The sequence below is a fragment of the Solea senegalensis genome, linkage group LG7 (genome assembly GCF_019176455.1).
Source record: "Solea senegalensis isolate Sse05_10M linkage group LG7, IFAPA_SoseM_1, whole genome shotgun sequence".
Taxonomy (NCBI): Eukaryota; Metazoa; Chordata; class Actinopteri; order Pleuronectiformes; family Soleidae; genus Solea; species Solea senegalensis.
Genome location: NC_058027.1, coordinates 8,642,771 through 8,786,949, shown reverse-complemented (window position 1 = coordinate 8,786,949; position 144,179 = coordinate 8,642,771). Strand labels below are relative to the sequence as shown.

The following is a 144,179-nucleotide window of genomic DNA, read 5'->3' as shown; positions in this document are numbered from 1 at the left end:
AATGTGGCATCAAACTGATAAACAGACAATGGGGAGCACAGAGCCTGACAAAGATAATAACATTTTTTAGATTTGAACAAGTGATACTGTGACATCTAATAAAACAAATAATGTATTTAATTTATTTTAATAGATAGATATTAGATATTACTAATAATATTCAGATACTAGATGAATATTAATTTGACAATTGAATATCACTGTAAAACCTATTCATAATTTTTAAATAATGTGTTTAGTTACTCCTCTGCCTCCTTTAGCAATAAAGATACTTGTAATAAGAAGCTAAGTCAATTAGCCAATCCGCTGTAGTCGGTGCGGACCACATAGCAGCAGCTCCCGTGCAGCTGGGTAACTGTCCGCAGAAAGAGGTGTAGTGCTATGCCTAAGAGTGCTGTTCACCACCAACCTCATACCTCAAACAAGTTTTCCCCACTCAGCACCACACAGACTGAGAAGCCAACTTTGGTGATTGGTGACTCTCTCCTGAGGAACGTGAAAATAGCGACGCCAGTGACTAGTTAGGTGTTTTCCCGGGGTCAGAGCAGGCAACAAGAGTCTTGCCTGAAACTTCTTGCTAAAGATAATTGTAGATTCAGTAAAGTTACTATTCATGTTGGCAGAAATGACACCCGATTACGCCAATTGGCGGTCACAAAAGTTAATTTGTTGATTGTTAAAGTTGATGTCTCTGGCCCTTTGCCCAATATGACCAGTGATGACATGTATAGTTGCATGTCATCATTCAATCGCTGACTGAATTGTTCTTGCTTGGCAGAACAATTTAAAGAGGCCATAGCATGGTGTCTATCTCACTTATATGTGAGATATGGAGGTGTACTTACAAACATGAAGTCGTTTTTATGGTCAAAAACCTCCGTAATTGGCACGTCAGCTCTCGGACCCGCAGCCCTCCCTCTGGGAAAGCAGATGCACCGCTAGCAATTATCAAAACATTGAGTAATGCCGTTGTCACAACCCTATTGCCGTAATCCCTTATGCATTTGATCCGGAGACAAGACACTGTGACAAGTGAATCACCTCCATCGCAACGACTGCTGCAGGACGCCTGTAGCTTGGATAACGTTGTGGTTACAGAGATGATAAACACACATAGCTTAGCCTGTAGCCAACTATCGCTAATGCCAAACAACAGAACAAGCACACAAAGACAGTTTTAAGGCTTGTAAATCGTGTAATAGACGTATTGTTGGCACTGCTCCTTTCTTTAGGTGTGTCCTGCTTTATATTGCTACTTTCAACCATAGAAAAAGAAGAACTACTCTCGTTGTAGCTGCTGAGTGTATCAGTATTACGGAGCCGCGGACATGACATGAGAAAAAAATAATAATAATTGTGCCCACAAAATAGCTACAACATGCACACAAAATACTATTTTGTGGCCACGAAATAAGTATAACATGCGCACGTTCTACTTATTTTGTAAAGAAACCTGACTCTCAATATTCTGTTTAAATGCCTCTCTGTAATAATGGTTCCTTGCAATGGCAGGCTTTTCCGAATGTCTTTGTATTACGTTATCTCTGTCCACTGTGTAGCTTTAGCCACTCTACTGCCTCTACCTTTGACCTTAGAGGAGGTGCGCTCGATTTGCTTACTCAGCTGTCCAGGATGATGATATTATTAATTAGTAGTTTTTGCACACATTATAACTACTTCATGGCAACGAAATAGTATTTTGAGGGCACTTTTTTTTACCATGTCATGTCTGGGGCTCCATACAACCAATACACTTAGCAGCTACAACGAGAGTAGTTCTTCTTCTACGGTTGAAAGTATGTCACCGGATGTGCCCAGACTCTAATACTCTAGGAGGCGCTGCTGTTTAGAGGAGTGGTGAAAATTGCCAGTGATGTTATTAGTCACCGAAAGTGCATTTCCACTTCGTAGGGCTCAGGAAAACAACCAAACCCTGTGTGGCATGGCGTGGTGGGGTGTTACGACAACGCCACCCGCGGTAGTTTCACCCGCAGGAAATTCTAAACTTCAAACACTTAATGTTCACCAATAAGACACACAGGTTCAAAAATACCACAGGGGCAAGAGATGGTCTCAATTTAAAGAAATACTTTATTAAACCAAAATAAGTAATTAACAAAAGTTCCAACACATCAGTAACAATAATAATAATACTAATCACATAAAATAAGCACCAAGCAAGAATAAAAATCAAGGGAAAGGGCTGGAGCTTACCAGACGGCAGGGACAAATCAAAAGTGGAAGGGTCCCTTACTTAAAACACCCGTGACACTGCACTCACACATCAAAGCAAAAGGAAATCGTGAAGGGGACCACCACCAAGGACGGGACTGCCGCCTCTGGGCCACAGCACCTAACCAAAAACAAGAAACACATTAAAACATGCCAAAGGTACTACACAGGACTGGTATGGAGAAAACCAAAATAATTAAGAATACCAAAAATACAAACAAACACAAAAATGATACAAAATAATAAACTATATAAAGCACATTTCAATAATTGATGCCCCTTAACACCGTCAGTCTCATCCCCATTCACGGTTGCTCAGGGCAGGACGTATCTATTAATAGATCACAGGAGTCGAAGTCGCGACTGCGAGTCCTGACAGCAAGTCCAGAGCATCCACAAATTAAACAGAGCCAAAACAGCAGCGCAGATCCAGGGCACAGTGGCTGAATACGGGCCAACAATTTATCACGGCCTCTACGAGAACAGCACACATAATTTAGTGCTCAAATACATACAGTTACCATCAACACCTTTAAATGATGAACATATACTTACCAATCTGCAGTAACGCCCCAGAGAGACAGAGGAGTAGTGATTTGTGCTGCGTGCCAATCACCCAGCTACACCAAAACACATCAGAAATAATCAGCTGGGAACCGAGTGACAAAGCCGCTAAACCACAAACAATTGAGGACCTACCGAAAGAAAGCGGGCAAGCGCATCCAGGAAATGCTTCTGGTGGAGCGATGCATTTCCCACAGCCCCAGCAGCTGATCACGCTATAAAAACGGAGATCGCGTCACCAACGCCCGCTTTATGCACACATGAACAATGGCAGACTGGCAAAGTGCGTTACCTGAATGGCAAGGATTGTGCGCCCACAACGGCCTCGCCAGCACCCACACCGGTCACGCCGAACAGGCCACAATCACCGGAGGGAAACGGAAGAGAGAGAGGAGGGGCAGGTGTGTCTGCACCTCTATATATAAGGACACATTCCCCCATGCCTCAATCAGTATGCCGTTTGCGTTGGCATAGTGCCATATAGTGGCAAGGAAGGAGACGACCTGTCACACCTGCGCTCTCAGCAGTGTCTAAACTGATTGTTATGGACTTTTAGGGCTTCATAGACAAGGTAATGTTAATTGGCACTTCCGGGCTATGGCCGCTTTAAAGCCCCACTTGTCTGGCTTGTTGGCGATATATTGGCAGAGAGTGCCAGCCCTCAACCCAACTCTTGAGCTCCGAGCACTGAGTACACATTTGTAGGATGAGCAATATGTTCAATCATGTCATCAGTGAAGAGCATTTTGAAGAACTGGAAGGGTGTGTGTACAGTCTCAGGAGGTTCAAATTTTGAATCTGAAACTTGGAATTCCTCAATGTCTTCATGCTTCCAGATTCGTTGTGTGCTTTTATTTGGGCCTGAGGGGAAACTTGGATCAGCAGTGTCCTCTGGCTCCTCCAAGTTAACTGTTTTTAGGGTGTGTTTGCCTTTTCTGACCTTCTTATGAGGCAGCTGTGTAGAAGGTCTGCTTGTTTAGGGAGCCTGATCTTCATCCAGGGATTCAAAAAAACTGTCACCAGTACCTTCTGCTTGTTTGGGCTGATCATCAGGATCCTGTATTGCAGGGTTTCTCACTCCTGGTTTTGGGGAGCCACTGTCATGCATGTTATAGGTGTTTCCCTGCTCAAACACACCTGATTCAAATGGTCAGCTCATCAGTGGCTGACCATTTGGCTACTGGGTCGTCATCATCACTCAGATCAGCATCAGAGTCGTGAGGGTTTTCTGGTACGAGGGCCAGATGTGTGTGGAACATCCATCTAGTAGTTGTAAAACAAGTTAAAAACTGTATTGCTATTAGATTACCAGCCTGTGTCTTTAGTCAGAAGGGAATTAGTCGTCATAATAATGATTTCCACATATTTTCCTTACATTTTGGTTAATCATTTTTAGTCAGACAGACAGACGACTTTATTAATCCCTTTGGGAGGTTCCCTCTGGGAAATTAACAGCTCAAACATCCACACAGCACTGCTAAGATTAGAGTCACACTTTACAGGAGACTGGAAAGAGAAACACCATGAAATATAGAATAAAAAAGTTAAATAAAATATAAAATAAATATAGAATAAAATAAAATATAAGATAAAAAACTAACTATGCTAAGTATACATATAAATACACATATATACACACATATATATTCGTGCTGGGCCGTTAACGGCGTTAACGTGCTGCGTTAACGCGAGACTCTTATCACGCGATAAGAAAATTATCGCCGTTAATCTATTCTCAAAGTTGGGTCTGGGACCTGGGTCCACATAGTGAGCAAGCTATGAATTTCACTTTGATATGTTAGCGCGGATGTATACCTGGCCCAGAAGGCTCTGACCTGGCTGAGCGCGGATGTATACCTGGCCGAATTACGCTGTGGGGGCTGGGGCGTGCCGCGTGAGTCCGAACCGTGTGCATCAAACGTCAGCTGACATGGACGCTGCTGCGAAGCCCGCCGGGTTGCTTCAGGGGAAATTTATTTTCAAGAAGCTTCCCAATGGAAACCTCGATAAAACTAGGGTTGTATGCACTTTGTGCAACGCCGAGTTAGTTTACTGTAGAAGTTCGTCAAGTCTGAAGTACCACCTAAACGCAAACCATCCCTTTGCTGTTGTGAAAGGTGCCGGAGCAAGCACTGAAGCCGAGAAAAGTCGTGTTCGTCAGACTACAATGTTTGAATGCAACCGAGGCAAGCCCGTCAGCACAGCTCTGTCAGCTAAACTAACGGGCCTCTTAGCTCACTGGATTGCCCTCAACTGCCGGCCTATCAGTGTGGTTGAAGATGAGGGGCTGGAGCTTCTTCTCCAGGCGGCCACAGGTGACCCATCTTATAAACTTCCTGCGAGGCGAACCATCGTACGGAGAATCAATGAACAGCACGCCGCACAGAAAGCGGCGAAAGAGGAGAAGTTGGCTGGGGCAACTTGTGTGGCACTGACTGGGGATCATTGGTCGTCTGTTAACAATGAAAACTACCTTGGTGTTACTGTACACCTCATCGATGCCAGCTGGGAGCTTCACTCTTTCGCCCTAGGTAACGTTACGTTATGTAATTTATTGTCATTTTTTGTTTTATAACGGTCTATGTAATTTACCACGGTGAAAATGGTTTCAGGTTGGATATCCAACCGTCGCGTCCGACAACTGTCTGAATGAATATCCAACCTGAAACTAACTTCACGCGGTATAGCGTCATATTATCCCAGAAATGGGGGTTGTTCAAATTGCCTGTACTGGTTAAATTGCCTACTGGTTATTTTGTGTTTATCTGAATAAACAATTACATAAACACATACATTTTACTGAACATTATTTCATATTTCATTACCAATAACTTTATCAAGCAGTTTTTGATGCATTTTCCAAACAGGAGATGGGCTTCTGGTCTAATGGACCAGCTGGCCTGAGAAACCCGTTCAAGGACTTACTTCTGGTCATTATTTAAGTAGCGCACACATATTTTGAATGCCTTCATCAGAATCCAAATGAGCCATTTTAATCTAGATTAATCTAGATTAACTCCAAGATTGCAGTGAGATTAATCTAGATTAAAAAAATTTATCTATGCCCAGCTCTAATATATATATATACATATATGTGTACATACAGTATACATGTACACACATACACCTACAGTTACCCCATATTGCCCAATTGATTCATTCGAAGCCTTTCAAAATAAAAGCCAGCATACAAGTATGGAAGTATGAGTGGCTCAGTGGTTAAGACCCTACCTTGTGTACCAAAGACATCATGGTCGCAAGTTCGATTCCACCCCTGGCTAATTGTACTTGATTCCATTGTAAGTCGCTTTGGATAAAAGTGTCTGCTAAATGACATGTAATGTAATGTAACATACCGGAAGCATGTATTCAAAATAAAAGCGACCATACCGGAAGCACATATTTTTCGTTTTGTTTAAAATCAACCCTCGCACCCTCCATTGGTAAATCCATGTGGTCTGACAGCACAAGGTAAGAACATAGCACAAACAATATTAAGCAATTATTAAATGAATTATGAGGTGTTACAATTGCAAACACAATATGCCTTTATAAAAAAAATGAGTAAATCAATATGTAAATGGGTCCAACAGTGCAAAGAACAGTCAGCAATAGGTTGGAGTGTAGATGCATTATGCCATCACACATTAGGGTGTATTTACAGAGATTTATTATTTCAAAATGAATTTGTAGTGCACACTAAACTAACAGCTGTCCTTTTTACGAATTAAATTAAAATACTGTAAAATAAATGCATGTTTTGAGTAGGCTAATAATGTTTTAAGGGGATCATAACAATAGCTGTACATCTAGTTTGTATTTTATTTTTTTTATGTAATATTTTGTTTGTTTTTTATCTTTATTATTTTCCTGTGTTTTTTCACCTTATCCAGTTGAACTGGAAAGATATACAGTTTTTTTTTAATCTCTTTAATTAAACACATGGATACACATAAACATATTTACATTGTATACATAAAATAAAGGCCGAAGAAATAAACATCGGGAACGAAAAATATGTGCTTCCGGTATGCTCGCTTTTATTTTGATCAACTTCCGGTCCTGACAGTGCAGGAGACCTCACAGTGCAGGTCTGCAACGAAGGGTCCTGACAATGTACGTCTGCAGCCAGACCCCTCTCGAATGCTGTGAATGTCAATGCTTCAGGGAGCATTTCACAGAAGATCAAGGACCAATAGGGCGGACGCGGTCCTGAGATGCATTAGAAGACGAAGACACTTTTTAAATATTATTTCTTTCAGTACAAAATTTAATTTTAAAAGAATTTTAAGACGTTGTATTATGATGACAAAAAGTATACCCTGGGTCTGACTATGTCACTTAATAGTTTAAATTGGTTTAAATGGTATTGGCTAAGCATGTTTAAAAATGGCCAATGTAAGAATCTATATTGATTTAATTTCCAGTCTCTGCACACACAGCAAGACTACTTAAGAGGATTGACAAGCTCGTGGTGTGGCGAGGATGAAGATCAAACCCACCAAATCGCGCAGCATGTCCTTGAGGAAAGGAGTCAGATGCAACCATACCACCTTTGTCGCAGGTGGTGAAGAGATCCCATTGCTGGCGAGTCTACCTGTCCGTAGCCTTAGTCATACCTATACAGCAGACCTCTCTGACAAGAAGATGGGCAAAGTAATAAAGAAGAGTTCGCAGATGGCCTAGCCAGGATCAATTAGAGCCAGCTCCCCGCGACTAAGTAAAGCATGCGACTTATTATGGAGTTATCAGTTCATACTGTACCCAAGGGTGATGTGGCCTCTGAAGATGAGCGAAGTCCCTTCCTCTGAGGCTAGATAGGCTGGAAAATTCATTCATCAGGAAGTGGCTAGGACTGCCTAGATGCCTGTCACATGTTGGCCTCTTCGGCAAGAACACATTGCAGCTGCCACTGCAATCCATCGGCCTGGGATACCAGCAGGAGAAGGCCAGGATGGTGCTGGAGCTGAAGGAATCCACTGATCAACTTGTGAGAGCAACTGATGCCCAGATTCGAACAGGGAGGAAGTGGAAAGCCCAGGAAGAGGTTGGCATGGCGATCAGCAGGCTGAAACACCGTGAGGTAGTCGGCAGAGTCCAGTAGGGTTGAGCCGGCCTTGGGTGGAGCGAGACCCACCTTTTCTGGTCAAAGGCCTCCAAGGAAGAGCAGAAAGTCATGGTGGTGGCAGAAGTGATGAGGACCAAGCAAGAGCGCCTTAATATCAAAGCGGTGTCGCAAAGTCGGCAGGGACACTGGATGTCATGGGAAGGCTCTACAGACAGGCCCTTATCATGGTCCGACCTTTGGAAGACCAACCAAGCCAGACTCGGCTTCTTGATCAGAGCCGCCTTACGACACCTTACCTTGCCCCAGTGGTTTGGCACAGAATAATCCTGTCCCCTCTGCGGTACCAGCAATGCAAGCCTCCAGCACATCCTGTCAGGTTGCAAGACGGCGTTATCCCAAGGCCGCTACAAGTGGTGACACGACCTGGTGTTGAGGAATTCAATTCAATTCAATTCATTTCAATTCAATTCAATTCAATTCAATTCAATTTTTATTTGTATAGCGCCAAATCATAACATACGTTATCTTAAGGCACTGTACATAGACAACATCAAGGAGAGCAGAGAACCCCAACAGTTCACACTATGAGCAAGCACTAGGCATCAGTGGAGAGAAAAAACTCCCTCTTAACAGGAAGAAATCTCTGACAGAACCAGGCTCAGAGATGTGCGGTCATCTGCCTCGACCGGTTGGGGTGAAAGGAAAATGAGGGACAGAGAGGTGGGGGACAGAAAGGGGGGAGAGAAAGGACAAGAGGGAGATGAGGTAGAGACAGAAGAGAGAGAGACCAGGAGCAGATACACAACAACTGTATCAGGTTACAACTTTATACAGTTAATGATATCAACTTTTTAATTATGGCACAATAATAATGGTGATGATATGGGTAGCCTCGAAAACTTGATCTTGATCCCGCAACCTGCATGATGAGAATACAGAGAGAGAGAGAGGGAAGGAAGGAAAGACACAAACTAGGGAGAGAAAGAGACAAGGTTAATGACATATAAAAAGTCATAATCATATCCTGAGTGTGAGAGAGTGAATGTGCGCGCACCACAGGAGAATCCCCCAGCAGTCTAGGTCTATAGCAGCATTACTAAGAGATGGTCTAGGTTTCCCTGAACCAGCTCTAACTATAAGCTTTATCAAAAAGTAAAGTTTTAAGTTTAACTTTAAATACAGAGAGAGTGTCCGCCTCCTGAACTATCATTGGGAGCTGGTTCCACAGGACAGGAGCCTGGTAACTAAAGGCTCTGCCTCCCATTCTACTCTTACAGACTCTGGGAACCACAAGTAAACCTGTATTTTGTGACCTAAGTGGTCTATTAGGGTGATAGACAGGAAGCTGGCAGGGGTGGCAGAGTCATGCAGACAGGAGGCTAACAGCAGACCTTCCACCTCAGCAAGAAATCCTATCCTGTTTGCAAGGGCGGAGAGAATATCAACCCTCCTCGCCAGAGAGTAGCACTGACAGGCCTCTCACCAGGCGACAAGTGGACCATGAGGGTCGACCTGGGGAGGCAGCTCCAATTCCCCAGGGAGATCGTAGAAACATCGCTCCAGCCAGACCTGATCATATGGTCAGAGCCACGCAAGACCATACTGCTGGTGGAGCTCACTGTCCCGTGGGAGGAGGGCATGGAGGCTGCCAACGAGTGGAAGCGGTCCAGGTGCGCAGACCTGGCAGAAGATTGCAGAGAGGCTGGCTGGAAAGCCCTCACGTGCCCTGTCGAAGTAGGATGCAGGGGCTTTGACAGGTCCTCAACTGTTCGCCTGCTCCGCGACATGGGATGCACAGGGGCAGGGTGTAGGAAAGCGATCAAAGAAACTGGCAGAGGAGGCAGAGAAGGGCAGCCTTTAGCTGTGGCCATGGATGTATTATAAGAACTGGATAGAGCACCACCCCCTCTGCCTTGAAGACAATTTTGTCATGGTGGCCACTTCCGTGTACTGCAACAAAAAATACTCACGGGCCCAGAAAGCAATTTTCCCATTGACCACAACAGTAAAAGAGACACCTATAAAACTGTTCACAGGACAACTCAAGACATGGACATAGACATGTATAGATATATATTTTATATTTTTAATTCATGGAGTTTCGTATTTGAAAAACCTTCCTAAAGGCTGTACTGTCCCCTGCCTCTAACGCCTTGCTAGAGTTGACAGTAGAATAAACTCCTCTCCAAAGGACGACATGACAAGAGAGTTGAAACTTGTACGCTCTTTACTGAGGTCATATGGAGTAGGGTAAAACTGAAAGTAAAATACAATGCCCTCATGAGCACTTGACAACAGCAGCAATGAACACACTGTATCACATGACAGGATATTAGCCATGAGCATAGCCTTATGCTAAACATACTTTACAGTATAATTCGAAACAATAACATAAATGTCTAATGTTCAGCAACACTGTCTGACAACAATAATAACACTTGCCAAGCAAATACGCACCGACAATGCCGTTAAAGACCCACTTTATCATGAGCAGAACAGAATGCAGCAGCTCTGAACAGAGCCGGATAAACGCAAAGGCAAACTAGGCACGTGCCTAGGGCACGATTGGAAGGGGGCCCAGACAGAGGGACAATCAAAACATAAAAATGACTTCAAGACGATTTACACCCCTCGTCCTGATGACGTGACGCTGTCAGGGCGTTCTGAGGACAGTCTGCTCCGATTGACAGTCGCGCTGGGGGCAGGTGGGCGGGAGAAGCCGCAGCGAGTGCTCATGACTAAATCTAGAATGGCTTCCAAAAACAACACTGCACAGTACACCATCCAGAGAAACATCCAGACCAGTGGAGAAAACTGCTGAACAGTCCAGACCAGGAGCTGAGCTGCTGAGTGTTGAATATCAGAAAATGGAAGAGAGGTGATGCTTGTCCATGAAAATAAACCTCTTTACCACTACAGCACAGTTTCTCTTACTGCAAATGTTATTGGTCTTTGTATATTTGACTACTTAACTATTCAATTTAATCAACACATTTAATTAAGATTTTCTGCAAAATGCAATAGCTTACAACATTTATCTTATTTGCTCTGTTTACATAGCAATTCTGACACCTATTTGTGATTTACTGGTACTACTGCCTTAACAATGACACTTGCAATGGATAAGATAAGGATAATAGCATTTTATAGAGCCTTGTAGTAACATATAAATACGGTAATAAAAATCAAAAAATAGTCTGATAGACTGTTTAATATACGACACATGACTTATTTTGGCATACAAAGAACCATCTCGTAACCAAAGACTAAGCTATGTAAAATGTGAATTAACTTTTATTTGTGACTTTGGTAAGTTTAAGATTTCAATTCATAAATAACATCGATGGAGGGGGGCCCAAAAAATATAGTCTGCCTAGTATAGTCCATTTATTTAATTCGGCTCTGGCTCTGACCATGCTTTGATTCAGCTCTTCTTCTTCTTTTCTGAGGTTTAATAGCGGTTGGCAAACAACATTGATTCAGCTCTTGATTCAGCTGAGGGCTCTCACTGATGACATCATCAAAGAACGACACATCCTCAGGCAGCTCTCACAGTCGCCAGTAGGTGGCAGCAACGGACTTCTTTTTCAACAAGTTTCCCACATTTAACCATTCAACTGGCTTAAAATACACAGTGATAACAGAAAAAAGCCCATAACAAGCCCAGAAAAATCGTATTTCTCAGAGTGACGTCACAGCTGTGTACGAGCACAGCAAATCCCGGTCATGTGGCATCTCTGGAAAGGCGCTACTCTCAGGGAAGCGTACAAGCAAGTTTCTTGCTTGACTTAGAGGGGTGTTCAGGTGCACACTTGCACTAGGGCACCGGTGGAGGTGCGTCAGGCAGCAATGCCCAGCAGGAAGACCATCAGCCTGTATCTTCAAACATTTCCAGAGTTCCATTAATAAAACGTAACTGCATGTTACATATTATTTCTCATTTCAGAAGATCAGAGTTGATCACAATTTAGGAAAGACAGCAAGAGGGGCTTGGGACATGAAAATATATGGAGGTCTTAACCCCAGCCAGAGCCAACCCTGGGCATAGGCAGTATAGGCAAATGCTAGGGGCGCCGTCATCTGCAGGGGGCGCCGAAAACGGGGGAAAAAAAACATATATGTATATATATATATATATATATATATATAAATACCACTTTGCCATTATTACTATTATTTCGAAATATTATATAAGCCCACAGCAACATAAAGTCATAGCAAAGACTATTACAGTTTTTCTCGATTGCTAAGACACATTTCTTGAAAGCTGCTCTCCTTTTCTCTAAACTGTGAACACAAAACCCAATTTTCAAGCTACATTCACAAAACCAAACTTTCAACTCAAAACAGTTCAATCTGTGCTCAAAACTGAACTATGTTGTCAAATCGTGCCCCGAGTCAATCAAAATTCAAAACACTACTGAACAGTCACTAAACACTACGTAGAAAAGTAGAAAACACAATGCTTAGGACATGAAGCTGGAGAAATAAATGTTTATTGTTCACTGTAGGCTAAATGCATGTTGCAGAACAAAAAAAAAAACTGTGCATTTAGCACTTGTACAAAAAGACAAAAAACAGAAATCTTATGCATTTGCAACTTGTGTACAGTAAGCCCATGTAAAAATAAAGTACACAAATATACAAGTAAGTGCATTACTCAGCCACATCATCATGTCTCCGTACTGGGTCAGGCCACAGGACTTCATTCACATCACAGGCCACATTTTGTCTGGCCAGTCAACGGGGGAAAAACCCTCTGGCAGGCCGTATCCAGGCTGTTTCATGCGCAGTCTGTCGTGCTTGAGGACACGATCAACAGTAGAGAGGCTGACACTGTTGATACCCTCAAAATTGACATGGTCCTCAATGATCTTCTACTGAATTTCACTGACATTGTTCTCACGGACCATATCAACAATTAGGGTCTCTTGGTGTGGGGAGAACATACCTGTCCTCCCATCCCCGTGTGGCAGTCTTTCAATTCTACAAAAAGAGAACATGCAGTTACAAAAAATATACATGGAATACTAGGCCTGCAAACAGTTAGACCAACCCTCCATTACTATACTACAGTACATTGGTACAGTGATGTACTGAAACATATATTTACTTACAGTATATAGTATGTCATACAGTAATTGCTGTCAACATTTACATACTGTACTATAATGTCAAAAAAGGTAATTACCCGTTCTCTTCTCTAAATCTTCAGATTATGGTGGACACAGTGAATCTACTGATGTTTGGTTGTACCCTTTGTCCGGCCTCCCTCATGCTCATACAATGGACAAGAACATGGTCAATCACAGTCGCTCTGATTTCATCAGATATTACTGTTCTTTGTCTTCGCTTCACCTCGACCTCCTCTCACACAAACTCTTCCTCTCAGATTTCTATCCATCGTAGGGCCTCACAAACCAGTGCTCTCTGAACTGGCTTATATGTTCCCTCACATCATTAGCCACAAGTGTGATCAATTTTGAGTTGTTGTGTTCAAGTGGTGACACTTGTGCTTTAATTGTGTTTGACTTTTGTCACCTGTGAAGTACACCACCTCTGCTTCAGCTGGACCAATCCTCATCAGGGAATCGCACAGCTTGCTTTGCATGCCTGGCAGAATCACTCATGGGAACACACAATGAACATATACTAATCGGCAGCCAGCAGCGGCCGTAACAACGTGTGTTAATGTTACTCCACCTTAAATTCATCAGGGACGTTTGGAAACTTAGCGTTAGGCCTGTTCAGGTGTTATTTTACAGGTGTCTTTCCTGCTTGTATGTCAGTTAAAATGCTTTTAATTGTCCATCCCCTTTGTAATAGGGTGGTTGTAAGCCTTTGGTTTTATGTGTCACAGTTGCATTGCAATGACAATAAAGTTGAATGAATCTCATCACATTTTCATTATTAGTCTATATTAGTCTCATGTATAGCACACCAAGCATCTGTTTTTTTATTAAAATGTAACATGCAGTCATCACGGGTCACACGGTGGTATAGTGGTTAGCACTCTCGCCTTGCAGCGAGAAGACCCGGGTTCGAGCCCCGGTTGGAACAAGGGCCTTTCTGCATGGAGTTTGCATGTTCTCCCCGTGTGTGCGTGGGTTCTCTCCGGGTTCTCCGGCTTCCTCCCACAGTCCAAAAACATGCAGTGTGGGGATTAGGTGAATTGGACACTCGAAATTGACCGTGAGAGTGAATGGTTCTTTGTCTCTAGTTGTGTGTGGCCCTGCGATGGACTGGCGAACTGTCCAGGGTGTACCCCGCCTATCGCCCGATGTAGCTGAGATTGGCACAGCACCCCCCGCGACCCTCTGGTGGAGGATAAAGCGGTTAGATGATGACTGATGATGCAGTCATCACATATACTTCTCTTCTCTCTTCAGATGCACTTTTAAAATATTTCAGTACCACCCCCAGTGGCACAGCCTCAGGTGCTGCTGTCCCTTTTTTCTTTCTTTATGTAGTGGTATGAGGCACCACTGACTTAGTTGGTTTGACTGCACTCCGGCCGCTCTGACTTATTAGCCAATCACTGCGCTTACCGAGGGAAGGAAAGTAGACTGTGTCCCTCCTCCTGATCTCTCCCTCCTGGGTCGTTGTATGTGCCGCTAGCATCCGAGCACAGGTAAGCACATATTGCTGTGCTGTTTTGTGTATATTCGTCCGTGTTTCATTCAATTAAAACCGTCGTTCCCTGACAGATCCGGCGTCTTCACTGTGGTCTAGCCGATCGGTCGGGGCGGTGTTTATTGCTGCAACCGGAGCATTGGTGAGTGATGGCATGCTTATGTTGTTTGCTGCTGTAGCTAGGGGCAAAGCTCCTCTTCCACTCCTCTCCCTCTAACAGTCTGCTGGTTGTGTGTTGCATGGTGGCTGTCTTCCCTGCCACGACTGAACTCTTCACCCCTCTCCCTCTTTGGAAGGGATGCCAATGCACCCTGACTTATAACGGGAACTGGAACGCTAAGGCTAGCGCCAACGCCAACGCCAAGTGTAAACACAGCTGATTAACCACGGCTATTTGGCCGCTGCTTTGCCGCTGCTTCGACGCTGATTGTTTTAATAATAAATTGTTAGCCATGATCATTGAACTCCGTCTCATTCCCTGTAAACGAACCCTGAGTGTTTTGTGTCCTGGTACTAGTGGAACCTTTACAAGCGTTGTCGGTTTTGTATAACAATATAAACCCTGTTCGCCACATTTAGTTAATATTTGGTGTGATATTTTTTTACTCAAAGAAATAAAATCTTGAATACACACATGCAGTTTCTGTGTGATTGTATGAAAGTTGATTGTGAAATTGACTGCTGTTATGAAAGGGGGCGCCAGCTAAAATCTTGCCTAGGGCACCAAATTACTCAGGGCCGGCGCTGACCCCAGCCACCCTGTTTCAGCACAAAGTCAATTCATGAATCTATTCTTATTTGAGCTGATAGTCTACTGTATGCCTTGGTCCCATAATCTGATCAGATTTAGGACTACGTGTGTGTGTGTGTGTGTGTATGTAGGAAGATTAATTGTATAATAATACAAAAATAAATAATTAAAGACTAAATTAATGGAAAAATAACTCACACTTTTGGTGTTGTTGGCAGTTGCTACTTAGAGACAGGGAAGGTTGCCTGTTTCCACTTTAAGTACTTCAGTAACTATACTTTGACACTTTACCAGTACTTAATTATTTTTTTCCATGTTTTAGGGAGACAAGGGAGACCTGCGCTTGATGTTACAAGAGAGCAACTCGAGCTGCTTCTCACTCAAGGCTTCACAGTCAGAGCCATGGCAAGATGGCGGGCTGTTCCTCCTTATACCTGCATAAAAAAATGAAGTCTTTCCACATTTCTGCAAAAAAAAGATTCACTCAGAGGAGTATGTCAGGAGACTCCACATCCTTTTTTTTTTTTTAAATACAAAATTTACTTTATCTTTATTTATTTAATTATCTTGAATTATCAACTCCATTCAGATGATGAGGGCGTACCTGCATGCTGAGGGGATTGCAGTACCAAGAAGAGTCCCTTAACCGCATTGATCCAGCTGCTGCAGCCCAGAGAGGGAGGCTGTGGCTAGGAGAACATACCATGTGCCATTTCCTAATAGTTTATGACACACAGATATGCCATATGTGTCTCATTAGTTAATTAGGGGTCAGCTCTTGTATTTTTTCTGTACTGATGAAGAAGTATTAGGGAGCCATAATAGATCGGTAGTGCATACTCAATTTCATTGTGTATGTGTTCATGTCCAGGTTTTGTACTTGCTAATCCAGCCACAAGTATTTCACAAGTATTTTGATTAGTTATGAATCTATTGGTGCAAATGAAATAGAATAATCCATTATTCCATTTTATCTGTAATGTTTTTCAGACAATGATTTTGTGACACATGCTGGTATAACACCAGACTAATAACTTACATACATCAACTGCAGCACAGACAACAAAGCTTTGCAGACCACGGAGGGGAGAACACTCTGGTTGCTCCTTTAATGAACCTTCTGCAGGGACAAGCAAGGCACATTACAGGTTGCTCAGTACACAATCAACATATAGAACGTCTCTGGAGAGATGTTTTCCAGCAGGTTGTGCCTACCTTTTACCGACTGTTCTATTCATTTGAAGATGAACAAATACTGAACCCAGAAGACAACACTCACTACACTACAAGTAGCTTAGAAACCAGAGACCACAGGTACAAAAGACCGTAGCGGTTGCAGCCTGCCCAATACCAAAGACAAAAAAAAAGGTCAGGAGGTTTCTGGGGCTGGCCGGTTACTATAGGAGGTTCATTCCATCTTTCTCGGAACTGACCACCCCCCTAACTGACCTGACCCAAAAGGGTGCCTCAGATCCGGTCCAGTGGACGGAGCCGTGTCAGCTGGCGTTTGAGAGGGTAAAGCGAGCCCTCTGTGGGGAACCACTTTTACAGACTCCTAACTTTTCTCTTCCATTCATCCTGTGGACAGAGGCCTTGAACAGCGGGCTGGGTTGTCCCAGGAAGTGGAGGGGTTGACCGCCCCGTACTGTACATTAGCCCGAAAGCTGGTTTAGCGGGAGGTGAACTGCAGTACAGTGGAAAAAGAGTGCCTTGCCATACGGTGGGCGGTCAGTGCCCTCCACTACTACCTCCTGGGGCACTCATTCACCAATGGCTCCACTGCATGAAAGATGCCAATGCGTGGATCACTCGCTGGTATCTGGTGTTACAGCCTTTCCGGTTCTAGGTGATCCATAGACTGGGTAAATCTATGGACTTACCCAGGTTGTCGTATTATTATATACAAATAATAAGTGTAGTACAATATTAATTGAGGGCGCAGTTCAACACCCCCACTTGCTCTCACATTATTATGTCAAATGCTTTACATTTATATTCAGTGAAAAAGTAAACATAAACTTGACAAACTTAATTAATTTCAATTTTGTTGCAGGTGTAGTCATTAAATCTGCAACCATAACGTCTAAGAGCTGTGTGAGGACACTCTTGAAGGGTTGCAGAGCAATATAGAGCAATATACCCTGCTTCACAGGTGGACTGCTTTTTTACATGACACTTAAGTGCCTGTCCAGGTTAGGCTGACACAATACCCTGTTGTACGTTGTCTGTCATTAGCAACAGCGGCACTGTACTTTCTGTCACTTGTGCCCTTCAGATATCTCAGTACATGTTTGACAGTACACCATTGCTGTTCAGTAGGTTCTGAAAAATAGTGTGTCAAAATGAATGCAAAGAATTTTTTTTAGTTTGCCCAAATCCTCCTTTTGATACCTTGCAGTAAGCATGTCCTTTGTAACTGTCATGGCCTTTTCATCACTAGCTGCAATGATTAAGTCATCAACCCAAATTACCATGATCACCCCTGAGTGCATACCTCACAATGTGGATGTTTGTTTGTTGAACCCTTAATTTTCATACCATCAACAATATCTTGAAACCTCTGAACGTCATTATAGTTACAGTGTCCCAGTATCTCATGCCATGTCTGAATATCATGTGATCCTCACAATTATCATCATTTATCGTGTGCAAATAATATAGTCTGTCATGTACGTGAAATTTTGTGGAGACTCTGTGGATCAGAACGTTGTTCCTCTTTTTGAAGATCATGGTCGCACCATTGGTAGAAGCTGCTTTTGCAGAAAAAATGTCTTGTGGGTAGGAAGGGATGTACAACGCCCGCCTCAGAGTTGTCTTTAGGTGTCTCTGCAGTCGATCAGACAAACTTCTGTATCGCCTCTGCGCTCTGTTACGCCCTTGCACCTTGTGCCATCAGCCAGCTCTATGGAGTGTGTCTCGGCCTTTTCATCAAATGTCATTATTCCCCTTATTTAAGGGCCCAACATATACCTGAGGCACCGGGGTAGCTCAAACTCATAAACACCAGTATTAGATAAAGGTAAGTTCCTATCTGACATCATATGAATTTCTGACCACTGTGGGCCTGTACGTTATATTGCTTACATTGTGGAAGGATAAGAAATGCTCATTTATCAAGAAGTCTCGTATATTGTTATTTTACTTAGTTATTTCAATTCATCCCCATTTTATGGGTAAATATAAGTTGATGTTAAGAGAATTTAATGTACGGTTACTTAAAATATGTGTTATATATAGTGGTGTAGCTCTCATTTTCTGTAATGAATAGTACATGAAGACAGTTGTTGTTTCTCCTTTCTGCCACAAGGGGGTATTTCCTCTAAAGTAAGCACTGCCATCAGGAATAAACAAAGGTAGTACTCATACATTGTACTGTAGTGCTGCGAAAGACTGTGTGAACAGAAGTGTATAAGGATGTAGTACAATGCCTGTGTATTTGCAGATAAACTAGTATAAAATGGGTAATATGTGGATTGGAGGGTCAGGCCATTTTCCCACTGTATTTTTTAGCTTGAATGAAGTTGATATCCATAGATGTCAAATACACCAGGGACATGTACTCAGCACTATTTATGATAAACAATTTTGTCCCCACCACTTTTAAAAAGTTTCCTCTGGCTTCGACCTGTCCAGGCATAGTTCACCATATTTTGGGTCATATTGCGTGTGCTCACACTCCATCTCACCTGCTGGACAAGAAGTCTTTGTGAGAAGAGTGCCGGAATCCCACTTCGGCCGGCATCCAGCCCTCCAGACAATGTGCTGTCCAGCCTGCTCTGCCCCAATCCAGTCTGCTATCCATCCTGAATTCTGACCTGGTGTCGCTGGTGCTAGAAATACTGTTGGTATGTAATATTTCACAGTAATCTCACAATAAAGCAATAGCAAATGATTGAACATACAAAAACAACATGCAACAGACAGCATATGTATTCAGACATATATGATTATGTAGTGTAATTTTGCTGCACTTTTTTCTATTTACTAGCTTACTGATGGCAAGTTGTATGTTTATCACACAGTAGACGAGATAGTATGCCAGGTATGGATCAGGTTGACAGATCTCGGAGTATCTGGTAGAACTGAGGACACAGTCTTCCACAATGTAGCAACCATTGTGCAACCAAAAGGTCAGCAATATTTGTAATTTAGAATATCATCCTTAGTCCAAAAATAATATTGTTTCCATTAGTTATTCACATAAGCCTAATGTATCACCAAATATTAATATTTTGTTTTTTTATATCCGCTTTGAAGGTGAGCTCATTTGTGGCCATGTGGTAGTGTGACTGAGGATGGGCTTGCCCTGAAGGATTCCTGTGTTTACAGAGGCCCTACTGTCAGCTAGCACCCTTTTTTTGTTCCTGTGCCAGCACAACATAATTTCTTGCTGTCACTGGTAGTGCAGCATCCCCTGTGACTAGATCTGCTCCTTAAAGACAGTACTCAACAAAGGTGCAGACTAACACCTGCAGAAAGTGTGGTCAGCACAGGACTGCAGAAACAGGACACAGTCAATACAAAGCCACAGAAAAATAAATGCTGCCTCAGTTCATGTTCATTTTGATCGTTAATTTGTAAATATGCAAACACAGTTAAAACACATTCCACTACTTGTCTCCAGTACATGCTTTTTTCAACAAACACTTTGGGATGCCCTTCACCAGGTTAATGTCAAAGGTCACTTCTGGTTTTCTTAAACAGTCCATTAATCAGTCAAACGGATCATGTATGCAAAATAATATCAGTATTCTTTATTATCATCATTCTTTTGAAAGGGTGATAGTCAGGGCTGGAAGGCATTATGTTTTCAGGTTGTCTGTACAAATGTCTTTGTGACCCATTCGTGTGAACGCGATATCTCAAGAAGCCTTGAAGGAATTTCTTCAAATTTGGCACAAACATTCCTTTTTACTGAAAAATGAACAGATTAGATTATCACTGTGACCTCACATCTTGTGAATGCAAGATCTTAAGTACTTTCTCATTGAAGTGAGGTATCTCCCCATAGCCAGCCTCTCTGTCCTGCTGCAGCTCTTGTACCTGTCCTCTCAGGTTCTGCAGGGAGCCCTTCAACTCATTCCTCAACTGGCTGTACTGCTCTGGCGCCAGATGCATCAGTGGCTGCAGACTGGTATGAGGAAGAGTTGGGATCAAGTGCCAGACTTTGACAGCAATCCTTTTCAGAGTACATAGGACCACGAAGCTGCAGAAAGAGAATTTGCTCAGCAGTGCCCAGATGTGAGCATACTGTTGGATACAGTCAACTTTTCACACTGTATAGCACAGTAGTAAATCATTCTTTCGACCAAACAGCCTTCATTAAGAAATTGTGTATATAAGTTTGCTGCTAAGAAGCTGACAGCAGAGTTGGATCAGAAGCACATGCAGGTTTGATAATGAAGGTGCAGCATACATATGAGGGGCCGTATAGGCCATAATCCAAACTCACCTCTCACATAGACTACTGAAACCTCTCACATAGACTAGTGAAACCTCTCACATAGACTACTGAAACCTCTCACATAGACTACTGAAACCTCTCACATAGACTACTGAGACATCTCCAGACTACTGAAACCTCTCATAGACTACCTCTCAAATGTGAAACCTCTCACATAGACTACTGAAACCTCTCACATAGACTAGTGAAACCTCTCACATAGACTACTGAAACCTCTCACATAGACTACTGAAACCTCTCACATAGATACTACTTTTTGTATTAGTAGTGAATACAAAAAGCAAACTTGTACATAAGGATAGGGCTGTAAACTCCTAATTTAGTGGTCAATAAGTTCTGGCTCAACCAACAAGAATTGTGCTAATGGGTGTGTTTTCAGAGCTCCCGTTTCACAGGTAACAGTGTGTCTTTAGAGAACACCCCCCTTGTTTTCGCCATTTTTGGATTAGCCCACTAGAGACAGATACATTAAAGAAAGTCAACGTCTGGTGGTTTTATTAGTGCCTGCTGCTGCAAGGCATACTAGTGAGAACTCTTGGTGCCTTACAGCACAAGCATCTATTGTAATCCTACGCGTTTATTCCGTTTCCTCTTCCTCCCATATTTTGCTGCATAACTAGTCCCACAGTTCTGAGAAAACCCCCACACATCAAAACGTACGATTTGATCAGGAATGGTGTGCTATGACTTTTCTAAGCGCTTTGAGTAACCATGGTGACAAAAATCGCAAATGATCGCGAAAACTGTGAATAATTTCCACACACACATGAATGGGAAACAGTTGAAAGAAGGAGGAAAAATCGGAGCGTCATAGTGTTGTCATACTTTAACGTAGAAGCGTGATTGTAACTTTAAACAGAGTCACAAGACTTGGGACTTTTCAAAGTTTTGATACATATTACGATTTTTATATAATCACAGTTTAAGTTTTGTACATTTTTTGGAGGTATTCTGATTTTATAATAAGTGTGTGTGGCGTCGCATAGGCGTCGCCAGAGTGACACACTGTGCTGAGATCCAGAAAAATAATCACAATGCCCACAATTTCCAACCCACACAGACATTTTTTACATCAAACATTGCTATGGTAGTCGTCTAACCCTGTGTGTTGTTTTCATTTTCATATGACTTGCAGTTTTCCTAAAAAAAGCGCACAGATTTCTGGTGAAAGCTCTCATTCACTCCCATATTAAAAGTCTGTTTTGGAGTTTTGGAAAAATCAAGCAAAGGGTGATTTTAAAACTGTCTCTGTCAATTAACACCCGTTTCTCACAAATTTAAATGTGAGAGTTGCTGAAAGCCTAGGAGGGCTATTACTTTTCTAAGCGTTTTGAGTAATCATGGCAAATAATTTCCACATACACATGAATGGGAGACGGTCGAAGAAATTATCACAACCCAGCCCAGTTTGAAGACTCACCGAGCCAGTGAGTCTTATGAGCCAGTCTCTTTTAAAGGTGGATTCCACCAAAATCCACCCAAATGTTACTCCTTTACCAGCACAAGTCCTGCACCCGACGACATCGGCAGCAAGAACAGCAGGCACGCTCGAAATGTTGCCACGGAATTTCTAGTTTAATTTTGAGCTTTTCATTTTAGGCTTCAGTCAGTCCCTGACAGTTAAAAAAGTTTTAGTCTTATAATAAATCATTTTCTATTTGTGTCTCAGCCATGAAGCTGAGCTCCTATGTTCAGTCTCGCTCTGTGCGAGGACATGCACAGAGTCTAATAATCTAAATATTCCTCAACAGTTCTTGTGCTGATATCAGTAGTTGACATAGTATATTTTCAGAAATCATTTTCTATGAGGCCATAGTGGTTAGCGCTCTCGCCTTGCAGTGAGAAGACCCGGGTTCGAGCCCCGGTTGGAATAAGGGCCTTTCTGCATGGAGTTTGCATGTTCTCCCTGTGTGTGCGTGGGTTCTCTCTGGGTTCTCCGGCTTCCTCCCACAGTCCAAAAACATGCAATGTGGGGATAATTTAGATTGGCCAATTTACCTAAGCCCCATATTGCATGTTTTTGGACTGTGGGAGGAAGCCAGAAAACCTAACCACTTCTTCATAAATATAATGTGAAATATTAAACTCAAGTTTATATTTAAATAAATAATTTGATCAAACCATTGCATATACAGTAATTAATATGTTTGCTACATTGATGGGAAAAAATCCCCAACAACTTCAGCAGTGTACTGACACATCCAGCAAACATGTACACAGCACAGTAAGATGATTATTTAGAATTGGGTGTCAGTGCCTCTAATGAATGCACAATATTCACTATGTTTCTCACAGCTGCACATTAGCCCTCAGAGGGCTAACGCCCAGCCAATTAGGTTTGTAATCTGACTCAAATTTGTGTTCCCTGCCCTGGGAATGACACAGCTCTCAATTTGTTTATCAATTTGGTGGTTTTTGAGGTTGGAATGATGCTTTCACATTGTCACTGAGCCGAGGAAAATAGCTGGCCAATAATTGTCCCTCTCCTCTTACTGATGACTCAAGAGAACAGCTGAACAACAGAGGACTGATTTTTCTTTTGCTTCAGTCACTGCACAGCAAAGTAGCTTTTTAGAAATAATTTAGAGTTCTGCCTAATGAATACATTTTAGAAGTAAAACCAGAAATGATTACTTGTACATTTTGGGAAATAAGAAAGCCTCACTTGGTGATGTGGTTAGAACTCTTGCCTTTGCAGCAAGGAGCCCAGGTTGGAACAAGGGCCTTCCTGCATGGACTTTGCATGTTCTCCCTGTGTGTGTGTGTGTGTGTGTGTGTGTGTGTGTGTATGTTTTCTCCAATCAGATTCTCTGGCTTCTTCCTGCAGTCCAAAAACATGCAATATGGGGATTAGGTAAATTGGTCGCTCTAAATTGAGAGTGAATGGTTGTTTGTCTCTATATGTGGCCCTGTGATGGACTGGCGATGTGTCCATGGTGTACCCCACCTATCGCCCTATGTCAGCTGAGATTTGGGAATTTGATTAATCATCTTCCTTTTTTTATTTTTTTACACAGATTGGTCAAGGATGTTTTAAACACACAATATGTAAAGTCTCTCAATCAAAATACAGAGCCTGCTGACATAGGGTAAGAGCAGAGAGACTTGCTTTCGCCACCAGTGCAGTTAGTGTCTCATACTTTCAACAGAGAGTGGAATTTAAGATAGAAGTCTCCAAATCAAACAGACCAACTTTAAGAAAAAGAAAAAAAAACTAGTAAACAAACAGAATGAAACAGTTTCTTCAGTTGAATTGTGAGAATTCAGTGATATCTATAAGCTAGCGGAAATATTTTCCTCTGCCATGCTGAATTGCAGCATTTTTCATGTATTCCATTGAATTGCCACTACCTGTGGCAAAAAAGCCACACACACAATGGCAGTGATCAACTTCTAACAGAGGAAAATACACCAAAATAATTCACATCTCCACCCATGGCTGTTAAAGTATGAGAAGATCTCATGTATAAAATAATAAGTCCAAGAATGATATACAGAGGATTATCATGGATAAAGAATGTAATTAGGATTGTTGCCCTGCACACAGCAAGTTCAGATACTGTAAATATGGCAACAGATTATGTTTATAATGACTTTCTTTGACAGGATAATTTACTGTACATGGAGAGAAGATTGAGATTTTGGTTTGAGGATGAAGCTGCCTGCACTCATAAGAAATTAATTTTAGATGGCAACATGTTCTCACTTTCCTAAGGCAGCAGAATGCCTCCCATTATTATGCTAAATGTAATCTTGTACACAATATGACATTAATGAAATTGCTTTTCCATCTTACAACAGGGCAGCTTGTATAATTAAAACAATATACATGTTTATCAGGTGGTCTCTCTTGCATGAACATGTGCATCATTACCGAACAGAGAATTCAGAGTCTCCATCCTGACGTACTCCTCCTTGCTTTATACTGCTTCCATTAAGTTAGGACTGCATAGTCACTCGGGGGCTAATACTCAACAATGAACACAGCATTGGCCCTGGAAGGGAGTACAACAACTCACGATATACAACTCTATATGGATTTATACTTAATATAATAAACCTACATACTATATATGTCGGGCCACACGGTGGTATAGTGGTTAGCACTCTCGCCTTGCAGCGAGAAGACCCGGGTTCGAGCCCCGGTTGGAACAAGGGCCTTTCTGCATGGAGTTTGCATGTTCTCCCCGTGTGTGCGTGGGTTCTCTCCGGGTTCTCCGGCTTCCTCCCACAGTCCAAAAACATGCAATGTGGGGATTAGGTGAATTGGACACTCTAAATTGACCATAGGAGTGAGTGTGAGAGTGAATGGTTGTTTGTCTCTAGTTGTGTGTGGCCCTGCGATGGACTGGCGAACTGTCCAGGGTGTACCCCGCCTATCGCCCGATGTAGCTGAGATTGGCACAGCACCCCCCGCGACCCTCTGGTGGAGGATAAAGCGGTTAGATGATGACTGACTGACTCTATATGTCATACTATATATGACATATATAGTATGATATCTTCCCAATACAATGCTTTTACAAAATTGCAATTTTTTTTTGCTTTTTTAGGTTATTTTATCTTAAAATGCACTGCAGCATAGCAGACATGCAGTCATACGTATTGGGGTTTCTTTAGAGCCTGTGCTTATTGAAGCATTTATGGGATAGTCAGGGATTTTTGATTGTATCGGAATCTGATCCAGTAAAGAACAACATAAAGTTCATCCCCTCACAGCACAACCCAAGAACAAGTTTAGTTAATATTGTCAAAAACAAAAACATACATACATTCCTTCCTGTAGTACAGTGTTATTTTTTTATTTCACCATTTTACCACTGGGCCAAACTATCAAATATCATGAAATGGAAGAGCTACAGGTAAAGTAACAAGTGCAAGTGTTGCAAATAGTAAGAACAACCTAACCTAAAAACATCTTGATTCATTATGGAGAAAGTTAAATACAATAAACTAATTAGAGTTTCCTATTCCCTATAAATGCATTGCATATGCATTTTAGTAGACTGCTAACAATACATGTGCAGATTTGCCAGGTAATGGACTGCTGATGCTCCCATGAACATATGAATTACTATCTTTGTTTTTATTATTATTATTATTATTATTACAATAACAATAATAAGAAGAAGAAGAAGAAGAAGAAGAAGTAGAAGAAGAAGAATCACTTTTTTTTATATCACCTTTTCAAAACAGAGTTTACAGTGTGCTTTCACAGAACAGATTAATGAAAGCCAAACGGGACGACTGACAAGAAAAAAACAAAAGTAACAACAAGGATTAAAAGTAGAATAATAATGATAATAAAAGTTTTAAATAAATAAATAAATAAATAAATAAATAAATAAAGCAATTGAAAACAGGTTTAATGACAAGGGTCGGGATAAGGGCCAGTTAGATAAGTATAAAAATAAATAAAAAGACATGGTCAATTGGGTTTTTAGAAATGATTTGAAAGACGTCACTGATTCTGTTAGCCTTATCTCCTCAGGCAGGACCCAAGGTCATCTTCTCCAGCTGCACAGATAGGAGGACGCAAACACTAACAATATACTACACAGATTTCCTTTTGTGCCTCAGAGTCAGGGGTGGAAAGAGTACCAACAAAATCTACTCAAGTAAAAGTACTGTTACCTTGATGAAATTTTACTTAAGTAAAAGTAAAAGTACTGGTGTAAAAATCTACTCAAGTAAAAGTAAAAAGTAGCTAATTTAAAATGTACTCAGAGTAAAAGTTACTTAGTTACTTCTTTTGGGTGAGTGTGGGGGGTACAAGTACAAAAACATACACAAAGCTCAAACTCACTTTTTTATTAAAGCAAACACATACAGTAGATCACAGATCGATCCAGATTACAGTTCCTCTTTAATTATTCAATTAACTTGCTATTTAGTTTGAACATGAGCTGGTTTTCAGGACTCTGCACCATCAGGTGAGTCAGAAATAGTATCGTTTTCAAGTTGCACCGATGCACCTGTCGCATATTCAGGTGTACAGAGATACACATGTATCAAGAACTGCACAAATAAATGCAAATTGTACAAAATAATCATGACTTGATTCATGCCTGAGCTTTCATTCACATCTCACTGTATAAGAACAGAAAATCAACAGGAAACTGTCTTTAGCTCATCAAGACATAAAAGCAGAACAAGATTTTCAAAATAAAACTTTCAACACAACTCAGCTGAAGTGAAAGTCGTCGGCTCTGTGTCTTTTCACTGATAACCAACAGAAACATCTGGAAAACACTCCAGAAACATTCAAAGCATTTTTTACTCTGTTTCTTTCTCCTCCTGCTCTGCTTCATTTCGTCATTTTAATTACTCAATGAACTTGCTATTTAGTTTGAGCAGGAGCTGGTTTTCAAAGTTAGTAGAGTTCATTCTAGCTCGGTTTGCAGTGAACAGCAGCAGAAGCAGGCAGGCCAGTGTTGAGTTTGAGAGAGAGCTTTTTGATGAGAGGAAAAGAGTTCAGTAGGTCCATTTTGTCTGAGACACAGGCAAGGAACCCACCCAGCTCACTTGTGACTTTTGACTTTTTGGACAGTGATGAGAAGAAATTGTCCTCATCTGATGAGTGGCCGACATGCTCATGCTCATCTCATCCTCTGTCATGTGCTCAATGTGATGCTTCACATACGCCAAACCTGTGTTAAGTGACAAATACACACAAAACACATATATAATATAGAATATATCAGACATTTAGGCTTTCATTTATGTGGCAACTTAATTCATCATAATGTTGCCACTACAAAAACCAAAACATTTTCTACACTCATGTAGACAGGCTTATTATTTTGTTGCATGTATGATATTGGACTAAGCCTTCTTAAAGATGGCAAAAATGTTTTGCTGCTGGCCCTGTGCACAGCAGTACACTGCTTTGCTTCTAAGCTGAAGAAGTGGAGACTCCTCTTCTCCAAACTGTGTGTGAGAAGAGGAGGTGACCAGCATCTACAGTAGGTAATACACTGACTATATGTAGTTTATACGTCCCCCATCAATAATCCAAACGATACCTTTAATAATAATAATAATAAGTGATGAAAATCATACCTGCTTCTATGATGTTGGCTTTCTCAGTCCAAGTGGTCTTGAATTTTGGCAGAAGGATCGCTGCAGCTATCAGTTCAGGGTCTTCCATCATCCCACGAAAGCGCTTCTGGACACCAACTTGAATGGCTCTGATTAGTGGTAGGCACAACTTGCAGGATACTTCCAGTCGTCCGAGTTTTGCTTCTAACTGGAAGATCACTGGCAGCAGCCATCCCATGTGTGTGTTCGTCTCTGACTGAAGGATGTTTAATGCCTTTGTCACAGGCTTCATCACTGTGCAGTACTGGGTCAAGAAGGCGATTTCAGCCGGACTTGGCCTATATGACATAAAGCAAATAATAGATACTATGTTTTAAATAAGTTTGCCACAACCAAAATTTACAAAATGTCAGAATTCAAGTCACCACCCCAAAGCCAAACCACTCTGTGCTAAGGATAACCAGCAATCAGATGGGTTATTTACCCATCTCACTAGTACTATTGATAATATTGATACTTTGTCGTAATTTATATAATATCAAATAAGTCCACTCATGAGAGTCATTATTTCAAACTGTGAATAGTGATTACATATTACCTTCTCCGTGCGTGTCTCTATGTTCCAAATTCGACCCTTCTCCCTCGATACACTCGTCTCCATCCGTCTCCATCATCTTAAAGCTTAGCTCCTCTGTGGCACCAACCTTCTGACGCTGCAGTTGTACAGAGCCAATCAGATGGACACTTACTGGCACGCAGACATGTTTTTTTTTTACTTTGTAACGGAAGCTATTTCAAATGTAGCGAAGTAAATTACTTCCAACAATATGTACTTAAGTAAAAGTAAAATTACTGATTTTAAAAATAACTCAAAAAAGTACAAGTACACAAAAAAACTACTCAATTACAGTAACGAGAGTAAATGTAACTCGTTACTTTCCACCGCTGCTCAGAGTCATCCGTGACTGGCTTCTGAGTAGTTGTCCATTTTGACTCTCTTTGCGAAGAGTAAACCAAGTTTCAACAATGCAACTTTGATCCAACTTTATTTCTTCATCAGACAACTTACAACAGATTTTGCCACAACAGGCGTCAGACTGAAACTATTCTATACTTGTCCCAGATGTACAGGTGTGTTCAAGGAGGACACAGTTTTCACATCGAATACAGACAAATGTACAGACTACATTTAAAATATACTCAGCTTCAGTGTTCAAAATGGAAGTGACCACATCTTTCACAAACGTAGTTTTCACACATAACTCTTTTAGGAACGCCAAACATTATTGGGATCAACATAACATAACAATAGGTATGACTTATATCCTATAGTCCTTACCTCTATTGTAGCAACCATGTCACGATGTCACTCTTTCAGCAGCTTATTATGAAAAGCATTTTAGGAGAGTCACAAGAGGTAGCCACATGTCATCTTAGTTATTTGATAATTTAAACTCAGTTATGAGAACAATTTTGCACAAACTCAGGGGCTCTGAATACTCAGCTTACATTTTCTTTGAGTCTCATGTCCTTTCACCAGGCTTCATAGTAAAAGGAAAATCTGCTGCAGTGACACAGCATCCACAGATGCCCATTCATCTGGCCTTTTGTTTGTCCTGGTGAAAGTCCCCGTCATTGGTTAACAGCCCCAGTCACTTGTTACTGTAGTGTTTGCTGTGTGAAACTGTGAAGCGTGACAGCCCATCTGGACTGGGCACAAATCAAAGAACCCATAATGCAAAAGACAGATGTTGTCCTCTGTCTGCCCACATGTTTTTCTATGCTGATGCTGACAAATATTTGATTCCATTCACACATTTAGTCTGTGGTGGCACGAAATAATGTTTCTAGACAAGGTTACAAATTACAATGTAATTAGCACATTTCACACAGTAAACTCAGCACCCATAATGTTGATTTCTACAGTTTTTCCTTCTGGGATACAACAATGAAGTTGCCAGCTGGCTGGCAGCAGCAAGCTTGTCTGTTGACTTACCTTTGCACAAAGACTGGAAGCAAGTGGAAACATCTAGCTCTGTCCAGACTTAACAAAATCCACCAACCAGCACCTCTTTATCGAACATGCTGTAACACATTTGTTTTTATCCATAATACCAAATGTTACAATTAACTGTTTTATGCAGAGCTATGTACCAAATGGGTCAGGGCCTGTAACTTTCTGGAATCACAGCTGAACCACTTAAAAAGAAAATTGACATTAATTATGAAAAATATTTTCCAAACTGTAACATGTCATTTAATTATCATTGTAAAAGTGCACATTGCACCGAGTACAGCACAATTTGTGATGCAAAAACATGGAATATGTAATGTAGAAGCAATAAAAAAGATCTGAAACTCCCGCTTTTGACTCTGGGAATTTCTGCCTGTAATTTGAGAGAAGATGAACCATGCAGTGATCAGAGAGCCCCAAGGCTGCACAAAAATGTGTCCTTTAAATAGGTGTAACAATGGTCCAGACTGTGACTTGTTGTCTATATCTTGGCAGTTGACGGCTGAGGACTGCTCTGTTAAAATCCCCATGAACAATGAGCATGGAGTTTGGATGTTTCCTCTATTGGCGTATTTCCACCGGCTCTACTCGCCTCGGCACGGCACGACACGGCACAATTAGGTTGCATCTCCACTACAAAAAAGTACCTACTTAACGTGGACGGAGTCATCACTGTGCCCACGTTTTTAGGATTGTGAAGTAGTTTTAAGTGATCTACAGTTCGGCACTGTTCAGCTTGATTTCTGTCCACACGGCACAGCGGCAGTGGTCTGTGATGCCGCTCGCGATCGCCAGCGCTGTCCCTAAAATACACCAGATTCCTCTGTTAAATATAGAGATTTCCCTGGTTTCCAAGTAGTTTTAAGTGATCTACAGTTTGGTGCCGTTCGGCTTGATTTGTGTGTGGGGACTCTGGCCAGTCAGTGGCTGGCAGTCTGGCCAATCATCGCATAGTATCTACTCAGCATTCTTTTGGAACCTCACCTTAGCAGGTACTAAAAGTAGTACCTGGTACCAGGTACTATGCTAGTAGAAATGCTATTTAAACCATGACGTGGCATGGTAGAGCCAGTGGAAATGTGCCATATATGTCCGTTATCTGGTCAGCCAAGTGTTGTAAAGCCTCAGTAACACAGAATAAACAAGAAGAACTCGCAGTTTCTGAAAAAAGTGTCCAAGTGTGACATCTGTACACCAAACTTTGTTAATGTAAAAGCAGATTCCATCTCCTCCTCTTCCCTGAGAGCTCCGTTACGCGCTCCGCTTTAAGAAATTGAAAGTCAGATCCTGTGTCACCTGTGTCTGGGATGTATTCACTGAGCCAGGTTTCAGTAAAACACAGGGCGGCAGAGCTGTGAAAGTCTGAGTTTCTACTGTTAAGAAGTAGCAGTTGATCCATTTTATTGTTCAGGGAGCGGATATTTACCAGATGTATTGACGAGAACGCTGTCCGAAAACCCAGCTGTCTGAGCTTTAAGAGTGCGCCGGCTCGTTAGCCCTGTATGCATCTCCTGAACATCATATAAAGAGAGCTGCTGCTCCTTCAACTAAAAGTTATGTAAATACATCAGAATCATTGGGAAACAGCAAAAAGGTGTGACTGGTTGAATGTTCAGTATTGGATCATGTAAGGACTACTTAAAACGTGACAAATAAACAAAAAAAAAACAATAAAAAAGTACTGCGGAGCAACGCACAGAGGCGGCCGTCTGTGGCGCCATCTTGATCATTAATGAGTATTGATGATGATGAAGTATGTTCTTCTGACTACCTATTTACCGGCATTTCTTTCCTATAATTCCACTTAAATACCATATGGAATAAGGAATATGTCAACTTGTAGTGGCATAGTCTCAAACAAAATTGTGATCTTTTATTTCTACACTTGCTGACTTGTGCAACTTCTACTCCAAGCATCATTGATGAAGGCCACCATGTGACCCTGGGTTTAAAGGTCTGTTATATTCCAACTACATCTCCAATAAACATCCAGGTTTTGGAGCCACAACTATAATACCACCTGATCCACCTCTGATCTGATTAATGCCCCTCGCTCCCCCACTCTCATGAGGACCAGGTCATCGATTTTTCCTGGTCTCTTGTTGCTGCTTAGCACTGCGTCATAATACATGAGAACAAATTCAAAAGGAAAGGTGCTCACATACTCTTGTAAAGCCACAGGCCTGAGGGAAAATGGATGTTGGGTGTTATCTCCCTTAGTCATGGAGCTCTCTGAGACAGAGTCAGGTTTTTATTCTACTGTAACCATAAAGGGTGGCGCTATAGCTCCAATCAAGTCTTACTGCTTTAAGACAAGTAACTAACTTAACACATTTCGTCAGGAAAACTATTTCATATGTGTTTCGTGTTCTCAAGAACAACCTGGTTTTATTAATTAACACCAAAAGGATGCAATCTGGTAGCTGGCATACAGAACAACATTCACCCAGTGACCATAAGCGAGTGTTCCTCAGAAAAGTGTCTGCAGTGGCTCAATAAACATACACAGTGACGGAGCTACAATATGTATTTATTTTCCTAACAATAAACTGCAGTAAAATAAGTACAATAATACAAACAGAAATCAACTTTGCTTCCAAGTGATATTCTACCATGAAGTTAATGATATATGGCACCAAGTGAAGTAATGATCTCATCTGGGCTAATTAGTCTCCTTGTGCTTTCCTAACAGTTAGTCAGTGAATCCTCCCATTGATTGCTGCAGAGACAACCACAGATGTTCACATGCAGGGTGTGCATTGTACTGTACATCAGTCAACACTGGAATTTGTATTCTGGTCTCATCTTTAGATTATTAAATTGAACATAAACACATTTACTCAGACTGGAAGATTTAATGAGATTTTTGACACTGTCATCTGACTTGTTTAGGGTGTAATCACAAAGGCTTTTCCTCTGTTCCCCCATATCAGATGAAGAAAACTTTCCTTTCTAAACTGGCTAGTGATGAGAGTGTGCTGAAAGACACTGTTCAGGTGGCACATTTTAGTTCACGCAGCTTGTACAATGACAACATTGCTTTATGATTAAGTTGTGAGAGATAGTGAGATAAAATGTTCCTTGCTGTCAGAAGCCACAGGAAAAGCTTACTTTTCATCAAAGTGACACTGTTAATATGGCATTCTTATCACGCTTATCATTCTATAAAGAAAGTACACCATACTAATAATTTGGAGCAAATAGATTGAGTTCAATTCAATTAAATTGTATTTGTATAGTGCCAAATCATAACATACAGTACATTATCACTGTACATAGACAACATCAAGTATAGCAGAGACACCCAACAATTCACACAATGAGCAAGCACAAGGCATCAGTGGAGAGAAAAATCTCCCTTTTAACAGGAAGAAATCTCTGACAGAACCAGACTCAGAGATGTGCAGCATCTGCCTTGACCGGTTGGGGTGAAAGGAAAAATGAGAGACAGAGGAGAGGTGGGGACAGAAAGGGGGGGGAGAAAGGACGAGAGGGATATGAGGTAGATAGAGAAGAAAGAGACCAGGTGCAGATACACAACAACTGTAAGTTTATACAGGACAGAGTCAGTGATTACATGTTGATAGGACTGCAATGTCATTTATTTAAGCAGCAGTAGAGAGTGTTAATAAAAAAATACACTGATATCAACTTTAATTATAGCCTAATAATAATGGTGATGATATGTATGATAATAATAATAATACTAGTAGCCACGAAACTGGATCCTGCAACCTGCAAGATGAGGAAACAGAGAGAGGAAAGGAAGGAAAGACACAAACCAGGTTAACGACATAAAATAAAGTCATATTCATGCCCTGAGTGTGAGAGAGTGAGTGTGAGTGCACCAGAGGAAATTTCCCCAGCAGTCTAGGTCTATACGAGTATAACTGAGAGATGGTCAAGGTTTCCCTAAGCCAGCTCTAACTATAAGCTTTATCAAAAAGGAAAGTTTCAAGTCCAACTTTAAAAACAGAGCTTCCAATGACGAACCGTCATTGGGAGCTGGTTCCACAGGAGAGCCTGGTAACTGAAGGCTCTGCCTCCCATTCAGCTCTTACAGACTCTGGGAACCACAAGTACGCCTGTATTTTGTGACCTAAGTGGCTGGTGATAAGGTAAGACTAGGTCTTTCAGGTATGAAGGGGCCTGACCATTAAGTGCTTTGTATGTGAAGAGGAGGATTTTAAATTGAATTCTAAACTGTACGGAGAGCCAGTGTAGAGAAGCTAACACTGGATTCATGTGGTCTCTCTTTCTAGTTCCTGTCAGAACTTGTGCTGCAGCATTTTGAATTAACTGAAGGGTTCTAACAGACTTGTTGGAGCCTCCTGATAATAAGAAGTTACAGTAATCTAATCTAGATGTAACAAAAGCATGAACTCGTTTTTCAGCGTCCTTTAAGGACAGAATGTTTCTAATTTTCATAATGTTCCCCAGGTGGAAGAAGGCTGTTCTGGAAATTAGTTTTATGTGTGAATCAAATGACATGTCCTGGTCAAAAATAACTCCAAGGTTCCTCACAGTGGATCCAGGACTTGACAGTTGAACAACCTGATTTATTTCACCCGGCCTCATTGATAAATATAGCTGTGTGTCATCTGCATAACAATGAAAGTGTATGCTTTCTAATAATGTTCCCTAAAGGACGCATATATAAGGTAAAAAGTATAGGCCCAAGTACTGAGCCCTGTGGAACTCCACAATTAACTGTTGTTTGTAATGAGGCTTTATCATTAACATTAACAAACTGAAATCAATCAGATAAGTATGATTTAAACCAGCGGAGGGCAGCACCTGTGATACCAAGAGTCTGCTCCAGTCTCTGCAATAGAATATCATGATCAATGACTAAGTAGTTCAGTAAACTATACATAACTACTTAGTGCTGCATTTGACACCATTGATCACTTAGTTCAATTTACTTTGTAAAGAGACTAGACCATTATCTGAGGCCAGGTGGAAGGTCGTTACTTACTTTAAATACTGTGTAGATGTTTCTAAGTGTAACAAATAACAACTGAGACCATGGATATCATACAATGTTCCTTGTTATTTTACATTGGTGGTATCAAGCCTGTAGTTAATCACATAATCAATCAATGTCACCTTTGAATTGTATTTTGCAGCTGGTGGTGGGTTATAAAAGCACAATTGAGTACAGAGCCTGGAAACTCATCCTGATATTGAGATCCCACAAAACCTGACGGAAAGAGTTTAGAGAAATGCATTGAAATTGTCTTTCCCACCAGCTGGGCAAAAGTATGCATGGACTATCATTTAAACTGTATATGACTGTAAAGAAAACAAGAAGTGGTAACACAAATTTTTTTTTAACATAATTTGGTAACTGTACTGTTATGGCCTTAGTGCTTGTCTGGTGCATCTATGTGGGTGTGTCTGTGTAGGTGTGTCTTTTCTGTCTCCAGATTTACTCTCCACCCCCTGCACACAGGAGTCTTGGGTTAGTGATCAGTTGAGATGAATAAAGGAGGGAGAAAAGCCTCACCCGCCTCTCTTGGTGAGCTGAGCGGAGCTGTTGCAGTTTGGTGAGACTGTGACAGTTGATACTCCTTTCTGTGGAAAGGAGGGTGTTTTAGCAGGACATTTACCTTGCTGTGTGGCGTTCTAGCTTGTATGTTTTCTCCTTCCATTTGTCGTGGGTAGTAACCTGGTTCCTTTGTTCCTTTTTGTTAGGAGACCAGCGCTTTTACTTTCAAATAAAGTAACAACTTTTGTTTGGAGTTCTTAATTGCCTCTGTTGCCCTTCTTTTCCCTCTGGGGTCATTTATTTTTATTTTTTAAAGCCAGGGACATAACATATACATTCAACATACCAAAGGTGTTCTATAGGATTCAAAGCCATTAACTGGCGAAGCTGACATTCTGTCACGAAGCGGCAGTTGTGTTAGTTTAGTTGGTGTGTGTAGTTCGGTTTTTCAGTTTTGTTATGTCACTTCCTGTTTTCTTTTGGTGATGGGTTTCCACTGTCTCTGTCTTCACCACACGCGGTGATTAGTAACCACTTGCACCTGGTGATAATTACCCCTGCACCTTTAAATGCTTCACTCTCCCCTTGTCAGTGCGTCACAGATGAGTATTCAGAGAAGACCAAGTTATCGATTCAAGCGTGTGTATCTCGTAGTTTCCCTGTTCATGGTAGTATCGCAGCAAGTCTATAGTTTTATTTTCTAGTTTTCGCAGCTTGGCTGTGGATTTCTTTTCTGTGTATTTGAGGAGTTTTTTTTAGCCTGTTTGCTCCCTCCCTGAGTTTTGTTTTGACCTCTGGTCCAAGCAAATAAACCTTTTTTGAAACCTGCTTCTGTTCTCCTGCAATTGAGTCCAAGATCTTGACTCATTCTCTCATATTCAGAAATCCAGTTGTAGATTTGTGCCTTCGTGTACATTCAAATCAAGATGGAGCAAATGTACAGAGTGTAGCCAGAAAGTCTAATTAGGTATTGAGTACACTATAATGTTTGGGTTGTGGCCTCTGATGGCAGTTTTTTGTAAACAGGATTAAGCTCTGTGCCAGAGTCAGAGGTGTGCCAAAATGAAATACTATAACATGCAATTTAAGGATTAAGCCTCTATAGAAAAATAACCCTAAAAGGGCATGCATGCAACACAAACTAAAAAAAACAAACAATCTTTATAAGTCAACTTTAAATGATAGAAATAAATGTTTCCTTTGCTCCTAGAAATGACCACAGACTCTTTGTTGACTGGTAAATTTACCTTATGTACCAATTGCTTTGGACAAAATCAATTACACTTTCATAGAAATGTCTAGTTAGCACATTTGGCTGTATTGTTCATAGTTGTATTTTTTCCAGACATGATACCACCATGACTGACGTTAAAGAAGATTTATCCGTCTCTCAGAGACTGGATGACAATTTTTTTGTGTGGCCATTTAAGATATAAACATGATGTTGGAGAATTTGCATTATACCTCAAACATTCCGAAGGATTCGGCCTCTTCCAGAAGGCGGCACAGGTTCTGGTCCAGGCTCTTGTCATGTCACGCTTGGATTACTGCAACTCCCTCCTGGCTGGTCTTCCTGCATGCGCCATACGACCTCTGCAACTCATCCAGAATGCAGCAGCTCGACTGGTCTTCAACTTACCAAAATTCTCCCACACTACACCCCTCCTCCGCTCCCTTTACTGGCTTCCTGTAGCTGCTCGCATCCGCTTCAAGACTCTAGTGCTTGCGTTCCATGCTACAAACGGATCCGGTCCAGCCTACATCCAGGACATGATCAAAACCTACACCCCAGCCCGCCCACTCCGCTCTGCATCGACAAACCGGCTCGCTGCCCCCTCACTGAGAGGATCGCAGAGGCATTCGCAGAACTCGAGACTATTCACTGTCCTCGCTCCCAAATGGTGGAACGTTCTCCCCATCGACATCTGGACAGCTGAAAGCCTCCACATCTTCCGACGCCGACTAAAAACACATTTCTTCCGACTCTACCTCGACTAAGACAAAAAAAAAAAAACTTGTACATCGCACTTATGACTAGCACTTCATAGTTTGTTCTACTTGAAGCTCTTACTTACTTCTAGCTCTTATTTGTACCCAAATGTTTAAATGCACTTTTGTAAGTCGCTTTGGATAAAAGCGTCTGCTAAATGACATGTAATGTAATGTAACATTCACCACCTACCTTTTACAGTTTATCTGGTCAGAAAGCCCCTCAGGTACATACTGCATCTGTATTTCCTCAGAAATAATTAGCATTTACTTCTATGATATCTAAGATGCAGAGACTAATTGAAACCCAAGTAAATCTAACTTGCCATTCACATTACTGTCAAACACAGTAATGTGACTTTACCCTCCCTCTGCTGCTGAAATAATCAACCGCAAATCCAAATCCAACTTGTCAACTTGATCTCTCCCCACTATACTGGTAAAGCTTGCATTCACTCCCTGACTCCTCTTATAACTGCAATTATCCATTCCTCTCTCATCTCTGATACTGTTCCGTCACCCCTAAAATCATCTGCAATAACCCCCATTCTCAAGAAACCTGGTGCTTACCCCAGCAACCTCAACAATCTCCGCCCAATCTCCAACCTCCCTTCCTTTCAAAAATTCTTGAAAGAACAGTTGCCTCCCAGATTCATGATCACCTCTCACACAATAGTCTCTATGAACAATTGCAATCAGGTTTCCGTCCCTTCCATAGCACAGAAACAGCTCTTGTTAAAATATTCAATGACCTCCTCATGGCTGTGGACTCTGGACTTCTAACAATCCTTTTCCTCTTGGACCTGAGTGTGGCTTTTGACACCATTTCCCACACCATCCTCATCAACCGACTAGCCTCCCTTGGATTATCTGATACGTCCCTGGACTGGTTTGAATCATATCTTTCTGGCCATACTCAAAACATTCAGATCCCACTCCTCCCCCCGCTCCTCTGGTGTTCCCCAAGGTTCTGTCCTTGGACCACTTCTGTTCATTATTTACCTTCTCCCTCTTGGCTGTATTTTTGTAAATATAACATTCAGTTCCACTGCTATGCAGATGACACCCAACTCTACCTATCTACCAAACCCACCATGTCCCTCCCTACCACCTCCCTATGCGACTGTCTTCAGGTAACTTTCTCAGGCTTCTCAAACTTTCTCAGGTAACTTTCTCAAGTGACTAAGCCAAACTCATTATTGGCACCAAATCCATTCTCTCTAAAATAAATGACTTTCCCATCTTCATCGACAATTCATCTGTGTCCCCCTCTCCCCAGGTTAAGAGTCTGGGTATCATCCTAGATAGCACTGTATCATTCCAGTCCCACATAAATAACGTCACTCGGTCAGCATATTTCCATTCACGTAACATCTCTCGTTTGCGCCCATCTCTCTCCCCCAATAGTGTGGAAATTCTTGTTCCATCTCGTCTGGACTATTGCAACTCTCTCTCCTTTGGTTTCCCTTACAAATCCATCCATAAACGGCAACTGGTCCAAAACTGTGCTGCCCGTATCATTACCAGAACCCCCTCCATCAGTCCCATAACACCTGTCCTGCAGCAACTCCACTGGCTCCAAATACCGCATCATCTACAAGATCCTCCTCCTTACAATTAAGGCCATCAACAATCTTGCCCCTCAGTATCTCACTAAGCTCCTCCATCAAGACATCTATCCGTTCTCTCTGGTCCTTTTCCTCCATCCAGCTCATCCTCCCACCTGCTCGTCTGGTAACCATGGGGTCAAGAGCTTTCAGTCACTCAGCCCCCCCCCCACCTCTGGAACTCCCTGCCTCACTACATCCAACACTCCACTTCTATTACAACTTTCAAATCTCACCTGAAAACCAATCTTTTCAGACAGGCCTACTCCCTTTAATTTCAGTTGCTTTGACTGGACACATTTTCTCTTGTTTTTATTATTAGTAGTATTTTTATGTAGTCTTATTAGTATTATTATGTTGTTTTATTGCCTGCTTTTATGTTTGCTTGTTTAATGGACTGAATATACTGCAATAAAAAAAATATATAATTGTTGTAGATGCAATATATTAAGAGAGAACGTGGATCTCCGAGTAAAGTTCAGAAAAACATCTTGAAGACAGCTCTGAACTCCATAACATGGACTACTACTGTTCCTTTTACTAAAATGAGACTCTATTTGAGATTTAATATCCTCTTGTGAGCAGGTGCAGTCTGTTCAAGGGCTATGTTACAGAGGCAGACTCTGTTATAGTGGAATCAATAGGAAATACATATTTTTAGACATCTTATCTTTTCAGGTCTCTTTGAGCAGCTCAAATGTGCAACAAACCATAGCTGATGGAAGTCAGCCATGAAAGTATTTTGTAAGGTTGACTCAGGTCCTTGCTCTTGTTATCACACAGCAGTGTGTCAAGAGGATATTTTCAAATTAATATTTAAATCTAATTTCAGCCATGTTATTTAAATTACTTTGATTGGATTTTAATCATTACCTTTTTCTTGTTTTGTTCTTTTAATAATATTTCAATCCAAAGCAATCTTTAGGGGATATAATTCAAGAACGCTATGTTACTTTTAATATGTTTTATGTAGTTTCAATTCTGGTCAAATGTTGCTAGCCTCTCTGTTGATGTTGGCTTGTGTTGAGTTTACTATAATAGGATTTGGATGAATTTATAAAATGTAGAATACGGACACCAAACATGAAGACATATTAAAGTAAATTTAGCATTGAAACAAGGAAACCGAGGAGATACGAGCCCAGACAATAGCAGTGCCTTTTCTAGACACTGCCTCAACAATTTGTCGCAGCTCATGTGGAAACTGAATTTTTGACTGAATGTTTTCATAAATTCCTAAATGTTTTTATAAAAAGTGACATTAATATTGTGCAAAACCTTGAGTTGTGAAGCTAATTATCCATTTCCATCAGTGAGTCAAGGTTTAAATTTACTCTGATGTGAGACTATTCACATGTGACACATATTCAATATGTCCTTGTTACATCAGTCTCACAGCAGACAGACATAAATAGGTCTTTAGTTCCTTTCAGACTGAGTAGAAACTTTATTGGCTTATCCATTTTGTCTCAAACTAGGTGAAGGTAAATCTCGTAACTGTACGAGAATAAAGTCATACTGTACTACCGACGTCAGAGACGCCATGCTCGCAGAACTCTTCTGTATCCAAAATCTTAATTATCGGTCGGATTGTTTCTTGAGAAACCACAAAACCCTCTGCGTGTCCCGCTGATGCATCCACCGATAACCCTGCAGTCGACCAGTTGCAGCTATTATCCTATACTATCCACTAAAGCAGTGATTTCCTGAAAGTCTGCCTGGTTATTTCTGCGGAAAAGATGCATTTTCTTGCATATTATTTTTGAAGTCCTGATACAAATGACAGTGTGTCTCATTTTAACAACTCCTCTTCTTTATTCTCGAAGTCTATGAATTTTGTTTTCTCAATGTGGCGCTAATACTCTGTCATACATACTTAGTCAGATTATTCTGCTTTTTGTTCCTGTTTTACTTATCCTGTAACCACTTTCCCTCAATCTACCACCGAGACCAAGACAAGTCTCGAGACCACTTTTTGAAAGTCTTGGTTTCGAGTACTACAACACCAGCACAGCATATCATTTCTATTCAGATAAGTTTCAAATCTTTTGGCAACATTTTGTAATGAACACCAATTGCAAACCAGGGTTTATCATGTAATGTCAGTGCCCAACCTTATGAAGTGTTACTACAAATCTTTGCACCCAGATTAATTCATCCTGTGATAAAGACTTCCCAGAAGAGAGGAGGCTGTTATAGTAGCATATTTAAAGCCAGTGTCTAATATTTATGTGGGCAAAAGAGACATTTGTTACTTTGGCGTTGATAACAATCATCTCTTGTCTCTAATATTCCATTTAGCATAAGAATGGAATATGACCACATTTTCATTGTAACCTAAGGCCTTTTACCTCTTTGCAGGATAATCACAGGTCAGGATATGTATAGTAGATTATCATTCCTATGAAGCCAACACATGAGATGATGTGATCATACAATAGAATAGATGCCTAGGAAAAATACCTAAGGGAATAAATCTTAAAATGGAATATATTTTTTATAGCAGATATCAGAATAGACTGATCAATAGATAGCAGACTTGAGGCATGGAATCAATTCAACAAATCCAAACTCAGGCACAAAGGCAAGCCAAAAAACACTGGATGTTTCACCAGCAAACAAAGACGTTTTGGTAAAGAAAGAGGAAGCACCACAGACTAGAAGACAACAAGGCACTGGTGAAACACATTAGAGAGGAGGAGATAATCACAGAATCAGGAAACTTGTTTAAAGTTAAATGACAAGACGAGGGTTACCAAAATAAAACAGGAAGCACCAAGAAAGCACAAACATCTATCAGCCATGTGGGCTACCTGAGAGGATGTGACTGTGTGTGTCTGTGTGTTTGTGTTATTCACATAGCTCTCGAACTGATGGTCTGATTGATTTTAAACTTGACATGTGTCTTGCTACGGGCACGAGTAATTGCAGTTTGACAAGTAATGCAAAATAAAAAGAAGCACACATTGGTTTTCACCACTCTGCTCTAACCCTGCTCTACTGCAGCCACTCCCCTCTCACTGTGAGTGAGACAAGGCTCTGTCAAGCTGAGGCAGATGACAAACGCAGTGCCCCCAACCACAGACTGTTCACTCCACTCTCCTCCGGGAGGCATTACAGGTCTCTCCGCACCTGAACTAGCAGCTTCAGAGGAAGCTTCTTTCCTGCAGCTGTCACCTTACTGAACTCTAGCTCTGCATCCCGGTGACAACCAACCAAACGTACATGCAACCATGTAGTTCAATTTTCCAGATTTATTGTATGCCATTATGTCAGTATCAGTATTTGCTTTCTACCATACACAAATAAAAATGTCACTGAACTTTTGCTGTGTAATAGTAACAATGAGCACTCAAACACACCAAACCAACAGTTACTAAAAACCCACAGAAAAACAGATTTTGCATGGGCGCTGCACTAGTTAAGTATGAGTTCAGGGAGATCGATGGGTAAAGACAGAACATTTAGGTTGCATTGCAGTTTTCTCAGGGGTCAGTGAAGAAAAAAAAAAAACAAAGGGTGTGTTGCACATTATTCAGCATGCATACTAGAACAAATTGAAAATGAATGCTACTGTTGTTTTGCTGATCTGGTTTGTTCTCCGGGGTCTCATGACTGAAAATTCCACCTGCAAAAAACAAGTGTTTTGAGGAAGTGTGTCTGATGTCAACAACACTGTATAACATGTTAAGTATGACTTGGCACATGCGTGTTGTTATGTTTTGTTGTAATAGTGAGCGTTGTGGTCAGGCAGAATATATGGTATAATAAAATATCATTGCAAATATATTGTATATTTTTTTGATTGTCTGGTACTCACAGTATGTTGTGTGCCATCATTCCTTGCATTTAGGTCCACACCACTAAGCAGCTATATAAAATGTTTTGATGTCTGTCACTGAATCTAACAGTGATGCACATTAAACTGTTTCCACAGTGTCTCTTGTGAATGCTGCCCCCGAGTCAAACAGAAACAATTAACTGATCTTATTTTTGAGTATTTAGACAGGGCAGCAATTGTGACTCATTGTGATTTAATTACTGAACTCACGGTAAAGAGCAGAGTCAAATAAAAACATGGTATTCCATTATCCACAACGGGGGTGGATAAGTGGCTTTATTATCACACATTCCTTTTTGTTGTAAATTAAATACTTAATGTTGAGCAAAAATCACAATGACAATGAATACAAAAGGTAGTCCTTTGTCAGGCCATCACCCATATTTGTTGTCATAACATTAATGAATAACATTTTTTTTAAATGTGTCATAAGGTTTTTGTTATATCAAAGTATTGATTTATTTGGAATGTAAAGTTAATCTCAATTCCTGCCTTATTCAATCAGCTGATGACAGTTGATGAGATTAAACATGAAATATTTTGTTGTTAACTGAAACCAAGACAAAAACTGCAAACCTCTTGTCTTCAAGCTGCAGGCTATGTAACGTCTAACAGATGGTGAAGTAAACAAACCTGCTTGAGCAGAGAGCAGACAAAATTGCCAGAGTCAGAGTGATAAATGTCTAAATGTCACTACCTGCAAAAAGGAGACAAGATTTTCTTACATGAAACACATACAATTCTATTTTTCTTTCTTGCAGAGATTTGGATATAGCAGAAGGACAGCGCTGACAGTACAGATGCAGCAATTATCCTCACACTTTTAGGTCAAAGTGTTTTCAAGAATGATATTTTCAAACAAAAAGCTGGATAATAACAATTAGACAGTTCTTCTCCTCTTTGAATCTCTTCTTGGAAGAGCCAATTTACTATCTGAACATTTTCTCCAATGTGAGAACTGTGTTAATTATAGAAATCTGATTTTATTTTTACAGATGTGTTTATTCCTTTCGGGCCAAAAGTAAATGAATCTTCAACTCTGTGTTAGCAGATTAAGGCCTTTAGGGTGTGAATGAGGAAGGTTTATCAATCTCCCAGAAGGGACCACTCCTCAGAGTATGAAAATCTAATCAATAGAAATGCCGATATAAACAGATATAAATTAAATTAATAATATGTCTATGCAGCAAAATGAAAAAAGAAAAGAAAAAACTAGAAATAAACGCACAGTGAGTGTAAAACATTTACCTCTTTAATTGGTAGGGTTTCTTTGCCCATGCTCCACTCACCCGTTGGTGCACTAAGGGGTGTCTTTGCACCTGCAGGGTCACAGCTGGGGGTTTCTGAAAAAAGGGACTCTGAGGGAGAAGAAAAGTAAATATAATGAGACAAACATTAAAGATTTCCTGCTTAATCTTGGTTAAAGTCCAGCATGAAAGATGCATTTGATGGATGTTGCTGTTGATGTGCTTTAAATATGAAAAAGAGAGGGCAGTCACACTGTGATAGCCATAGAGATTCAATGGCAATTCCTTTTCAGTATGAGTTTTAACTGACTGAGGCCTTGTTTAGACTGCAGCCCAAATCAGATTTTTAATCATATTCACATTGAATTCACATCTTGATTTTTTTGGCAGTCTGGACAGCTAAAAAACACGAGATCCAAACAGTTAGTTTCAAATGCAATTCTGATCAGATATTTACAGATCCATTTCCATCTGAACATGAACATGTCCCTCAAAAAGGATTTCAAAATGTCTTCTGTGTCACTTGCAGCACGATTCCAATGACAACAACAGCAGTCATGTGGAGGCACTGTAGAGAGAGCAGTCATTGAAGGCATGTTTTTTTTTTGATCAACACAGTAGAAGACAATAGTTTTTAAAAAATGGGATAAATGCACCCCTCCGGAAGCCACCACCTTATCGTGGTGGAGGGGTTTGCATGTCCCAATGATCCTAGGAGCTCAGTTGTCAGGGGCTTTATGCCTCTGGTAGGGTTACCCAAGGCAAACAGGTCCTAGGTAAGGGACCAGAAAAAGAGTGGTTCAAATGTGAAGAACAACAAAGATGGACCACACTCTCCCTCGTTTTGACACAAGTCACCAGGGCACTATGGCAAGTGACTGGTTATCAGGCCTGCACCCATGGGACCTGGTTGGGTACAGCCTGAAGAGGCAACATGGGTCCCCATTCCCATGGGCTCACCACCTGTGGGAGGGACCATGGAGTTTGGGTGTTGTCGACTGCAGAAGCTTGCTCTAGGGACGTGGAACTTCACCTCTCTGGCAGGTAAGGAGCCTGAGCTGGTGCACGAGGTTGAGAGGTTCCGACTAGATATAGTCAGGCTCACCTCGACACACAGCTTGGTCTCTGGAACCAGTCTCATTCGAGAGGGGTGGACTCTTTTCCACTCTGGAGTTGACCCTGGTGAGAGGCGCCGATTAGCAAGCTTCCAATGTCACAGCTTTTACCAGTGACATTCATTAGGGTTCCACTCCGCTCTTAAAACAACCAGGCTCATGTTCAAGTGTAAGGTGAGTTAAGGACACTAAGGCAAGCAGTTTGTTTTTTCCTGAATATCATCTGTTATTTCAGTACTGCATGCATATATGCCCTGTATTTTTCTGGACATAATTCAACAGAGATTGAAAAACTAATTAAATAGTAAATGGTCATTTTAGCATAGCTACAACAACATTTGCACAGTACTGTACATTAAAAACTAATGGATAGATGAACATGACATTTTGTACAGGCATTTAAGAGGAAAACATTTAAAGCCCACATAGACCGGAAGCTCCAATTAACGCTGCGTTTGTGTGTGTATCTGCGTCATTACCTCGTTTATGAAACCCTAAAGTTTCAGAACAAACAGTTCAGCCACTGCTGAGAAAATAGTGTTGTATTGTTTTCCTGGGCTCTGCGAAGCGGATCGGCACTTCCTTAATTTGATGTCGTCATCAAAAATCCTCACCACTCCTCTCACCACCGTAGCGCCTCCTGGTGCGGGCACTAGTCCGGGCACATCCGGTTGCGTACATTCAACCGCAGAAGAAGAAGAACTACTCTCATTGTAGCTGCTGAGATGCAGAGCATCCACCGTGCCAGAGGGGGAGCTGTGTATCTGAGAGCTGGCCTATCTATTACGTCACTTCCAGGTACCTGGCCAATCACAGGACAGTGGGAAAGCTCTCGTTGGCTGGCCAATCACAACACAGTCCACATTCTAGGGGTGTGGTTTTGGTCTGAAACAGCGCGGCTGACGAGAGCGTCAGTGAGGAGATATTTTGATCGGCTCGTTTGCAGCGATTAGGAGGTTTTTAATCACGAAAACAAGTTAATATATGTAAGTAAACCTCCATAACTAACATATTTGTGTGATACAAGCATTCTATGTCACCTTTAATGATTTTAATAATCTGCTGATATTTCATCTGCTTTCATTGTCACAGTCAGACACCTGAGAAGCTAGTGACACTGCAGTGAACCATGGCTCGTTCTTCATGTTTGTTGCAAATTAGCAAATGTTAGCATGCTTAGCATAGTCCCAGCTAAACGTTAGCATGTTAGCATTTAGGATATATCTGTACCCAAGAACAGTACACCTTCAAAGACATGTGTCCTCTTGTATAAACTGATCACGTATGTCCTTGTGTATACATTCCAAGTTTTAGTCCACAATTTAAGGTCATTTCCACAACCTAATGTGCCTTTTGCACATAAATAATTCTGAAAGGTCATAGTAGGAAAATCACTAGTGTAAAGATTTTCTTCCAAAACTCCCAATGTTTGTGTCAATATCAGAGTAATTAGCATTAAAAACTATACATATGGGGAATCAATTTTTAAAATTGTTTTACAAATAGTTTCCTGTCATTTCCATACCATTTCAATAAAACTGGTTGCCACTGAGGCAGGACCTTTTTGGTGTAAAAAAAAATACTCTACTTTAGTCAGTGTGTTGCATTCAAATTAATTTAAATTGCTAATTAGTTTGACGTGAAATATGCAAGCTTGTCTGTCAGTGTGAATACTGTTCTGCAGTATGTAATACAAACATATGACACACCAGCAGGAGCATTTAATTGTCTTTCTCTTTCTAATCTCTTCCTGTTTGATCATGATTACCCAGTAAACAACAAACAGGATGTAATGTTTTAACACAGCCATGATGTCTTCTGTTATTTAGCGTCTGAATCAAAAAATTGATTGACAGGTTGGGTCGCGAGGGGCAATTATTGTCCTAACCTAATTTCCTTGTTATTGTTTGTAGCTCTGCAATCACAAAAGGGTGCTTGTCTGAAAGAAGCCAGTGACAACGAAGAAAACAATAACATTTATTTATTGATTCATAGGTTATACATTTCATGATATAATAGCGATGTATTATTATTGGCAAAGATACTATAATCCAATTGCATTTCTATACATAAATACAAAATCTGAGGTAGAGCCTCACAGATTGATGACATTGAAAATAAATAGATGCATTTCACATATGATATATATCTTCTTTTCTTTTTTTTACATCACAGGTATTCTTAAAACATATTTGTTATATACAATATCTACTCTCTATTTTCAAATCAAAGGGTGACATGAGCTGTTAGAGGCACATATCTATATCCATAGGCAGCAGTACCTCACATTGAACACAGAAATATGACATTACTCAAGTAATTAGAAATTTAACCTATGCAGGCATAGGTCACACAATAAAGTGCCCAAAAGACACAACTGACATAACAATAGGAATACTGGTACCATATGAGACAGACAATAAGCTATTGTGTAGTTTTATTTTTGAAGTACATACATTATTCTACCATTAGAGGACATCTATAAGGCCAATGGTTACCTGAAGATGTTTTGTAACATATTGGCAAACATCAAGGAACACTACATGGAAATGAATGGCAGTATCTCAACCTCCTATACGAAGATCACACATTCCTTTTTTTCTATTTTCACTAAGACCCTAATTCAAATCATCTTTCTTTGGTTACCTATACTGCCCAAAGTTGACTTGCAGGCAAAGCTAATTGACTGTTTCTTTGTTTTTCTTCTCCCTCTTTTGAAAGAAGGGCAACAGCAACTCTCAGTTTCTTATTATTATGTAGAACAAAAATCTCCCTAAAGCAAACATGCATGGAATTATACTATTGAGAGAGAAAGGACAAGGTACTATACATGGACATTGAGTAACAGCAACACAAACTGCACATGCAAGCTTGTCAGTGTTATATTTTAGAAGCAATGTGGTTTTAACTGAACCCTAATTAATTTTTCCTCAAAACAAAAGCAGAGAAGCCTCGTAGAAATAGTAACAAAGGGATAGAAAACACAAAATCATTGCTTTTTAGTTGAAGCCCTAAAGGTTACCATGAAATTCAATCTCAGGACATAAAAGGATTTATCATTCAAGTCTTACTGCAAAGAGTTCCACGACATCCAACACATGATTTAAAATGCCAACCTGCCCATTTGACCAATGCTGCTCTCACATAAGCAGTGTTAAAAGTTTGTTTTACCCAGTTCATATTCACAAATGATGTTCTAAGGTCCTCATGTCCATCAGAAAAGATAAAGAGGAGCATCAGACAGAGGCATCCTGGGGAAAAGAAAAATCCTGTAAATCTCATCTGCTTCTTTCAGCAATCTACTCTGAAACTGGCCATGCAAACATCTGCTTGACGGTTATATGGAGTTCAGTTAAACTAATACAGAGACAACGCACACACAAGCACACACAAACATACATTAGTATCATATTTGAACAAATAGAGCTAAACACACTAAGACTAAACAAAAGCAACACTGTGGAGCAAGCAAGCTTTTCAATAACAGGGCATTTGTGCTCATCAATTGATTATCTTTTTTTTCCATGAACCATACAACCTCTAAAAAGCACACCTCTGCTATGTTTCATGTTGAGAATATGAAGGACCATGGCTTCGAGAAATAGTTCATTTTATTTTATTGCATCCATACCTGCCGCCTCCATAAAAAAGCTTAAGCCCCTCAACAATTAAATGCCTGTGGTGTTAAAAGCACAATAAAGCCAAACATGACTTTCATCAGGATGAAAATGAACAGATTGCCAAAAATTGTAAAGGTCTAATTGCCTCTGAGTGGAAACATGGTGTTACTCTGAAGATGATTGGTTGACAGCCCACCAAGTACAGGCTGGCTGCCTGTTATGTCACATTTAAAAAGGCTGCAAACTAGCCAGTCGGGACACCTGCAGAGCTGCAGTGAACTGTTCCTTCAGGCTACTCTGGTGTTACATCTGGAGATTACTTTTATGCCCCCAAGACTCTGAGAGTAGCTAAGTGTGCTGATGTTGACTTAACAGCACAACTTAAAGGGAAATATGTTCTATTGACCCCCCGGCACCTCCAACTCAGCACAAGCCAGTGCATTGTTAGTGTGCAGATAAATAGAAGCGTTGCCTCAGGAGCCACATCTATCGTAAACCTTTGCCAGTCAATGTGGATGGTGATCCACTGTGACAGTCCCCAAGGAGCAGTCAAAAGAAGGGCAACATTACAGTTATTTGACTGATTCTGAAAGATCAAATTGTGAGTGAGGCGACCAGAAAGTTATTTTGAATATGTAAATCAAGCTGATTCATCCATTGATGTCAAGAAATTCCATTTAAATATCTAGATGATTACAAGGAATCACTTTTTTTTCTTAAATAACCATTTCATAAGCATGGTGAAAAACATACTTGATTTATCACTGCACACAGTTGTCAGAATAGGTTAAGTCACTCACACAAAAAGTCAAGAGATGTTGCAGTGAGGTGATCAGAAAAGTGTGAGTGGTTTTTAATTCTGATCTTTTGCAACAAACTTCAAAGCTGTGTCCTGTATATTTTAGCATTAAGATGGCTCTTCTCTCTGTTTCCTATGCACTGAATACTTTTATTCCAGCAACTACTGCAGTAGTTGGAATCAAATATACCTGAGACCCTGTTTTTATGAGGACACGCTGAGAAGCAAGAGGCATATATGTCATAAATGGCAAAGAGGTCTCCGGAGCTCTACCACAAACAACAAGAGACAAAGTACACTTCCAGGAAAGGAGCCAGACATTTTCTACTCTAATCTTCAACTACTCACACGTACCAGCTGCTCCTAACATTATGAGAACACAACACAACACACATGTGTACTAACTGTAGATCTTTTCTGAGTGGTTTACACTTTAGTACAAGATATTACACTGCTAGCAAGACATACATGGGGTTTATAGCACACACACATACACTCTCATTATCTATCTTGCTAACTATGTCCTCTGCTGGAAGCAATAGGCTATATATTATTTATTCATCTTACATAATATATGTATACTGTATACTGTATATAACTTAAAGAGATTAAATGGCTATACTGTCATCTACTAAAGGAAAGATACTACTCTACGTTTCCTACATTAGGAGTGTGCTTCATTTATATTCAAGGATAATAAAATGAGAATACACCTAGAGAAAAAAACAAGGTTTCTCAGGTTTAAGGGGAAAAATAGACACAAGCTATTATATGTATTGAAATTAGTAATGAGTAATGTTTTTGCAACTTGACTGTGACATAGGAAGCACAAATTGCAGATACTTGTAATATTTTGTCAAACCAAGAGCGACTGAGTTGTAGCTATAATGTGAATGTTTGTACTGCATGTGCTACTGCAAGTTAGGAACAGAATGTGATACAGTGCACAGTGGGGTTTTTTGTCTTTTTTTTTCATGGCAGTTGATATTTTTTTTTTTTTTGTCAATGGATCTGTACACAGATGGAACAAAATTCAAATCTTTGCCAAGCTTGTTCAACTATTTCGCTCTCCCTCAATTTTCTTAGTTTTCTTGTCAGCTCTCAGCAACACCATTAATTATCTCTACACACAAATATGATGGTGCGCGCACACACTCACGCGCGCTCACACACACACACACGAACAAACAAACAAACAAACATAAACTCCATCAGGAGCGGCTATGTTGAGTCCAATATTGCAAGTGCAGTCTGAGCTGTGTCATTTTATGACACCATTTTTCTCTTGGAATAAAGATCCCTGGGAAGGACTCTAGAGTAATCAGTGGTCATGTGTGGGAGGAAATGATAGCCCATTAAGTACCAAGCAGCGGAGGAGTAAACTCCACCTTGGCAGCCACTCCTCCCGAAGAGAGGAGAAGAGAGGGAGTGGAGAGGAGGGTGAGAAGAGGGGATAAATCTCCACAACCACAATACAGGGAGGAAGACAAGAAGCAAAAAAGGGGTAAAGAATGGATGGGAGAAAGAGAGGGAAAGAGGGAGGAGAAGAAGAGCAGTTGGCTCCCTCACGGCATCTCTTGCAGGAGTTGAAAGTCGTGGGTGTTACAGTGGTGGGGCAGCTGCTACTGGTAAGAGCTGAGCTGGAAGTCCTTTGGAGGCAGTTTGAGGCCCAGGGAGCTGGTTCCCAGAGGGTCAGTCATGTTCTTGTAGCGTTCTCCACGGTGCTTCATCAGGAAAGGACCCCAGTCCGGCTGAGGGGAGCAGACAAGCTTCAGACGCTGCAAAAAGAGAGGTGACTGTGAGGGCACAGGTATAAAGTCACTTTACAGCCAGAGTGTGTATGTTTAGAGTTGGTAGTGGTGACTGTTATTCTACCACAGTATATTTTTTCCAAAATGCCACACATTTGAGGAAGTGAAATAACCTTCCTCTGGTATATTAGATGGTTTGTTGTCTCACGTTTGAAAGCAAAACGCTTTGTGTGAGCCCATTGTGTGATCATTTAAATCTAACATTTACCAGTAAATGAGCCTTTTCACTTTTTTCATCTTGCTAGTGTGCCTGTGTAAATATATGTTTAACTGTCAATTTAAAAAAGTGTCTGCTCCATTTCTTCTACTTGTAATGAAATGCATCAAGGTGGATATGATGTAAAATACGTTTGCAGTGTTACATTTTCCATATATTTCCCATATGTAAAAGTAAACACCATGTTAATTGTGCATTTATTCACAAATCACAAATGAGAATATAACGTTGGAAAATAGTCTGTGACTGAAGCTGTTGTGGGAACAGAGACATTAGGACACAAAGCCACAATCCTCATCATCCATTAATCTATGCAGGCTATTTAAAAAGGACCCGTCGCACTTGCAAAAAAATGTCCAAATGAATATTCAGCCAGCAGTCTGCCTCTCCCTGCTAATGAGTGAAGGATGATACTATTGATTTCTCAGAAACTGTGTGTGCTTAGGACTGAGTGTGTGTGTGCATGGGAGACAAAAACAAAACATACATGACCATGTCCCTTCATGGCTTCGTCTCAATTATTACCTCAGACATGGAGCCAGGGGCGAGATACATTTTAATGGCGAACATGATGGGGATCCAGATGACAGAGCAGATCACCATGAGCCAGCCCATAACCATGGACCAGGTCGGGTAGGTGTAGTCCTCATATGTCATCACCTTCCACTGGTACAGACTCAGTCCCAGGATGCCCTGCATATGTCAAATAAATGTTCTTTAAATGAAATGCTTTCGCTGGAGTGTCCTTGAGCAAGTCATTCCAGTGATGGTCTCATGCTGCTCAGTGGCCACAAGGCTGTGGTTTTACAAGTCTGCACTCCTGGGATTAAGACTGACAATGTAGTTGTGTTTGCAGATTTTCAGGGAACACATTTATCACTTGAAAAATTATTTTCAAGTGATATTTCAAGTGGTTCACTTGAAATAATTACTTCTAATGTGCAAAACAATCCGTATTGCTAGAGAACAAAATATGTGCATGTCATGTTGTAAGTTCTAACAGAACAAGCACATTTGATAAATTAATTGACATAAATAAGTAGTTTCCTTTCAGGGATCTCTGAAATATTCAAACAATAACATTTTTGTAAGTTACATGACAGGAAATAATTGTCATGCTGCAGAAAATAACCTCAACAATTCTAAAAATCTACTTTCATGGATAATTCTTTAAATTTAAATATGAGAAGATGAAAAGGAACTGATCCTCAGGTGATGCACATTTAAGGAGTTAAGTGTCTTGTCCAAGAACACATTGGCTCACAAACTAGAGCAGCCAGGTTTCAAACAGCCACCCTTCTAGGTAGAAACCATTCATTTTACATTCTGAGCCATAGTCGCCCCAATATGACCTTCAGGAGAGTCACTCTAGAGTCAATCCAAAAGTAGAGAAATGCAAAATATGTAATTTATTACTAAATGATCAGTATGACAAAAGCACAATCTTTTGTTTTTCTATGGCCAGAATGTCCATCATCAGTGCACTGCAGCCAAACTCGATTTCCTGAATGAAGACTGTAGAGCACATTTATTCCCATTTAGCAGCACAGATGCCAGGACATGTAGATGAAGCTGGTAAGAGATGGATTATAATAAGACATTTCTTCTGAATTATAAACAATTTCAAAGCTTCATTTTTACTCTAAATAAAAAAAAAAACAAAAAAAAAGAAAATATAGATGACGAGGATAGACAGAAAACGATTAGCTTGGCGTTGTGCCTCAATGAGCTTTGAATGAAGAAATGTGATGTCCCTCGAGAGCAGCAGGATTTTCCATTTGTCATCGTCACCTCTGCTCTGGAGCCACAGTGGTTTTCCATTACAAACACTAACATTATTGCTTGCCAGTCCCCGGCAGTGACATGCTGATAAACACTGTGCTTTAGGTTTTACAGCTTGTGTTGCAAAGCAAGTCACAAACAAGTGGCCCTTTTACAGAAAAAGTATGTGTGTGTGTGTGTGTGTGTGTGTGTGTGTGTGTGTGTGTGTGCGTGACGCAACAGTATATGGCACAAACAACTTGAGACTTGGTGACATGACAAGGATTGGAAGGAAGAAATAATTTTCTCTTTCAGCGTAACAGGAGCAATTTCTCCCCTGTTCCTTTCCAATGGTAAATCAATGAACTTGAAAGGCGACAGTGAAAATGGAAACATTTTAGACTGCGCCTGTGTGTGTGTGTGTGTGTGTGTGTGTGTGTGCGTGCATGTAAGAGAGTGAGAGGAGCAAAAACAAACACACCGTCAGAATAGTTGGAGTCACAAAGGCCCAGCAGATTCTCCAGAATCGGTTTGGCTGGAAACCAATCATCATTTCAATGTCCTCACAAAATCTCTGTAGACCTAAAAAGAAAACCAGAAAAAGAGGAGAAAAAAAATAAAGGGTGAGAAAAGGCAGAGAGCGAGAAAGAAAGATGCACAGTGTGTGTGACCTGGGTTTAACAAGATCCCTTTAAAAAAGGCATGGGGATATTCAATTCAGCCATATGAGAATGTGTGTGAGAAAGGTCTATAGGAGTGAGAGAGCGAGAGAATATCACTTTCTGTTGTCTCTCAGAAAAGGCGAGGGAGCAGATGGCTTCATTCCTCTGCCTTTATTGATGGATAACAGTGAATGACATGAGGAGGCAAATCATTTCAATATGTCACCTGTACTGATGCTCTGACAAACTGAAGGAGAGCCACTGACCGTTCCCCTCAGTAACAGCCTCCTAACACTCAACACCTGAGCTCTGAGGCTGCGTCTGTGTGTGACACTTACACGTTACAACAGAGACACCTAGTGGTCACGGCTGGATCAGCATTTTCTTCACTGCACAGAAAAGAATCTGAGGACTTCTGGATGATAAAGTGAGGTCATTGTGGGTGGTCATGTTGTGCTTAACATGTCGCATGTTCCTTTAATGTGTCAATGATCATTTATAATTTGTATGTTAGTGTTTTGGCCAAAAACAGTATTCAAATCCACTAGGCGCACTAAACCCAAAACATTAAGGGCACTCAACTGCTCGTACATGTCGAAAGCATGTCTGTTGCTAATTTCACACTTTTACCACTGGGTGTCAGTATGAAATCACATTTAAGCAGGACGTAAGGTTGTCATGTCAGGTGACTGTTTACTGTTGTACATGGTGAAAGTCTGTGTTTGGTGCATCCTGTCCTGTTTATATAACCTACTGCATCCTCAAATCAAACCGGGGTGAGCGGTGTGGATTTTGTTTGACATTGGCATGTTTCTACATCATGTATCAAAAGGTTCACTGACATCCAACAAAGTATAAAGCAATGGAAAGCTGCTGTAGGCTACATAACATATATCTTAAATTACAGCTTTTGTGACTTGCTAATTGTGTTAAAAATGATTAATTATGCAGCTCTATTTTAAATGTGAAATATGAAATCCCTCTTTGATGAAGACCAACATACTGCTTGTCTGCTTGTCTGCTTGTGTGCTGTAGGAATACTTAATAGGCCTGTATGCACTATTCAGTATTTTTTTAAATTCTTGGAATCATATATATGTGGTTAGAGGAAAGAATTGTCAGTGGTGCTGAGTGTGATCACAGGTGGAAAGCTCTTAAAAGTTTAAACCAAAGGAACTTGTTTTTAGTTGCTCAGTTACTTTTTTATTTTAATGACCTCATGACCTTCCCTTGTCACCTTGAGTTCTCCTGCGTGAACAAAATGATCTGTGTGTTTTTCCTTTGTCATATTTTGTAATGTAACTACATACATGTAGTTACATTACAAGAGCTGCACTCACCATAAAGGTAGGAAATCCCCACCAGCTCGAATATAGCAATGATGACCAAAGAGTAGGAGGCTGCGAATGTGTCCACCAACTGCAGCATGTACATCCCACTCTGCCACGGACAGACACACACAACAAAACAAAAACAATTACACAAATGCTTCATTGCCTTATCTTACATATCTTACATCTCCTCACTCACTTTTTTCAGCATGGTTGTTACTTGTACACTTGTGCTTCGTACCAGATCACAAGAAATGACAAATAAATCCCTCTTTAGGTGGAATTTTGCTGTCTGGAGGCTTAGCTTCTCTTACCTCACTCAGCAAGTCTGTCGACTCAAGGCCACGACTACAGATATCTGTCAGCTTATTCATAAAACTATTTGCAGAGCGTGGAGAAAATGCTCAAGTGTCCTCTGCAGTGTGACATCTCTGTGTGTCACACTGCAGAGGACAGTATAGATGGATGTTATGTCTGTCCTACCTCTGTAATCATGGGAAATCCCAGGATGAAGAAGCAGGCACAGCAGATGAGGGTGAAGACTGGTTTATGTTTCCTCAAGTACTTGGGATACTCATCTGACACAGAGGTTACGATGGTCTCAATGGTGGCAAACTGAGAAAAGAAACAGTGAAGAAATGAGGAATTTAAAAAAGTGAAGGGAAGGAAGATAAAATGTACGATTCAAAAAGTTAAGTCAAGACAACACTACATATTTGCTGCCTGTAAAAGATCATTTAAGGTTATAATACAGTACAGTGATTGCTTATCTCCTCTACAGAAATACATACAATTGTCCGGGCCAGTTAGCAGCTGCATCACAACTGCAAAACCTCCAGTCAGCAAGTTTAGCTCATTTGAATCAGAGCAGCTGCTGCTGTCAGCACTTCAATCCATCCAACGAATTTTCAAAAACTAATACAGAAAGTAACTCTAAGTTTGCACAAGATTAACATTTGAAACTAATTAGTCTGAAGAGTTTAGGGTTCATTTGGAGATGAACAACACATTTCTTTGAAGCCAGAGGGACAGCAGTGGATGAACATACAGACAACCTGATGCTGAGGCTGGTATAGTGCGTATATATATATGTGCATGCAACAGAAATCCCCTGGCAACAATCTGCCACCTCTCTGCTTCTCTCGTTCTTCCTGCTCTCCAAAAGCTAATTTCCTGTCAACGTCCCAAGCCTATTACCACCAAGCTGATTTCCATGACAAAGCCACCAACCTAACTCCTCGGAGCGGAAGCTGCCAAAATGAAGTAACATTGTCATTTACTGCTACTGTTGACTTGTGTTAATGTGCCCGTGTGCCATCTGCTCGGCTCTGAAGAAGTGCTTCACATGGAATGGTTTCTTTTTAACCTGGAGGTGCTCTTGACTTTAAAAACATCTGAGATACAAAAGTGTGTTTTCTGGAGTCATATCAGGACTTAGTCTGTAAAAGTTACTGTTACAATTAGAGTTTTATCACTTTGAGTTGTAGTGGTGGATGAATTCTCATAAAAAACTCAGTTTAAAGCTGGTGTATTCGCTTGCTTCAGGACTGAAAATAAAACTAACCTGCTCCAATGTTATTATGGTAAATATAAGATTTCATACATACACATCCAGCACACATGGTAATATTATGTCATTATTATTATTATTATTATTAGTATTATTATTACTGTTAGTAGTAGTAGTAGTAGTAGTAGTAGTATTGCATTATTATATTATTAGCAACTTTAAACAATTGACTTATTATACTTGTTTGTACAATGTATACTTGCATCAAAGACTTCTCTTCTTTATTTTGTAAAATGTCAGAAAACCATCTTCAAATACTTCTATGTTATTATCTCACTCATTCACTCATTGTCTAACCAATGACCTCCCTGCTGTGCAACAATGCTAGCCACTGCTCCAAAGTTTGGCCGTTATTATCTCATCTTATTTGAATACTCAGTTTTCACTTTCACCATTCAAGTCCCTGCACAGCTCGAGTGCCTCAAGTGTTGGAGCAGTTCAGATAAAACCGGTCACTGCCGCTGGTGATAGGTATTAGTTATTATGTTATTAGGTCAGTGACTGCAGTGTTTATACATGACTGGACGGTGATTTTCTTTAGACATATTTAAGTCTGCTCCATTTATTTGGAGCAAACTTAAGTCAAAGTTCAAAAGCATCTTAATTTTTTTCAATACACTATCTCGAGATAAACCCTTAAAGTAAAAAAAATTATAATACAAAAAATCCTTAGAGATACATAGATCTTTGTGAAATAATATGGTATTGACACTACATCAAATGTGAAAGGTGTTAAAGACTTGTTTTGGTTGTAGGGCACATTTAAGATTAGTTCATCAACTTCTACCAGCTGTTAATTTCACTGAGATACCCCGCCCTGCACCAAAACAACAGACAAACACTGACTGAAGACATGGAGCAGAATATATAGCAGCTTAAGACAGATCTTTTTATCAGGAGTTTGTTCAAGACTCAAGATCTGATAGAGATAAATAGCTAATATCAGAGTGAAGCTGTAATCTTCATTAGATAGCACTGGTTATCATGCTCACTTTGCTTTATTTGTATCTGTGAGGTAGATTTGTTTAGCAGTACATTAAAAGGTTATGTGTGTCCAGTAAACACGTATTGGAAAACTTCCACGACAATCTACTCCAAGGTCTTGCAGCCTTAACTTTGTAATGAACATTAACTGAGAGAGATTGGATAACAATCCTTCCTTGGGTGTATTTACACCTGTATTTACAAGTGGTCGGGTGCGATCGATTGTAATCTGATCACAAGCCCATCACAGAAAACACATTTTAATGCCAGGTGTAAAGGAGGCTCTTGCAGATGTTGGATGAATGAGTGGTGAAATGTCCTCAACTTAACTTAAGAGAGAGCTTTGTTTTCTTTTATTTCCCAAATTGAAATGAGAAAATGTTGTATATTTTCATCTCTATACATTGACTGCACATTTACATCTGATGGACATCATTTAGGCTGGCTTAGGACAACATCCTGCAGAACACCAGTAGCTTCATCAAAAGTTCATAAAAAACCCTTCCAATAACTCAAGTAGGACTTATTACATGTTTTCAGGAGTGTAGATACTGGCAGAGGTGGAAAGAGTACTGAAATATTCTACTCAAATACCACAATTTTGAGAACATTTTAAAGTAAAAGTAAAAGTACTGGTCTAAAAATGTCAGTCAGTCATCATCTACTGCTTTATCCTCCACCAGAGGGTCGCGGGGGGTGCTGTGCCAATCTCAGCTGACATAGGGCGATAGGCGGGGTACACCCTGGACCGTTCGCCAGTCCATCACAGGGCCACACACACACAAAGACAAACAACCATTCACTCTCACACTCACGGCACACCAATTTAGGGTACACACGGGGGGCCTTGTTCCAACCGGGGCTCAAACCATGTACTCAAGTTAAAATAAAAAAACCTTTGATGAAAATTTACATCCAGTGTCTTTTACCTATACATGCATGATAATGACTCAGAATTTTAACAGATAACGTATGTCTGACATATTGTTTCTTGTTCTTGTTTTTTTGTGGATTATGGCACAATTAATGTTGACCCTATTCTAAATGAAGCTTTAATCCACACTTACGTGTGTTTTTTTAAGATACCATGACAAAGCAAATCGAAGCTGACTCTTGGATGGATTACAAGCTAGCAGGGCACACAGGTAGACAGGTAGTCCTGCTAATTTCAGATTTATTTTGAAATATTTCATACAGACTTAATTCCTGAATGTCTGATTAGGTTTTACACAATATAATATGATGAAACAGAGTAAATAATGTTCTTTACCTTATTTTATTACCTTATTGTGAGGAAATATAAATACACAAAAAGGTAGAAATACAACATATATGTGTTGAAGGAGCACACATTACCATAGTGTCCAGGCCAAGAGTGAGGAGCATGAGGAAAAAGATAATCGCCCAAAATGGAGACAGGGGAAGTCTGGTCAGAGCCTCTGGATATACCACAAAAGCTATGCCAGGACCTGAAACACACATGGGCAAAACACATACACACAGAAAGACATTTATGAATGAATTAAAGTGCACACAAACACAAACACACAACACACAATCTCCACAACAGATGAAAAGACTGAAATTGTTCAAGTATGTTTCAGTAAGAAGTGCCGCCCAGCTGCTGCTGCTGCTGATGATGATGATGTTGATTTTGTATCTCACCTTCATCTGCAACCTTCTCTATTGGCACCTTCAACTCATGTGCCATAAACCCAATGACTGAGAAGATGACAAACCCAGCAAATATACTGGTGGCACTGTTTGTGCATGTGACAATTATAGTGTCCCTGCAGGGAAAAGGGGGAGAGATAAAAGAGAAAAGAGAGAAAGAGGCTAAATAACAAATATGTGCTTTAGTTGCTGGTGCAAAAGTTGTTGTACTTATTTACTATTAAAAAGTATAAAATTCTATTTGACTTGATATGGGACATCACTGAACATACACAGAAAACAGGACCAAAAGTGCCCTCTAGTGTTGAGACGGAAAAGTGCAGAGGGCTCTAAAAGACTTCTGCATTTGCAGAAAATGTACACAAGGAGGTGCACTACTACTACTACTACTACCACACACACACACACACACACACACACAGGTTCATGCAGGACTCGTTATTGACTTTATTCATTTGGACAACCAAACGCCTAACCCCAACAAACTAACACATTTAACTAACCCCAACAAACTTAAGCAGTTCCTCTGAAATGAGATTCAGACTCACTTGGACCAGGTTTTGATCAGTGTTTATGCTAGAAAAAGGTCCTAAAATGGTAAGAAATACACAAATATTTCAATAGATTTGATAGTTTTCAATTTGACAGTGTTGATATAAGGAAGCTGATAAAGCCCAGACTGAGCCCAGTATCTGCCCCGTATACACTTTCACTGATATCAGTGAGAAAAAATAAGGAAACACTGAATTTCTGACTGCAGAGAGACTCATTTATTATTGATGGAAACAAATGGCACATGTCTGTATTGACAGTTTGAATTTGTCTGCCAAAAAAGCATAATTTACCTTTTGAGTGTTTACCTGTAGCAGTTATTGTGGAACTTATTATAAGACGAGAGAGTGATGAGGCCTCCCCAAGCAGCTGAGAGTGAGAAAAAGATCTGAGTGGCTGCATCTTTCCACACCTGACAGAGGGAGAGGAGGGGGAAAAGCTGCAGTTAAAGAGCAGGGAAGAGCACAACGCTTTCTGCTGCTGTGACATGAGCAAACATCATTTACCTTGGCATCATTGAGTTTCTCCCATTTTGGTGTGATAAAATAGAGGATGCCATCTGCGGCACCAGGGAGAGTCACTCCTCTGATTAGAAGGATGACCAGCACCACGTAGGGAAATGTGGCCGTGAAATAAACAACCTGAGCACAGAGGTGACAAGATATGGCAAATTTAGGACAGGAAGAAATAAAAATAAAGCTTAGGACTTAAATTAAATTAAATTAAATTAAATTAAATTAAATTAAATTAAATTAAATTAAATTAAATTAAACAACAAAGACTGACTTGTTACATGGATGTCCTTTTTAACCAAACCATTTAAATTGTATTGCTTTTTTATTTAACCTTATTTAAATTACACGATTTCTGCGCACAAAAGCAACTTAGTACATTTCAGGCTCAGGTGTGTCACATGTGAAGTCCAGCAGGGGGCAGCATGATACAAGAATATTATCTGAAATGTCTCTTCAGTTCAGTTCACCAGAAACAATCAGTGTGCACAGTATTTCAATCATTTCAGAGTAAAATCCTTGACGTGACAGATGAAACATAGCTGCAGCTAAACTCTCTTACTGAAGGAAAAAAGCAAACATCTTGTTTTTTTGTTGCTGTTGTTGTTTTTATCTCTGTCCTCATTCCTTGCAATAGGAAACATTTTTTTATTATTATTTAAACTTAAAGTGTAAGAATGATGTGCTTTGATTGCCCTTTAATTCACACCACAGTATACAGTCATAAATTATACAATTTGGGTTTGTCTGCATATTATCTTGTATAAGAGAATGTATAAGTTAAAACCAAATCTGTTCCTTTCTTGTTGAGGAGCAGACCTTCTTACACACACACACACACAGAGAGAGAGAGAGATTACCAGAGATCTAAGTATGAGTTTGTGGTGTTTGTGTGTTTCGTTACCTTCCCTGACGACTTGATTCCTTTAGCTAAAGAAGCGTAGACGATGAGCCAGGCCAGTAAGAGACAGCCTGCCAGAGGCCAGCGAAGGTCTCCTGGATACTCAATCCCTTTAGAGATGTGTAACACATTGTACCTGCAGGTGAGATAAAATGTGAATCTGTATGATGAAATTGTTATTAATTCTTTGTATTTCTGAATCAGATGTGTCTCATTGCCAACCATTGTTTCTTGGTTTTCTTTATGTTTTTATACTGAATCATGCAAGTCAGAATTTCCTTCTAGAACAAGTGACAACATCTTTCAACATCAACCAATGAAATCATTGTTGTAGTTGGGAATGCTGAGTCAGTGATTCCCAACAATTGTTTTACTGTTTTCTTTATCATCATTATCATTATTATCTTTATTATTATTATTATCATTATTATTATTGTTATTATTGTTGGCTATTTCAAACTGTTTCTAGAATAGCAGTTGTGTGTTTCAGTTTGTGCTTTTCAATGGAAATAAAAAGAACAAGTTATACACTTGTTTCAAGAACAGTTTTGGGAAGAATTGTAAAATATAATGTTGGTTATTTGTTGTTGTTTTCTTTTAGTAGATCACCAGACAACTGTAATATAATATGAGTCTATGAAACCCTTTCAAAGAAATTGTCATCATAAGCAAGCCTGTTTTTAGCATCTGTAAATCGTTTGCCACGTCCTAATTTTCATCACAAAAAAACTCAGAAAATCAAATACCAATTAAATCACATTTTCTATTTGTGTATTTCCTGGTGTTCATGTTGACTTATTTTATTGTTGATATTTCTTATTGTTTGCTGTAACATTTGGCATTTCACCCTGTTGTAGGATAACTAAAGAATTATCTCAAATTTAAACTCTACTTAACAATACTGTTTTTCTTATCAATCAGCTGAAAGGTTCACTCACTTAAAATACTCCTCGCTGGGGCTGACGTAGGTCTTGTTGCTGTCCATTGTCATGTTTAACAGTTTTGTGAGATTTCCCACAGTGTTTGCAGACAGACAAAAAGAGGAGTTCTTGATGGAGGTGATGTTTCTGTCCCGCAGGATGCACGAGTCTGTTCCAATCAGAAACCAGCACACGTTAACTGAGGGAGACTGACAGAGGCAGTGCAGCTGTGGGCCACAGTTTACTGTCCGCTCAGCTTTTCACAATGAAAGTAAAGTGGGAGTGAACAGATGGATCTGATTTAGAGAAATGAGGATTGATGGTCGGCTGCTGCAACTATAATGTGTGCAGAGCCTCAGTACCCTGCAGCTGCATTACACACAGGTTTGTTTTTATTATTCTTTTATAGAATCACACAGCCAGACATAAAAAAAAAAACATTTGAGGAAAAACCTGGAAATTAAGTAAAACCTGTTTTGCTTTTTACTGCACGTCATGCAGAAAACTCTGTTAGTTTTTTTGTATCGCTTAGATTTGTTAACCTGTTTGTTTTACTGTGTTAAGATGCAGCAACTTTTCAACCAACGAAATATTAGCTCGACAAGACAAAATACTTAAATCAGTCAAAAAAAAAATATTTTGTGTGAATGCAAAAATAACCCTGTCACTCAGAGAAAGAGAAAGAAACAAACACAAAGTGACAAAACATGGCCTTTGACAGAAAAAGCATTGAAATAAATAGACGTGTGCCATGTCCACCTCACTACATGTCTACACATAATAATATTTTAAAATGTGCATGATTCATACGTTACTTTTTCATATAATCAAAGCTTCTGTTTCATTATACTCTCTATTCATAAAAACGAAAGAGAGAGAGTGGGAGAGAGACAACAGTGTTGAACGGGCCTGCAGTTCGCGTGGCTGCCAGCAAGGGTCAGTCTCGGGCTCACTGCAGCACTGCAGCAGCTTAGTACAGTAAATTTGTCAAGCAAGCACTTTTTGTGCTGAAGTCACAAAATTGCTAAAGGCAAATTTAACAATAAATGAACAGAAATTTCGATATTTAATCGACGCAGGTCGGTAATAAAACGCCGTCCTCAAAAACGGGAGTTAATCCACAATTTTATGAACATCAAACTGCTTCAGCTGTATACTGCTGCTTTATGTGTTTTTTGAAAAAGTGTAATTATCATTAGATAAAAGATGTGTGTTTTAAAGTGTGAGGCCCTTCTTCATCACACATGACTGGCCTCCGTCTTTAACACGGATGAAATGGATAAATGAAGAGTTGTGAAACTGAAGGTGCTGAGAGTGAAAACACCGCAGAGATCACAGGTCAGGATTCATTATACTGCAGGACACCTCCGCTGAGGCACTCATGACGCATTGCGCATTGTGAAGAGAGAGGTGCTTTTGGTGCATGTGTGTGTCACTGTGTGTGTGCAGGTGTGTGTGTGTGTGTGTGTGTCTTACCTAACAGCAGCATGTCTTTGTCCTTACATTCCACCGTGTTCCACTCATTCCTACAGTTAGCCCATGGCAGTGAGCCCTTCAACGAAGCGAACAGGTAGTACAGTGTCCAGCACATTATAATATTATAGTATATGGCTATCAAGACAGATATTATCAACATGGCAATCCCGCAACCTAAAATAAATAAATGAGACGAAATATATACATTACTCTTAAGAAAAAAATTGAGAACTCGTCAAGATAAGAAATAGAAAATAATAATAATAATAATAATAATAATAATAATAATAATAATAAAAATGATTCCTTCAGCCGGTTAGTTGTGGCAGTTTACCTTGTAGAGCCGGGATGCATTTCCACACTGACACGGGGCCCTGGCTGGCAAACTGGCCCAGGGAAACCTCCAGTAAAAAGATTGGGATCCCGGCGATTCCCAGCATTGTCAGGTAGGGAATCAAAAAAGCTCCTGTAAGGACAGGAAACACCGGGCTACAGAAAAGCCTGACAACTAACATGAACACTGCATTACACAACAATTCTGTTCACGTCATTACGCAGTGTGGATCCTTGTGCAGTGTGATTAATGATTAATGATTAATAATCAATCTGAGTACCAATAATAATAAACATAAACATAATACAAACGTTCTGTTTATTTCCCACTCGTTTCTTCGTGTTGTTAAAACTAATCTCTCTTTAAAAAAACAAAACAAATATTTTATTAAAGTAAAAGCCAACAGGATAAGAAGAAAACACGAGAAATAATTCAAATCCAGGCGTAAAAAGGGACACTTTTCTTTGGTTTGTTTCTCAGTCAGAACACTTACCTCCACCATTTTGGAAGGCAAGATAAGGGAACCTCCACACGTTCCCCAGTCCCACCGCATATCCAACCATGGACAGAATAAAGTCAAGTTTATTGGACCAGTTTCCTCTGGCCTTATTCTCATCTCCACCATCATCATCATCCACGTCAGCCTGAGATGAAAAAGAAAATAATTCAATTCTCAAAAAAGAAAAAAGAAAAGCCACAGTCTGGTCATAATTAGATGCAAAGGTTCAATTATTGGAAAAACAATATCTCATAAACAAGAAAAACATGTCTCATAAGCAAACGATATCATTTTTAATTGCAGTCACGCAGCAGCATGCAGCCCGACCGGATTTATGCTTCATGTTAATTTTGCTTGATGTTACATGAAAGTTGTCTGACTCTAAATTACAGAATTACAGTTCATTACAGTTCAGCAGCTCTTCATTTAAAAGTCTGTACCATTTAAAGGCCCATTATCACCACAGATATTAAATATAAAAACAAATAAAAAAATATATATGAATAGCTACTGTCACAGATGTGTAATTACATTTAACAGCATGTGTGTGTGTGTCGCAGTCTCGTGTAACACCTGGGATTCTGGCCCATACCAAGTGCATCTGCTGGGGATGGGTAACACCGAAAGTCCCGCGAGAGTATGGTTCAATCCTCTATCAATGAGCGTGTCGTAACTGTGAGCTCCCCAAAAATGTAATAAAAACATTTTAGAAAAACAAGCAAACTAAACTGATTGAGCCTACATCTAAAAATGAGAGACACTTTTCATTCAGCACAGCCCGATCATTCCGGACTCTAGAAAATGGCAGTTTTGCTTCCTCACACATGTCGCTGACACAAGCAGATTTAAAGTTTTGATGGCAGACTGCATGATAGTGGTGCAGAGGTTTCAGGACAAAGAGGCTTCGCAGCGCAGGGACAGTCCAAGCCAGAAGTCTGTTCTAACAAACTAATATCAGACGGTTTTTACGCATGTGCGTTAACAATTGATTCCTGCAGAGAACATGGGCAAAGAGCCGCTGACATGTGTCTGTGTAGTCAGCAAAGATTCGCTGATCGACCACACTCCTTTCAGATAGTGAGTTTTTAGTTTTGCCTTCATAAACCACATCACACACGTTTACTGTGCCACTGTTAATACATCGCAACATCATCTACGTGACTATATAGTGTTTGTCAAAGTCATGAAATCAATTTTCATGACTTTGACAAAATCCGATGATAATAATAATAAAAAGAATGACTGCAAAAATCATCACAGACTTGCTTTAACGTCCCCAGACATAAAGAGCCGGTTTGCGTAAACTGATCCTCTCAGAATCCAGGGATTCCGCTCAGGGGTCTTCACATTTTACGCACAAACAAAACCACAGAGGAGCAGCGTGAGGAAAACCTCATCTAACCCACTCAGAGTGAATGGAGCTGCCACTCTCAGTGTGGAGGCAGCAGCAGGTAACATCCACTCAGCGACACTAAACATCCACCACACCCACGATTCACTCAGCTGACTTACCCCCGCCACGGTGCCGGGCTGAACAGACGTGTTACCATCTGTCCCCAGAATGATTGTGGTCTGGCTCATCGCCGTCCAGTTGCCCGCGGTGTTGTTCTGCTCTGCGGTGGCCCGCAGCGGGTCACCGTACTGCGCGGACCCGCCGCCGCGAGCGGAACCGGCGGAATCCTTCCTTAAGGCCGAGTTGACGGCCACGGATCCGGGGACAGCTGGCGGCGGGGTGCTTTTAAACGTCCCGTACGCTTTATTGCTGTCCACATCTCCCGGTTTGTTTTCCGTGGGACAAAAAGTTTTGCTCTCGTTGCAGGGAGGAGGCGGCTGCGGTGCCGGGTGATGGTGCGGAGCGGGCGGCGCGCACGCAGCAGCAGCAGCAGCAGCAGCAGCGGAGTTGTTGTCCGGTTTGTTTGTTGTAATTCCCGCAGCTGCGTCAGGCTGCTGCGCCGGGATGAAGCTGACAGGCGCGTTGGCCGGTTGTTTGGTCATATCTCTGTGATCAGAGAAATCCTGGAACATGGGAGTGAGAGATCAATGAAGAGGAGGCAGAGGAGGAATAGAAGGTGTGAAGAGGAGGAGGCTGCAGCTGATTATCCCCACCAACACTGAAAATTATCTTTCTGTAACGTTTTTCTGCAGCATCTTCAGGCTCTGGCTGCTCTATAGTTTCAGCTCAGTCTACCGGGTGTAGTGGTGTGTGTGTGTGCGTGCGTGTGTGTGTTTGAGGGAGGGGGTTGTTTTGCTTCTCCAGTTCTCGTTTTCTGCAAGATTCTTTAATTTTACGCCCCATTTCCCCTCATGTCATTCAGCCACACACATCCACTGATTTTTATGGGCAATAGACAAGCTGCTGCGGGTCTCTCGGTGGCTCTGCTCTCCCCGGCAGGCATGAACGAGATCACCGGCGTTTCAGCAGTGAGCGGACCCGCGGCTGCGTGATTACACGTGTGTCTGTAAAATGTGGCTTTGAATGGGGGCGGGTAAAGAAACCAGACTAGAACTCGATTCTTAAAAAAATAAGACGGGAAAAAAAGAGAAAAAGAAAAAACACTCTTGGTTGATTAATGCTTAATTCGGTTGCTAGTGAGAAAATAACCAGGCTAGTGTAAACAGCCTCATTGCACCTACTCTAATTGTTCTGTTTACATAAAAACACACACGAATCAATTAAATTCAACTGAGTTCTTCAAAAAAAAAGAGTATATTGTTTTATAGAAGGATTAAATTAAACACCTGTGTGTGGACACTATTATATCAAGAAAGTTAAAGTATGGAGGAACATCTGCATTTAAGTTCCATGCACCGAACATGAGCATGAACTGAAAAAAACAAAAACAAAACAAAAGTCTCAAGACAATAAGCTGACAGAAAACAAGCTTTCAATAGACGATTCTGCAGGTGGAAAAGCAAAGAAAGAGTTTGCAGACACTCACCATGTTTCCAAAGCTCTGCAGACAGACTTGAAACAGCTGTAAAAAAGACGAAGAGTGGACTGGAGGCGGACTGAACGTTGTATCCGCGCAAAGCACTAAGTGCAAAGCTTTTCTATAGGTCCGTGCATGGGAAAGAGTTTGCGTCAGTGCAGAGGAAGGTGCCCTTCGCGTGACATTTTCTTGATAATAGGAGTTTGATAAATCATTGGCCTTGGATTCGGATTTTTAAAGGGACAACCCGAGCCAACAAAACGACGGGGTGCGTGCGTGCATGAACTGCGTGCGTCCGTTCTGGTTCCGCACTCTTTCAAGCTGATTAATACACTTGTCTCCAGGGACACACACACACATACACAGGGACGCATCCCATAACATACAGCTCCTATGGGATGAAGATTTCCACGTTAGAGCTATTATTGGTGCGAAACCTAACAAGCAACATCAAGAGTCCATTCAGGTGTGAATAATATTTGCACTGTCGTGCCTCTGTGGTACAGTCACAGTACAGTTACAGTAAACGCTCCTGGGCACGAGACTGGTTTAGATTTTTACAGAAAAATGAAACAAAATGAAATTAAAGCGTTTATTCGGATTGTTGTAGGTCAAAGACTATGCTGATATAGTTACAGATTAATTATATAAATGTTATTACAGATGGGACATGTTCATCCTGACTACGCCCATGCAGACTTTTGATTCCAGGAAGTTGTAGACTATAAGTAAAAGTGACGGTCAAAGATTTTGTGCTAAAAATGGCCTTAACTATAAATAGTTTTTCCACTTGACGGGTTTTACGCACGGCGCACTCCAGGATCCATAGGTTACGTTTCTTTGTGCGTCATCGATAGCAGCAATGATGAAGTTAGAAAAAAAGTAGGCGAGGTCTGTGTATAGCTACTCGTTTGTTCAAGTCTTACGCAAGAAGGAGGTATAGTTTTTTTTTTTAACTTAACACAAATCACGTGTGTCAGGAGGAATCGGAGCCAATAACCACTGGAGCCTGGACTGAAAGCTGTGACAGCGGAGGGTGAAACAAGCTGGCATATACTGTAGATTGTGAAACACTGCATTGCGCAAATACCAATCCAAGTCCCAATTTAATCCGATAATTCTAACACAATTCCCAAGGATGTAAACCGTAAAAAACAGGGCAGAAAACAAGTGTCTCAGCATATGTAATGAACAACTGTTTTTAACATTAAAGGCCTTCGGAGACCGTCACGCAGCGAGATGAGCGGGGGCGACACACACGCGTGGATTAAACGAGACACAGACTCAAGGAAATTTAGTATAAAATGATACATTTGACACAACAGCAGAATGTTCTGATCACAAACTGTACTAATTTCACATTTGCAGTCCGATATATATGTTGAACAAAAACAATGAGCGTCAACTGTGTTATTTTCCTAAAACATGATCAGCTGCAGAAGTCTATTTCTTTTAGCTCGCTCTTTTTTTTGGACATTGGCTTTTTAAATGATGTTGGCACTTAATTGTACGCCACAACTATTCAGTCATTTGATACAAGGCAGGATAATAGCCTACGAAGAAATATGCAACATTATAATTTAAATATAATTTTAAGCTCAATGTTTAGACATTTTATAAATTAAAAACATTCCGAATTTAAACACACTAATGTGTACGTTCTTATTACAAGCACGTACAGCTTTGACACACAGTGACAGGAGTCCCACTCCCGTGAAAACATGGACGTGTCCACTTTAACACGTGCGTGTGGACGTGCGCTCCAGATAAGAGTGTGCAGGGAGGGCGTCTCCCGCTCTGCGCCGCCTTCACTTTAATTACATTGTCAACAGAGAATAATTGTAATTGATTTCTGCTCCTCTGTCAGACTCCGCTGATCAGACACACGCACACAGACACACTCTGGATCATAGCAACACTTGTCATTTAGTCTCATCAAGATTTCTTTCCCCGGGCGCCACTCAGTGTGGCAGCCCACTGCTCCTAATTCTAGGATGGGTCAAATGCAGAGTACAGAATACTTTCCCTAAGGGGATTAATAAAAATTCAATTCAATTCTTCAATTCTTCTTTCTGAGAAAAAAAAATGTTTCAAACAAAGTAGGACGAGGACGCGGTTTGCGCAGGTTTACGCAGCAAATCAAAGGCCACGTGTGTGTGAGGAATGTGTCTTGGTGGACATAAGTTGACTGTCAGTTCAAGGCTTGTATCGGCACCAGACAAATATTCCTATCAAAAGAGCTATGCTCCACCAACCGTCTAACGGTGGTGGAGGAGGAGAAGGAGAAGGGTGAGTCTCTGGGTGTCTCCTCGTGCTCGTTAATTACGCGAGCGTGTGTAATTAATTGATCACTCCCACTGTCGCCTGAGTGATAAGAAGCTGCATCCATCTGAGCCGCCTGGAAAGCAGTGATTCAGCGGAGGTCAACCAGAGGCCCAAGGCTCCCGTCATCATCATCATCATCATCATCAGACCTATTTACACACCCAAAAGGAAACCTGTAATACCTCAGCGTTTATGCACACATTGCTCATCTAAAAGCACGTGTCTGAAGTATTTCAACTTTTCAAATAAAAAACAGTTTTCCTAAAGTGCTATAAAGAGTTTTGTTTTTAGAAGTCAAGAGAGATGTTTAACCAAAGTATCCTAAACAGAGACATCTCAAACATTACAAAATCAACTGCTAATTATTCATATATTATTTTCTTAATTTCAAGTCAAACAAAATTACATCATCATCCTTTAATAGTTTGAAAACTGGTCCAATCGAAGCAAATGGAACTGAACAAAAATGGACTGTGGTTAAAGAGTTGAGAAGACACAGTCCAGTGAAATGTTTCCTTTCAGACTGAACACACACAAACACACACACTTCATTCACAGTGAGGATCAGCCAAAATGTTCTCACTCAGTATGGTTTACATGATTTGTGGTCCTCACAAAGTGACAAATACAAGAACACACAGACTCTTTCCTGGTGCACTTTTTCATATCACACATGACAGACTGCACCTCCTTTTCTTCCTCCTCCTCACAGTCCAGGATTCATCATCTCAGAGAAGGAAAAAAAAAAACATTTCATTGTTAGCAGAATTGCTCATTGAAGTATGTATCAGCCTTTTTAAGACTTAAATTCAAAACATTTAATCCCACTAAACTCATGGAAGATGGATGATGGCCCAAACTCAAATTAGGACAATTAGGAGGAGAATGTGGATGGAAATTAAGGAAAATACTTGGATCTTGTGTCTTTTTAATTGAATTGGACATTTCAATGGGAACACACTGTAGTAGTGCATGATGAGATGCAGCTTTGCAGGACTGAAAACTGGGCTAAACTGGATTTCAATTTGTTGTCACCTACAAATCACTAAAATAAGAGCCCAGGAGAGTTTGATCACGTAAAGTTAAAGTAAATGCACAGAAAAGGAGGAAACCCCATTCTTTCTATTTTTTATTACAAGACACATACAGAAATTATAACATTTGATATCACACAACTTGTGAATTCATGAATGTTCAATTAAAATGTACTACATTTGCTGAACGTTGTATGATGATAAGGATGTTACTGCAGACTGTACGTTTGCTTCCTGTCTCGGAGTTCAAAGGTGACTAGCAGTGAGCGAGGATCTTTCTTGTTCTTACGCACGGTGATCTTTCCATGGAGCTCCTCCCCTAATAAAAAGAACAAGGAGAGAAAGACAAATATCAATGTCACTGCATGTTTGTTTGTTTTACACAGCACAGTCACCTTACTGGGCAGTTCCTCTTCCTGGCTTTCAAGGTGCTGGATTTCCCGGTCAAAGCTTCGCCAAACACATGTACATTCGAGATGGATTTGAGTCAATATTTTGGACAATGACAACACAATAATTACAATATTGTATTCACCTTTGAAGCAAAAATCTGATTAATTTAGCCAATAAAATACAAGAATGTAGAGTGCAGACTGCAAATAAGACCACGGTGATGAACATGACTCGAATCAACGATTGTCAAACACAATAGTGTAATGACAAATTATGGAACATGTAAAGTTGTAGGTAAACTGCCTCACACTTCTTCCTCTATGTGGTTTCTTTTTTAGGTGCCCTGAGGAGAAAATAAAATTCTTCTTTATGTGATTTAGCCCCAACAGACAGCCACACTACATTATTACCATAATTCCTATGCCTCCATATCAGACTTCAAAAACATCAAAAAGGCAGAAAACAATTTCACTGAGTCAGACATTGATTAGTGTGTTCATAAAAAAATGGGAAATGAATAACTGCACATAAAACGAAATCTTTCTGACGCCCTGCAGCAGTACAGTGCTGCTGAGCTCAGGCCTCTGCAGCATGAACGCAGATGCACTGGCGCTTATAGAAATGATGATGTGTGGAAAAGGAATGTGGTTTAATGCATGTTAAGAAGCAAGACTGTAGTGCGTGTGTGCATGTGCGTGAACACACCCGCTGAAATCTCCAGATGGCAGCAGCGAGGAGGCGCGTTTACAGTATGATGCACTAGCGATTGGGAGGTCGGGCAAAGATACTGATGATTATGATGCATAATCACTCTGATTATCTTTATGTTTGACTGCTGGAGGTAAATGAATGTTTATCCAAATGGCAAACAAGTCCCCCCTCCTCTCCGTGTGCCACACACTCCTCATTGCTGGAGGTGAGAGGAGGACAAGGAGGGAAAATGCTGACTGGCGCTTTTCTTTGGCTAAACATCCACCATTACTACTGCTGTCACATTTCACTTGCTACCATGGCAACGGCTGGTGCCGTACTCTGGGTCTGTCACTCCACTGCAGGCAGGACAGACACGGCCACAGCCTTTATGCTGTGTGTGCACAGAGCAGAGGAAATAACAAGAGAAAAAAAGCACATCAAAGAAACATTTCAAACAGTGTTTAAATCCTCAAAATATATACAACGTCATCAAGCTTCACTCAATCTACTTCAGTTCTTATTCTGAGGCCCTATCCACATGGAAACATAATGGAAGGGAAACAATCTTTTTTGGTGGTACGCTGTAGTACATATGCAAGTGGGAGAGAGAGTGAGATTGTGAACACACCGTGCAGAGTCACAGTCAAAAAAGAGTTAAGGATGCACAGTGAAATTGTGTGGAACAATTTGTGTTGTTCATTCAGGTAAAAATAGTGATCTAGTGATATGCAGCGCCTTTTCAGGCTGCTTTAGTTACATTTCATTGAAGTAGTAGGCAACACTGCAAAACAATCTTCAAACACAAGGATGACGACCTAGATAGGGACTACGTCATCATGGTTTTCCAGAAGTAGCACATTCATTGTCTACATGAAATCACAAGGGCGGCATTTTAAGATTTTCCCACTCAGGGACCCGTTTTCAAAAAAATACCATTTCAGTTTGTGATAATAAAAAACCTATGCAGATTCTTACCATCCACATCTGATGGAGCTTGAGAGGATACGACAACAATAACAGGATAAACTGTCCAAATAGTGTGTGCAAGAGGAATCAAAGGTGAAAACTCTGCCAAAGGGAATAATGGAACAAAAGAAAAGAAAGAAGTAAATACATATGTTAATAAGAGATTTCGGGTTTTGAGTTAGAGGTTTAGTATCTAAATCTAGTGTAGACTACTGAACAAAAATCACCCAAACTTTTAGTTTGGCCACCACCTGAAAACTAGAACAGGTGTTGGTTGAATTAAATATTAGAACATTAGAACATTGATGAAGTGTGAGTTTGCTGTCAGACACTAACAGACAACACCCTTTATAATGACTTTACCAGTAAAAAGCAACAGAGATAACACAAACCAGACATGTTTTTTATTTTAGATACTTTATTAATCCCTTTAGGGAAATTATTCTCTGCATTTTCACCCATCCTAGAATTAGGAGCAGTGGGCTGCCACACTGAGTAGCGCCCGGGGAGCAATGGGGATTGGGTACCTTGCTCAGGGGTACCCCAGCCCTTTTGACCTGGTGGGGACTTGAACCGGCGACCTTCCGGTTACAAGCCAAGTTCCCTCTCCACTTGGCCACAGGCTGCCGTTTTAGTGACCTTTCCTATTTTCCTGTTACCGCTGAGGTGCCTCGTGTCTGTGGTGTTGACCATTGGCTCAGCTGCTGTTCCCTACAGCACATTTTTTTCCTGCCCTGCAACATTTCTATCTGTTGGCTACAGTTTACTTGATGCCCCTGGAGGTCACATTAATTCACAGTGTATAATCACAGCACTGATTAGTGTCTTTTAACCTGAGGTTAAATATATTTTAGTGACCGTGAAGTAGTTCCCTGGCTCTACAGACTCAGGACCTGTCCACACAGAAACAAGTCTCAGGCCTCTCCACTGACTCTATTCTATGAGGTTTGATGTAAGCTTGGCTAACAGTCACAGACTTGTACTGAAACCCGTCCAGTGTTGTCATGGCTGCATGCTACATCATTTCTTTTCAGTGATGGGCATGACAATTATATTCTCATCCTGCATAACATGTGGATATCAAGTGTTTCTTTCAATGTCCATAAAAATACAGACCAAAAAAATACATCTACTCAATGGTCTCTAATTTGCTTTCACTTACTTTGTAGGAAATGACACAAGGGGCCACACTTTTTTTTAACTGTAATCTGGTAACAGCAACAGAGCCTGGTGCTCATGAGAGGCAGCAGATCGCTGTAGTCAAACTCATGTTGGCAAAGTCCAAAAAAAAAGGTCAAAGGCATAATTGCTTAACCTTTTGTAACATTTTCTTAAAATATAACTGACAGAGGGAGAGAGAGAGGTCTCGGACAAAAGAGGAAAATAACCTTGCAGCAAACTAATCCCTAATGTTTCAGATCAAAGTATTTTAACCTACAAACAACCAGAGGCAGAGTATCCGTTCAGTCGTGATGCAACTATAGATGCTCTGATGTAATCAGTCAAGACCAGACTCCCCATGGAAAAGGGCCTCGGTGCCTTCAGTAAACTGGCCACAGATTCGGGAAGAAGGAGCTAACCATGTGTGTAAATGAGCCGAGGAATGGAGCAAGGCTTTCACTACAATGTCGTACATCAACATGCCAGTGTCATTAAGCACAACCAAGCCCACAGAAACAGCCTATCTCAGCCCAACACAGCCTTACTCCATGAAATTAGGACTCGCGTTAGTGATTCATTTAAACTGCTGTTATTTAGCAGTTCCAAAAAGCACGAGTGGACAAAGCTGCAGTACTTTGGTACTCAAGCTCATCTTTACAGTTTTTACAGATTTACAGAAAATATCCACTTTGGAAGGACTGGCTTAAACTAATACCTAATAATCTCCTGAGTGGCACATTTTTATTTTTATGAATAAATAAGTACAGAGAAATCCTCAAAGACAAAAAATAAAGAGGTACTCCATAGTCCCCCTATAACAGCTGACTTCCACATTTGACCCCTTCCTGATGCTGCAGTGATTCTAATAGCCACATTTCAGGCCCATGACTTTGACATCCTTCTTATTGTCCCAATCTTCCCTTATTTAATGTGTTTTTGCTCCACAGCATCTGAGAGCACAACTAAGAAATAGAGGTGATGGGGTGGATATTGCAAGCACCAGTCCGCTAGCACAAATCTAAGCCATAGTTTGAGTTACAGCCCCGGATAACTCAAAGCTGCTGCTGCTGGACAGTTCAAGGACCTTCAGAGTTCAGATGGGGGGTGGGGGCATTGAGAGGAGGTGGTGTTTCAACTGAGCCTGGACAGACGACAGCAGGAGAAAGATTTAGAAGAAGTACAGCATCTGAGCAGAAGAGATGGGTCATGGAAGTGGGCTGGAACAAAGACCCTCTGAATATCTAATTAAAGTCCAAACAAGAATGAACACCCATGTTTTGGCTGCTTTAAGAGACTTTCTGCACAGGTAACTCAGGCATCGCCTCGCTTTGAGGACCACTGAGTGTGACCTCCTTTTTTCCAATAAACATTAAGTAGGTAAAATTGTGGGAAAAAGGGACCTTCCTCTTCAATACATGAGCTTCACAAACAAAGCAGAGCATGACAAATGATTCGCTATTTAATTTATTATGCTGCCATGCAGGAGGATGTTTTGTTCCAGCTTGCTGCATACGTTTTCTCTCTTTTCCCCAGGCACCTCCCCCCAGAAGCGAAGCCACAGAGTTAATTACTGCTGCACACATACAAACACATCAAATAGGATTAGGTATTTGTCACAGTAAATCACCTCAGATAGAGTCAGTATTAAAACAAACCACTGGATGTTGATACCTGGGCCTGCAGAAAATAAGAGTAGCAGGTACTTCTACGACGTTAACACCCAGAAAGAGAGGCTGTGTGAGAGTTTTGTTTTCTGCAAGGTGACTTTAATTTTCTCTTAAAACAAGAGGGGGACTATAGAACTTAAGTATGTGAGAACACTTGTGAATTTGAGTGTGTGAAGGAGTGGTGTGTGTTGTAAAGTGCACCACAGGAGCATAGCAGGCAGCCGGTGAATGTTGTTAAAAAGTCAATTTTTGGTTTACAGCCACTGGAAGAGGCTGGGGACCATCAGGGTGGCAGAGTACAGTGAGCACATTAATAACCTGCAGCTCTCTGTCTCTCTCTCACTTACTCATTCTCTTTTTTATCTTTTCTTCTTACTTTCTGAACTTTCTGTTCAAACTGTTCGGTTCACATGTTCAACAAGACACAGCTACAATAGCAGACATTTAAGCATATCATTATGTTATCAGTTTAAGTATGCACAATATTATTGGCTTTAATTCAAACACCAATATCAGACTGCCACCTCCCTGACTTATATGCTGGTACCCTCACCAACTATTTTTTATGTTTGTTCATTTGTACAATGAAGAAAAAATACATCTGCTGCAACATGAACATGTAAAATACGATTGTTAATTTCTCAACAGGAGAGACTAAATGTAGGTAGGCAAAGGGAAAAACTATAAATCATTATCGGTCATCGGCCCAAGCACTCCCACTATATCGGCATGTACAGGCCTTGTGTACTTGAATAGTCTATGGACGCACCTCTGAAACTGAGCTAAAATGCTCATCTATGTGCAGATTGTTTTCATCGGAAAATGCAGTAAAAAAATTCAAATGTAGCAGATTAAAATGTTCCGTAGCTCCTAGCACATGTGAACATGTATGTGTGCGTCACTGTGCCAGTTATACCTAGAGGCCATAACCGGGGGCTTTGTACTGCTTTGCTGAGAAACAAGGAAAAAACACAGCATGAAAATGTATTATTATGGTATGTGTGTGAATAAATTTAACATTTCACCCCAATTTAAAGGAATAACACAATTCTTTTTAATATGTCAATATCCCTCCTTTGTTGTCACGGTGGTGATTACAGTGAAAACACACTAATAGAATATCAGCAGCAGGTATTTGACTGGGCTTCAGTGCCTTGTGGTGTGATAATGCAAAGGGATACAATTCCTCATTTTCATCACACTCCTGAGCTCCATCCTGCACCTGCATTCATCATGTTACTGTGCTCTTTCATTGTGGTGTTTAATTTAATTTGCCACTTGTCACACAAACATGCATGCAGGGTGTCCTGCACCAGATCGTCAAAGGAAATCTGTCTTTGTTTCGCCTCTGCGGTTTCCTATACCTGTGTGTGCTGTTAGTATAATGTCGCCCTGAGCTCTCCGTTTCTGCTGTGTTTATCCGACTCAGCGGAGCACAAATCCTGAGATAGGATTTGGGCAGCGTCAGAGGTTTTGACATTCTTATCATCTAGACTGTTGCCAGGGCAGCGAGAGCATGGCTAGGGGTTTGCCAGACATCAAGCTCCTCCACTCCTCTGCAGGTCATTTATTACAGTAGCCTCTATCTGATATGCAGCAAGCAAGAGGACAGCCAGCACCATGGCTCATCCATCCCCACATCAGCAGGCATATCCATGATTTCCTTTATGATAATTCAAACAACTGGTTGTGTTTGAGGCAGTAATAGGATCATTCACACAATATACAGTCTATACTAACTGATCACATAAGATGCAAGTACTGGTTGTTGTGGTTTGTTTTTTTTCATTTGGGTTGCTGTAAGAATATGGTGGTACAACTATTGACCATGATTGAAAATGAACACACTTGCTTTAAATAGATAGAAATGGCTTATCCAAAGCTACAAAAATGTAATGATTTTTCAGGAGCACCAGTTCTACTAACAAAAAAATGTTTGCTATTTTTTATTTTTTTTTTTAAATGGTGCATTAATTTTTGATTAGATTTTCTGTAGTGTCACTGCTGTTTGGTCCCATTACTAGGGTTACACAAATATTCATGCTCAAGTTACTTCACACAAGTAATGTTTGCAGGTGTTTCAACATGTAGAAAGTTATTTCTGAGAACATATATGCCTGTGCTAGTTAAAAACACTTGTATCTGCTGATACAGTGATTCTATACATAGTTCACTGGTCATTTACAAAACACTCTTCTTGTTAATGTGTCATGATTCAGAGGCCTGTGACTCACTATCAGATGAAGTTTTACATGCTGTCTCTGATGGCTGAATGTGATTTGTTTTGATCCTTTGCTGTCTCTGTAGGTGACAGATAACGGGTGTCAGCAAGCCTGACTACATCTCCACCACAGACAGATTACCTGCCACAGCTCACTATAAAGCACCGCTGCCGTCCACAGGAGGAAAATAAAACCATGTGCAAATGTGAAGCTAAATCAAATACAAAAACTGAACTTATGTAAACATGCAAATGGCAGTTGACTTGAGAATGATCAAAAGAAAGCCAGATGTTGTCCTAAATATCCAATCTACAGTGCTCTGCAGAGTGTTCTGTGTGATCACTGACCTGCTTGGACATAAATGGGCTTCTCCAGCAGGAAAACTGTCTGTTTCCAATGTGTCTTTGTGACTTGGGGACCTGTGGAGAACATCACCTGGTGCAATAATAATATAAAAAGGAAGAAAAATAAGAGTAAGATGGTCAGCAAAAACAACTTCTGGGTGATTAGGGGCATAAATCTTGTTATAATCAGTTTAAACTATTAAAAACCATGTTGTCCATACAAAACAGTAAAGGTAAGGGTACAGTCCAGTTACAAAATGATGTGTTATATATACATATATATATACCACTTATCTTCAGTGTATTTATGTTACATTGTTACAGCTATAGCTCCCAGCAGAGCTGGTAATTTTCTGGACCATTCATAGCATGCACTGTGAATCTCAGGTACAATAGGAAGTGCAATCAAAAGGTGTCTGTGTTGCTCATAGAGCCTGGCATCGGCTTTTCCAACTGGCTGGCTCTGCTGGCTAAGTGCTTATATCAGCAGTTGACTAGGACGCCTGTCGATTGCCAGAGAACGCCTCAGGGAGGAGGAACATGGTAAAATGTGAACATAATTGAGTTTCTGTTAAATGGTTTGGCTGTTGCTGCCACTGCTTACCTTGTTGCTGCAGCCTTTGTCAAAGAAAATGTCAAAGTAGCCGACAACTGCCTGAAATGAAATATGAGAGGTGTGTTAGAATGTGACAGTACAATAAACCCCTGGATTTGTTTGACTACACTGCAACTCTGACATGCAGAGTTGAGAGAGAAGCGGGAGGCAGAACAAGTCGCAGGGTTATAATGAGCAAAATAAACTCAATGAGCTGCTGTGATCAGGAATACAGTAGGAAACATTATTCTGTTGTTTCGCTGAGATGTTACCTTTTTACCAGCCATGCTCAGAATGCTCATTGGGTATCATATAAGCCCTGAGCTCCACTTCATTCAAACCAGCTCCCTCTCAAAACCAACTTGGTGTCTCATTTAGGCTGAGTCAACAACACGTCACATGTGCTCGCTCCCACCTCATCTGGGAAACTTGTCACCGGACAAAAGAAATAAATTATGAGGCAGCCGCCTACAACATGGAGGCAATTTAGCTGACAATCATAAAAGAAATACAGCCTGCACATGAAATTAGCAAAGGTGGCTTTTTGGTGACTGTGTTGTGTGTTGCTGACTGTGTTGTGTGTTGCTGACTGTGTTGTGTGTTGCTGACTGTGTTGTGTGTTGGTGACTGTGTTGTGTGTTGACTGTGTTGTGTGTTGCTGACTGTGTTGTGTGTTGGTGACTGTGTTGTTTGCTGGTGTGTAGTGTGTTGCTGACTGTGTTGTGTGATGGTGATGGTGTAGTGTAGTGTGTTGCTGACTGTGTTGGTGATGGTGTAGTGTGTTGCTGACTGTATTGTGTGTTGGTGATTGTGTTGTGTGTTGGTAACTGTGTTGTGTGTTGGTGACTGTGTTGTTTGTTGGTGATGGTGTAGTGTGTTGGTGACGGTGTAGTGTGTTGGTGACTGTGTTGTGTGATGGTGTAGTGTGTTGCCGACTGTGTTGGTGATGGTGAAGTGTGTTGCTGACTGTGTTGTGTGTTGGTGATGGTGTAGTGTGTTGCTGACTGTGTTGTGTGTTGTGATGGTGTAGTGTGTTGCTGACTGTTTTGTGTGTTGGTGTGTGTTGGTGATGGTGTAGTGTGTTGGTGACGGTGTAGTGTGTTGTGACTGTGTTGTGTGATGGTGTAGTGTGTTGCTGACTGTGTTGGTGATGGTGAAGTGTGTTGCTGACTGTGTTGTGTGTTGGTGGTGTGTTGCTGACTGTGTTGTGTGTTGGTGATGGTGTAGTGTGTTGCTGACTGTTTTTTGTGTTGGTGACTGTGTTGTGTGTTTCTGACTGTGTTGTGTGTTGGTGACGGTGTAGTGTGTTGGTGACTGTGTTGTGTCTTGGTGACTGTGTTGTGTCTTGGTGATTGTGTTGCAAAAATATCAAAATCCCCAGCAAGAAAGACAAATCAAGTAATCGTAGGACTAGAGAGACTAGACCTATTAATTTCTCAGCTCTATCTACTGAAATGGTTTTCAATTGAAAATGGATTTTGAATTGAATTCTGATTCTGAAAGATTCACACCTCTGATAGACCGTATGCAAAAAATAAATGTAGTTCTCCGGTTCCCACTGCAGAGTCAATTGGGAAATACTAATATACTGTATGAGCTCCAGGGGGTGTCTCCAGTGGTTGCAAAAAAAACAACTGAGATAGGAAAATTAGCCTACTCACTCAATTAATAACAATCATTTTCTGGAGATCTGCCTTATTTGTTAGTTTCAAATCCTCTTTAAGAGAACATGGTGTCAATTTTGTTACAACCGAAACCAAAAATGAAAAAAGGAAGCATTTTTTAAGTGGCAGCAATGAGAACAACTTCCTTCCCTTCAGAGTAAAAGCCTCGATGTAAAATGATGTCCTGTCACCTGGTAAGGATTTGTAGAGCCATGGACACGAGTGAAAACCAATTCACATATCTAAAACAAACAAAAAGTCAAGGAAAGTCTGAGAGCCTGTAGGTGACCGTTGCCAGATATGTGAGGTAACCCACAACCCCCCCCCCAGGGCTTGCTTTCCTCCAATCCAATGCCCACCCCCACTAGAGGAAAAGAGGCACTCTATCAATCTCAGGAGCGCACTTGTAGGGGCAATGATGCAGAACTAATAGCTTTTAATCCTGACGCAGCTGACAACTTGGAGGCCAGCTCTCCAAGACAAAGAAGAGTACAATCAATGGAAGACAGGGAAACAGGAAAATAGAGGAATAGATGAGAGGAGGGGAAGAAACAAAAGAGGTAAGAACATGAAAACATACAGAAAAGGTTGAAAGACATGGAAGGTTAGTGGATCAAACCGGGGAGGAAGCAATACATTTTTTTTTTCTTATTTGTATGTGCTGAGCACCGTACTATTTGTTTACATCTTGTGTAAATGTCTGTCAAGCTTTATTTAAACATTTTTTCAAGTAAAACTGAGAGAGACTTTTTTCTACTAAAGATAATGAGCACTGCACACACATACACACGTGCAGGCTTGGTAATCATTACAGCGTCAGAAGTTGTGTTCAACACACTCCCTTAACAGGGGCTTCAATCAGACTTCATTGACACAGACAGGCAGGGGCGGAACCACTCACTCACAGCTAAACCACAAGAAAAGAACCCAAAGAGGATAAAAGAGCATGTCACCCCAATGCAATTATGGCTTTTAATGAACGTTACAGAGACACTCAGTGCCGAGGTAATTAGGAAATTAGTTGTAATTACTCATCAGGAAGAGAGGATTCACCTCTCGCAGCTATAGAGGCAGAGATCATCCTCGTAGAGTGCCACTGAAGACAACAAGCAAGATTGATTGTCACTTCGAGTTCTGCATTTGCCACTTTCACACTATAGCGAGATGGAACGAAAATTTTACCCAATTCAAGGGTATGTTGTCGATTTACACATCTAGCAGACATATGTAATATAGCTTTGTTAAAGTTATGGTTTCAATGCATCGTGGTCCTCAACAATATGCATATCTTTAGCTGCTATATGTTCTACTTCCTTTCCCACTTTTTACTTACTAACTTGGTCTGTGGTTTACTGTTAAGCAGGTGTACACTCCAACCTCTGATTTCAAAGGCCTATGAGAAAAATTTTCTTATTTTAATGGTAATATGAGAAATAGTGAGTGATGCAATCTTGAGTGTAATATCAGCCCTACTTATAAAATAAGGATAAACCTTAAAATGTTGGAGGACAAAGTGAGAGACTAGGAAAATAAATGGAAACTTAATAATAACAGACACATATATACACACACAAAAAGGACATAAGAATGAGAGCTTTTAATTTTCATCAGCGTTTAGCCTTGGGCCTCAACTCTGTCTGCGATAAGTGATGATAGTGGGCTTCTTGACGGCCCATGGAGGAGGCTCCGCAACACTGCAGCTCTCTGGCCCCCATTCTCCAGGAAGAGCAGTGGGAAAATTAATAATTATCATCATGGATAACACCAACAGGGAGCAATTCATCATCGCTTCCCTTTCGCCTGGCTGTGTGTCAGCAAGCCGCGTGTCCGGGCCAGATACTATTATACGACTGGGGGGGTGGGGGGAATGGGAGGGGCAGTGAGGGGGAGAAAGGGTGTGGGTGGGAGGGAAGAGTGTCTAATGCACTTTTGATGGGGTTTATCCAGGCGTAGACACTTCAAGCACGACCACATCACTGGCGGGTTGGTGTGAATGCCCCTCTTCTTCCACCTCCTGCGTCCCTCCTCCCTGCCTATTCACCCGACCGCTACTTCTCTGATGAGGTGGAGCATGCATCAGCCTCAGCTGCAACACACCTCCCATCAGTGTTCCTCATTCATTCATAACATCAGCCTCTCAGACAAACAACTGTACTGAAACAGTCGGAGACGGTCCAGAGGTCCAGAACCAAGCTGTGCAAAAGTAACTGTTATTAGCAGCATCACTGATCTTTGTTCAGGAAATTGAATCGAATCGAATAGAAAAAATGGACTTTAAGGGATATTTCAGGTGTTTTGACATGTGGTTGTATGAGGTATTGACACACTGTCAGCATCAAATTTGCTAGCATGCTGCAACGCACACCACCGTCACTGAGACCCAGCTAGGGCCATGAACCCTCGCCCTCACTGTTAACATGGCTGCCAGCAAAAAGATTAAATTGAAGTTTGTAAACTGCTCACTCTCCTGCACTAAAACCACCTAATACTAACAAGCTGAAGGGATAGAAGCAGACACAGTTCATTCAATAAATTGATTTCCAACCTGTAACTGTATAATGGGACGAGGGCAGTGGTCCAATTAAACAACTTCATCAAGCACAATCATAGCTCAGCTACTGAGTGGGAATGTGTATCCATTTCTCAGGCTCATGCTCAGCAACAGCTGCAGACTGAGCAAAGACAGTGCTGACATGGCTATTAGAAAAGGGCCTTGGTTCATGGAGGCTGCCATCTTCTGTCACAATGTTTCTACAGCAGCTTAAACTAGCCAGAATGTGTTTTTTTAGGTTTTCAAACAGAAGCTTTCTATGAAAATGAAAAACAGCTCAACCCACATAAACTAGATGCATAAACCAAGGAAGGAAGAGCGAGTGGGAGAGAATTGGTGGAGAAGGAGAATTTAAAATGGAGAGAACTTTATGGTATGTGAAGGTTACCATTGTTCACCGATTTTTGTCAGAAAGGGAGAGGTGGGAACAAATCCATGACAGTTGAACAGACTACAGCAAATATAAGTATGCATATGTAATGTCTAAAATCTGTGAACACATTTGATGTGTAAAATCAGTGCACTTCCCCTTTCACTTCTTTGCAAATATGAATTAGTGTCAAACCTTTGCTAACAGTAAACTGGACATACAGCTAAAATCACAGCTGTACTGATACACTGCAGTAAGTGGAATTGTCCCTCCACAACTGCCTTCTTCACATGCTCAAAATCATCCTTGAAGTTGACGAGTGTCTACCCTGACAGTTCAGAAGGCCACTCTCACCTCCAGCCCCCAGTATAATTTACATTTGATGGAAAGTAGGGTAGAGATGGATTGCAGAGACATTTTCCTCTGCAGCGCTACAGTAGCAATGTCAGCACAGTGAGACAGAGCTGTTAAAATTAATTACAGACAGAAACTTATTCTCTCCTGCCATGTCATCAGCATACATCACTTCCAGCCTTTAGAAGTGGCTGAGGCATATTTGTAACCTCTTTTACAGTTCAGGTAAATGGATCATAGAACTGTGAGGAATAAAAAGGCAAGGATGTGGATGCCATGATAGAGGTTCTGATCCAAGTTTGAAAGAAATTTTCAACATATGCTGATCTGTGTCTTCACACAATCTGTGGCATGATCTTTGCTCTGTCAACTCTGAGATTAGTGCCCTCACTAATCATGTATAGTAATTTTAATTTACCACAGGTGGACTCCAGTCAAGGTACAGAAAGATCTCAAAGATGATGAAGAGAACTGGGAGAGACAAAGTGTCTGAATACATATTTCAAATTGATGTGAGTCTTCATGCACTTTGTCATTCTGAATGTACAGTATATATCCTACAGTATTCTGCATGTGACTTCACAGTTTGCAGAGGCCGACATGACATATACAAGGCACAGCGCATGCGAAATGTAAAAGGGAGGCGAGGGGAGGAGGGATAAAATAAAGCAAGAGGATTTGTCTTGTGCGTGAACGGCACAGACGCAGGGGTTGTGCTGTTCATTTAATGCAAGGTTAGGCAAGCTGAGCTGATGAATGGACTGTCGACAAGAGAACAAAAGCAGGCGCTCTATCACTGGACTAGAGAAGCAGCAGCTCTTTGCCACCAATCCCCAAGCACTGGTCCAGTAGCAGTTTACCCTTCACACGTGCTAATCTTAACTACTACTGAGGAGCTGCCTGCAGCCAATGCTGACTTCAGATTAGTATCTTAATAGTAACTTCAACCTACTCCTGCATGTCAATAACCCATCTCAAAATCCCAAAAGAAACAGGGAGGATGTGGACAAATTATACTTTACACACAAAAAAGCAGACATGAAGATTTAAAGATAAATCCAGCATGAGATACAGACATACACATATGTGCTCTTCCTTAAAGTCGATCAAAGGCATAAAACAGCAAGAAAGTAGTCATATTCATACAAAGCAAAACACACACACACACACACTACTGGACTCACACCCCTGGAATAGAAAACCGGGAACTGGTTGCTTTCAATTACAGAGCAGAGAAGACAGGAAAAATGAGAGGATGTTTACAAATCCCATTAAATGAATCCAGCGGCCTTACCCAAGGAGCACAGGCCAGATAATAACCACCTATTGATTATCCATTAAACCAATACATCAGACAGTGCAGTAACACTGCAGCAACGCACAGAGCCACCACAATGGCCCCTTTTACAGATCACATCACTTCTCGAAGAGCAGTGAGTTAGTGATTACAGTTGTATGGCTGTTCTAGCATTGGCAGCTCACTGCTGGTAGAGAGAAATGCAGCAGACTTGGTAGAGAGGGGAAGGGTTGGAGCGATTTTGACTGTAGCTCTCAGCACCTCACCAAATAAACTCATAAACCATGCATCATGCTTTAGGGCCTTTAGTTGAGCCTCAGTGAGGACACACACTTCAGTTCTATGCTGAGAAATACTGTGTTGACCTACACACCAGCAGTCAAAGGTACAAACCAGATTTCAGATGAGTCATGATAGGTCTTACATAGCACAGCACAGCACAGCACAGCACAGCACAGCACAGCACAGCACAGCACAGCACAGCACTTATTTTTAACGGTACGTTTAACTGATTGAGATTTCTCTAGTCTTATTCTAGACAAGGAGACAATGATATGGAAAATGTTTCTGAAACTCATAAACATACAGTGTAGTGAAATACTTTTAAGGGTACACAGTGGGTAGAAATTTGTGACATCTAATGGCGAGACTGCAATTTGTAACAAATGGAGGACTTGTCTTTTCACCCCTCCCATTCCAAAGTGCATCAGGGAACAACAGTTTCCTTTGCATACCAGAAAGAACATTATTCTACAACATCTTCATTTATGTAATAAGCTTTTGCTTTGAAATGCAAAATGCATGCTCTGGCTAGTTTGTGTGTTCATGCTGCTGAATGTACACAAACAAAGCTTCTTCTAACCAAAATAAATTATACACATATATTAATCTATTTATGGATAGTATATTCAATTTTGGCAAACAAACCCTGTGTTTTAATATTTTGATGTGCACATGAATTGTTAACTACTGGAGAGCACGTGTTTTTTAAAGGGTGGTGTTGTTACGTATTTAGTGCTTACACTGCTTTAGTGTGAAAGGTTAGTTGTTACAGGTTAGGCATGTGTGTTTCAGTGTGTGAGAGAACGACAGGGCAAACAGGCAGTGAACATTCACCATGTTTGACATGTAATTCAAAGTCACATTATCCCCAATGCTCTGGTTCGATTTGAGACTATTATTAAATACCTGGGTTAGAGACATTTTCTCAAATACAGAAACATAATCCATCAACATGGCCTGACTGATGTCTTTGCTGTTTGCTCATTCTTGTTTTCTTGGCACTATCGCTGATAAATTACAGATGATAACATTGGATGTTTAGACTTCAGTATTAGATCAGTTTTGCTGTGGCCTTAAATACACTTACACTTAATATTGATACTTGAAATTTTGCAACATACATAATAACATAATAATCCATGCAGTAAAGAGTTAGTGTCACAAAGGTATGAAATGCTCAAAAGGTACAAATACTTTTAAAATAATTGTATTTTTAATGTCATTAATGCTTAAACTTAATGAAATTGTTTGGTTTTCTTGTGTGTGTGTGTGTGTGTGTTACTTACAGTGCAATCTGTAGTGTTTGTTATCCTCAAGCAGAAATCAGATGCAAACTCCAGCTCAGAAAGGGAAACTCTGTTACAGTCAATTGTCTGTTGAGATTCAAACACACACAAATCATAGGATCTACAACTTAAATTAACTCTGATTAAACACAAAATGACAAGCAATAAACTCTGACGCATTATCATTACTGACCAATGTATACAACATCTGGTTAGAATAAACAAATCCTCAATAGAAAAAGAAAACTGTGTTGTAAAATATATGCAATAAGGATGAACTTTGCTATATTATGTTGCTTTTTATGTTGCTATAAAAAGTAAAACATAAATCACATCTCCTTTGTGATTATAACAATAATAATAATAATTAATTTTACTTATAAAGCACTTTACATTTTTAATTGCTAAAGAAGAATTGAATTATTATGATTTGTTGAACTGTAAATTCCTTTACATATTAATGCATGTATTATGAACACAGACCCTATGGCAGTGCCACACAAAACTCATGTGATAGTCACTGTAAGAAACAAAATAACCAAAGAAATTACCAAAATGAATTCTAGTAAAACCAAAATCAACAATCACAAAACAGCTGTAATAAAAGAGCATTTGGAAAACAGACAAAATGTTTGTCAATGATTGTTGCCATAAATCTGAAAAAAACAAAACAATGGATAAAACAGCATTAGTTAAATAACAGACAAATGTAATAGATGTTCAGTTCAAACAGGCTGTGCCAATTAAAATAGGCATTCAACAATCAACAGTTTATTAAAAAAACAACAACTTTATTCTACAGTTATTAGTCATAATAGAAACTTCATAGTTTATAACTGGCACTGAGTCAGTGACTCAGTTGCGAGCAGTAAACTGAGATTCTGAACAATTACTAATCATCATCATTGACTGCCATAGGTGAAAAAATTATTAATGCCTGGCCACGTGTTACTATTGCATGGGAACAAGTTACTTATGTCGCGGCCACACATTACTAAGGCATGGGAACAAGTTACTTATTTCGTTGCTAAGTGTTACTAAGGTGTGCGAACGAGATACTTATGTTGTGGCCAAGTGTTACTAAGGTTTGGGAACGTGATAATTATGTCGTGGCCAAGTGTTACTAAGGTGTGGGAATGAGATACTTATGTCAAGGCTACATGTTACTAAGGTGTGGTAACAAGTTACTTATTTTGTTGCCAAATGTTACTAAGGCGTGGGAATGAGATATTTATGTCGTGGCCACGCGTTACTAAGGTGTGGGAACGAGTTATTTGAGGTTGAAACTCGGATTGAAATTTCAGATGTGGCTGGATGGTTGTCTGTTTTCGAGTGATGTCGAACAAAGTTTAAGAAGAATAAAGGTAATCGTACATTTTTATTCAAGTATGAAGAGTCTGTTGACAAAGATGACCTGATGGATGTGCTGGATGCACATGACTGCCACTCCCTTGCCTCTGGAGACACAATCACTGGACTAGTGTCACAGATGGGACACAAAACCCTAATCCAGATTCCACTGTATGTTACTGAATGCTGGAGGGCCATTTTGAAAACTTTGGCAGATTTGTATCCACAGAGGCTTGTTGAGATAATGGAGGAACGTGTACCAACACCAATCATATTAAGGGTCTTCTGAAATTCCCAGAAGAGATGACTGCACTTCAGAACACTGGCAAGACATTTGAAGAGGTACATAGGGGAATTAGACAACACTATGTTAAAATCTTTCCTCTGCTTTTGCAGAGGTGCAGATGTCTGTTTGGACACCCCATCACAGTTCAGTTCATAGAGACCTTAGGCACATACATGTGGATAGTACTTGATGTTACCTATCAATTACCAAAACTCCTCCGATCTGCGTAATGACTTTGTGTGCTAAGAAGCTCCAATTGGGTTATGGACATAATCTAAATCATTGAAGCAAACTTGGGCAGATTCTGTTGTACACACATAATTGTTATTGTTGGCTATGATTTTGCCTGATATCCAGTATCAGAAATTGTGTTGTGTTCAGTAAATAGTAATCTGCCACTTTTGAGGGAAACACAACAGTTGCCTCCTTTGTTTGTAATATTGCTGTTTTGAGTTCACTTTCGGCCTCTAAAAGTTAATTTAGTATACCTTAATGCCAGAAAGAAATCTACATGAAATTTAATTCAACATGGGATCAAAAACTGTTACTCATACTACTGCTCATACTTAGTCGACATACTGTGTTATTCATCTATGAATACAATTCGGAGAATAGTATAGACTTGACCAATGCAACTTACATTCTTTTTAGCGCTATCCCATCAGCGGGGTTGATATGAACAATCGTGCTGCTATGATTGGTCTTATGGGGATTTGCGCCATCAATTTTATTTCTGCCCCCTTTGTTTAAACCGTATGCATCTTTGGAAAAGTGGCAATACCAACAAAATAATATTCCCGGCATCCAGACTTTTACTGCCACCCGATGGTGAAGTCAGATACTACAGGACCCTGACACGCGAATAAACCAGGGTAGCGCAATGTGACGCACTCGGCATGTGCCCCGAAGTATACCAGGACCTTTATGGTGCTGCCAGTGGTACGTGTATGCACTGTCCGTGGTACTGAAATGGAGGTGATTGAAAGAATCTATGGTGATTAGTCTAAATTAAGACACAGTAGTGCCATACTGGTTTCGCAGAATGAGATATAATGTAATATACTATATTTGTATTGTTATGGTTAAAACACAGTCATCTTCTCATGTGCACACAACACTTACTTCATGATTCATTCCGAAAGTGGACAGTGGTAAACCAACTGATGTTTAAACGAGTTAGGCCAATGCTGTGTCTATACTCTTAACCTGACATAAAGGCTTATTTCAGAAAATACAGAACTTTATCAACTAGACTTACATTTTCACTGTACCCTCATATTCTGACAAAGCGGTTTATCAGCAGCTGCTCCTCCATAAATGATTTAGGAAATATGTTTACTTCTGCTTCCTATAACCGATAACGACAGATAAGATAATAAGAAAGTAGGCTACTGTCAGTGTAATAAATTTTACTGTTAGGCCTACTGATTGTATGTTGTTTATTGTAGTCCACCTCGTCACAACCTCACCTGAATAATGTCCCAAAAGCACAGCTGCACAAGTGATTTATCCAGATAGTCAGGTAGGTCTGGATGTCAAGGACAACCACATTCTCCTTTCATAAATCTGTCTGGACTATCCAGGGGCAACAATCAAACTGCTCCACGGTCTCCAGAAAGTAGCCTCCTATGACATGTTATTTTGCAGGAAAAGCTATCTATGCACCTGTTGATACAGATTCCTTGTGGTTTTAACTTATCGTTGACATGCCAGATATAATTAGGTCCCAGAGCAAAATACTCTCAATGGTTCAGTCACCCAGAACAACACATGGCTAAGGCATTTGGGTCTAGAGCTGCCAGAATGAAACAAACATAATATTTTGCACAAATGCCATTTTTCAAGCATTTGTTCCACAACCACCTGTAGCCATGTATTCTTCCAGGTTCTTCTAGCTGGTGTATGAGGAAACATATGACTTCCCCGAGGTCAGCATATTGTTTGCGTTTGAGCCAATGCATTTTTAGCAGCTGATTTAAGATTTAAGATAACAACTCCATGCCTTACCACAAGTGACTTCAAATAATAAAAAAAAGTCCCTTGATAGGAGATGATTAACAATAATGATCCCTTTCCCATGCCTAAGTAACTTGTTGCCGATGACCAATGGTACAAAACACACCAAGCTTAATATTATGCAGTTGAGTTCTGTGATAAGAAGCTGAAATCTCATTCAGAAGGAAAACTTGTTTAGGAGCCTTGATGATGCTACTGGAGCTGAAACAATTATTCGCTTAATCAATTATTAATCAATTACTAAATGAATCGTCAACTATTTTGATAATCAATTAATCGGTTTCAGCTTCTTAAATGTGAATATTTTGTGGTTTCTTTGCTCCATACACAAAAACTGAATGAGTTTTGGTTTGTGGACAAAACAAGATATTCAAGAACATCACCATTTCCAGGTTTGACAAACACTGATCATCATTTTTTAACGTTTTCTGACATTTTATGGACCAAACAAATCGTGAAAATAATCAACAAATTAATCGATTATGAAAATAATCATTAGTTGCAGCTCTAGATGCTACAGAGCTGCCTGAAATGGTAAAAAGGTGTCTCAGACAACTGTCGCAGAATCCCTGAAAAGTTCTGAATTCGGGATCAAATTTAAAAATTGTGACGGTAACTGCAAAAAGTTTCCATACCCGCTAAAAGCAAAATTAATTTTCAAAATTATATAATTATAACTCTTAACAAGGCAGGTTTAAAGCTGCCTTAATCGGTTGCATTGCTCATGTTCAACATCTGTTCAAGCCTATCTGTTTTCACTAAGAATAAAAGCTCATCTGTTATGCAGGAAAGTATAATTCCATGAAGGGGCTCTCAATTTTACGGAATAGCAGCTAGCCTTAATGGAATGTTATTGGATCGTATCAGCGGGAGGCAATAGATTAGAGTCCATGTAATTCGGGCAGAGGGGCTGTCTATTTGTCACTGGAGGGGAGAAACTATCGATTAGAAGATTCAAATTCCATTATGTCAAATTCTACCCTCATTCATCACATCCACAGATGGGTGGAGGACATGCTACTTAGCAAACACATGATAGAATGGGAAACAAGAGAGGAGAGTGTTCTTATACACAAAGATTCACAGCAGGTATCTTTGTTTTTAGATGTGAGACTGTGTATGTGTGTGGGTATCTTTGTGAGCACCAAAAAAACTTGTATACCTGAGGAAGTAAGAACATTTTGGGAAAGTGAGGACATTTTGGTTGGTCCTCACACCTCTAAAAAAGGCTTTTTCAGGGTTAAGATCTGGTGTTAGGGTTAGAATTAGGTTTAGGTTGGGGTTAGACACTTAGTTGTGATGGTTAAGGTCAGGGTAAGGGGCTAGGGAATGCAGTATGTCAATGAATGTTATACAAATGTGTGTGTGTGTGTGTGTGTGTGTGTGTTTGCTTTATCTTTGAGCAATGTGTGACTGCTCTATCCGCAGGAGGCTGGGAGTAATGAAGTTTCCTTAAGAGGAACTTAAACAAGGATTAGATAGATCAATCACCCAGTGCGTGCATGCATGCGTGCATTCACACACAGACACAAACCCTCAGGCCTATCTCTCTCTCTACAACTCATTCTCTTCCTTTCTGTGCATTAGCAGTAAACTCAATTTTTTGAGGTGGGCAAAAAGGATTTGGGATAGTGGTTTTCCAATCTGCTGGATATATATATAAATTGATAAAAACATCTATATCATATGTCAGACATACACATAAAATATTATCAGTTCTCAACAAAACCAGGCAAACTTCATTCAACTTGAGCATTTTTTTCTGTTTGAAGAAAATACATTTGAAAAAACTGTTTTACCTCAAATTATAATAACGTACAAAGTAATGTCAAATAACAGAGTCATATCTCCATTTTGCACACCAAACAATATATTGGCCAATGCAATGTTAAATTACAAAATGACTTTAAAGTAATAACACTTGAGATTGACTGTTAAATTAACATATATGCACGTTTACCTGAATGACTGCTGGTTCAGAGATGAGGGTTTCTGCTTTCACCACTTCTACCACAGCCTCGGGCACCACAGCCTTTTTCATACATGCCATGTTGAAGCCATATACATCATCCCAGAATGCAATGTGGTCTTGGTGCTTCTGTGCATCACCCACTGCTGCCAGACTTATATTACACAGGTCTGGATAAACTGTGGAGAAACCAGGGGAACAGGGAGTCAAAATTTCAACTTCCACACATCAAGTAAAACCAAAAATTTGCTTATAATGCACTGAACCTACATGTTGCTCAAAGTTGAATGCAAGCAGAATTAAACAACCAAACATGTTTCTTTTGATACATTTACATCATTGTACCACAAAATGCAGGAGTCAGTGTGATAAACTATGTCAAGCTGCCTGGCCACCTTTGTGTGATACTGCAAAGGAATTCATTTTTGCAAAAACTGAATAGCATTAATCAAAGGAACATGCTTAATGTTCACTCATTTTAAAGGGTTATAACCATTCAACAAATTTAATCAAAAGGCATTGTGGGTGTGGAGCTTCACATCAATTTCCAGATGCTGCTGTAATGACTGTATCCATCACATTCACAAAAAAACGATAGCCGTATGATCACGTTGTCCTACTTTGATACTTCACAATTTGAACATCATATGGCAACAACTGTGAATACCTGGATAAAGCATGTGTACACCCTCAACATTATTATATATGATCATTCAAACCAATGAAGGCCTTTATTTAGTTTGTGTTGTGGACTTGGACATTGCCAAGTTAATACAAAAGTGTTGCCACAAAGTTAGAACCACACCAGTGTCCAAAGACTGAAGTATTTTAACATATGTGTGACAGTATAGATGAGAATGAGCTTGTCTGTGTGTGCCATGGATGTATCATAACAACTGATTAAAGCACCGCCCCCTCAGCATTGAAGACAATTTTGTCATGGTGGCTACTTGTGGTACTGCAACAAAAAATACTCATGCGGCCCAAAAAGCAATTTTCCCATTGACCACAAAAGAGACGCCTATAAAACTGTCCACAGGACACCTCGAGACATGGACATAGGCATGTATAGATCTTTATATTCTGTATTTTTAATTCATGAAGTTTCACATTTGTAAAACCTTCCTAAAGGCCATAAAAAGCCCAGAAAAATCTTATTTCCCAGAGTGATGTCTCAGGTGTCTACAAGCACAGCAAAGTGCGGTCATGTGGCGTCTCGGGAACGGCGCTACTGTCAGGGAACTGTGCCATGTGAAAACGTTATGTAAAATAAATGTGAATAAATGAAGGAAATGAGGGGTCACTGACATCGTGAACAAGGGGCAGATGACGGTGTGGACTGTGGAGCTGTGATTGTGCGATGCACTGAGACCTGTGGTCACGTCACCACTGATTCGCGCTGAGCAAATCGAGAGTGCGGCAGGCTCATTCACATAGCCGAGAGGCATTATGGGAGTAACACCACTGCGCATGCTCTATGGGCTGCACAACCCCGAAATAAACCAGGAGGTCAGAAATGGCATATGCAGAACTACGTACTATTAAACATTAATCATTAGTAAAAAAATCTTGGTGATCAGAGTAAATATTAGGGATGTCCCAATACAACTATTTATTATTAACCAATGGGTCACATCAATTTTAACCTTCATCATAAGAATATTATATCATAAGATTTTTTGTTAATGTTAATTTCATACAGTCTATGGTTAATTTCATCAGGAGGAAAGTACCAAGTGCTAATGGGGGTGTTTTCAGAGCACCCTTGTTTCACAGGTAACAGCGTGTCTTCAGAGAACACTCCCCTTGTTTTCACTATTTTTGATTAGCCCAACCCATACAGGGTGAGTGACTCGTCCCGCAGGTGAACCCAGAGCCCGGCCCTGCAGACATACTTAGCTCCGTTTGTGAAGGTTCAGCACACATTTAAAACACAGAAACCTCTTGGCGTGGCTGCTTTTTGGGGTATAATTAACAAATGGGGGCTGTTGAAAGTCAACAAGTGGCACTGGTTTATGAAATAATGTTTTAGCAACTTGCCTCAGGATGAGCTAGCTGTACTGTAGCTGTACGGCTTCGTAGCCTCTGATTTCAGAGGTTAAAGACAAATATTTAACCTCTGAAATAGCAGTAGCACATACACGCTGTTGTTGTGATCATGTGGGCTCTACATGCATCCAACATGCAGCGCCAACGTGATCACAGTGGGCACTGCTGGGTAGAAGTGCTGAAGCAGAATGGACTGCTTGTATTGGAGAGCTTATATCAGAGATTTTAGAGGCAGTCCGATATAATCCGATACTCGTTTATTGGCTGATATTGGACCAACATCCGATATCAATATCAGATTGGAACATCCCTAGTAAATATTGTAGTGGTGGCTATATATTACAGTTATGGGTGCTCAGAAGTGTAAAAATATAATGAAACTCTAGGTCAGAGCAATGAGCTAAGGAGGTCTCTAAGGCCTGGTTTAGACTGCAGCCTAAACAACCTCTCAATAGCATATTGAGAACTAGCTTGATTTTTTGGCAGTCTCGACAGCTAAGCTGATTTAAAGCACATACTACAAAGGTGGTTTTGAATGTGATTTTTACAGATTTGGGCCACACAGTGGATGTAGTGGTTTGCACTGATGCCTTTGCAGCAAGAAGACCCAGATTTGAGCCCCAGTTGGAACAATAACCTTTCTGCAATGGAGTTTGCATGTTCCTCCCTGTGTGTGCGTGGGTTTTCTCTGGGTTCTCTGGTTTCCTCCCACAGTCTAAAAACATGCAATATGGGGTTTAGGTAAATAAGTTAAGATAAGGTCACTCTAAATTGACTGTGAGAGTGAATGGTTGAATGGCTGTTTTTTTCTCAACCTGAGCCTTTTCTTTTTTAAAGACAGACCTGTTTTCAAGAGATTTAAGACATAACAGGGGAAAATCATATTCATATTCATATTACATAACACTGTCTAGTGAATAAACATTCTCCATGTCTTAAAATTAGCATTAAACATGAGCCTTAATATCCTGTCATTGTGTTTTCATTTCTTTCTATGGTTAATATGCTTAGTGATTAAGCCAGAGCCAAGACGCTTGCAGCCATTGTTATCCCTGTTGTGAAGACACATTAGCCAGCACAGAGGCCTAAGGGCAAAACTACATTTTAGAGACATTCATATTCTATAAAAATGTATGTTTTAAAATCTCAACAGATATTCATCAGTCATGACAGAGGAGTCAGAAAAACCTGCAGTTTACTGTCAAACTTTCCTAAAGTGACATCATGAAAAATTCCACTACAAAAGTCATGGAATGTTGCTGGCCAGAGCACTTGAGTTGCCCATTCACATGGCAAAATATGAAATAGTTTTTTTTTTAAAATATATAAACTGTGCAGCAGCCACTCACAACACAAATAGTACAAAAGAAACACCTTGTGCTTAGATGCAGCAACAGCAGATGGAGATAGCAATCTAACAGCAGCTATAGCAGACAGCAAGAAAAAAACATTTAACATTTCTGAGCATCAACAATATACAAGAAATATTTACAGAACAATTAGGATAAACAAATATGTCATAAAATATGAGTATTAGGAAAAGACCATGTTGTTAGACATGGTATTTGTGGTAGGAAACCTTGAGGTTATTTACATAACCCCGGTTCTTTGAGTAATATGAGTGAGATGTCTCACTATGGGAAGCAAGGCCTGCTGTGTCCTCAGAAGCACTTATCTCATAATGCCAATTCTGATTGGCTCATGAATGTGTCCATCTGCTAACCCGCACGTAGTGCCACCTACTACAAATCGCTTGTGTAGAGGGCACAATCTCATTCAAGATAAGCAACCTCTTCTCGGCCACAAGTCGAGTGCGCTCGCAGACCCGCAGGAGGCTGCAACCCATGACTTGAGTATGCCACCACAACTGCCTCCACTATCCAGTGGGATAGGCTATCGTGACATATACATATACATATATATATATATATATGTATATGTATATACATATATATGTACTGTATATAAATACACATGTATATATGTTTACATATACATAATAACAACTGAAAACATGCAAACCCCCCCAAATCCTGATCCCTCACAGACTTTGATAATGTGACTTGCTAATTGCCCCAGTGTGAGAGACTTCAATATGTTCAAAATGATATGGGAAATGGACAACATTTAACAGCTCACATTATGTTACTTTGGTGATGATAAAAAAATGTGGCTTTATGTTAGAGGATGAGTTCCCCAACAGGACGAATTCAACGGCGACGAATTTAGCATAATGACAATGTCAACCGTAAGATGCAATTACGGAAAAGTCTGCAAAAAAGAATGCAGCCTAAAAAGCCATCAGGGCCAAATTAAATTCTTGGTGCAGGGGAATGCATCACAGCGCACAGGACCAAGTCATGGTGAGACGACGGAGGAGCCTGGCCAGATCCTCCAAGTGCTAAGCTCCCCAGCTCCCAGCAAAGTAGTTCAGCAGCAGCGTATCAAGTGGCCCCCGCAAGCCAGCACAGAGTGTGGCACCAATTCCATGAGGATGCATCCAGAATCATCAAATCAACAGCAAAAGGGGATGTGGACAGACGGCTCCAGACCATGACCACCATCATTATCACCTTTGGGGCAGAGATGTTCTTTGTGGAAGAGGCTAAGACCAGCAGACCCAACTTCACTATGAACCAAAGGGCAGAGAAAATCCACCAACTGTGGAAAGAGCTTTGCACTCTGGCAAGGCAGCAACTGAGGAGGAGAGACCAACACAGGCTGAGCTTCATAACATCATCAGGAAAAAACTGATGACCTAGAATGGCACAGTAGACGGAGAGTAGAGAGAGCCAGGAAGCGAACTGCATTCATATCTGATCCTTTCGGATTCATCAAACAGCTACTGGTACAGAAGCCCAGCTGCAGTCTTGACTGCTCTAAGGAAGAAGTACACCACTTCCTGCACAACAACCTGAGCAACCCTGACTCTGCCGACTCTGGCGGCAACCCAGGAAGAAAATTCCACCAAGCTGGAGCAGTTGAGAACCACCTCGCTTCTCAGCGTCAAGTGGAAGATCTTCTTCAGCATCCTTTCCAGAAGGTTAACAGGCTTCCTCCTCCAGAATGCCTATATTGACAGATCATTCCAGAAAGGAGGTATCCCAGGTGTACCAGGATGCCCAGAACACACTGGAGTAGTGACCCAGCTGATCAGGGAGGCACGTGAGGGGAAAGGAGACCTTGTTGTGCTTTGGCTCGACCTCGCCAATGCATATGGTTCCATGCCCCACAAGCTGGTTGAGACTACCCTGGACCAACACCATGTACCCAGGAAGAGCAAGGACCTCATCCTGAATTACTGAACTTCAGGCTCAAGGTCACATCTGGGAGTGTTACATCTGATTGGCACCAGCTTGAAAGGGGGATTATAACAGTTATAATGAGTCAGCATCTTCGCCCTTGCCATGAACATGGTAGTCAAGGCAGCTGAAACGGAAGGCAGAGGCCTTCTGTCCAAGTCTATGCATTCAGCAGCCCCCCATCAGAGCCTTCATGGATGACCTCACTGTCACCACAAAATCAGTGCCTGGAAAAGCTCATTTACTGGGCAAGAATGAACTTCAAACCAGCTAAATCCAGGGAATGGTGACGAAGAAGGGAAAGGGGACAGACAAGTTTCGCATCCTGTTGGATGGCGGGGTAATCCCATCTATCATTGAGAAACCAGTCAAGAGCCTGGGAAAGGTCTTTGACTGCATACTCAGGGATACATCAGCAATCCAAACAACCATCAAGGAGACTGAATCGTGGCTGTTGGTGACAAATCTGGCTCAGCCGTGAGATTCAGCATGGAGTCCTACCCCAGTTACTCTGGCCTTTGTTGGTGTACGAGGTGGCCCTGTCGATAGTGGAAATTAGTGTTGTAGTACTCAAGATCGGTCTTGGTCTCGAGACCACTTTTTGAAGGTCTCGGTCTTGTCTCGGAATTGACTGCATTTTTACTCTTGTCTCGGTCTCAGACAAAGCGGACTGGGGATTTTATTTCAAGACCACTGTGGGGATATCAATAAATTGCCTGTGCGCAATTAACGTGTTAATATCATTACTGTGATTTTGTGTAAATCGTATCGCTTCGGGTAAAACCAATAACTTGACTCATTTATCATTTGAAATTTTTGTCACCGTTAACGGCTGTCGCCCCTCCCGCCCCCTTTCACACGCCCCCCACAAAAGTGCATGTGACTCACAGGAGAAGAGGCAGTGAGAAGATGGCAGCTTACTCATCTATAATAAAATTTCTGTGCATAAATACCTCCAAAAGAAAACACAGCACAACGTGTAAATTCTGCAAAGCGATGCTAACGGTCTTGGTCCTGTTCTTGGTCTTGACCCCTCAAAGTGTTGGTCTTGTCTCAGTCTCGACCCTCAAGGTTTTTATTTGCCATTTGTGCTTAAACAGACAGTCCAGGCACAGTGGAAAACTTGTGCGGGTTCTACGAGTCAGTTGTAGGAGACAGAAACACAAACTGAAGTATAAATATAAATATAAAAGTATAAAAGTAGACCTCAAATTAAAATCTATACAGAGTATAAAAGATAATAAAAAATGTAGAAGATGTATGTAAAACAGCTTTACAGCAGATTATGTAGTAATGCACTGGGGTGTATTGCACATTTATCAGGGAGAGGAATATTGCACATAATATTACACATGGTTAAGGTGAGGTAGTGTCTGGTTATTTTATAGAGAGTCCAATGGTTTTGATTTGCCATCGGTCTGACTGTGGCCGGGAAAAAGCTGTTGAAAAAGCGAGTTCTGTGTGCTATGATGCTGTCCGCTCTGCTGTGCCTCAGGTTGTACTTGCAGCGTTTGTGTTTGAGCAGAGAGTGAGCGGGGTGGAGTGAGTCTCTGATGATTCCCTCTGCTCTTTGCCTACAACGCTGTGTATACATGGAGTCCATGGTAGGAGGTTTTGTCCCAATGATCCTCTCCGCAGTCTTTATGACTCTCTGCAGGGCCTTCCTCTCTGCCTGTGTGGTGTTTCCGTACCAGACAGTGATGCCTGCGGTGAGGATGCTCTCTATCAGTCCTCTGTAGGCCAGGGTGAGAGGGCGGTGGTTCAGTCCAGCTTTCCTGAGCAGCCTGATGAAGTACATTCTTTGCTGGGCTTTTTTCACTGTGGCTGTGTTGTTACAAGCCCAGCTCAGGTCAGTAGTTACCTGCAGTCCCAGGAATCTGTAGCTGTCTGTCCTCTCCACCTCGGTCCCACTTATGAATAGAGGCTGTGGGGGGGGGGTTTCTTCCTGAAGTCCAGGATTAATTCCTTGGTCTTGTCTGTGTCTCCATAGACAATGATGTTGTTGACCAGGGCCCTGTATCCTGACTCGTCTCCCCCCTTGATGAGCCCCAGGATGGTGGCGTCATCAGCGTATTTAATGATGATGGAGCTGTCCTGGGTGGAGACACAGTCATGTGTGTACAGGGTGAAGAGTTTGGGGCTGAGACAGCAGCCCTGTGGTGATCCGGTGCTGACTCTGATTTCAGCAGACACCCGTCCTCCCATCTTCACCGCCTGGGGCCTTTCGGTCAGGAAGTCCAGGATCCAGTTGCAGGTGGGAGTAGGGACTCCAAGGTCTGCCAGCTTCACAATCAGTCTACCTGGATGGATGGTGTTAAATGCAGAGCTGTAGTCCAGGAAGAGCATCCTGGCATACGTTCTGCTGCTCTCCAGGTGTTGCAGGGTGTGGTGAAAAGCTAATGCTACCGTGTCGTCCACTGATTGGTTGGGGCGGTAGGTGAACTGGAGGGGGTCCACAGTGTCTGGAACCATGTTGTTGATGTGGGTGAGGACTAATTTTTCCAGGCACTTCATGGCGACTGGTGTGAGTGCCACTGGCCTGAAGTCATCTAGGGTGGGTGTGTCTGGTCTTTTAGGGACTGGTATGATGGTGGAGGTTTTGAAGATACGGGGGACTACAACCTGAGATAGTGATGTGTTGAAGATATCGGTGTACACACCGGCCAGTTGTTCTCCACAGGCCTTCAGTACTCTGGGAGGCACTCCGTCGGGTCCCACCGCTTTGTGGGGGTTCACCTTCTTCAGAGCCTTGTGTGTGTCACCTGGAAGGCAATGACCGTGGGGTCACAGGGGGTTTTTGAGGGTGAGTCTGTGTTCAGCCTGTCGAACCTCGCATAGAAGTTGTTCAGGCTGTCTGGGAGCGTGACGTCCCGGGGGTCTGTGGTTGTTGTGGTCCTCCTGTAGTTTGTGACAGACTGGATTCCCTGCCACATGCTGCGTGTGTTGTGGTTATGGTAGTAGCCTTCAAGCTTTTGGGAGTGAGCCTGTTTTGCTGCTCTGATGGACTTCTGCAGCTCGTACCGGGCTCTTTTGTACTCCCCGTGGTCTCCTGACTTGAAGGCCTCCCGTCTCTTCCTTAATTCCGCTTTACGTCCCCATTAAACCAGGGTTTTTGGTTGGGGAACATACGCACAGTCCTGGGGGGTGTGCAGATGGTCATGGATGTCGTCAGTGGCCTCTTTGAAAATGCTCCAGTCTGTGGCCTCTAAGCAGCCCTGCAGGCTAGCTTGTGCACTATCAGTCCCGGTGTTAATGGTTCTGACTGTGACTGGGCTTGACTTGAGCCTTTTGTTATAAACTGGTTTGAGCCAGATCGCCAGGTGATCAGACTTTCCAAAGTGGGGTTGTGGTTCAGGTGAAAAGGCATGTTTGATGTTGCTGTAGCAGTGATCCAGAATTTTGTTTTCCCTGGTGGGAAAGTTCACAAACTTATGCAGTTTAGGCATAGTTTTCCGGAGATTACAGTGGTTGAAATCTCCCAAGATAATAACAGCAGCATCAGGATATGTGTCTTCATGCCCACTGATCATGTCATGTAGCTCCTTCAGTGAAGCCTCCTCTTTGGCAGAGGGAGGGATATACACAGCACTCACAATAATGCATTGCAGTTTTCTGGGCAAATAAAACGGTCTTAGTCTCAAAGTGTGGAGATCATCTTACTGTCAGTACACCAGGATTGTTTGACGAGGGCAGCAGTACCTCCTCTGCGAATCTTGCTGCTCTCTGCGGCACTGCGGTCCTCTCTAAAGACCGTGTAGCCGTCTGGTGTTACTGCCTCGTCTGGTGTTTTCTCCCCCAGCCATGTTTCGCAGAAACACAGTATGGAGCAATCCTGTATGTCCTTCTCGGTGGAGATCCTGACATGAAGTTCGTCCATTTTATTTGCCAGTGACTGGGCATTAGCAAACAGTATGATCGGGAGGGTTAGCCTGCCGTTGCTAACCAAGCGCCGTAGCTTCCAGTCCGTTCCTCCCCATCTGCTGCGCCTCCGCTTCGGCCTGTTCCGGCTTAGCATCTGGTCCGCGTAGCATGTTAGCTCCGGGTAGGACTCCAGCACATTCGGGTCGAAAAGTCAGAAATTGCTGCGCTCTCTCAGCTGTAGTAAGATCGCCCGATTGTAGACACTATTTGCAGTGTGTGCCTTAACTCGGCATAAAAAAGTGGCAAGTATAAAGAAAAGAAACAACTGGACTCGGAGAGCTCCGCGATGTCGCACACTGGGGAGCGCCATCTTGGAATCTTGGTCTTGATTTAGGTGGTCTTGACTACAACACTAGTGGAAACCCTGGAGAAGAAGATCAGCAGCTACCTCCGCAAGTGGTTGGGCTTGCCTCGCAGCCTCTGCGGCACAGCACTGTACGGGAAGAGCAATAAGCTCCATCTCCCAATCAGCAGCCTTGACGAGGAGTTCAGAGTCTCTCAGATGAGAGAGGCTATGCTCTATGGGAATTCTAAGGACTCAAGAGTTGCAACAGCAGGCATCATGGTGTATACAGGCAGGATGTGGAAAGCTCAAGAAGGTTGGGAGGTAGCCGAGTCTCAGCTGACACACAGCGCTTTGGTGGGCACAGTGGCAATGGGGCATGCAGGATTAGGTGTTTTTCCTCAGCCCCACTATGAGAAAGCACATGGGCAGGACAAATGCCAGCTAGTCCTGAAAGAGGTGTGGGCAGGCGTCAAAGAGGAGCGGGTCAGCAGGATGGTGGGCATGAAGCAGCAGGGAGCATACGTGGGGCTGCGATAGAGGAAAGCCTTAAAGAACACCACAGAGGCTGCAGAGAGTGCCTCCAGATGACTTTGGATCTGGAGGAGTGAGCAGTGGATTAGTACTGCTGGGACACAAGTCAGGGTCTGATCAACCCTGGCTGGGTCACCTGAGTGAGGGCGTCTGATGTTGAAAGACCCAAAACTTCCAATGATCTCAGGAACATCACTGATGTGTGCCAGAGCATCCTAAAATGTATCTTTAATTCAGTTTTTGTGAACTAAAGATGTGGGATTATTTAAAAAATAATCCATTTGCTCTTTTGGGCAAAATGCTGTAATTATGCATTAATTACTTAATTACGCATTAATTTACTAATTATTTAACCTGATTACATGAAACCTCTCTGGGTTGGTGGCTCATTCTGTCACTTTTTTTAAGTACTGCTGTCATAGGTTGCCAATTGGTGTGTTCCATGAACCATGGGTAATTTCCTTTGGACAGAAACTTATGGAAAAGGGCCATAAGGTTATTGGCTGTGAAAGGCCCCTTACACTACTGACCATTTGACAGTGGGACAGTCCTAAACCCTCAGTGACTTATCGTGAATGTGCCTCAGTCTGAGACGGTGAGGGTGAACACTGGGTCTTGGCCAAACTCCACACAGAACTGAGACTTGAAGCAAGAGCCCTCTTGCTGTGAGGCGACAGTTATACTACACCACTGTGCCAACCAGACCTCACACATAGTCAGCAAAGCACTTTTGACAGGAGAAAGCAAACCTTTGTACAGCCAATTTAAATTCTATAAAAATAAAAGCCTTCCAATGAGAACATTCTATTTATTTTGCTCAGTATGCATGTTAACACACAGTCTCAAGTAACCTTCAACTAGTCAGATCATAAAATATGTGAATAGATGGTGATAACTCAGTGATGGGCAAATCATGGCCTCTCATTATTAGCTGAAGCCTGCTTGTGACCCTGTGCGTGTCACAATACCTAATGACTGTGCCCACACACACATTTACACACGCAAACAGCAGATTTGTCACTTCATTTTACTCTGATTACTGAAGCGAGTGAGTAATTATGAGGGCCAGGTGAGAGGAGGGGAGAGAGCTACTGATTGGGCAGAATTGGGACAGGCTTGTCTGTGAAACTGAAAACATGAAAAAAGGGGAGTGGATGGAGAGGGAGAAGAAAAAAAAGGAAAGGTGGGGGGTGTACACGGGCGTCCCCAGATTCATGGCTTTGACATCTGCGTCCTTCTCGAATCGCTGGTCACAGCCTGTTTGTCATGCCACCCCCTCTACTCCACCTACACCCTCTTCTCTTGCGCTCTCTATTTCCCTATTGGTCGGCTGTGAAAGAGGAAAAGACGGTGTGGGAGGGGGCATGGGACAAAACAGATCCTTTTTCCCTGGATGCGGTGCTGTGCCAGGCAGTGTAGGGACACATTTGAGGATGAAGGGGAGGTTAATGTAGTGGGGAGAATGAGGGAGCTGCTGTAACTCTCTTTAAATGTAGCTTAAACACACATACAGAAGCACTGCTGCAGGGCTGATACACTAATAATTCAGTCAGCACAGCCATGTGCACACACATTTAAAATTCTGAAAAACAATAAAAATGGAATGGGAAAATGGAAAGTGACTGATTCCTGTGTTAGGATCAACATTACATAAACACAAAAGTTAACTTGTGTGTACTTTCATGTGGCTGTAGTGAAGGTCAGCTTTACCTCTGAACCTCAACAACAATACTACTGACATAAGTAAAGAAACTGTTTTTACTGCTTAGCAGCATTATGCTCAATTAGACTAAAATGAACTGACATAATATATTCATCAGTAAAATAATTTTACAATATAACAGAAAGTTGCTACAACAAACAATGTTATGAAAACCCAAAATGCAATTAACAAATCAGAACCAAAAGACAGTTATATTACATTAAGTAATAAAACTGTAAATTTATGAGTTATCATAAATTTACTAACATGATATAGCACATACTGTAATTTCTTCAATTTCTAGTTCTTCAAGCCATAACTGAAAGACCTTATGTTTGAAAAAGCAAAGCGCTTATAAAGGTGGCTTGATTTAAATTAAAATTGTGTTGGTAAAAATAAAACACAATTAAACTGCTAACTGCAGAGGTTTGTGGATGAATGAATATTAGACATTTCAAAAATACCTTATAATATCAATTCAAGAAAGCAATCATGGAGAGGCAGATCATTTGTACGGGGAACAAATGTATGTGTTCCCAGTTAGAGCTGGCTGTGTCGGGAGCGTCAGGCTTAAAGGCTTGTGATGAAACATATGGCGTTCCTCTGACCTGTCACTTTCCCACTCGCTCAGGTCGCAACTCCCTCACTAACAGACCATTCTCTCTATATGTGAATGTGACCTTTCTCTCATGTCCCAAGGAGCCACTAAAAGCAGCATGGTGGAACTGTTCTGTAGTTGGATCGCATTTGGCACAAGTCATAAAGTATGGTCAGTGGCAGGAATGGGACACCGAAGACTAAAATACACACACAGAGTTTCCCAGAGACACAGAGCCAAAACCCTGAAGAAAAGTCTTAGATGTCTCAGTGCACCACAGCGTTTCTATATCAGATTTTTCTTTCTCTCTGTCTCCACATTTAATTGTAATTCATTATTGTTATTACTAATAATACCTTTTTATCTTGCCATTTCTTAATCTGTTAATGATTACAACTCTACATTTTTATTTCATTGAATGTTATCCATTTGGTATTTTATGGGTGGTGGGTGTGAGGGGATGGAGGGATACAGAGCAGTTGAGTGAGTTCTTTTCCTTGGAGAAGTGACAATTCTAATGACGTTTAATCTTCTAAAGACACATTTGTGAACTTGATCTTTATTTGTCTTTCTCTTTTCTGGTTATATGACACATGAAATTAAACAAGGTGAGAGAGGAGTACAACAACATGTCAAACATGGCAAGTTTCTCCTGTACTATATGCATGCCTTTCCTCTTTGCCCATCATTCAGAGCAGCCACACAGGAGACTTGTTGTCTTACAAACAGCTGTCAGTGTGTCAGTTTCAGACAGGCTGTTGAGCCTGCCCACTGACTGAACCATCCCCAGTTAGCGGTTTGTTACACAAAATCACTCCTCCTTCCAACTTTCAAGTCTTGTGAAAAAAAACAAAAAACTACATTTCTGTGACTTATGATCAAAGATCATACGTCACCCTCTTTAGAACCTTTATGGATCAAAAACAACATACTATGAGTGGCTGACAACATAATTGTTGATCTACATCATGTTTTGAATTCTGATTATGAACTACACGTGATACAAGTGTATGGTGAAAGGATTTCTTTCTTTGCTGTGACTATTCTGTGCGATTAATTGAATTGTGTGGTCAATTATAATGTGTCTAGTTCTATGTGAATTTATTTTTTATGCTTTGTAGGACATTGTAAATCAAGCTGCTACAGCAAAAAGATGCAGTAGAGATTTTAGAAAATTGTAGTAACAGTGGAGACACTCAACACAATTGATCTGCAAAGAATGGTGGTGTGTCAAAAAGGCTTGTATAAAAAGGTGTGTTTTTAATTGTGATACAATAGCTGTTGCAAACGTAGCATGGCTTTTAATGTTTGCACCGAAAGTACAGTATTTGACATATGAATAACCTGTTTTTGTATACCAGGTTTAATATGTAATATGTGCATTGTTCATGATTCTTTTATGCCTTAAAATTAGAATGAACTTGACATACCTGAGCCTCCATCAGCCAAGTACAGATCTCTGGCATACAGGACAGAGTCCAACATAGACTCAAAGAGCAAGAAGTAACCCTGGAAGAGAATAAATACTCAGTCATTAAACAAAACAATAGGGAAAGGATTTACTGAACAAGTAGCCTTTTGTTCAGAACCATTTGGTATCACAGACAGGTAAATGTGAGTAACAAATAAATGCCAACAGAACAGCGAGAGAATTCAATTAAATCCAACATCACCAATGTGAAAATCTGAATAAGCAATGACTGTGAATCGAGTGATGAGTCTGCTTGTTCTGCCACACAGCATCCAAAGGTTTGACCCTGGACTGACCTCGTGTTCTGCTCCAGCAGACAACACATTAACCGTGGTATTATTTCATTAATGCTGAAATTGAGTTTTGTCCACATCTTGTTGGCTTCGACCTGAGTGGCAGATACTGCTGACAAATGGCTTTTTCTACCTGTCACCACTTTAGCCAATCTGGTAAGCTCTAGCGTCAATGCTGGCCAGTTTCACACATTATTTGTGAGCACATCATTTGGGTCACTCTCATATTGGGTCATATGAGAGGGCCCAATAACTACGTCGACATTTTAATGTAACTTCTGACCCATATCAATCACAAGCTGGAAGACAGATTGGCTTGACTAGCAATCTTGTGAGGTGTTTTATACTTTGGTTAGGTTTTGGGACGTGGTTCGCCATCTCTGTATTAAGGTAACTGGACCCATTAAAGCAGGATCTAGACAGCTCTACTGTGAAACAACAGATACAAATATGTAAGACAAACTCAATAGTGAAACAGAAAAAGGTGAAAGAGTAAAATGGCCTGGTTTATGTTTAATTATCTGTTTCAAAGGAGAGGAGGCCAGAACAAGAGATAAAGAGTGAATGAGAGGAGTGTGTGTGTTTTGTTGCATGTTTGTATGATGAAGATAAAGTGGTAAAGAAGAGATAGGTGAAGTTCGATGGATGTAGAGAGAAAGCAATGGATAGCTGAATTGTAATTCAGTGAGATAAGAGCCTTATTCAAATAAAGGCAACATTTTATCAGAGAGAGGACAGGAGAGCCAGCAGCAGACAAACAGGAGAACAGTGCTGATTTATAACTATGACTACAAAATCATTACCATCGCTGTCATATGCCCAAGCTGATAATGACAACAGTGATGATGAAGCTGATATCCCCAACTCACCCTCCGCAAAGGGAAACCATCTCTCTGTTTATCAACGATGAACTGGTCCTAAACAAAAGTCAGATTAGCAGACCGTCTGCTGCTGTTGACTGCCTCGGTCAGTCGAAGTCCTTAGCGACAGAGAAGGTCATTTTTAAAACCCTCACACAGAGTACACCGACCTCGTAATTTAGAGCCCAATTTCACAGGACACTGACTCACTTGAAGGAAGGAGGATATGGGAGTGAACACGATGCTCCAATGCAGAGTCACGCCTAACTTTTATCATCAACAATGCTCCAGGATTACTGCCTTCTATATAGCACCAATTCCATGAACCAGATTTCATGGAACAAAACTACACATTTACAATATTATTATCAATATTATTATCGGACCAGATCCAAAGAACGACAACTTAAGTTTAGTGACGAATCTGGAGTCTAAACTTTCAACTTACATGCCTACATGTTGTTACACATGTCTCTGATTTCAAGACTGTATAATATCCAAAATTTTTAAATATCTATCAATTATCCCTGATGCACCACAATGTACTTAATTTATATTATACATTGGGTCCTAAAACAATTCTTTATTATTACGAAACCTGTGTAATTTTACAGAAACAGTAAAATGTTTAAGAAGAACTACATCAATCTGTACTTGAAAACTGTTGGCTCAGTTGGCTCTTAACAGCGAAGCACAGATATATTAACAAGAGTGACATGGTCGTGCTGCTGGTTGTTTTTCTGAGTGCATCCACGTTGCATCAAGACAAAAATATCAAAATGTATGTAAAACTGGTCTTTGTTGACTGAGAAATGAACTGTGAACCTCCATCATCGAGATGAAGCTACTGAATCAGTTGGAGAGAGGATGCACACAGTCAGTCAGTTTTTTTCAGACATGCATCAAGTAATAAAACGGCTGTGAGGGAATTGTCTTAGTTTTGATTATTTTTCTTAGACTCTTGTATCAATGAGGCAAGACTTTGATTGCTTTGTACATAAAGAGATATGTGACAGGAGTGTGACCCTCCAGGGCCTGGATTAAAAACACCTATGGCTTCTTCCACATGTTTTTTTGATGCATTTTGGTCACTGCATGTGAAAGGACCCTAAAAAGAAAATCACTGATTGTTTAGAGTTGTAAAACTAAAAAGGCAACAGCATTAGGTCAGAGGTCAGTTGATCAATTAAACTAGGGGTCAGACTTATTTTTCAAAATTGTAGGCTTTCTTGCGAGGCAAATTATATCATCTACATTAAGTACTTTTCCTAGCTTTTCTTCCTGTTTATATTACTTTCCAGGCCAAATTTGTCAATAGTAAATGTACTGCCCTGCATCACAATCTCATGTTGATGCATCTTCTATCACTGAAATGTTACTGATCAATACAGGTTAATTCAAAGAAGTCTGAGGGATTCAATTGGTAGAAAGAAAAAAAAAAAGAAAAAGAAAAACTTAGTTTAAAATTGAAAGTTGAAAACTATAGTAAACAAGTAAGTAAACAAGGACTTTATCTACCTAACTTATTTTGTATCTGACTCAAACACAAATCAATAAAGATAAGCTAAAGAAAAACAAGCCCGAATCCTAACAAAATCTTATTTCCTTTTTGTACCATTTCTGCCAATCGATCCTTCTGTCTGCAGGCTCAGTGACACAGACAGGTGGGGGCGTTTCTGCACAGCTTAGTTTACTGTCAGGCAGCCCGGCTCGAGCAGGCGATACTCTGCAGTATAGTCACTGTGCATTTCCATAAAAAGAGACTAATGAAAACCTAATGAGAATGGGTTGGAGCAGCTTATACACATTAACAAAATTTGCATATAAAACACATTCCCCTGAGTGAGCTCCCACAGATACTCAGCTACATATACAACAATACGCACACAAATGCACACAAAAGAAAAAAAAGAGGCAAATACCCTTTTACAGCTGTGTTACTCTGGACAAGAACTTGACCTGTTATAATATAAGCATTTTTTGTTTTATCATCTCTACACAAAGACAGCACCCCAGGGACCATGTGGCTGTCTGTTATCAATATCATGAAGCATTTTGGTAAAAAAATCTTCATCAGCACTTTCCTCTACCCTCCAGTACACCCTCCCTCATTCTGCAGTTAACACACGTCTTCATCAATTACTGCAGATCATCATCACTTCCAGTCCAGGGAGGGCCAAGGCAAAATAAAGGAGATGGTGGTGTACCATGTTTCGCTTCACTGAATACTGAAGGAAGCAGAGCTACGTCAACAAGACTCCTGTATATTTAGTCCACAGTTAGATTAGCATAAACATATCACACACGTCCCTGTAATAGATTTTAGAGCGTTAATGCTTGGTGAGTGTATATTGTGCAGATTTCAATATCAACCTAATTTACATTCAAACGCAAAGAGATAATTTGCAGCAGCGCTACAAGGCTATTAGAAACAGAGGCTCCTCTGATATCAAGTACAAGATAAGCTGCAGCAGCACTTTACAATGATTTGCATGACCTGAAAATACAATTTCATTAATGTAGGTATATATATACATGCATAAATGGATGTAAATGCTTGTGAGACATGGAAGATTTTAATGAAAGTAGCTAAATTTTCACTTGGGTAAAGTCTATTAATAAGTCACATAAGATTCAACCAATATGGGGTTTGTAAGATGTACATGTACATGTATATGAACTTCCTTCATTGTAATTTCACGGTTCCAAACAGACTACAGAAATCATAGATGTAGACAGATTAGCTGCAAAAATGGTTGGGTGCAGAAATCGAACCAGGCTACAGATCGATGGGTGGCAATAGCCACTGAAATGCAAAGAAGCCACTACCATGACCACACAGTGACAGCGCAACGGTGAGATTACACTATTTTAAGCTTAGTTTAACTTTACCAAATTTGATACAAACAGCTCTCCTTAATACATATTTGTGGTTGGAAATACAAAACTGTCCAGGACACGAGGACAGACAGAGTACGGATGATTAAATGCTGCTGCAACACAACAAAAAAGGGTGAAATGGGAAAGCAGTCACAACATAACCAGTAGTGGTATAGATTACAGTGCAGGTAGGATACATGCTGAGAATTACTGCTAATAACTGTAAACCCTGGTATGCATGTAGTCACTTTTCTTTTTAGCACATATTGTTTTTAATCTGCCTCAGTTTGAACCGACCAAGAGTTTGTTAACATTCCCATCTACTCCTGTCATACAAATACAACTCATCTAAAAACACTCCTTTATATCAGAAGATCACAGCTGGTAGCTGTAATGAGGAAGGAAGCGCCATCGTGTCAACAGTAGATGTCATGACCAGAAAAACTGATGTTTAATTCGGTCACAGATCTTTTCCTGACACGAGTTTACAGTTTGGAATTTGAGAAAGGCACCTTTACTTGAAAACTCATTTAGTTTTGAGGTCAAAGTCAACGACAGCAGCATAAAACCAAAACAATGTTTTCCTTTGTGAAATAAAAAGTTATAGCTGTGAATTCAGGTAAACCATAAATAACACACTCCATAGTGTACTTGTCCAGGCATTCACGGGCCATTATTAAATTCATCATTTTGAGGGAATGAGGAAAGAGGCAATTTCTCTCCACAAAAACAAAGTGAACTGTGTGATTTAGGATTATGTGTCTGGGTTTATGAGGATGGTCTGTTTGAGGACACATCAGGTTGTCGGTTTCACAAGTCACTCTATTATGATGGTTTTGGCCACATTGGAATGTAACATTGCATTTTGAACATATACATTATACAACATATCAGTTATAGGGCTGCAAAGATTATTAAATTAATCAATTATTAATTGATTACTAATTTAATCATCAACTACTATATTCTCAGGTTCGGAAATGTGTGGACAAACAAGACACTTCGAGAACATCATCATGTCAAGGTTGGGAGAGAAAAAAATGTATCAATTATGAAAATAATCGTTAGTTGCAGCCCTAACAATTTCTGACAATAAGTGTATGTGTCATAAGTTGCAACTACAATTATCTTTGCATTTTCTCAATTAATCAATTAGCTGTTTGGTCCATACAATGTCTGTAAATGTGGAAAAATGTTAAACAGTGTTTTGGATTTGATTACTCCAAATACCAAATGTAATCAGTTTTAATGATTTATTTGTTATATGAAGCAAAGAAACCGGAAAATATTCAGGAAGGTGAAAACTGAGATTACATTTTCATTTAAAAAACACTCATTACATGTCATTTAATGACACTCATATCTCTGTAATATGACCTAACACACCCTCAATTCAGCATTACTCTTGAACTCACTGGGACTGATTCTGGCAGTTTATGTAGTGCAACTAGGGGTTCAAGGATTGGGCATCAAAGATGTAATAATCTCCGTATAACGAGACACTGACACTGTAAATGAAAACCTGTACAAATGAAAACAATGACGATGCCAATGAAGCTAATTTGAAATGTATTCCCAATTATGTGAGCATTCTGGGTATTTTTGGTGAAAACTTGTCACAAAATGTCACAGGATCTGTTCTTAACACAAGAATTACGAATTGTCTAGGAAGTTCCTTTTACACAGGCAGAATGCTAAAAAACACTTCCTGAAGTGTTTGAGGCAATGAATCCTCATTAGAACACAGACACAGCAGTGCTTTTGGGTTTGTGTGTATATGTGTGTGCACATTCATCAGTTTTCCTCCACTGATGCTTCATTCAGTCTCTGTGAGTGTGTGTATGAGAGAGAGGGAGGGAGGGGGAGAGGGAGAGAGAGAGAGAGGGAGGGAGAGGGAGAGAGGGGAGAGGAGGGAGGGAGAGAGAGAGAGAGACTGACAGTCTGTCAAACTAAAGGACAGGATGACTGATGACTACCACAGTCTTCTGAGGCAGGTGAAGCTGCCAACACTGATAATGAGGCTAAAGAGGAAAGAATGTTACTACTACTTTGACTTCAAAACCACCACATACAATATTGCCTGTGTGTGAAGGTGTGGACTCTGTGTGTACTATGTGTACTATGTGTACTATGGACATATGTTTTGTAGTTGAACTGTCCACCTCAGTGTAACTTAAGTTGGTAAAAGCCAATTCTCCCCTGATGGTCTACTTTCACGTCTGGGTATTTCTATGACTGTGCCATTAAACACTATCCAGCTAGCAGGCCCATCACCTGTGATTGATCTTGGAGTGACAATCTTTATTTAGTCTTTGGGGAACTTGGCTCTCCTCCTCCTGTCTGCCTGCAAGACTCTTATCTGCTCTGGACTGTTTGTTTTTCAATGTGCTGAAAGAGACGACCGATCAATGTTGTGAGTTATGAAATGACAGTGGTTCTGCTAAAGGCAGTCTCTCAAACACACAGCAGACAATCATATGCCCCCGTTTCCTCCTCCACTAACACCACAGATGCACCACATTCATCACCCATTTCTGTGTACTCGCCCTGTAACCACATCTGTCTGCTCGATCCAACAACTCTGACAGCTGAACATCAGTGATACAATCCTGTGTCATTCATAACAGCCTTTAATTGTCAGATAAATGACCAATTATTTGAGATGCATTATCTCTATAAAGATGCATTATGGATGGTTACAGCTCTTTCCAAAATGCCACAACTTTGTATCATTTGTGACATCTGTTGTTTAAGATGCCATTTCATTTGGTTATACAGACATCCAAAATATAAAATATTTCAAACCATAATGCGAAAGTGGAAAACTGCATCAGCAAAGATGCCTGTTAGATTGAGGAAAATGTAATTACAGAAATACTTCATCTACTTTATTTCATGTGTTACAGAGTGGTGGATCAGTTAAATGACAGTTATGCCTTCATTAGCTCAGTAAGTGTCTTTTAAATTAAGTAGAACTGCAACTTACAGCAAAAGACATTATTAAGGAATCTGTGGATTATTTTCTTCATTAATAGATGTACTGTTGGGTCCATAAAATGCAGAACATTGTGTAAAATGTTCATTAGTGTTCTCTAAATGTCTGCAAATATTTTGTTTTGTCCACAGACTAAAGGCATGAAGTTTACTGTCACAGAGAAGCAAAGAAACCAAAAAGGTGAATCTACCTCTGTGAGATGTACTATTTGACAATTAAGATTTTCAATGACAGCATACTCACTGGTCTATTATTCAATACTTAATAATTTAATTTACTAACTACCCAGAGAGTAACGTGAAAAGTACAGTTTCATCTCTTGTTTTCCTATTGATTTTATTTAATCAATCATATATTCTGAAAAATACAAGAAATTCAGCATCTTATGCATAAAAGCATTGTTGATTGTAAATCTATTCTAAATGCAGAATTCCCCCTGTGCATTCCCTACCATTGCTTTGACCCACTTAAGCCGCTCTCTAGTGGCCTCGCTTAACAAGCCTCCTCCTGTGAGCATTGGAGTGTATTTTAGGTAGGGTCAATCAAGAACATCAACAACCTTGATCAATGTCGCAAGATACAGCATTATGATGTTGCTTCTATGGTATGCCAGATTTACACTCACTGTGACTTCTGCTCACCACAGTGACAAATACTTTGCGTTTCCTGTTTCTGAGCACTTTAAATCTGAACTATGAGGCTGCGGTGGGAGATGATACTTTTACTTTTAGATGATGAGTTTTCATGCACTTGTAGCATCAACTATGGTAGAAATGTAAGAGACATGAATATGAGGCTTGTATCAGTGAGATAAAATGTGTGACAAACAATATTTGTTCACATTAAGATAAAACCACAATGCACTGAATGGCTAAATTGTTGAAAAGTATTATTTCCAGCAACTTGGTTTCATTGATGAGAGTTGGGGGAAATAAAACATGTTTTGGAGAACTAAAAGTGAATTATTGTTCTTTAAAATGCATTCAAACTGGATTATGAGTCTTTATTATGTAATTTTTACCATTTATTTTAGAAACTTGGTGGTTAACGTGACTCCACACACTAATTTCAATAAGCAAATTAACATCACTTTATCATTTCAGAAAGTATTTGTATGATTTATTTTTTAAATTCACAAAAACAAAAAATACTTAAAACACTGATTAAGCTCTAAAGGCATTATGTAAAATAAACTGAATAGATGCACACTAGAGTCATGGCACTTCTATCTTTTCTTGTAACTGTTATTTTTTCCATTTTGTACAGGCCAATCAGAGGGCAGTGTTTGAAGCCCTGGCCATTTTGAGAAATGCCTGCCATCTCTGCCATGATGAGATGTGACTGGAGGATTCTTAGATTTATTAGCACTCTGTGAGGCGGTGCCATTAGAGATTACGCCTCCTATCCTTCACCATTCCACTGGCACGTCACCCACCGAATTTCAATTTCCCTGGTGAGAGGATGGGAAGGCTCTGACTGGCGACCCCTGTTCATGACCCTGGGGTTTCACAATGGATTGGGGAGGTGGAGAGGGGACAGATACGGGATGCTCATGAATTAAGGATGACTTCAGCAGTGCGTTCAACTTTGGCCGTCCTGCCTGTATCGCCACAGAGAATCTCCCTGATAAATGGGCATCAAGGGGAAAGAAGACTGCTCTTCCTGGTTTGTTATTCACAGGAGCTCATGGTCGACTCTAGCCATGTTTAAAACATGCATCACTGCTGGCACCTTGGACTCTGCACACTCATTGGCTGTTAAAGAACCAATCTGAGCCTCTACATTTTGAATTACGGATGCACCGATATGACTATTTCCGCCGATACCGTTATCCGATATTAATATTGCTGCTATGGCCGATAACCGATATCTACCGATATCGATATATGTTTTTAAAAAAAAAAGTTTCTGAGATGATAAAAGTTTGTACAGAATGAAAATCATGTAAGCTGAATTTTTGAATGTCTTCCTTTATTTTCAAAACATGTTTTACCTCCAAATAACAAGGTCACATAAGACACAAGTAACCAACTACAAGTAAAGGTTTTTAGAAACCTTTACCACTTGTAACAAGTGTGTAACTAAATTAAAGTACAGTTTAACTCCCTCAACTCACTAAACTCCTGTGAGAAAGTTTGGATCATAAATTACAAACATGAACATAAATAAAAATAATACCCTACCAAAGTTACTGTAACCGAGATAAGGGCGTCTATACTGGGTACGTAAATAAAGTCAACAACCCTTCCTTCCGGCAACAACAACCGCGCCACTTCCCTTAACAATAAAACTACACAACAGATATGAGAAACAATACCTGACAAGCTCTACTAAGAGCTGCCATAATAAAAGAAAACATGTTAAAATACTTCATCAAACTTGCCAGTATTCATGGCAACCAGATATTTATTAAATTGCAAAACATCGGAAAAGTAGCGCCGACTTGGCAGGTTGTTGGGGGGTTCAATATGCGCTATCAACCGTCGGAACCCTCGGCTGGTCGTCAAGAGCAATCATTTCCATTACCTTGATCGTTATTGCCCTGGCCAAAGTCTTCCTTTAGTCGATTTCCAGCTGTGCTGCTTTCTTTTTTGTCTGCTGCCTAATGTTACTAGCGTTAGCTTCCTGCCGTTTGTGTACTTTTTTTTCATCTTGTGCTGCGCTTGCGTCACTGACACTGTCATATGCCCAAACAAATGCCGCATGGCCTCCCCTTCCCGACACACATACACAAACAGCAATTAGACGGGTCTAAACATCAGTTGTTAAAATCGGCGCAGTTTTACTCATTGGACCGATGCCGATATGTTAAAAAATGACGAACATCGGCCGATACCAATATTAATGCCGATATATTGTGCATCCCTATTTTGAATATATGCGATACACTCCAAAATAAGCTTCCAAGCAATGTTCACACCACACATATATAATTATGGCGGAGTGGTTAAGAATCAGGCATACTGATGTCTAGTTCAGTCTCAATCAACAAGTTTATTTGCTAGTGCACCTCTCTGTGTATGAACAACCCAGTATAGTGCTCAAATGCACTGGGTTTTGTTCACTGTAGGCCTGTACCCAATTAATACATTTGTCAAAGTGAGGCAGCCCTTGCACTTTGACCTACATAGTATGCAAGAGCATTAGGGATGCACCGAATATTCGGTAACCGAATATATTCGGCCGAATATTGCAAAAAAAGCCACATTCGGCCTTCGGTGGAGTGAGTTAAAAGCAAGGCCGAATAGTGGCGTGTGACGCAATCAAACAACGACCAGTGACGCGGTGACCCGGCGCCTTCGGTAACATGTCGGCAGTGTGGAGATATTTTAAAGTGTTGGAGAGCGAGAAAAGAATTGCAGTTTGCAACGAGTGTTCAACCAAACTATCTCGAGGGGTGTCTCTGCAAAGACCTTTAGCACTACTGCTTTAATTTTTCATTTAAAAGCCAAACACCCTGAACAGCATGCTGAGTACGAGAGAGAGACGGCTGCAGCAGCTAAAAGGAAATCTTGTCACAGCACGCCCACTCCGTCCGTGCAAGACGTCTTTGAAAAGACGAAAAAGTTTGCGAATGACAGTGCCAAAGCAAACAGAATCACAAAGAAGGTAATGGAGTTCATGGCTTTGGATGATCAACCGTTTAGTGTTGTGGAGGACATTGGCTTTCGGAGGCTTGTGCAGTACATTGAGCCCCGTTACACGATACCGAGCAGACGGTATTTCTCGGATGTGTGCTTACCAGAGATGTATGACAGTGTTGCAACTCGCGTCCACGAGCTCTTGGTTAAAGACAATGATGTTGACCTCAGCTTCACGACAATTTTAAGATGTCTCGGATGTCATAGTTAGTTTCCTTTTTATTTTGAAGCACTGTTATTGACAAATCTGTTCTGGCCTGGGATATGCTGTGTACCTGTATAAGTGTATGAAGTTACAAGCACACACTTATTGCGATTTACTTGAGCCTTCTGTTTACATTATTAGCCTGCTGTGGCTAAGCAGACTTGCCAAAAAGACAATAATTCATTTGTTGTGAGTTTATCCACTGCACTTTAGTTTTTTGGAATACATGTTTTGTTTGAAGGCCTAATATAAATTAAAAATCTTTGTGCTTTTTTTTTAAAAAGAAAAGCCTACTGGAATGTTTAAAAATGTCATTATCAATAAACATTTACTTTCTTGGAATAACATGTCTAAAAATTTATTCTAGGCTATTAATGCAATATAAAAAAAATAATGAAAAAATTAACAACCGCATTCAATATTCGGTATTTGGTATTCGGTATTCGGCCACACATTTAAATTTTATTCGGCTTCGGCTTCGGCCACAAATTTTCATTTCGGTGCATCCCTAAAGAGCATTGGCAGTATTGTGTAGGAAAATGTCATGGTGCCATGATGGACAAAGCCACTTCCAAGTGGAAGGGAATTTGGCTCATAAACAGAGGGATACCCGTTCGATTCCTGACAGATGAAGGGTGGGGGTGCTCCTTAAGTAACATGTACCAATTCTATGTAGAGACTCATCTAAGATGGACAAGACACTGGAAACATGTTCATGCGGTCAGACGAGACAAAGTTTCATCTTTTCAATGAACATCAGACTCAACATGCCAAAGATAAGTAAAAAAACATGCAGACTGTTAATGCAAAGTGCAAAGCCCAACCATGTGCAATGTTATGGTCAAGCATCAGTGCCCACTGCCCACAGTATACCATTGATTTAGAGGTTATATTGGAATTTTCCAGAAATGTCATGTCTACTTTAGCAGAATTGTTTTTGATGGCTCTGTGTGTCTGTCTGTCGATCTGCCTGTGTGTCTATCTGTGCTTCTGCACTTGCCACTATGACCAACAGAGGCCGCCAGAGGCTTGTTGCGTGAATGTGGTGAAGTCTGCCATCTCTGATGGCCTTGTTGTGTATGAGCCTGGCTTCTTAGACAGAGTGTGTGTGTGCTTGACTGGCTTGTCTGAAGCACAGATCTATCTCGTTGAGACCTGAAAATGTATAGTCCATTATAAAGATGAAAAACAGACAATGGGAATGGAAATCACCTAGGGAGCATTTTGGAATAAGAAACAAATCCTCAGCATTCAAGAGAATGTTGTAAATTCATTTTTAACTCGAACATTTCACATTGAAGACATTTTTAAGATGCTTCAACCTGATAAGGATTCCCACAAATTGCTGCTATAAGTGTATTTCTCAATATGTACTGACCATCCATTCTGAGATGATGATGTCCACCTTCTCTACAGGGAGGTTGATGTCTTCAATGCGACCTTTAATCAGAGTGATCTTGTCCTCCAACTGGTTGGATCTGTGGGAAACATAAAAGTGTCAGTTTATGTGGATTATCATGTCACATATGTTTTCAGGTGTGACAGTATGGACTGAGTTCACTGATGAGGAGCTCACAAAGCTAGTTTGGAAAGACATTGTTTTGTGTTAAAATGCTAGATAACACAGAATAAACTTAGCATTCATTTGAAGTCTGGTCACCTGCTGATTTCAGGCCTCAAACTATTAGTGCAGCTGGTAGACAGCTTGGTCTCTCTACTGTGTAAGGCTGTGTTGATAACATATACTGGGGTTTGTCAGAGCTTTTTCCACTGAAAACAGCCACCTACTGCTTTACTAAGGGTTGACAATTACAGTGACTGTGAACCAAAATAGGTACAAGCAGCAACAAGAAAAAAAAGACAAGCTGAATACAGTCCATAGAGTTGCAATGTCAGGTAGAGTTGTTCCGATTCCGATACCGGTATCGGAAATGCCTCCGATACTGCCGAAAATGTGGGCATCGGTATCGGCAGTACTGGAGTCCATGCACCGATCCGATACCGCGTAATTTATTAGAGCTTCGCTAGCTCTGACACGGTTCTTCTTCGCCGCTCTTGAAACAGTTGCGCTGTGCTGTTTTAGAGGTGTGAAGAAGAACTGATCACTCGACACCTGTAGACAAGGAGCTAACGTTAGCTCATCATGTCGGCGGTTTGGCAGTATTTACCAGTTAGCTCTGTTAGCGTTGTTAGCTGCGCTCGCTCCGTTACCAGCGTACCTGTGTCCTGCATATGTATGCCTCTGATTTTAACGTTTAGCGTTACTTCAGAGACTCATTTTATCAATCTGGAGTCATGTAATGTAATGTAAAATTATGTCACACGCGTCCTTTCCCGGTCAGTTGTCATAGAAACATGAAGCTCTGCCAGTGCTGCGGTGTTTGGACCAGAGTCAAAACAAACGTACAAGCTGAAAAACGAAATAACATATCACTGGTAAAAATAAATGGTGTCCATTTACTGTATTCGTTCATGTTTTACAGAGGGTTTAACCTGAGCCAACCCTTACCACCAATGATAATCATATCACAGTCATGCAGGCGTAGTATGATATATATATTTTAACACACTGGTATCGGTATCGGTACTCTGTATCGGCCGATACCCACAGCACAAGTATCGGAATCGGTATCGGGAGGGAAAAAATGGTATCGGAACATCTCTAGTGTCAGGTGATAGTGCTCAATGGCTTTATCACAATAAGGTCTCCTATTCACATGACAGACTTATTTGACCACTATAAAGATAAAAAAAAATGACGGATGTAGCTTTAAGTCACTTAAGATGGCAAGACATGTGAACTGACAAGATATGCAGTTGTTACTAACACTATGATGAGCTTAACCAAACTGTATAATCAGTTTCCCTGTAATTTTCGGCAATTTATAAATGTGTCAAGATCTGTTAATTAGCATATGCACTGCTCCATGAATTCACAGTCTTTTCTGAGCCAAGCAGGGAGCGTAGAGTGTAAAGCCTAACTTCAGGCCTGCAGGGTTGTCCGTCCCAGGTAGGGACTGAGATCAGTGGTGCTGTTAAAATGATCCTTCCTTTCCAACTGGCCACTGTGGGAATCAATCTCTGTGAATATTCCATTATCATGACAGCTAATGTTACTGAGGACAGAACAATTACTCACAGCGACCCAGAGAGCATTTCTGTCGCAGCGATTCTTATCTTGAACTGTCTTTCCCCCTCACTGCTGCACCTCTACTGCTGCTATCACCCTCTCCCAGTGTCCAACACCCCCCACCCCCCACACTCACAACCTCTCCACCTTTCACAGGAGGGAAACACTGTAATCTCATTATTGGGGTAATTTAGAGGACAATGTCAAGACTCTGGGGAGAGAGTCAGTATCTGTGCGGCTTTGTATGGCTCAGTATGTGTGTGTGTGTGTGTGCGTGCGTGTGAGGGTAGAGAAAGATTCCTTGTAGGAAAGTGTTTAGCCCCTTTTCCACCTATAGTCCCAGCTCGCCACGGCACAGCACAGTTTAGGTTGATTTTCCACTACAAGCCACGGTTCAGTTCATTTCGTAGTTTTGAGGTCACGGTTTTCGGTTCTCGTTTTTTTTTCTATTTTTTTTTACACTCATACCATACCATGTATCAGATCTATAGTGTAATAATTAGATTTATATACCATGCAATCTTGCAAAAACTGAAATAATGAGGCAGCTTAATTAGGGATTACGAACATCATGTAAAAGATTTTGAGACAGTAAAAGGAGAGACACTGCTGCATTTACATGTTTATATATTTATTCTAGTTTCCATTCCATTCTGTCACTGCTTGTGTCAGTGCTTCAGAAAGACGCTCACTTGTGTGACTTTCATAAAGTAGGCGGGTCTGAAAAACAGAGCTTTTCATCTCCCACTCCAAATTAATGTAATGAGCAGTCACAGCTAGAAAACTTTCAGTGGCCCTGGAGGTCCATCCATCTGTAGTAAGAGCCACATAAACTGTGTCAGACAATTCTTTGACAATTCGTAGTCGTGTCTCTTCATAAAGTTCAGAAATAACTGTGTTGCTAAAGCGACGGCGGGATGGAATATTATACTGCGGCTCAAGTACTTTAATCTTATGCTGAAATCCTGCATCCTCCACAACGGTATATGGCTGCATATCTTTTGCTATAAACACCTTTGCTGCTTTACTGTTTAAATGCTGCAGGGAGCAGAAGTTGCTTTTTCTTACCAGACTCTCTCTTCCTTGTGCTGTCAAGCGTCACACTGGGGTGATGTCTCCACAGATGCGCTAGCATATTTGAAGTGCTGGCGCTAGCATAAGTAAGACGTGTTGTGCAGTGCTTACATGCAGTTACACTTTGTCCATCATCTTTTACCGCTATCATCGTACGCTACGTTGCGCATCATAATCCGAACGGTACACACCTGTCCCGTTTTTTGAATGAACCGTTCCACCCCTACTGCACAGCTACATGAAACACTTTGGTGACACGAGTGACTAGTGACTTGTAAAGCAGTTGCTTTCAGTGTAGCTGAATCATTACAATCAGTTTATTAAAATATTTTTTCAGGACCTCCTCCATGACCAGAGCACAGACTCTGTCTGACACAGTCACTGGACTGAAATACAGCAGCAGGGTTTGTGATGCCGCTCATGATCAGCAGTGCTGTCGCTAAATACACCAGACTCCTCTGTTAAATATTGAGATTTTAGACATTTCCCTGATGATTGTTGGAGATTAACCAACCTTTACAGGATTGTTAAGTCTTTTTAACTGATCTACATTACGGCATTGTTCGGCTTGATTCTTGTGTGGGACATCGCGCTAAAGAATCTTCCTGTGATGGCACACCAAATACTGGCCGGCAGTCTGGCGACGTCACGCATAGTATCACCTCAGCTCGCTTGGAACCTCGCAAAAGCAGGTACTAGAATAACTACCAGTTACCAGGCACTGTGCTAGTGGAAACGCAAAGTAGCCGTGCCATGCCGAAGCGAGGTGAGTCGAGCCGGTTGACAATTCAATTTCTTTCCCTCATATTATACATGTATGTACTGCACATTCTATTTGGATCAAATCAAAAGGTTTCAAAATTGCATATTTGTTTAATTATAATATAATTATATTTATTTACAATTATAATGATTTAAATTTCATTTAAATCATGTTACTGGAATGAATAATTACACAACTAATAAAAACATTTAAAAGATACTTTTACTTGACCATTTGCAAACAGTAAAGAGCATTCTATTTCATTCCACAACATTTAGTGAGCATGCTCAAACTGAACATTTGTCTATTTTTAGTTCCTATCACCATGAACACTTAAATTTCACTCAGCCAAATAAAATATCATTTTTGTTCCACTTTGTTGTCAACATTCAGTGCATTCTACTGGATAATCCATCAATTGCAGTCATAGAAAAAAAAAAACTATTACACACTATCCATTAAGGAAGCGACTGTGAAGGGAAAAAAAGGCACATCCAGCTTTTCATTTCAACTTTGGCAACGGCATGGAGACAGGAGATAGATGCTTCTGCCCAACCAACAGGAGTCACTTTAATTACAGTTCTGATATTAAAATCGCTCATAGCCACACACACAGACACAGACACACACAGACACACACACACACTCAGACAGACACACACACACACACACACACACAAACTCAAGAGATGTAAGAGCTATAAAATCATAAGCCAAAACAACACTAGATTTGGACTTAAGAGTGGAGCGCAAGTCTGTGTTTGTGCCAGTGTGTAGTGCAGAGGAGGAGGTAAGAGTTACAACACTTCTCTTTAGCTGTATCTTTACCGCTGGCGAACCTGTGATGCAGCCTGCATGCCAACACACACTCCAACAGGGAGTCAGTGGGCTGTAAAATTAAAACGTCCTTTTCCTTCAGCAAACCCTGTTGTTTTGCTTATACGACACTCTCTTACATAACTGTAATAATAGCAGTCATAATGGCCCCTAACTCAAAAATACATTACAGAGGCGGAGGAGGGATGGAGGACATGGCTGCAGGTACCCGTGGAGACAGCAGAGGCTCTGGTGGAGGTAAATGGACTCCACTGTGAAGAACCAGCTACTGGAAAACTGGAAACACAAAGGACCTCAAACTGTGCTGATGATTTTAATAAAAAGTACCAATGGGGGCATCTATGTGTTAATCAGTAAATCAGTAAGTGAGTGAGTGAGTGTGTGAATGAGTGATCAGACAGTAAAGAAAGAGAAGGCGAGGGGTGAATGAGTCGGTCAGACTGCAAGTGTAAATTATGTGCATTATGGCCATGCAGCTGACAGCAGCTCTATTGAAGTCAACCAACTGCAACAAATAAAAGGTGCCTCGAGGTCACACAGACCTCTACTCCCAGAATCTCTGCTGCACACAAAGGGAAGAAGAGCTGTCGACCCCAACATTGGTGATGTGAATAAAAAGGGTCACATGACAGATGGCAACAGTCAAGCTACCAATACTGCTAGTAACGGAATCTGCTTGCTGGAGTTAACTGCCAACTGACAAACACGCGATAAGTAGTCATCTTTCCAAGCTGAGGAGTCACAAAAACTGCAGGATTTACAAGTCTCACCTGACTATGTCCATGGCTTGATAGATGATTTCTGATTGGTCCACAGCAATAACCATTTTGGCCCCAGCTCTAGCAGCAAACATGGACAGAATGCCAGTCCCACAGCCTACATCCAGCACCACCTTCAGGACAGGAGGGGAAAGACAGTTAGGGAAACTAAAACTTGGTTTATACTCTGTGTAGTGTGTCAAGTATGAGTGCAGGCATGTCAATATTGATCATCAAAGCCTGCATATAAGGCACTTGGTATCACACCTCTGAATTTGTGTGCCTATGTGCCCTCTGTGCACACAATGAATGCATTTGAGGCAAGACTGACCAACAAGATTTGGCTTTAAAAGCAGCTATCCAATACCAGAGACCAGTTTCTAGAATCTTGGAGTAGAGTTTTAATGTATTTGCTTTAATGTAAATTAAGTAAGAAAGAAACACAGGGTGGACGTTGCTCAGTATATAAAGATGTATCAAACACTAATAGAGACATAAAGACTATGAGACATTTATTTTACTACTTTAATGTAGCCTATTAAATGTGTCAAAAACACACACAAATGTGTAAATAAAAGGTTATGTTTGGAAGAAAAAAACAAACAAAACAACATTCACTTATTTTTCTGGGGGAAAACAGATTTTTTTATCCTCAGCTATGATGGCACATTTCTACTGACCACACCAGCACCTGAGAAATGTGGAATACAGACTTTTTATAGCAGACATTATCTTGTTGACTTCTTACTTGTCCACAGACTAGTTCTTCTACCTCTGCTGTCTTGACAAGCATGTTCATCGCATGGGCGAACAACGTCACTGATATGGTGTAACCAGTGACGGTGCCTTTTTCTAGGAGATGCCGCACAGATGTTGTAGAATAAGAATGACAATAAAAATTCAAAAGCACAATCTGTTTTAGAGTCCGATGTGCCATGTTTTTGAAGGACTGTTCTTACTTTAACTTGAACATGACATTTAGGTGCATTGGCTTCCACAAGGTTTAAGATGTACAAATGAATGGTCTGTTTGATCTGCATGCTGAGCTTGTGTTTTTAAGACCTCAACACATTCAACTGCTTCAAGTGTCATGTTCTCCATGTAACTTTTCACTGTAACCACTGTTACTGTTGACTAACTTTTTAATCACTTCTATTTCAGGTTCACAGTATGTTCCTCTTCACCCTCGACTAATTTTAAATGACCCCAGCACAGTCACAGTGACTGTAAACCCATCTATATGTAACAATGTATTTGTGCTGTGTCTTATTTAGGAAAACTTCAGTGAGCACCCTACTGTCTTTATGGGTTCACAGAGGGTTATCAACACACTGCTGACAAAACACAGCACACACCTCTCTTTGCTCTTTTCTCTATCTTTCTGTTCCGCTCAGGCACATTATGTCTTCCTCCTCCTCCTCCTCATCAACCTCAACAGTACTGAAACAAGAATATCCTGTTTTGCTCTTCATCGACTCCTGTAGTTCACACTTCCCTCTCTGGCGAATGCTTGCTCTGACAGGGATAATGTACGTTCCCATCAACACAACCTGCCTCCCTCCTCTACAGCCTTATCCCCGCACTAAGCAGCAGCCACCCATATAATGGATGGCCATGATACAGGCCACTGCTTCCTGCAACTAACGCAATGGAGAAGAGAGGGGTGGTGGCATGGGGGAGTTGGAAGAGGTGTTATGGCTTTGGTGGTGGATTGCGTGTGTCTGTTATCAGTTCTCTGCAGCTGACATTGGAGGTGCTAATAAACTCAGTGTTTTAAATCAGACACCACAGTAATTTCATGTTCATGGGCTTTGCAGTATAATCTACTAGCAAATCTGCCATCACACATACATTAATACTAGAGAAGACCGGCACTTATTTGCCATTTTTTAATCGGCCAATAATTACAAATGTCAGCATTTTTGTTCTAAGAAATTTTATAAATGTTGGCAAGTCACTACAACTTTATATTTTCAGCCAAATGATTTTTGTTTTTTGATGACTTGTTTCATGTATTTATTAGTTAATAGTTACAAGTTACATTATTTCTATTGAAAATACTGTATATCAGTCCACTGTAGTGCAGACATAAAATGTAGATTTGGAGAGACCGACCATTAGATTTGTTCAACTGGTTTAAGTGAAGCAAGTTTTTGTAGTATTTATTATCACTAAAGAGAAATATTTTATCAAATGAAGGAAACGAAATCTGCAAAACATATGGGACAAAAAAAAAATCAAGCCATCAGTTGCCCTGATTTCTAAAAATCAGCATTGGCATCAGCCATAGAAAAACCCAGAATGGTGAAACTCTACTTAATACACACATGCACGTTTGTTTAGCTAGCTCACCTTGTCTTTGAACACTTCATGGTTGTGGTACATGAAGTCCCGGTAACGTTCTGTGCGCACTTTATCCTGTTGAGAGAACATTCAAAAATAAGAACATTTCATAAGAAGAACAACTCTCCCGAAATAAAAGCAGGGACTATAATTCTAACATTTTACAAGATCATTTACTTTCCACAAGTTGTACAGCTGTTTGTTATCAGGATGCTCATGTGGTAATGTACATATTTATCATTCTCCTTGGGGGAAAATTTTTTTTTGTCTCGGTTGGGTAAACTGATTATGGAGAGGTTCAGTCAACTCCATACCATAACAACTTACACAGTATACAATAAGGTATTCTGGTGATGTGCTATAAAATATTTACCAATATATAGGCAATGGATAGATGCAATAGCCTGTACTGGTTACTTAATTCCTGGCTATTCTTATTCTTGTTTGTTTATATATATATATATATATATATATATATATATATATACATATATATATATATATATATATATATATATATACTGTCACAATTTACCTTTGTGACAATACAAAGGTACATTTCATTGTGCTGTACAATGATAATCAAATGCTTGAATTAAGTGCTTAAATCTTATGTGGGAATCTTGGAAATTTAAGAGAAAATGTATATGATAAATTCAACTATAGGGTATTTTCCTTGTGGAGGTAAGGTCAGGACTCACAAATTAACCTGCCATTCAAAAGCACAGAAATTCCTCTCAGGTGGAAGTGCAACAGATTCAATTAATTTGACAGGGGCATGCCTTAGTGCAAGAACTGACGGACTGAGGGAAATTTATTCCACACATCCACAATTCTGGGCTACATTATTAACAAATAGTTTCTGCCTGGATTTGAATGGTATAGAAACATTTAAACTGTGTATTAAATGATACAAGGAAAACATGAACACTGCTTTTGTAATTTAAATGTTTTCAGAGATTTGCGTTGCTACCTCACAAGGATCTGGGGTGACATTGTCAGACTGTGATCCAAACCGCAGACAACCACATTTTGATTTGTGCAATTCTCATATGTTAAAATGTACTTTTCCACTACATTCAAACCATAGTCAAATAGTTGTTTATATCAGTTTCATGGAGAGAAGCCTTTAACGTCATGACTGATGGAGGCAACGTGTAAGCACAAAAGCTGCATAGCACTAGTAAACCTAGACAGCAAGGAGCAGCTGGACTAGGGCTGAAAATGCCAAGAACCACCAATGAAAAGTTTCAGTAATGGATTCCACTGTTGAAAAAAATAAACCTGGACTTTCAGAAGGGCTGCACAATCTCATTTTAATTCCGACCACGAGTCTCTCGGTTAAATTAACCTGATTGCCCAATACTGAAAAGGCATACTCCACCAATACAAGGCAGAATAAATCAAGCACTCCCTTAAATTACAGACATTACAGATGCCTGTATGTGCCAACCACAGCAGCAGCTGTGATTGGCACATACAGGCATCGTGTATGAAATAAATATAAAAGCATGGTAATTATATTGGCTATAATGACAGCATAAATGCTTATTGCAACTAATTACTAAGAATTCCTCAGAGAGGCAATAGAAGTTCTGCACTGGAGCTTCAAGGGCCAAAACCATTTTTATTACCTTCAAATGGTAATAAAGACCATCAAAAAAGGGAGGGACCTTTTAAGTGACATACATCTGCAATAACATGTCACTCTATAATACGGTCTCTCAAACACAACATTTCTTGTAAGAGTTGACCACATTTTGCTGCAAAGCTTCCTCCCCCATAACATGCTCTTGATCTCTCCTGAGGTGGTGATGGAACTCACAGACTGACGCACACACACGACGCAAAACAGTGCTTAGAACCAATCAGGACGGCCTACAGGAAAGTGTCAAAGCACTGCAGTAAGTAGATGCGCACAAACACACACACATCTAATGTGCTCAGCTTGCTGTGCTGACACTTTCGGGTTTCAGGGCTTAAGGAGGGTACAAATTAATTTCCTCATTTCAAGTACTCCTTTGCAGCGGCGATGCCAGTGTTTCACATGAGAGCTCAGCACTTACTGCTGATGTGTTGCTTTTGAGAGAATGTCCTATACTCAGTATCAGTGAGTGAATAGAGTTAATAATTTTAATTTGTGTGCAACATTGAAACCTTTGATGAGCCCACTTTTGCTCTACAAAGATGACTACGTGACTGACTGAAAAGTGAACTGCAGGCCCGGTTATTTTGTGTGTTTTATGTGTGCTGAACTCGAACCTTCAGCATCTCCTCGTGGATGCCGTAATGGCCATAAGAGCTGAAGTAGGCCTCATCTTCGTCTTCTCGGAGCTCGGCTACAGTGCCCAGGTTTCCAGGTTTTCTGGTTTCTGTATTCAGCACCAAACCTTGAGCCAGCAGCCTAAAAGAGCAAAGGAAAGAGCTGCATTTAACATCTCGTATTAGGACGTGGCACAAAAACTGTGGGCAGAGTGCGGAAAGCACACACAACCTTCATGCAGGACATAGCAGTAAATGGAGGAGATGGGAAGCATTCATCTTTCTAACTGCCTTCCAAACCTCCTACCCCCCCAACCTCACTCAGTAATTTTCCCTTATTGCCCCCACCTTCCTACCTCCCCTCCTCACTCTCACCTCCATGCTGCAGTGGAATTTTCCCTTCCCCCCTTTTTTTTATCTTTCCCCTTCCTCTAAACTTCTTTCTCAAGGTATTCTAGCTGATGATTCTGCAATACTGAGTCCACTGTGGCCCCCTGCTGGTCAACAGATCATGGTGCATAAGTTAAACAACATGATAAGTAAACTCAGTTCTCAAGAAACTCAAACGAAAATAAATTAATCAAGACTTTTCACTTTCACACAGTAGTTATGAAAAAAGAAAAAAGTGTCACTGACTTAAGTTTGTGTAGGTCGTCCATGGCTCTGGAGAGCGCCTCCTCTGAGTGACGAGCTCTAATCTCAGCAGCCTGTGCCCTCTGTAGCAGTGCATTATGGGATCCATCACCAGACAGTGGACACAGAGGCACACTTGACATCTCAGTGCCACAGAGCTCGTCGGGATCTGGTGGAAACAAAAAAACTTATCCAGGTAAAATCTACAAAAAAAATCTGCTGAAATTCAACCAACAACCATGGTCAAATATCCACTACACACTCATGTTCTCTGCATCTACACACAAGCTAATCCTGCTCCTTCACTGAATATATTGAAAATAGTTCTTCTGTTGTATGAAGCAGCAATATCAGTTGGGTTGACCACAAAATGATGAATATTAATGATGAGAACTAGAGGATTTCAATTCAAATTATATATATGGTAATAGTTGTGAATGTATAGCCCTCAAAGCTCAAATCAACTTTCAGAGATGACATGACCATGATAAAATGCCATATACCATACATGTTTTATATTAAATGTTGCATTCCATACAGTGATCTAGTGTTAAATCCATTTGCGTTATATTTTATGCAGATAAAATCTGAGGTGGTAAGGATACACACAGGCATATCACATGGGAGAATGTATCATGTATACATATGCATCAAATATATAACATGAGACTCAAAAGTCTCCTGAAAAAGTCCCAGTGATGACCAGGACCTCATTCAAAGACAGACAGACAGACAGACAGACAGACAGACAGACAGACAGACATACAGACAGACAGACAGACAGACAGAACAAACTCCCTTTAAAGAGGATGAAATCTCCCACGAGTGAATAAGAGCATGCACGCACACACATAAGTGCACAGGTTGCGCTCATAGACTAAATTTGTGTTACTGTGCTAGCATAGTACCTGGTACCATGTACTTTTTTTAGTACCTGCTCTGGTGCGGCACTGAGTAGGTACGATGTGTGACGTTGCCAGACTGCAGGGCTACTGATTGGCCACAGTGCCGTCTCAAGAAGAGACGTCTGACACAAAAATCAAGCCGAACAGTGCTGAACTGTAGATCATCCTAAAAACGTGGGTTCATCTCCAACAATTACCAGGAAATGTCTAAAATCTCAATATTTAACAGAGGAGTCCGGCCTGCAACTGGCATCACACTGTCGCTGTATATCAGTCCAGAGACTGTGGCAGACAGAGGCTGTGCTCTGGTCATGGAGGACGTACTGAAGAAATATTTTTAATTAACTGATTCTAGTGATTCAGTTACACTGAAAACAACTGCTTTACAAGTCACTCGTTTGGGTGTGTGTTTTGCAGGTAAAATAAAGTCACCACAGGAGCCGCACAGTGATGACTCCGGCCACGTTGAGTAGGTACTTTTTTTGTAGTGGAGATGCAACCTAAACAGTGCCGTGTCGAGGCGAGCTGGGACCATAGTGGAAAAGGGCCATAACATACCAAACCGAGTCTAACTTTTCTGCTCTCCAATCTCCCACTACTTTTCTGCTATTTCTCCCTCTGCTGCTCACGCTATTTCCCTCTCTCATCCCTCTGCCATGCGTGCCATCTCTCTCTCGATCCACTTATAAAAATGAATATTATATAGAAACAATAAATGCTCAGAATTCCAGTGTGTTTCATTAGTAAGAAGCTGTAGGCCCCAGTTACAATCAAACACATCCTAGGCTATTTACACGACTCACACTGCTTTACACAATCAGGATTTCCGATCATCAATTAGTGAGTTTAAATAAACTGATAACCGATCACGATTCAATCACAGGGAGCAATATGCCTACTTAAATAACTCAAAAAAAAAAGGAGGGTTACAGGAGATAGAGATAGTTCAGGTTTCCCTGAGCCAGCTCTAACTATAAGCTTTATCAAAAAGGAAGGTTTTTAGTCTAACTTTAAATACAGAGAGAGTGTCCACCTCCCAAACTGTCATTGGGCGCTGGTTCCACAGGAGAGGAGCATGGTAACTGAAGGCTCTGCCTCCCATTCTGCTCTTACAGACTCTGGGAACCACAAGTAAACCTGTATTTGGGACATACGTGATCTGTTAGGGTGATATGGTGAAATTGATTCTTTCAGGGATGAAGGGGCCTGATCATTAAGTGCTTTGTAAGTGAGGACGAGGATTTTAAATTGAATTCTAAACTGTACGGGGAGTCAGTGTAGAGAAGCTAATACTGCAGTTATATAGCCTCTCTTTCTAGATCCTGTCAGAACTCATGCTGCAGCATTTTGAATTAACTAAAGGGTTCTAACATCCTGAAAATAAAGAGTTACAAAAATAACTCTGAGGTGTTTAGGGCCGAGTACAATGACCTCAGTTTTTTCTGAGTTTAAAAGTAAGAAAGTTACAGGTCATCCAGGACCAGCACTTGATGTTTCTGAGACATTCCTGGAGTTGAACAATCCGATTTATTTCTTCTGGCCTTATTGACACATATAGCTCTGTGTCATCTGCATAACAATAAAAGTGTATGTTGTGCTTTCTAATAATGTTCCCTAAAGGAAGCATATAGAAGGTAAAACGTTTAGACCCAAGCACTTTTTGTTTGCATTGAGGCTTTACCATTATCATTAACATTAACATTAACATTAACAAACTGGAGTCTATCAGATAAGTAACCAGCGGAGGACAGTACCTGTTATAACAAATCTGCTCCAGTCTCTGCAATAGAATATCATGATCAATGGTGTCAACTTAGCACTAAGATCTAACAGGATGAAGTAAAGAGACAATTAGACAATTATCTGCGGCCAAGAGAAGGTCATTAGTAACTTATCTAGATTTGATATAGGTAGATATATCGTTTTTTTGAGAAGGGATTTAATATCTGCTACTTTAAAAGCTTGGAGCACATATACAGTTTATAAGGATAGATTAATTGTATTTAATATAGAGCTGTTATTAACAAATCAGCAAAGAACAAATCAAGGAGCACAAAGCACAAGTTTATTTTCAAACAAAAAGTGTTGTTTGAAAATATTGACACAAATTTGATTCCATAGCTTTTCGAGCAGTCAACTAAAAACCCCATAGAGACTGTGTCTTTCCCCTGACCCACAGAATTAAATAATCCAATAATAAACAAAAGAGGAGTTGGACTAATAATAAAATAGATTCCAAGAATGCCACTTTTAAATGTGTGTTGAAATATTAGATCACTCTCCAAAATCTGTTTTAATTAATGATCTCATTACCGCCGACTATTAATCAAGTCTTTCCCTCTGTCTGTCTGTCTGTCTGTCTGTCTCTCCGTCCCTCTCTCGTGTGTGTGTCTCTCTCTGCCTGTGTCTCTTTCCCCTCATGCAGCTATACATGTCATCACTGGTCACATTAGGCAGAGGTCTAGAGAAAATGACAGTGTCCGACATTGATGTAGCATAGCTTCACCAGGGCTGCCAACGCAAATGACACTTTTCTCACGCATTTCTAGGAATTCAGCCGAGCACCCGCTCTAGTTACCTCTGATTGGCTGATCAACCGGGAACACGATTGGATATGTATGACAGTGTTGACTCGTTCTGCACATGTGCAAAATGGATTGAGTGCGGTACGGGTCGGGTAGTGACACGCACCACACGAACGTTCCAACCACCAACGGGTATTATTACAGCATACTTCTTCTTTTGTATAAATCATTAATGAGTGCTTAAAACTAATTATAGTGTTATAAGAAGATTATAATGCATTATAAGCTTGGGATGCTTTTCTCACAAGTTGGCAACCCTGCCTACACACAGACTCAACATTAACCTTTGTGAGCTCGGACTGGCGTAATCGCGTATCATTGCTGCCTACATGAATTGTAACTTTACTGAATTTTCAGTTATCTTTAGCCAGCAGCTTCAGATAAGACTCTATCTCGCCTGCTCTGGCACCGGGAAAACACTTGACTGTGAATACAGTGACTTATCATCATAGTTTGCTTCTCAGTCAGTGTTGCTGAGTGGGGAAAACTTATTAGTGATGGGTGGTGAGCAGGACTTTTAGGCTTAGCACAACGCCTCTTATTACGCCTCATATATGCACGGGATCTGCTGAGGGAGACGGCTACAGCGGATTGGCTAACTGACTTAGCTTCTATAGCAGGGCTCTCAAGTTTTGAAGTCAGTTCAGAGTGAGATTTCATCGGGAAGGGCAGGGGTAGGTGAGGGGTGGTGGTGGTTATGATTGTGTGTTGTAGGTGTTGTGCTCAGAGGTTATAATGTCCAGTTTGTTATGTATTGTATATGTATTCTTCTGTGTAGCAGTGTAGCTCACAAAATAGTATTTGTGAGAGGTGTGGTTTCTCCTTTTGGCCACAAGGTGGAAGCACGTGTATGAGAACGGTTTCCCCCAGGTTCCATAGCAATAGCGGGGATTTTTGCAAAAACTTTGTGTGAAAACACAAAAGATTAAAAACTTCTGTGGCACCAAACTAACTAAAGTTTAGTAACTTTACCTGTCTGCAGCAGGGGGTCGTCCTGTAGGACTGGCCGCAGGAAGTCTTCACTCTCCCATGGGAAGGGAGCGTCTAACAGCCCCGTCAGACAGGATGCATCACATTTCTGTAAATGCATAAAGGCATTTGTCAAGTCATTTTAAGAATTCTGTCTGAAAATATTATATCTGACTAACCAGAGACCAGCAACTGTACTTACTGTTGATCGTATGAAGTTGATCATTTTTAAGTATCCATAGTCATCTAAACCTAAAAACACACAAAACAAGGGGTGAGTCAACACCAACAACACCAAACTAACACTGTTGTGTGAGGCAGAGAAGGTAAATGCCTACTTACGGTGTTTCCTCATCACATCTACAAGACTGATCTGATGTTCAGTTATACAGTGCTGCAACGTGGCAGGAACAGAGCTCAGCATTCTGAAAAAAACAGGGCAGAAAAATAAGTCATAAAACTGTCTAAAACATTAACACATTGTGATATGACACAAATACATGCAGCAGTTATTTTGGTTTGACCGGAAATTAGATTTTATTTTGTTTCTGAATGACTAGAGAAAATAAAGTGCTTCAGAGGTGCAACAATTTATAGCACAATTTTCATCTTAGATGGATGAGAGGTATTAATGAATTTTACTTTCACACACTCTTATGAGGGAAAAGTTGAAAACATTTATCAAATCCTTTAGCAAAAATGTATGATGCCATGTTTTAGATTCACCCTCAAGACATTCAATCATTTTACAAGCTGACTAGATCTACTTAGTTACTTAAATGAATAAAGTGGACAACAAGGCAAACAAATTCTCTAATATAAGTACTTCATATGGATTTTTACAAACAACTGTAGTGCATCCAAAACTGCACATTGTTGATTTATGAAGTTTTACACCCCTCTTTGCCAGCTGATGAATTTGAAGAATGGATTGTATATAATATACTGCTAATAAAATTGTGGATTCAAATGTTGATTTGAATGATTCAACTGTGAATTAGGAAAGCTTTTGGCAAGGCAGCTATTTTCTAATCTGAGGACATAAAACCTTGGGGTGAGTAGAAATTTTAAACTCACTCACTGTGTGCAGTGCAGCCAGAAATATATATATCAGAACTTGAAGAGATTTGCAGCAGGAGTGACTACAATTTCATTACTCAACTCAAGATTAAAATGTTAATTACCTACTACAAAAGGCATTTACAGGCAGTTACGTTTACCACAAGGAGAGTTTCTGAGTTATGAGTATTTTATCCCACAGTTAAAAGTTTAGATTTCTCTTCATATATTGATGATACAGAAAGTAACAGCACAATAAAAACTAAAGTTAGGTTTATTACTTATGACTGATTATTGCAGAGGTTAATGATGCACAATACTGGACTTTTTGCTGATACCACCTGCCAGACTTCAGGGACTTGTCTGTGGTTATAGGAGGCCTCTACGGGCTGTTCTTGCAGCAAAAGGAGGCTCTACTAAATATTAATGGAATAATTTCTTTGGGGTGCCCAAATGTATGCACATTCCTATTTTTGCTTAAATGCACATAAAAATGTTTCTGTTGGACCAATAAAAATGATTTCACTACTGAGATGTTTCTGTTTCCATAAGGTATACCATATGCTAAATTGAAGTTGCTGCTTCAAAAGATCAGCAAGTGACAAACCAAACAGATTTTCCTAAGGGCTGCATATCACTGTGTATATCTATATACATTTTTCCCAATTGCAGAGGTCATTTAGTTCTCCTGTAGTAAAATTGACATAATATTTTGCCTACTCACCCCACAGCAGATGTAAATATACATTTTCTTCATTAAACAAAATAAACATTAAATAGTAGTTGTTGAAGGCGCCATCATAAAATTCAAGGAGGTGGCAGCCTATTAAGCCTCCTCTTGTAGTCATTAGTCATCAGCAGATCCTTGTGTTTGCCGGTAAGACATTTTAAAGCCAATATATGCCAAAAGTGATATTATTGTGCATCCCTCATAGAGGTTGTTTACAACAAAACATGTCGTTTGTAATTAGATATGCCCACACTTACAGATACAAGGGTACTTCTGAGCAAAGTAGTACAAAGTGCTTTCTACGGTAGAAAAAAAAAAAGCTAAATCAAAAGGTAGATCTTGGTGTGTTTGCTGATATCCGATAATCCACTTAAAAGCCAATATCTGCCAATACCGACATTTTGCCAATAACATCATGCATCCCTGGAAGAGGATTGTGTTTACAACAAACATGTCATTTGTCTAGGGCTGCCTACACTTACCAATACAACTGCTTCTTCTTGGCAAACTAGTACAAAGTGCTTTCTAAGGTAAAAAAAAATACAATTAAAATAAATGCTACGTCCCAGGTCTCATGCATAAAACAGACAAATGAATAGACATATTAACAAACATTTACATGTATCCATACTATATCACTTCTGATACATACACATGAGAATATAGTCTCAATAAAAGCAACAGTTAACGCAAGAGACAAAGTTTGCCAGTTAAAATCTGTTTCCTCCACAGCTCACCTGTCACAGAACAGACAGCTAACTGACTGACTGTCCTCCTCCGTCCACTGCCACTGGCCTTCATCCCCGTCAACATCTTCATCATCATCGCCGTCAGAGAGCTCGGGCATCTCCTCTGTAGCTCCGTCACCGACTGTCAATATAAAACGTCATTAGAGACACGTGTTACAGCCACAGTGTTCAACTAAGCTAACTAACGGCTCGGATGAAGTGCACTCTTTAGCAACAAAGCAAAGCATGAACGCGACAAAACACCAACAAATGTACGGACAACTTCTGCTAAAAAAAACATCACCATACAAAATAAGTGGTAATATATTAAATATCAACAGTTTTAGGTTGTATATTGGATATTAACAACACTAACTTGAACATGTGTACTGTGCCATGATGCCGCTTCAGATGTAGTGAACTTCCTGCTGACGTTTAGTGACGTAAAGAAGGGGTATGGAGGTGGGCGGGGCTTCGTGCAGACTGGATTAGGAATAAAAACACAAGCGGGACGTTCCTAATGTACACCACAAGATGTCGCATTTGGTTTAGTTTCTGCTGGTTGTAGTATTAGAGGTGAAATTAATTATTTTGTTCAGTACAGTTTCTTTTTGAACCGTTAGACCAGGGGTCTCTGCCCTTCTATTGATTTCATGCGGCACAACACTTATTGTTTGTTTTTGATATTTACAGATTCATTTTGCATCATAAATATGTTTTCTTCCATTGTAAATCATAGAGTATATTGTTACGTGTCAAAACAAAAACATTTATTTTGAAATTATGTCAAATATCGCCAAACCCAACTCAACAGTTGGTTTTTTTTCCCATACAGTTGGACTTTTCTTCACTTGACTGCATCCCTACTGACCAGTCTTGAAGATAACTGCTCAGCTCTTAAAAGTCTGAAGAATATCCCAGTGCTGTTTGGATCTTAATTTTTAGAACATAATTGCCTTAATTTATCTTTTAAATTCTTGGTCAGTGGACATTTTCACCAAGAAAATTGCAGTTTAAGTGACACGATGTCTCCGTTTTATAAAAGTGGAGTCAGACACAAAAACAGGAAACCATGAAGCAGTCTAGCCAGAATGAATTTGATAATTTTCACTTGTGCTTTTTGTATTATGACATTTCATGTCTTGAAACAAACATTATCGTTATACGTTAACGTTTTAGATATGAAATGTTAGACAGTATATCTTATGGTGTGACAGGACCAGTATCAGCAATTTATCAACACCAAGAGTATTATTTTTCTTGCAGTGACACACATTTGCTGCCTGTATTGTTTTGAGAAAATGTGATGTTTGTCTTCAGCCAAATGTGTACAACTACATTTAGTCACAAGGGGCTGTTAGTTCAAGTAGAGACAAGGCAAATGTATTTCAATAGTAATCTCTCCAACACAAAGGCAATATTAAGGGATAAGTGATTCACATTTGTTTATTGCTGGTGGTCTGTGAGCTACCAAACTAAGTTTTGTTTTTCAACTACAGTGACAAAGTATCTTATCCTCCTAAGGACCAATAATGGAAAACAATTTAATTCAAACCCTTATTTATCACTGAAGTTTATTAAGGTGTAGCCCTTGTGTACGGTTACACTAATTCCAAAAAAATTTAAATCAAAGAAATACAGTATATCACAAAAAAGGGATAAAACAGAAGTAGAGATGGTAAGACAAAACTTTTAATAGCTTTATGTTTCAAGATGAATAACCCAGATATAACAAAGAGGAATTAAGATTTAGAACATTAATTGTAAAACAATAAGCTTAAGAAATATAAAGACACAATAACATTTTTCCTGAGTCACAAATTAAATGAAACCATAATCTTTACTATATGATATTGTTCATGAAAATATTATGCAATAAACTGTATATAATACATTCAATATTAATGTGTGTGTGTAGAAAATGTAGACATATTTTGTTTTCATTCTTAAATTAGCTTTTATGGAAACATTTTCCTCATTTTAAAAACAATATTTTAACTTAGTTTTGAAGAAAAAAAGGATTATGTACAGTCAACGTTTCAGAGTGTCGTCACAGAGCACAAATGGTGAACATGAAAATATTAACCAATATTACACCAAGACAAACAAAAAAGGAGGAAATCTGAATAAACTGGTTCTCAAGTTTCACATGTTTTACCCATTGAAGAATCTAGCAGACAGACACACAACAGTGATCTATGAGACACATGTTTGAATATATTTATTTCAATTTTCAAGAATTGGGAAAATCCTGTGTATATGATGAGCACTTGTAGTCTCTGTACATTTGCTGAAATGACCTGAAAAGAGAAAATCCAGTTCATTGTTTGGTGCCATATGTCACACATAAAGAAAAACTTGAGCATTAATGTGGATCACGAATTCCTATCTTGAGATGAAATTTAAAAGCCTTAGTTGAGCTTTGTTATGGAAACTAAGTATACATACTTGCTACCCGTTTGTGTGCAATGTACAAGCTGACATAGATGACAACCACTTGTTTGTGTTGTGTCATGTGTCTAATGTAAATAGCTTAACATCCATAGTCATTAGATTTGGTATTAAGGAGTCAAACATAGGTCAGTGCCAAGTCACAGAACATTTCTACAACATAGGTCATCAGTGTGAATGGATAATATTCTTTGCACCTCTTATTTCTCTGTGCTCTTTCCCAGAATGGCGATGTCTTTATTCTCTAGGATCTCTGTCTTCTGCTCAGGTTGACGCAGTGTATTTGACACCATCGCCTTTGCCACTGCTTGTATTGGAATGGACATGGAAGTAGAAGACACAGCAGAAACAGCACCAAAGAATTTCCTGGTCAGCCACTCAGCAGGCCGACTCTCCTTTCTGTCCACCAACAAAACCCTATTGCGGAAAAACACAGAGGTTTTCATTATTCTCCGATTATATCAGGTTGTTAATTTAAAACAACCAGTTAATAGATCAATTGATCTATTAACTGGTTGTTGGTTGATAGATAAGCTTTGATGCTTCTTTGCACTCAGGTGATTTGTATCATGTAAAAGGCTATGATCACATGTTTTGTATGGTCAGCACCACTTTGAAAATGTAGACTTTGTTATCTTTTTGAGTTCGGAACATCAAAATTTCATACCACACTACTATGGTCCATGATTTTAAACAAAAGCAACATGGTGTCACAAGTGTACTATTTAAATGTCTTACTGACTTTTTCATAAAGTAAATGCCCTGAATGAATGAGATCACTCACCCTGGTCTGTAAATGGCGTATCTGTCAAAAGCCAGTGCTTCAATATCTGCTTCCACTTGGCCCTGAAAGAAAATTGTTGTTGACCTTTACATGACATCGTATCTGACATGACGTCGTATCTTGTATCTGTTACATCTGTCTGGCAAATGTCTGGCATAAACACGGACCAGTAGTCCTCATGAAGAACAAAACCTACTCCAAATGAGGCAGAAGCTCATTTCTGAGGAACTGGTTAAGTTTAGGGCTAAGATATGTGTCATGGTTAAGTCAAGGTTATGTATTAACTGGTTATGGTTAGGATAAGGCTTTGTTTAGGCTCCAAATGAATGGTCAGTGTGAGTCCTTGAAACAAAAGCTGTGCGATCTTCTGTGTGTGTAACACATTATTGAAAGGAAACAAAATACCTTGACTTTCAGGTAGAGAAAGTTGCTATTTTTATGAGCTCCTCTGGACGACTCCAGGTGAAACTGCATGCAGCCTCCAGCCTTCGAAAGTTCAGCTGATTTTAGAACATAATCGTGATCAACCCGGATGAATCCATCCTATAATCATAAAGAGAACATAATTATAGAATATCTCACTTTGACAACACTTTAGCAACAGCTCACCTGTAGTGGTAAAAGTTAATTAGTTAGCAAAAGCAGCATGTTTGAATATTACATCGTGATTATTATATAATATTGAATAACATCAGTCTTGAAAGAACATTAATCAATATTGGATGTTTTTTTCTCTCCTCACTTTTTACCATATGTTGTTGGGGTGATTGTAGCTCAGTCAAGTCGTCTTTCAACTTGAAGGTTATGGGTTCAATTCCTGACGTGTTCTTGGGCAAGACACTTTTGAATGGGTATGTGCGATAGAAGACGGCGCTGCACATATGTTGTATGAATGTCAAAACTGTAGTGTAAAGCAGCTTTGAGTGATCATCAAGACCAAAAAAGTAGATCTTTGTAAAACGTGTTGACAGACTTTTAAGAGCGCACTTAAGTGGTCCATCTCAACCTTTGTGTAGAAGACATGTTAGTGCTTTAAGTGAATAATAGATGCATCAGTTGAGCTGATCTCTTTAGTTAACTGTTCAAAAGAGGTGAGAAGAGAGAGAATGTTCTCCATTAAGACCCACTGGTGTGAAGTGAATGTCGCATGGAGTTTCGCTTTTGCACAACAGACTTTCCAGCATTTAATAGGTGCTGCTCCACCTTGGACAGACTCTAAGCAGGAATAGACAAACGTGTGGAGTGTTGGTCAAATGCCTTTTTTGGCCAATTTCGGCTGTTTCATGAGAGGGCACTTTTTTGTTGACTGTGTGTATGACTCAAAGTGAACATGATGTCGTTTGAAAATTATAGATTAACTAGAGGATTTTGGAGAATAATACCAATACTGATATATAGATCAAGGATTTTTTTTTAAGTTTTACGTAAGTATGATTAATACTTCCTATAAATTATTTTAGAGCATTCTGACTACATTAATTTAAGTGCGGGACATCTCAAAGGTAATGACAGTGCTCATGTACAAACTGAGGATAGGCCCATTCCATACATGTAGTTCCCTGTTAGTTATAAGCCTTCACATGCACTAATATTGGTATTTAACACAGGTCAATATAGACAAATACATTGGCCTAGTAATTATAGTGGTGCTCTAGTGGACATTTTGTTTCTTGGAAATTAAATCAAATTGCTTAGTAACTACAACTGAATAGTAAAACCCATCAAAAAGATATACAGTGTTGCAGAAACATGCACTACTTCTTGTTCGAGGTGCCCACATTTGAATTTGTTTTACTCACAGTGCCTGCTTTTGCGCGGGTTGTTCCCAGGCAGCAGTAGCCAACATCATGGCCCTGGAAGGCTGCAGCATAGTCATCAAGCTTCTCAAAGTCCACCACCTCTTGTACCTGGAAGAACAAAAATAATATAGTGTCAACATGTAAAATCAATGACAAAGAAGTCTTTTCTTTAAGAAGTTAGTAGAAGGCCGGAGGGTCAGCTCACTTACCAGGTTTTCATATTCTTTATCCTCAAAGGTGAGCCGTCTCCTTCCAATGAGTGTGATCTTGGAGAATATGTTGCGCTGCAGCAGCTCTTTAAGTAACATCTGTCCCGTTTCCCCAGAAGCACCAAGAATGAAACAGCTTTTTTTCTGCTGCTTGAAGTCTTCTTCCAAGGTCTTCATGTCCTCAGCCATGCTGTGTGCAACAACACAATATTACATTTAAGCCAACTGTCACATCTGTGTCTGTGTAATTGCTCAGTCATTAAGGGGTGTCAATACAGAAAACAGGACTTAATTAGGTCCAGTGGAAGAAGTTTCTCCATGGTTTCACTACAAAACAACGTTACATGTTAAATATATGTAAAATAAAGAATACGTGTGTTTCTTGTGTCCAGAGCTAACAGTCACTTACCTGATGTATGAGACCGAATCAGAGTTGTCGAAATAATTCAGAACCGCCGCAATGACAACAACCAGGAGAGTGAAGATCCCAGTGGCTTTCCCCAGGGTGGTAAGTAGCTGGCTCATAACAGACACTGCCAACAGCAACGACTACATGCTGGAGCACTTCCTGGTTGCTTCATGATTCCAGATACGACGCTTCCTGCTTCTCTGACACCGAAGACAAACTAGGACATTTCACCGTCGCACGTGGAGCTTGACACGCGGCAAATGTTTCCTGCAAAACGGTTTAGTCCAGTATACGTATTTTTTTTTTCTGTAGGATACGTTTACAAAGCTATCAAAAAAGAGGGAGACGCTCCCGCGAGCCCCCGCACATTTGTCTGGGGTGACAACGCTTATAGTCCGCGCATGCGCACTTTACTTTTAATGCTTCATATACACCGTCACTTCATTGGGAAGAGTGTAGCTGCAGGAGGTTTAAGACCCTCGGCGAATTACAGATTGTTTGTGTTTTTTTATTTCACTTGCGATAGACAATCACTAAGTAAGTACTTAGTGAGTTAAGTTTAATTTGTTAAAAATTAGATATGTATGTTGGAGAGTCATGTACATATAGCAGCATGGGATTGTGTAACATTATTGAAAAGATAAAAACTTATGTTTGATTGGTAATGATTGCCTAACAACCAAGTTGAATTACAAGTAACCTACAGCAAATAAAATGTGGGTGGAATAAACCAAAATCCATAGGTAGCATCCTAGAACTGCGGGCTTGAAACTGCTGCAATTGCTCCGCTCATGCACTAAGTGGCGCTGTCGTGAAAAAAATGGAGGGGCTCAATTCTGCGAGCGTAAAACTGCGGGCCTTAAACGAAGGGGCTTAATTCTGCGGGCATAAACCTACTGCCTGCGGGCCTGCAGTTACAAATTGACTTTATTGGGTACAACATTCATTGAATGTCATCTGTATACCTTGGTTCAACGAAGTGACTATTTTCTTTTCTGTCACCTTGAATCAGTCTGGCCATACTCCTCTGACACCAAGAAGACATTTTCCCACATTTTACACCATTCTTTGTAAACCCCTCAAACTCAAATTACCTGGGGCCCCTGAAGTGCAGGGAAATAGGAAAACCCAACACTATTAACTAAAACACAACAACATTAACTGAAACACAATAACATTAAATATAACTTAACGTTAACTGACCCTGCGATCGTGCAACAAACACCGGGTAAAACTCACGGATGAGCCGCTGTTGGAGGTGGAGCCCGAGTTGAATCAGTTGAATATCCAACTTGAAACTAATTTCACTGAAACCGGCACTCAGTCTAATCAGTGACAATCCTTGTTTGTGGTGTTTTAGTTAATGTTGGAGTGTTTTGGTTAATGTTGTTGTATTACAGTTAATGCTGTGTTTTCCTATGTGTTGGTGATTTGCAATTAAGGGGCTCAAGTGAAAATGTCCAACTTTTTTGAAAAAAAGACATCAAAATAATAATAATAATTATAATATTTCACATAATTCCTAAATAAAAGTGTTTGTTTTGATTTGGAATGATAAATAGTTCACAAAATAAGCACATTTCTGATGCATAATGAAAACCATACAGAAATAACTGATTATAAATTTCTATTCAGTGTTAGGCCACATGTGGCCAGGGCCATGAGTTTGAGAGCTCTTGTGCATGAAAATCCCAGGAGATCAGCAGTTTATGAAATTATCACATCAGCCTTTCTCACACCAACAACCATGTTTGTTCAAAGTCACTTAAATCACCTCTCCTTGCCACTCTGAAGTTCAGCTGCTCATCTTGATCATGACAAATCAAATCAAATCAAATGAACTTTATTGTTCCAAATATTGGAAATATTTCTTAGGCAAAAGTGCTACAACAGCTGCACAATATATCAGCAAAAAACAGCACATACGAACATACTCTACACAAAATATACAATACACAATAACAAGAAACATACAGAATGACAAGACTTTAATATACAGTATATTACACCTTCCCTAAACACATAAACACTAAGTCTGTAATTATTTGTAAGTGCAATATGCAGAATGAAGTGCTAGACCAGAAGTTAGGCTAGAGTGACTGTGTTTATGTTTACATGCCTGAATGCATTGCACTGCCATGACTGATTAGATATTTCTGTTAATAAGCAGAACAGGAGCGCCACATGGTTGGTGTAGTGGTTAGCACTCTTGCCTTTGCAGCAAGAAGACCCGCGTTCGAGCCCCAGTTGGAACAAGGGCCTTTCTGCATAGAGTTTGTTCTCCCTGTGTGTTTGTCATCTATGAGTGGTCCTGCGATGGACTGGCAAGATGATGGATAAGCACAACAGGTGTGCCTAATAAAGTGGCTGGTTAGTCTATACTATAGAGCAGTGGTCACCAAGGTGCCTGCGGGCTCACTTCACCTCACTAAAAGCTGTGATAATCATTAGGAGTAAGCTCTGGAATTAATGTGTATGCAATTGAATGCATAATATTCATCATCTAAATGGTAAATTGGTAAAATGTTAACATGGCAGCCCTTCATATTATTCTCTACCCTTCAGGTAGCTCTTGGCCTCAA

At 40.5% G+C, this 144,179-nt stretch overlaps 3 protein-coding genes across 4 annotated transcripts; all 3 read right to left on the bottom strand.

Moving 5' to 3' along the window:
- Nucleotides 1-47,021: 47,021 nt before the first annotated feature.
- slc6a5 (solute carrier family 6 member 5) lies at nucleotides 47,022-67,900 on the bottom strand. 2 transcript variants are annotated; one of them, XM_044030928.1, is made up of 16 exons: nucleotides 67,620-67,900; nucleotides 66,193-66,696; nucleotides 64,675-64,825; nucleotides 64,182-64,313; nucleotides 63,848-64,021; nucleotides 62,390-62,540; nucleotides 61,455-61,587; nucleotides 60,545-60,679; nucleotides 60,347-60,450; nucleotides 59,478-59,602; nucleotides 59,169-59,281; nucleotides 55,742-55,873; nucleotides 55,268-55,367; nucleotides 53,747-53,847; nucleotides 52,030-52,197; nucleotides 47,022-51,254 (listed from the first exon to the last, which is right to left on the bottom strand). In XM_044030928.1, the coding sequence occupies exons 1-16, from the start codon at nucleotides 67,620-67,622 to the stop codon at nucleotides 51,099-51,101; spliced, it is 2,382 nt and encodes a 793-aa protein (XP_043886863.1). In that variant the 5' UTR covers nucleotides 67,623-67,900; the 3' UTR covers nucleotides 47,022-51,098. The 2 variants fall into 2 exon arrangements, with proteins under 2 accessions (XP_043886863.1, XP_043886862.1); XM_044030927.1 differs by lacking the exon at nucleotides 67,620-67,900 and having other exon boundaries at nucleotides 66,193-66,872.
- Nucleotides 67,901-71,051: 3,151 nt separating this feature from the next.
- prmt3 (protein arginine methyltransferase 3) lies at nucleotides 71,052-136,385 on the bottom strand. Its single transcript, XM_044030656.1, has 16 exons — nucleotides 136,322-136,385; nucleotides 135,955-136,087; nucleotides 133,771-133,853; nucleotides 133,631-133,680; nucleotides 133,432-133,537; nucleotides 128,973-129,138; nucleotides 128,337-128,478; nucleotides 126,084-126,149; nucleotides 123,744-123,865; nucleotides 118,548-118,647; nucleotides 106,255-106,333; nucleotides 92,427-92,614; nucleotides 86,815-86,901; nucleotides 79,020-79,070; nucleotides 78,419-78,506; nucleotides 71,052-71,288 (listed from the first exon to the last, which is right to left on the bottom strand). Exons 1-16 carry the CDS (start codon nucleotides 136,341-136,343, stop codon nucleotides 71,179-71,181), a joined length of 1,593 nt encoding a protein of 530 aa, XP_043886591.1. The 5' UTR covers nucleotides 136,344-136,385; the 3' UTR covers nucleotides 71,052-71,178.
- A 1,757-nt stretch (nucleotides 136,386-138,142) lies between these two features.
- Nucleotides 138,143-142,005, bottom strand: htatip2 (HIV-1 Tat interactive protein 2). The gene is made up of 7 exons (XM_044029513.1): nucleotides 141,598-142,005; nucleotides 141,189-141,378; nucleotides 140,980-141,087; nucleotides 139,586-139,723; nucleotides 139,181-139,242; nucleotides 138,594-138,813; nucleotides 138,143-138,245 (listed from the first exon to the last, which is right to left on the bottom strand). The coding sequence occupies exons 1-6, from the start codon at nucleotides 141,711-141,713 to the stop codon at nucleotides 138,597-138,599; spliced, it is 831 nt and encodes a 276-aa protein (XP_043885448.1). The 5' UTR covers nucleotides 141,714-142,005; the 3' UTR covers nucleotides 138,143-138,245; nucleotides 138,594-138,596.
- Between the last annotated feature and the right edge of the window lie 2,174 nt (nucleotides 142,006-144,179).

Coding starts and splice junctions, on each gene's coding strand:
- slc6a5 (XM_044030927.1), bottom strand. CDS start 66,705: ATGTTCCAGGATTTCTCTGATCACAGAGATATGACCAAACAACCGGCC. Junction 64,314..64,674: donor TGCCTTCCAAAATGGTGGAG/GTAAGTGTTCTG, acceptor CTGTCCTTACAG/GAGCTTTTTTGATTCCCTAC. Junction 59,282..59,477: donor AGAGAAGGTTGCAGATGAAG/GTGAGATACAAA, acceptor TGTGTGTTTCAG/GTCCTGGCATAGCTTTTGTG.
- htatip2 (XM_044029513.1), bottom strand. CDS start 141,713: ATGAGCCAGCTACTTACCACCCTGGGGAAAGCCACTGGGATCTTCACT. Junction 141,088..141,188: donor ATAAAGAATATGAAAACCTG/GTAAGTGAGCTG, acceptor TTGTTCTTCCAG/GTACAAGAGGTGGTGGACTT. Junction 138,814..139,180: donor TACGCCATTTACAGACCAGG/GTGAGTGATCTC, acceptor TTTCCGCAATAG/GGTTTTGTTGGTGGACAGAA.
- prmt3 (XM_044030656.1), bottom strand. CDS start 136,343: ATGGCACAGTACACATGTTCAA. Junction 129,139..133,431: donor CGACCCCCTGCTGCAGACAG/GTAAAGTTACTA, acceptor TGTTTCCACCAG/ATCCCGACGAGCTCTGTGGC. Junction 71,289..78,418: donor GCCCATTTATGTCCAAGCAG/GTCAGTGATCAC, acceptor TCTTTTTATTAG/GGGAGGAGCTCCATGGAAAG.